Raw genomic sequence first — 142,687 nt, 5'->3', positions numbered from 1 at the left:
TATAAATACAATATCTTCATCTACCTCACAGGGTGTCTATTGTGGGGGTGGGGAAGGGAAAGGAGATTGTGAGCCTCTCTGAGACTCTTTGGAGTGGAGGGCGGGATATAAATCCAATATCTTCACCTACCTCACAGGGTGTCTGTTGTGGGGGAGGAAGGGAAAGGAGATTGTGAGCCGCTCTGAGACTCTTCGGAGTGGAGGGCGGGATATAAATCCAATATCATCATCATCATCATCATCATCATCATCATCATCATCATCATCATCATCATCATCATCATCATCCTCTGTGCTAGGACCAAAACTAAATAAGATGTTATAAGGTCCCATGGTTGGAATTGGATTACTGTATTTCTTTGCCAATAAGAGGTCAATTGGCCCACCTAAGCCGATATTTGCCCTGTAGGGGGAAATGTGTAAGCCGAGAAGCAGCCTGAATGTTTCCCTCAGTGGGATAAATATCGGCACAGAATGACTTTAGAGAGACTATATAGAGAAGGTAGAGAAAAGTACTTTCCTCCCTTTCTCACAATACAAGAACTTGTGGACACTCAATGAAATTACTGAGCAGTCAGGTTAGTATGGATAAAAGGAAGTCCTTCTTCACTCAAAGGGTGATTGATTAACATGTGGAATTCCCTGCCACAGGAGGTGGTGGTGGCTACAAGCATAGACAGCTTCAAGAGGGGATTGGATCAACATATGGAGGTCCATTGGTGGCTATTAGCCACAGGGTATTGATGGAACTTTCTGTCTGGGGCAGTGATGCTCTGTATTCTGGGTGCTTGGGGGGGCACAGTGGGAGGGCTTCTAGTGTCCTGGCCCCACTGATGGGCCTCCTGATGGCACCTGGGTTTTGGCCAGTGTGTGACACAGAGTGTTGGACTGGAGGGGCCATTGGTCTGATCCAACATGGCTTCTCTTATGTTCTTATTTTCTTAACTTCCTTCTGCTGGCACTGTGGTTCTCATCTGAACTAGGGTTGATGTTGTTTATGATGCTGCTGTATACTCGAAGTCAGTATTGTCTTTTTAAAGAACATAAGAACACAACAGAAGCCATGTTGGATCAGGCCAATGACCCATCCAGTCCAACACTCTGGCACACAGTGACCAAAAATCCAGGTGCCACCAGGAGGTCCACCAGTGTGGCCAGGACACTAGAAGTCCTCCCACTGGTGCCTCCCCTCAACAGGAGGTAAGTTCTGCAACTCCTCAGGTCTTTTGTATCAGCTTCTCCCTGCTCCCTTTTAGCTAGAAAAGCTGGGGGTTGAACCTGGGACCTTCTTCATGCAAGATGAGATGTTCTACCCACTGAGCCATTGGAGATTCCAGATTTTGGCCCTTTGAGTTGAATGAGAAACCTGCTCTGACCCAGGAGGGTATCTGAAAATGTTCACACAGAAAAATACTGTCATTAACGGGATGTTTATGTCGATAGCAGATTCTGTACTTTGGAACCACTAACTCAGCACCTACTTGTAGTATGATGAATCGTTTAAAAACGACAGTACATTGCACAAAAATCAATGCTGACGCATATAGCTTAATAGAAAACGCAAGCATGTGATAAAAGGGACAGAGATGCAGGGAAACAGCAATGGAAATGAAAAGGAGATTGTGCCACAACTGTGCCCCTGTGTGCGTAATTTATGGAGATTGTACCACAACTGTGCCCCGGGGTGGGGGGTGGGGGCTGTGGCTGAGTGGTATCTGCTTGAATCAGGTAATAGGTGATGTGAAATCCCTCCTGTCACAAGACACCAGAGAGCTGCTATTAGTCATTTGCATGTGGTCCATTGATTAGTATGGAGCCATTCCTGAATCAAAGGCTGTTAACTCACTCAGAGTGGATGAATGGGCCAATGAGTTCAGTGTAGGTAAGCAGTGCCTTTTTTGAGCAGGATGAGCAGGGGTGTGTGGCCTAATATGAAAATGAGTTCCTGCTGGGCTTTTCCTACCAAAAAGTCCTGTGTGGAACAATGGTGACATCAGGGGGTGTGGCCTAATATGCAAATGAGTCATCACTGAGCTTTTTCTACAAAAAAGGTAAGTGTAGGGTGATACATGCTGGAGGGCGGGGGGTGGAAATATCCTAACTTGCAATATATGATGATGGGGTCAGAATTGGCCTTGAGTAAGAAGGAAAAAGATGTTGTAGTTCACAGCTCAAAAATGTCAACAATGTATGGCAGCCGTGAAAAAGGCAAAGTCCATGCTGGGGATGATTAGGAAAGGGATAGGTGGGTAACCGTGTTGGTCTGAAGAAACCAGGGCTCTTTTTTGTAGCAGGAACTCCTTTGCATGTTAGGCCACACACCCCTATGGAGCCAGTCCTCCAAGAACTTACAGGAAGCCCTGCGCGAAGAACCCTGAAAGCTCTTGGAGGATTGGCTACGTCAGGGGTGTGTGGCCTATGATGCAAAGGAGCTCCTGCTACAAAAAAAGCCCTGGAAGCAACAAAACAAAGTCTGAGTCCACCTTGAAGACCAACAAAGTTTATTGGAAATTATGAAGAACTAAGGGAACGCTGTCCACTTTATACATTATATATTAGCAGACTTAGCACCAAAATTGTTTGTTTTATATACTATGGTTTTAATATTGTCTAATGTTTTATTCTGATATTGTTTTAGAATAGACTATTGTATTTTATGATGTTTTTTGCTGTGAGTTGCCCTGAGCCTGAGGAAGGAAGGAAGGAAGGAAGGAAGGAAGGAAGGAAGGAAGGAAGGAAGGAAGGAAGGAAGGAAGGAAGGAAGGGAGGGAGGGAGGGAGGGAGGAAAGAAAGAAAGAAAGAAAGAAAGAAAGAAAGAAAGAAAGAAAGAAAGAAAGAAAGAAAGATAGATGATGATAGATAGATAGATAGATAGATAGATAGATAGATAGATAGATAGATAGATAGATAGATAGATGATGATAGATAGATGATGATGATAGATAGATAGATAGATAGATAGATAGATGATAGATAGATAGATAGATAGATAGATAGATAGATAGATAGATAGATAGATAGATAGATAGATAGATAGATAGATAGATAGATAGATTCTGGCTATAAGTTTTCACTTTGTTCTAGGAAAGGGATCGGAAATGAAATGGCCAATCTTGTAATGTCAAAAGGCATTCATTTGAAATATGGGTGTCATTAGGAAGATAATATACTATTTTTTAAGGGACTCAGTTCATCAAAACAGCCAAACCTGAGACAATTCCTCAAGGGGGGGGGGGGGGGGGAGACTAGAAACCCAAGAAGTGCTGAGATAAGTACAGCATTTTAATGAATATTTTCTACATAGTTGCACTAGATAAAAGCTCACAGGGGTACCAAATGAGCAACATACCTTGAAGTCTTGGCTCTTCCTTCCTTGTCAATTGGACAAAAGATTTCGGGTCCTGTCAGGTTATCTAGAATAACAAGACCATTGTAAGGCTATGTGAAAATTTATATCACAGCAAAGAGCGTCTGAGGGGGAAATTCTGGTGGTTCTCCCCCCTCTGCCTTATGAGATTATATGAAGCCCTGGAAAGAGTGATTAGGGAGTAAAAGTTGTACAAAATAGTTACAGTGGTATTATTTCGTTAGGCCTTTTTGGGGGGTTGGTGTAAGAATGTGCCAGCGACCGAGTTACACAATATTTCTTCATCAGTGCGATCAAGATTTCGTCCAAGTGGCTTCCATTGTCTTCTGCCAACAAGATGTGGTTTAATGAAAACAAGCCTCTAATAATTTGTAACTCGAATGTTCTGGGTCGAACATAAGAACCACCTGTCTGACAAAAAGAGAGGCATTTGTTTGATCGGCGTGCCAAATTGTGTAAGGAAGAAACAAGATATCCCCCCTTTCCCCCTTCCTGTTTTAATATACAGTGAAGCTGGTCTTCAGGTTGGACAAACCGTCATTATTAGGTGAAAGCGAAGGTTAGATGACCTTGGCTGTAGAGTGCTGTGGAAATTTCCTTTCTCAGGCAGGGCAAGTTCAAGACACTTTGTGATCTCTAAGATGGTACACCCCCATCCCTTTATGGGCTACACAGTTGGCGTTTTTTTTAAATGAGTATTTAAGTGTGTGTGCGTGTGTCACACAGCGGGGAACCAGGAAAGGCCTTCTACCGGCTGCCACCACTCTGGTAAGTCTGGGAGGGCCCAGAGCACTCACCCAACCCCTGAATCTTCCTTATTTGCAAGTACCTTTTAACCATGGCCGAAGTAATGTGAGGACCCAGGCAGTACAATAACAACAAGAAATTTTTTGTGAGTGCTCTAGAACCAGGGGTGGAATTCTAGCAGGAGCTCCTTTACATATTAGGCCGCACCCCCCTGATGTAGCCAATCTTCCAAGAGCTTACAAGTAGGGTTGCCAAGTCCAATTCAAGAAATATCTGGGGACTTTGGGGGTGGAGCCAGGAGACTTTGGGGGTGGAGCCAGGAGACATTGGTGGCAGAGCCAGGAGCAAGGGTGTGATAAGCAAAATTGAACTCCAACGGAGTTCTGGCCATCACATTTAAAGGGACAGCACACCTTTCAAAATGCCTTCCTTCCATAGAAAATAATGAAAGATAGGGGCACCTTCTTTTGGGGCTCGTAGAATTGGACCCCCTGGTCCAATCCTTTTGAAACTTGGGGGGTATTTTGTGGAGAGGCACTAGATGCTATACTGAAAATTTGGCACCTCTACCTCAAAAAACAGCCCCCCCAGAGCCCCTGATATCCGCAGATCAATTCCCCATCATTCCCTATGGGAATTGTTCATGGAGGTGCATAATGGCTGTGGGGGTGGGGCTTCCCCCGCTGGCCAGCTGGCTGGGGGAGGGGGGAAGCCTATAAAAACGGGGGATCCCCCGCTGGGACCTGGGGATTGGGAAGCCTACTTACAAGGCTCTTTTTTGTAAGCTCCAGGAGAATTGGCTACATCAGGGGTGTGTGGCCTAATAAGCAAAGGAGCTCCTGCTAGAATTCCACCCTTCTAGAACAACAATTGGGTAGTAAAAACATTTAGTGCAACAGTAAAGGTTGGTACAAAGCAAACAAGAAATGCCCTGACGCAATTAGATACACATTCCCTTTCCTAAGTCAAACCAATTCACTCAGCCTCCCTGGATGGTAGAAATAACTGGGAATTAAGCCCACATCTACAGCTAGGGTTCCCAACCTCCAGGAGAGGTCTGGCATTACTGCTCATCTCCAGACAACAGAGATCACTTCCAAAGACCATGCTTGTGTTGTTTTTGATGGACTGAAGATCATGATAAAGAAGGACTGCATTCAAGCCCCTCTTTGAAAACGCATATGGAAACGGCCTTGTGAAGACTGGCTGACTCCATCAGAGGGGGTGAGAAGGGGCTCAATCAACTATCCAGGACTGAATATTTCAAACACACTTTTTTTCCGTTAAGAAGCTGACAGTATTTTAATCTTAAAAAGATTGCTACTGGCACTTTAAATACTTCAGAATTTGTCGAGGCTTATCTAATGGATATGAAACATTGGAGCTGTGTGAATGAATATGAATAGGATAGGAACTTTGTGGACTTTTTATATATTTTGGAATGAAATATTGACACATTAATATTGGTTATAAATATTTATTGAAATTGTGCACCATAATGGTCATTAGTTGTTCATTCACCATGTTTCTTCCATTCTATCCTACTTAACATGAATCTCTTTTTTGGTTGCAGCTTCCAGGTGAGACCCGGGAATCCCCAGAATTACAATTTATCTGCTGACTTCCCTTGGAGGAAATGGCTGCTTCAAAGGGTGAACTTTGTGGCATTGTACCCCACTGAGGTTCCTGTCCACCATCCCCAAATTTCCAGGTGTTTCCCAACCTGGATCTGACAACCCCAGACCCTATCCCCCACCGGTGGTTGGCGGGGGGCGGGGAGGGGAACCTGACAATCCCAATCCAGTGAAATCTTGCCTAATGAGATTAAGCTTTCTTAAGCCTGTGCAAACTGCAGAGGAAATAGATCAAACTCAGGTAGAAGTTAATGGATTTAGGAGCTTCCTGCTCCCGAAGCTAAATAGATTGATTAGATAGAGAATTGGAGCAAACTCCCTGTACTACTTGTTGAGCAAGAAGCTGTCTCTAGAATGGGGACGGAAGAATTCAGAAACCTCCATTTACTGGAAGAAGAAAAAAAGGAGAAAATTCCACTCCTTTCCCCACTCATATCCCTTCGCTCTTCTCCAGATTGCAGGGGGGCCCTTTGGTGTTTAACCTTCTCTATGTTCTCTGGGGGAAGCTATTCTTAAACTCCCTTAATCGCCCTCCCCATCTTGCCCTCCCTTCGGTCTTGACTCATGACTGGGCTTCCAGGAATACCAGGTGGCAAGATTCCAAGTATTTATTATCTTTACTGCCCCTTGAAATTCAAGGCAAATATTTTTAACCATTTATCTTTTTGGACCTTGTTTCGGCTCGCTGAAATGCGTCTCGATTCGTCTTGCTCGAGGTTCCTTTCAAACGCTCCAGGCTAGCTTCATGCCATCTTGTTGAGTGTTACAAAATGTTCCTTGCAGCTGCAATCCTTACATTCTTCTGTAGGCCCCCCAAGAACTTTCCCCCTGAGACTGTGCAGCCCCCTTCGTGGCTGTTGGTGATAAAACTCAAATGAAGGCTGAACTACAAAGCCCTATCTTAGGGTTGCCGGGTCCCCCTAGCCTCCCTGGCAGATGGGGAAGCTAGGGTTGCCAACCTGCAGGTGGGACCTGGAAACCTCCTGCTATTACAGTTTATCTACAGACAACAGGGATCAGTTCCCTGGAGGAAAAGTCTGATTTGGAGGGTGGTCTCTATGGCATTGTACCCTGCTGAAGGTCCCCCCCAAGCTCCACCACCCAGATCTCCAGATCCAAGTTGGGAAACTCCTATAAATTTGGGGATGGAGCCTGGAGAGGACAGGTGCCTCAGAATCCACCCTCCAAAGCAGCCATTTTCTCCAGGAGAACTGACCTCTGTCATCTGGAGATCAACTGCAATAGCAGGAGATCTCCAAATGCTGTCTTAGAATCATGGAATCATAGAATTTTAGAGTTGGAAGGGATCTCCAGGGTCATCTAGTCCAACCCCCTGCACAATGCAGGAAACTCGCAAACACCTCCCCCTAAATTCACAGGATCTTCATTGCTGTCAGATGGCCATATAGCATCTGTTGAAAAACCTCCAAGGAAGGAGAGCCCACCACCTCCCAAGGGAGCCTATTCCACTGAGGAACAGCTTTAACAGTCAGGAAGTTCTTCCTAATATTAAGCAGGAAACTCTTTTGATTTTTGCCTTAGGGTTGCCAGACCCGCTGGTGCCACACCCCGGTGCAAGGCCCCATTGTCCCACCACCGATCAGCTGGCAGGCGGGAGAGAACTTATCCCCCAAAAGAGGAAGATCCATCCAATGTGCAGTGATGTCTCTACATCACTGCCCATGTGGCCTGGAAGTGGCATCATCACTGGAAGTGGAGAGCCAGTTTGGTGTAGTGGTTAAGTGTGTGGACTCTTATCTGGGAGAACCGGGTTTGATTCCCCACTCCTCCACTTGCAGCTGCTGGAATGGCCTTGGGTCGGCCATAGCTCTTGCAGGAGTTGTCCTTGAAAGGGTGGTTGGAAGAGCCAGTTTGGTGTAGTGGTTAAGTGTGCCGACTCTTATCTGGGAGAACCGGGTTTGATTCCCCACTTCTCCACTTGCACCTACTGGAATGGCCTTGGGTCAGCCATAGCTCTGGCAGAGGTTGGCCTTGAAAGGGAAGCTGCTGTGAGAGCCCTCTCCAGCCCCACCCACCTCACAGGGTGTCTGTTGTGGGAGAGGAAGGTAAAGGAGATTGTGAATCGCTCTGAAACTCTTTGGAGTGGAGGGCGGGATATAAATCCAATATCTTCTTCATCTTCTTCATCACTTCCAGGCTGTCCGGCCAACACTGGTATTTTGGCTTCCATGGGTTTGGTATACAATCCTAATAAAAGCATCATAATTAGTCTATGAATACTGTCATTATGTTGAAATTAAAGGCAAGGAATAGCTTTCTAAAAACTGGCAGAACATTGAAATACTTTACCCTGCGCTTGCTTCATAAGAGCAAAGTTCTGATTCACTTTCATTCTTTCAAAACCTGAATTATCCCAAAACTATGATTACTGCATTATTTTTGCCAAGGTCCATGGAACAGGCTGCAGATAAAAGACTTTAACTATTTAGTACATTGAGCGGCAGCTTTGTATTTTGAAGGAAGTTCAAATCTTGGAATTATGAGTGTATTGTTGTATGATGTCCACTGGTTAGAGCGCTGGGCAAATAACTGGCCAACTTTAGTTCGCATCTCAAGATTTGTATCATAAATTCCATTGGAAAAACACAGACCCTCCTCTATAACCCGAATACTTTTGTTTCAGAGGGTAATTGAGTCGGTTAGATTCGAGTCTTGTGGCACCTTATAGGCCAACCAGATTTTCAAGGAATAAGCTTCCTCCCACCTATCCTCCTGTTTAAAGGTTTATATTAAAAGAAGGAATAACAAATAGACAAATAGCAGAACAAAGAAAGAAAGAAAACTATATAAAATAAGGGAGGCTTCTGATTTTCTCTACTACAAATATAAGCATATTACAAAGTTTTCTTTTACTCTATGGTGACAAAGAAAGGTTCTTTTCTCTGTTGCCTAAATTCCTTATTCGTCAAAATCCCAAATCATCAAGTCAGTATTGCCTGTTTCATGCAAAAGGTCTATAAGGCAGGGCTTTTTTTTAGCAGGAACGCACAGGAACGCAGTTCTGGCTGGCTTGGCCAGGGCTCGGGCTCAAAAAAAAGGTCTCCAGCAGAGGGAAGGCACTGGGCATCCATGCACTCCCAGACTGTGCATTCCGTCCTCTCTGCCACCTTCAGCGGCCTTGCGAAGAGAGAGGTGTGCAGCTGTCCATAAGCGCCCTCTCCTGGGAGAAGCTGGGCCTGCCACTGCCTGCTCCGCCGCATGTGGCTCTCTCTCCGGCCGCGTTGTGGGGTTGGGGGACAAGGTCTCTCATTGGGCTGTGTGAGAGCACACATCTATGAAACGCAGTTGAAGGCACTGTAGTGTTCTGTGTCAATTTGTGGAAAGTAACCTACTGAACAGGTGACATCACTTCCGGCGATGTCAAGGGGTGTGGCCTAATATGCAAAGGAGTTCCTGCTGGATTTTTTCTACAAAAAGCCCCTGCTATAAAGGGTTTCTAATTAGCAATAAACATATTTTTTCCTCTAATCAACGAAGTAAGTTTAGCCAGCTCTACAAGTTCCAGCAAATTCACTAGTCATTCCTCTATTGTAGACAATGTTGGACTCTTACACTTTTGTGTGCAGGGATTTTTTGATAGGAAAAGACAAGCAAGAACTCAATGACATCACCATTGTTTCACAAAGGGCTTTTTCTTTTTGCAGAAAAAAACCAGCAGGAACTCATTTGCGTATTAGGCCACACCCCCAATGCCAAGCCAGCCAGAAATGCGTTCGGGCTCAAAAAAAGTCCTGCATATTGTTTATATAATAATCTCTCTGCCATTGTCATATATAAGAAACAATGCCCCCCGTGGTCCCCGCCGAAGCGGGAGAGGGCTGCTGGGCAGGGGGTGCACTGTGTGCTGTTACAATGATGTCACTTCTGGGTGACGTCATCACACGCAAAGCATGCATGATTAGACACCATGGGGTGGGGTGGGCGGCAGTGCAGGGTTCTGCCTTGGGCAGTAGAAACCCTAGCACCGGGGCTGAATGTATGCTCCACGCCTCCAGCTGACTTGGCCTGGAGAAGTGATTGAAAGAGAGAAATGCCTTCTCCAAGCCAGTCAGTGGGGCAGTGGGGGTTTCAAGAGCCACACAATATGTGTGAAAGCGCCACATGTGGCTCCCCAGCCGCAGTCTGGCCACCCCTCAGCTAGTCTTGCCCAACCTTGGATGCAAAGAACTTTGGCTATCCTCCAAAGGCTGAATTCCTCAGCTGGATTGCAACACACCTGTCAGTCATTGAAAGCTGATTCACATTTTGTTCTAAGTGCTAAGGGAAGCTTTGGCAGATCTTCCAGCCCAGAAGGGTTAGTTAGTAAGTAATCCCTTGGGATAGCTCAAGAAACATGCAGTGTTGCACCGGAACAATTTGAGGACACTTGTAACATCATTAGTACTTCTTGTTTTCAGGAGAAACTGAACAGCCAGCTTTCTTCTTTGAGAGTTCCAAGCAGAGGAACAACTCGCACACAGTCCTGAACTTTTATTCTCACAGTTTTCAAAGCTTTTTCCAACAATGTGTGCATAAATAATCTCACATTTCAGCATTCAAGGAGGCCTGACTTCTATATTCTCAGTGGTCAATAAGAGGCATTTCCGCACATGCCAAGTAATGCAGCTTCAGTTCTCTTCAGCAACCATTTGCAAGTGGATTTTGCCATTGCACACAATAAAATCCAGTAGCGAGGTGAATTGAAAGTGCATTATTGTGTGTGTGTGTGTGTGTGTGTGTGGCGCAAGCGTAGGGTCTCCTCAGTGTTTTGGAATTTTGAGAAAAGATTGAGGATGGGACGACAAAATGGCTCCCAAAGGAACAAGGTCAATGACTTAATGGCTGCCGTGAGGTCACTCACAAGATTTTGAGATTGGTAGCAGTTTAGGAACCAATGAGATGTTCAGGGTGTAAACTTTGACTCTTGAAAGCTCATGTTGGTCTCTAAGGTGCTAGTGCAAGCTAGTTGCTCTACTCAGACCAACATGGCTACCCTCTGAAAAAATACTGAGAGTTCCACAAAACGTTGGGGCATTCCAAGGCAAACAAACTCTTACAACAGATGCAGTGGCATAACGGGCACCTCTTCCAGACACAAAGGCCATGCCTTCTGGGCTCTGTGGAGCATCTTTTGCACCAACTGGGACTGGCTCTTTGCTCTGGGGTGGCTTTAGTTTTCAAAGAAAGGGCAGGGCTCGCTCCTCGCACTTCTGTAACAAGAGGCTGCCAAGCCCAGAGACACAAAGAAGTCTGTGTCTATGACCAAACTGAGGATCCACTACAGTAATTTGTCTGCTAATTTGCCTCCAGAAGCTCCCTGTTTTTTTGTGTTCTGTCCAAGAACCCTTGAATTTTATCAAATTTGAAAGTGATGTTGCTAGACAACGTGTCAAATGGGAGTAAGTGGACTTTCAGAGGCACAGGACAGAGAAGGGATTTTGTTGGCATGTCACCAGTTCTGTTTACCAACCTGAGCTATCAAGGCTGGTCTTGTATTTGGCATTGTGGTTCCCCTGTTCATTATCCATGATGAGGTCCCTCTGGCTAGCATAGCTCAGGACTACATAGTCTCCATGACAAATCAGGGGCTGTCCCAGAACATTGTAGCCCCCACAGATGAATACCTCCAGCTACAATCCTGGCCATTTCTAATGTTAACAAGTATATTGTGTCATAAACTTTCTTGAGCCATCAAAGAGAACTGAGCTGCTCCCTTCATTTTTGGAAGAAGATGGGCTAGAATTCTCCACACGGTGGTTAAATGGAATGAAGAATTAGGAAAGACAGACATCTCAGTAACGTCTTTTTCAACAAAACCTCAGTGGGGCCATGGCTCAAGGAAACTTGGGGCATGTTAGCATTCCCGGCTATGATTTGCTGGATTCTCCGAGTTACTCACTTCTTCTTTCTTTTTCTTCCTCCTCCTTTCCTCCTCCTCCTCACAGTGAAAATGTCAGCAATTAGGATACCAAGTCACCTGCGGTCCTAATCAACAATCAATTTTTTTAAAAAACATATTGATTCAGCATCTTGTTAAAAATCAATTCAGTTCAAAGTTACAATGTTTCCCCTGAGTCATGATCTATGATTTTATAAAGAATGCAGATACCTTATCTATTGCATGAATAGTACATGTTTGAAGCCATAAATTATCACTTTTTTTTCCTGGCCAGACAAAGCCAAGAAAAAAGCAGCAAGGAAAACAGCAGCGTTTAACTTTATGGGTAGAGTTTTGATTGGGTCTGAATCGGAAACAACGTCAAGAAAAAGCAAATGAACTAAGCAGAAGTGGCTACCAACTCCGGGTTAGAAAATTTCTGGCGATTTGAGGTGAAGCCAAGCCTGTCAAATAACATCCGTCAGCACTGAAAGATTAGCTCCAGGATGTCACATTTCAAAACAGACGATCTCAAAATTCACCTCAAGTGACTTAATTGGATAGGGTTGCCAGGTTGGGAAACTCCTGGAGATTTTGGAATGGCGCCTGGAGGGAACAGGGACCTCGGTAGGGTACAGCACCACAGAGCCCACCCTCGAAAGCATCCATTTTCTCCAGAACTGATCTCTATAATCCAAAAATGACCTGCAATTCCAAGGGATCCTCAAGTGCTCCCTGGAGGCTGGCATCCCTAGCACAGATTACAAATGCTTTATTACGGTTGGATTTTGCACAAAATGTGCTCAGACGCGACAGGGCTGTTTTAAATTTGCAGACTTTCACTGATGTTAAACACACGCCAATCAGTATTGACCACTGCTGCTCCTCTTGACAAAGTAGCCTGTCCCTCGATTTGATTTTCCGAGGCCTAAATGACATTGTTTGAAGAGCCGACTGACGACGTCAACAGGAGATTGGCTAAGCATATGGATCATCCATTGGTGGCTATTAGCCACAAGGTATAGAACAGGGGTGGCCCAACTGCGGCTCGGGAGCCACATGTGGCTCTTTCACACATAATTCTGTGGCTCTTGAAGCCTCCACTGCCTTGGAGAGCCAGTTTGGTGTAGTGGTTAAGTGTGCGGACTGCGGACTCTTATCTGGGAGAACCGGGTTTGATTCCCCACTCCTCCACTTGCAGCTGCTGGAATGGCCTTGGGTCAGCCATAGCTCTGGCAGAGGTTGTCCTCGAAAGGGCAGCTGCTGTGAGAGCCCTCTCCAGCCCCACCCACCTCACAGGGGGAGGAAGTTAAAGGAGATTGTGAGCCGCTCTGAGACTCTTCGGAGTGGAGGGCGGGATATAAATCCAATATCTTCTTCTTCTTCTTGCTTGGAGAAAGCATTTCTCTCTTTAAATCATTCTCCAAGCCAAGCCAACCGATAGTTTGGAGAATGTATTTCAAGTTGTTTTCTTTCCACCTCTCCTCCATTTGTCTTCCGTCCTTTGCGGCTCTGAAATGTCTGACGTTCCTGTCTTCCAGCTCTCAAACATCTGACGTTTATTCTATGTGGCTCTAATGTTAAGCAAGTTTGGCCACCCCTGGTATAGAAAAACACTCTGTCTGAGGCAGTGAGGCGCTCTAGTCTCGGTTCTTGGGGGTGTCAAGGAGGGCTTCTAGAGTTCTGGCCCTGCGGTGGACCTCCTGATGGCACCTGAGTTTTTTGACCACTGTGTGACACAGAGTGTTGCACTGGATGGGCCACTGGCCTGCTCCAACATGGCTTCTCTTATATTCTTATAGATGAAACGCTCTGTCTGGGGCAGTGATGCTCTGTATTCTTGGTGCTTGGGGGGGGGGCACAGTGGAAGGGCTTCTGGTGTCCTGGCCCCATTGGTGGATCTCCTGATGGTACTTGGGTTTTTTAGCCACTGTGTGACACAGAAGGTTGGACTGGGCGGGCCATTGGTCGGAACCAAACCCAGCTTCTGGAATGTTCTTATGCGCCCGTTTGACGGTTTGGGCAGAGAAAAGGCCACGCCGCCGTCGCTTAGCAACCGTTAGCTCGGAGCCGCCTCCGACTGACAGCATCTCTTTCCCAAGGTTCCGCTTCAGGCAGGTTCTGATTGGCCTTTCTGGAGCCGAGGTGCGCTTACTGGAGCGCACGCTCAATTCCCGCCCCCCCCCCCAGACCAGGCTCTCTGAACGGAGGCGACTGTACAGCGCATGCGCACGATTTAAAAGCGATGGAGGCAGACAAGGCGCCGCTGACGGAGAAAGATATCCGAGAAAGGGTTAACTTGCGCCGCGAGGACATCGGTGATTGACGGGGCGGCAGCTCAAAGACGGTTAAACGGGTCGTAAGGGGGGGGCGTGGCCTGAGGTTTTAAATCCCGGGGCTTGATTGCGAGGGGGCGCGAACCAATCCGAGCGTTGATTGACTGGCCACGCCTCCTGGGAGGTCTATTGCCGCCCTTTCACTAGGCCCCGCCCATGTTACTTTTTTGGTGGGAGCTGAGTTCAAGAAAAGCGCTTTGAAAAGGGTATTAACGTAAAACTTCCCCCTCCAGAGTTCTCTTTGTCTTTGAGCCTGGGGGAGGAGAACTGGTATAATGTTCAGCGAGTTCTGGGAACACTGATTTTCCTTCCTGCATTTATTTCTCTAGTGGGGGCCCAAATCAACTTAAGTTGTTCTCCTTTTTATCCTCACAACAACCTTATGATGGGGTGTGAACTGGCAGAGACTGACCAAGAGAGAGATCTTGGGGTCGTGGTAGATAACTCACTGAAAATGTCAAGACAGTGTGCATTTGCAATAAAAAAGGCCAATGCCATGCTGGGAATTATTAGGAAGGGAATTGAAAACAAATCAGCCAGTATCATAATGCCCCTGAATAAATCGATGGTGCGGTCTCATTTGGAATACTGTGTGCAATTCTGGTCACCGCACCTCAAAAAGGATATTATAGCAGTGGAAAAAGTCCAGAAAAGGGCAACTAGAATGATTAAAGGGTTGGAACACTTTCCCTATGAAGAAAGGTTAAAACGCTTGGGGCTCTTTAGCTTGGAGAAACGTCGACTGCGGGGTGACATGATAGAGGTTTGCAAGATAATACATGGGATGGAGAAAGTAGAGAAAGAAGTACTTTACTCCCTTTGTCACAATTCAAGAACTCGTGGGCATTCGATGAAATTGCTGAGCAGTCAGGTTAAAATGGATAAAAGGAAGTACTTCTTCACCCAAAGGGTGATTAAGATGTGGAATTCACTGCCACAGGAGGTGGTGGCGGCTACAAGCATAGCCAGCTTCAAGAGGGGTTTGGATAAAAATATGGAGCAGAGGTCCATCAGTGGCTATTAGCCCATATATGTGTGTGTGTATTTTGGCCACTGTATGATACAGAATGTTGGACTGGATGGGCCATTGGCCTGATCCAACATGGCTTCCCTTATGTTCTTATGTTATCTTTCCGTTTGAGGAGAGGCAGATGGGCAAACTAAGAACGTGCTTAGAACTTTGAAGTGTGAAGAGGTGTAGGATCTATAAGAAATCTCTTTGTAAGGAGTATAGCTTGAATAAAGCTTCTTGTAAAAACAGGGTCCTAGATATTCCTGAAATGCTCGTCAGCTGTGTGGCTGCACGCCTGAAGTTTTCACCTTGTCCGGAGTAGAATCCTCCAGTGGATGGAGCAGGATCTGTTTTGTGTGAATAGAGGAAAAAGCATGAATGAACTTGTCTGTTAACTACCACTGAGGATTTTGTGTTATATGTCTGACCAGGCCTCAGATTCTGCAGGAGCTCACAGGAGCACAGCTCCTGAACTTTTCTGAGGGTTCTCCCTCTTCCTCCCCACCTACTTTGTCCATTGAATAGTAGGTGCAGCTGCATAACAATCCCAGGATTAGGAGAGGGGGCAGCCAGCCAGCCAGCCACCAGGGGCTTTGCCACAGCCCCAGCAGCTCTCATTAACCCCAGGAGAAGGCCATGCCACCCTTTCTCCACTTCTTATGTGATTTTGGGTGGTGGGTGGCTTGCTGGCCTTTTGTCTGTGGGGAGGGGCTCTCCTTTCTTGCGTCGGGTTGCTTTTGGCTGGTGGGGGAGCCACATATGCCAATGAGTTATGCTAATGAGCTCCACCACCTATTTTTCTACAAAACGACACCTGTGTTTGACATTTTCCCTGTTCCACCTTATGGTCATTCCATGGATTGTTAATTATTCCACTGTTTGCACTAGAATTAATATTAGTAAGTTTGAGCTCTGAGTATTCTGAGTGTGTCTGAAGTGTTGAGTTACGGGACGATTATCGAGGGTGCAGTGCCTTCCTTATCTCCCCACCACCTGGAGGTTGTCACCCTGTTGCCTGCCTGCACAGAAAAGCCCTCTTGAATTCTTGCATGATTTGCGGAAAGCCTGGAGAGCGGAAGCCTTCCCGACCTCCTCGAGCAGGCCATTCCATAAGGTGGGGGCTACCGCGGAGAAGGCACAGGTTGTACGGGCAGTTGGTTTTGGCCATTTCCAGTCTGGCACTCCCAGAAGGCCCTACTCAGATGAGCGTGAGGGGGAGAGGCGTCTCACAGCTAGGAGGCTCCAAGGTCCAACCTGACCTCCCTCCACTTTCTAAAAACACTTGGTGGGTGCCAGGCAAGGAGGTATCAGCCGGTGCCATGGCACCCACAAGGACCAAGTTGGAGACCATTGGTAGAAGGTGTTTTTGTGTGTTCAAGTCACCATGAGGGGAAACCAGGCCTTGTATTTGGCAGGAGCTCACTGGAGTGGAGCTCCAGAACCTCTAAATTTTACTGCACTCTTTTTTTCTTAACTCCCCTCCCCCCAAAAGGAGAGCCAGTTTGGTGTAGTGGTTAAGTGCACGGACTCTTATCTGGGAGAACCGGGTTTGATTCCCCACTCCTCCACTTGCACCTGCTGGAATGGCCTTGGGTCAGCCATAGCTCTGGCAGAGGTTGTCCTTGAAAGGGCAGCTGCTGTGAGAGCCCCCTCCAGCCCCACCCACCTCACAGGGTGTCTGTTGTGGGGGAGGAAGATAAAGGAGATTGTGAGCCGCTCTGAGACTCTTCGGAGTGGAGGGCGGGATATAAATCCAATATCTTCTTCTTCAAAAAAAAAAAAAACCTTGCTTCTGGGCTCCATTCTTCAACCCCCCCTGTGAGAATTTTGTTGAACTCTACGATTTGACAAACTTTCTAATATTTCCCCCCACAAAAAATGGAAAAATAACCGTATAAACCTATAAAGCAGACGGATGGAAATCTTCCTCATGCCACTGTGACCACAGAGGAGAAAGTAATTGAAAATGTTTGATGGCATGGCAGTAAGGTTTGATTATGACAATTATAATTCAAGAAGGTTTTTAAGGGAGACGCTGAGCTGATATAATTTAGTCCACCTTCCGGTGATGTCAGGGCTGTGTGGCATATGCAAATGAGTTATGCAAATGAGTTTTGCTAATGAGCTTTTGCACCTCTTTTTCTACAAAATGACTCCTGAGGAAAACTGTTTTTCTCTGTTGGATTTGTGATAGGCCCATTACTCTATAGCTGTGTCTGAGAGACTTCTCCTTCTTACATGTTGAAAACAAAACCTCATATGGCTGAGACTCATGCGTGGGGAGAGTCTTACTGGGCACTCGCTCATGAAGGGCTTTGTATGTGGCAACCAATACCTTCAGTTGAATCAGTAACCGGTGGGCAGCCCTCATCTGCTGATGAGGTTGACTTCCTTGGGCTGGATGTCTTTGAGATGAATTTGATGCATCCTGTTCTTTAAAATGTTTTTATTCTAGCCTCTGTCCGGGTATTGTCTCTTCCTGGAACCTACCATGAAAAGATAATTCATTTAGGAAGCTCCCTGAAAAATTTCATTCGTCTGAAATCTCTGGACCTCTCGCGGAATGCGTTGATCTCCTTGGAGGTGAGTTTTCTTTTAAAAATAAATTCAATTGCAGAGCTCTTGAATTAGGTGGTTTTAAAAGGAACACTGTTTTTCAGACACTGTCCACTCGCTTTGCTCATTAGGACTGACTGCTCTTTGTGTTCTGAAAGCCAGTGGCTTGCAACAGTAATCCGATGGACGCAACTTTATCAGCGTGTAGATGACAATTGCACACGGATGTATTTTTGGATATATGGAAACCTTTTATAGAGGTTTATCTGTTGACCCCCCTCCCTGGCAGTCTTTAAGCAGCAGTTGGACGAACCCTTGTCTGGGATGCTCTAGGCTGATCCTGCACTGAGCAGGGGGTTGGACTAGATCAAACTATGGCTCAGGAGCCACACGTGGCTCTTTCACACATATTGTGTGGCTCTCGAAGCCCCCACTGCCCCATTGGCTGGCTGGGAGAAGGCATTTCTCTCTTTAAATTACTTCTCTGAGGCAAGCCAGCTGTTGTTTTCTTTCCACCTCTTCCCCCTCCCCTCCCCTCCCCTCCCCTCCCCTCCCTCCCTCCCTCCCTTCCTTCCTTCCTTCCTTCCTTCCTTCCTTCCTTCCTTCCTTCCTTCCTTCCTTCCTTCCTTCCTTCCTTCCTTCCTTCCTTCTTTCCTTCCTTCCTTCCTTCTTTCCTTCCTTCCTTCCTTCCTTCCTTCCTTCCTTCCCTCCCTCCCTCCCTCCCTCCCTCCTTCCTTCCTTCCTTCCTTCCTTCCTTCCTTCCTTCCTTCCTTCCTTCCTTCCTTCCTTCCTTCCTTCCTTCCTTCCTTCCTTCCTTCCTTCCTTCCTTCCTTCCTTCCTTCCTTCCTTCCTTCCCTTCTTCCTTCCCTGACATGCATGTCTTGTGGCTCTCAAATATCTGATGTTTATTCTATGTGGCTCTTACGTTAATCAAATTTGGCCACCCCTGGACGAGATGGTCAGTGTGACCTCTTCCAACTCTGTGTGATTCTATGACTTGCCACCATCATTGTTGTTGCTGTTGTATTTTCATATTTTTATTTATTTTCTTGTTCGGGAGCCACAGTTAATTTTTTTTAAAGCATCATCATCATTTGTAAAAGGTGAGGAAGGGGCAACCTGGCAGCTGTTTGAGAACTGGATTTGGCTGCTGGGCTGCCAGTTGCCCAACTGTGCATAGTGAAATTGCAGGGACTCCCCCCCCCAATAAGAAGCACTACTTGCCCTCAACATTGGGCAGGGCCTAGATGGACTTCAGGTACAGCCGCACAGAGCAGTGTTCGCAGCAGTGCATTTTTGAGATCGCCATCCATATTCTCAGAGTCACTAAATCTGAATCGAGAGAGAATTGGTTGAGGAAACTGGATGGAAAAGCCAGTGAAAATCTCTCGTGGAGGGCCTGCAACAGGGCAGAGAGGCCAAGGCTTCATTAGAACATCAGAAGAGCCCAGCTGGATCAGTCCAATGAGGGTCCATCTAGCCCAGCATCCTGCCTCACACAGTGGCCAGTCAGTTCCTCTGGGCAGCCAACAACAGGGCACAGAGGCCAAGGTCTTCATAAGAATATAAAGAGCCCTGCTGGATCAGACCAATGGTCCATCTAGTCCAGCATCCTGTCTCACACAGTGGCCAACAACAGGGCATAGAGGCTTTCCCTGATGTTGCCTCCTGGCTGTGGGATTCAGAGGCTTAGTGCCTCTGAATACAAGGGTTCCCCTCAGTCACCACAACTAGTAGCCATTGATAGACACCCTCCATTAATCTAATCCCCTTTTAAAGCTATTTCTTCCTATGGCTATCACAACATCCTCTGGCAGTGAGGTTCACATTTTAATCACTCTCTGCGTAAAGTAGTATTTTCTTTTCTCCTTCCTGAATCTGTTGCCTACCGAGCTTCATTGGAGGCCTGTGTACACAAGAAGCAGCCTTATACTGATGGATCCTTGATCCATCAAGGCCGGTACCCAGACTGGCAGCAGCTCTCCAGGGTGTCTTCCACATCACCTGCTACCCGATCCTTTCCTCTGGAGATGCTGGGCATTGAACCGTGGGGCCTTTGGCATGCCAAAGCGGATGCTCTTGCCATTAAGCCAGTATGAAGCAGTGAGTGCAGAAGCACTCCAAGGCAGGTGGACACTACTGGTGCCACGTCACACCTTGGCCACTGTACCATGAACCATGCAGGCCACCATACTTGGAGCCTTGTTAGACCTGTTCAGAGCTCCCCTGCAGTTCCCATTCTCCGTAGTAATGATTGAGGAAGGTGTCCAGATTAAGGAGGAGCTTTTGGTGGAGTTTTAACAAATGAGAGTAAATGCAAAACTCCCTTTCTATTCATCGACAGGGCCTTCAACATCTCACAGGATTAGAAAAGCTCAATCTCTACTTCAATCACATTTCCACGCTCTCGGAAGTGTTTCGCCTCCAGACCTTAACAGCGCTGCAGGAAGTGGACCTCCGGCTGAATCCCGTCATTAAAAATGAATCGGACTACCGTCTTTTTGTCGTGCACATGCTCCCCAATCTCAGGCAACTGGGTAAGCAAGCCGCCGGTGCTGTTTTCCAGATAAATAAAGGGCAAGTTTTCCAGATAAGAGAACACAAACCTTGACCTCAGGACTTCAGCATGGTAGTCTCAAAACATAACGCACCCTGCCGATATACATTCGCAGAGCATTGCGATCTGAGGAAACACCCCATTTAGTGACTGAAGGAGATAGGCGAGATAGGCAAGTTACATGATCATAACTTTACGCTGTTGCATATTATTTTCGGGTTGGATAGGAGGGGAACAAGGAAAAGATCTTCATCTGTCAGTGCTTTCTGCTGACAGGTTGCTAGATCCAACTAATTGCTTCTACCCATTTTGGCTCTTGACAGCAGACTTCTCCACCTGTCACCACCTCTGGCTTGTCCTCAGAGGAGCCACTCCTGGTTTCCCAGCCTTATGCCATGTCCTTAACTCTTTTAGTGCCTTAAATTTGTCCTGCCCTGCTCACAATAGCCCAGATCTTGGAAGCTAAGCGGGGTCAGCCCTGGTCATGCTCGGAGGGGAGACCACCAAGGCAGGCCGGGAGCATTGTCCAGAGGCTGGCAACAATAAAACTCTTCTGAACATCTGTTGCATGGAAAACCTATGGGGCCACCCAGTGTTCCCTCTAAGCTGAGTGAGCGTGAGCTAGCTCACAGTTCTTTAGCCTCTGGCTCATGCATTTTTGTCTTAGCTCAGGAAGGAAGACCCCAGAGCAAACTAATGGATGCAGTGGCTCACCACTTTAATGCCAGCAGCTCACAACTTTCATACGAGTAGCTCATGAAGTGGAATTTTTGCTCACAAGACTCTGCAGCTTAGAGAGAACGTCGGCCAGCATCAGTCAGTTGCAACTTATCGGCCCTTTCTGCCACCAAGTTTACCCACAACCTTTGTCGGTCTGGAAACTGCCAGTCATGAAACAGAGGACTGAGGTAGCTCACACAGAGGGAATTCAGTTCCAGTTCAGTTCAGTCTTGATGCCTGGTAAACCTTAGCAGAGAGCGTAGTTCATTTTCCTTTGTAAGGACTGGGGGTGGCGAATGGCAAAAAGTCTAGACTCTGAGGTTGGCCTTTTTTGTACCGTGCACGCAAACGTTCATAAAACCAGGGCGTCAAAGCAAGAGGTGTCTTGATCGTGGCCTTTTTTATCCAAGTTCTTGGAAGAGGAAAGGTTAATGGACATTAACTGTCAGCGATTGGCCGGCCAGGAGGGGAGGGAGAGGTGACTTCCGTGTGCCAAGCCTGATTGGGAGTGATTAAAGGGACCAGTCTTGACCATAAAATAATTCTTTTGAACATTTTCACGGCTTACACATGAAAGGGACCTTTATTCCATTTGATGGCTCCATTTCAACGATTTTTACAAATGCAATTTCATGAGAGGCATTGATCCGGGCACACACCTAATGGCTTTGATAAGAAAACTGCTGGCTTCATTGTTTTCTACTTTTTCTATTAAATATCCTGCAGAGAGAAATTAATCTGGAGTTGCAGTTGCCACAGGCCTCTCAGTTCGTGGTAACCTCATTATGGGTTACTCAGGGTAACTTAGCTAGATTTGAGTCCAGTAGCATCTTAGCGGCCAACAAGATTTTTTTGGGGGGGAGGGGCGCTTTTGAGAGTCACTTTCAGAGCTAGTTTGGTGTGGTGGTTAAGTGTGCGGACTCTTATCTGGGAGAACCTGGTTTGATTCCCCACTCCTCCACTTGCACCTGCTGGAATGGCCTTGGGTCAGCCATAGCTCTCGTAGGAGTTGAAAGGGCAGCTGCTGTGAGAGCCCTCTCAGCTCCACCCACCTCACAGGGTGTCTGTCGTGGGGGAGGAGGGTAAAGGAGATTGTGAGCCGCTCTGAGATTCAGAGTATATGGTGGATATGAATCCAATATCTTCTTCTTTTTCTTTGTCTGATCTGACAAAGGTAGCTTTAACTCTTGACGCTTTATACCCTCGCACCAAAAAGAATAATCTTGGTCTCTAAGGTACTTCTAGACTCAAATCTGGCTGTTTTGTTGCAGACCAAGACGTGCCCACCATGTCCACTTCTCAAGGGCTTGGGAAGATCCTGGGGAGGTCCTGAGGTCAAGCACAACAGCTCTTTCCTCAGGAGGAGGTAACTGGGGAAAGAGCGAGCCTAAATTTAAAAAGGTAGAGGTAGTCCCCTGTGCAAGCACCACTCATTTCTGACTCTGGGGTGACATCGCATCACGACATTTTCACAGCAGACTTTTTACGGGGCGGTTTGCCATTGCCTTCCCCAGTCATCTACACTTTCCCCCCAGCAAGCTGGGCACTCATTTTGCCAGCCTCAGACGGCTGGAAGGCTGAGTCAACCTCGAGCCGGCTACCAGAACCCAGCTTCTGCCGGGATCGAACTCAGGTCATGAACAGAGTTTAGGACTGCAGTACTGCAGCTTTGCCGCTCCGTGCCACGGGGCTCTAAATTACCCGAAGGTCAATTTGGAATGCTGTCATGTCACAGTTGACTTACGGCACCTCTGCAGTGCTTTCAAGGCAAAGAGACGGACAGAGGTGGTTTGCTATTGCCTGCCTGTGGGTGGCAGCCCTGAGCTTCCTTGGTGCTCTCCCATCCCAAGGATGGACCAAGGCTGACCCGCTTAGCTTCCCGGACTTGTGCCATCTAGATCAAGCCCTGCCAGATACAGGGATACAAAAAAAGGCTTCTGTTGTCTTGGAATTTGGGGTCTTTTTTTTTTTTTTTCTCAACCACATCTGTATTTCTTTAAAACTTAATTCCCTGTCTTTATTGTTTCTAAGTACGGCAACTTTAAAACAAAATCGCCTTCAGATTTGGAAATATTCTAGCTTCGGTAGCTAAAACGTTTGCCCTACTGGTCCTCCTTTCTCGTGGCATTTTCTTCTAGATGATTGGCCTGTGAGAGACCACGAGCGGAAAGCCTCCCTTTTGCATTTCACTCCAGAGCAAGCGTACGAGTTCCGGAACCCCCCCGATGTCCCAGAAGAGCCCCAAACGGGGAGGTAATGGTTGTGTTTTTGGTGAAAGCAGTGAGCTGGGATCCCAGCCACTGCGCAGGAAAGGGAGGGATACGTGCACAGAGACTCTTCAACGGAAAGTTGCTCTCTCAGCCCCATTTTGTCTTTCAGTATAAATTTCCCACGAGGTGTGCCATATTAATCTGTAACAAAATACCCTAGAGCAGGGGTGTCGAACTCATTTGTTATGAGGGCCAGATCTGACATAAATGAGACCTTGTCGGGCCAGGCCGTGTGTGCCGTAAAACGTCATGCCAGGTAGCAAAGATATAAACTTTATAAGGACACAGAGAAACACAAAGATATTTTAAAAGTTTAAAATAAAACATGCTTAAAATATTAGCACTCCTTGGTCTTAAAAGCGCTTTCTTTGTATCTCTCCCATGTGATCCAGGGAACTGGGCAAAGGAAGCTCTGGCTCTTTCCTTCCTTCCCCAGAGGACCAGGAGAGGGAGGAACCTCAGCCAATAGAAGAAAGAGAGGCTTGGCTCAGTAGCTCTGCTGTGTGATTGAGAGAGCCTGGCAAAGCAAGCTATTCCCCCCCCTTCTTGCCGAAGGGAGGAGCCTCAGCCAATGGAGAAAATAGAGGCTTTGCTCTGCAGCTCCTGTGCAATTGAGCAAGCCTGGCAAAGCAAGCTGCGATGCAGAAGGAAGCAAGAGAGAGGGAGAAGGAAACAGATGACAGCCAATTGCTGGGGGGCCTGATAGGGGCCCAACAGGGGCCTAATACGGCCCATGGGTCACGTTTGACACCCCTGCCCTAAAGGTATCAAACAAAAATACAGTGAAAGAAAAATCAATAAGTGTCCAAGCAGAGAGAATTCTTTGAACAGACTCAGCTTCCGAAAGCACAGCAGCAAAGAAAGGTCTAAAGCTGGAATCTTCCCAATCTTTTCCAGCCTGTGGGTAGTTGGCATTCTGGCACAGGGAGGTGGGTGCAGGCACAGAACAGCTGCTGCTGGAGCCCAGACACTCCCACAAAATAGAAGAAACCCAAGTGCAGGGGGCAGGAGGAGTGATTTTTCAAAATACCACGGGAAAGAGGAGGAGTGAGAGAATAAAACCACTGCGGCGGCAGCTGTCACCAAAACCATGCTATTTTTACCTGCACAGCCAATGAGATCTTCAGCAGCCAATCAGAAGCCCTCGTGGTCCAAAGCCCCACCTGACCCCACCTGCTTTCTAAAAACTCTTGGTGAGCACATGGGAAGGTGTTGGCAGAGGCCAGGATGCCCACAGATCCTACGTTGGGGACCCCTGGTGTAAACTCACATTAATAGATGGAGCCGTGCAGCTTTTCTGCCAAAGAGTGATTTCAGAGTTTCAGGCCAGCAAGAGCAGAGGCCCTTGCCTCCCTGTGAACATGGCTTCTGTACTTTCATCAGGACCACGTTAGCTGGTCTTAAACCCCTCCTCAAAAGATGTATTAGCTCCTGCCTGTGCTGACGTGGTTGGCTAGACACCGATGGTGTCAGGCATGGATTTTTCCAGCACCTGGGATGGAACCAAGTAATAAAGGACTCGTTATTCATTTTTTTTGAAGTAGAGCTGTTCCTCATCCTGGGTTCATCCTGCTTTTGGGCTGGTGGACAAAGCCTGAAGAACTTAGCTGTCATATTCGGTCTGCTCGAGATCCAGTGAGAACGTTCTGAGAGGATCAGTGGTCTCATGAGTTTGTTTATTCACCTAATTCCAAAGTGGCTTACCTTCAGTTTGAGAGCCAGTTTGGTGTAGTGGTGAAGTGCACGGACTCTTATATGGGAGAACCGGGTTTGATTCCCCACTCCTCCAATTGCAGCTGCTGGAATGGCCTTAGGCCAGCCATAGTTCTTGCAGGAGTTGTCCTTGAAAGGGCAGCTGCTGTGAGAGCCCTCTCAGCCTCACCTCACAGGGTGTCTGTTGTGGGCAGGGGGGAAGGTAAAGGAGACTGTGACCGCTCTGAGACACTGAGATTCAGAGTATAGGGTGGGATATAAATCCAATATAATCTTCTCCTCCTCCTCCTCCTCCATTTGATCCTCACAACCTTTTGAAGTCTGTGGGTGTGCAACTGATCCAAGGTCACGCAGGAAGCTTCCATGGCAGAATGAGGATTCGAACCTGGGTCTCCCAGATCCTAGTCTGACACTTCCACCACAACCCCATGCTGGCTCCTTCTTTGCACTGCCTGTTTCATGTGTTGCCTTGGCCCGCATGGCCCAGCCTAGCTCAGTCTCATGAGATTTTGGAAGCTGAGCCAGGTCAGCTTGGACTGGAGACCACTGAGGAGGTCCAGGGTTGCTGTGCAGAGGCAGGCAAGGGCCAGCCACCTCTGCTCATCTCTGCTCTGACCTGGATGGCCCAGGCTGGCCTGACCTTGTCAGGTCTCGGAACCTAAGCCTGGTCAGGTCTCGGAACCTAAGCCTGGTCAGCCCTGGTTAGGACTTGGATGGGAGACCACTGAGGAACTCCAGGGTTGCTATGCGGAGGCAGGCAAGGGCCAACCACCTCTGACCGTCTCTTGCCTGGAAAGCCCTAGAGGGTCTGCATAAGTTTGGCTTTGACTCGATGGCACGTTCCACTGCCATTGAACATGTTGCCTGCTAGGAGAATAGGTCTCTTGTCCCTCATAAAAAAAAAAAGAGCCCCGTGGTGCAGAGTGTTAAAGCTGCAGCACTGCAGTCCCAAGCTCTGCTCACGACCTGAGTTCGATCCCCAGCGGAAGCAGGGTTTTCAGGTAGCTGGCTCCAGGTTGACTCAGCCTTCCATCCTTCCGAGGTCGGTCAAATGAGTCCCCAGCTTGCTGGGGGGAAAGTGTAGAGGACTGGGGAAGGCAATGGCAAACCACCCCGTAAAAAGTCTGCCATGAAAACATTGTGAAAGCAGTGTCACCCCAGAGTCGGAAACGACTGGTGCTTGCACAGGGGACCTTTCCTTTAAGAGCCCCGTGGCACAGAGTGGTAAAGCTGCAGTCCTGCAGTCGGAGCCCTCTGCTCACGACCTGAGTTCGATCCCAGCGGAAGCTGGTTCAGGTAGCCAGCTCGAGGTTGACTCAGCCTTCCATCCTTCTGAGGTCAGTAAAATGAGTACCCAGCTTGCTGGGGGGAAAGTGTAGATGACTGGGGAAGGCAATGGCAAAGCACCCCGTAAAAAGTCTGCTGTGAAAACGTGAAAAGCAACGCCCCAGAGTGGGAAACGACTGGTGTTTGCACAGGGGACCTTTCCTTTCCCCTCATCAAAAGCGCGCTAATTAGAATCAAATGATGGCTCCTCTCTATCGCTTAATTTGCCTTCTTAAATGACGAGTGTGCTTAGTGCCAACCAGAGACTGCATTAAAGCTCCAGGAGGTCTTGTTTTCCGCAGCCCGCCTGTCCACAGCAGAGCCGAGTACATTTATTCCCTGTCGAAGAAGTGCTCGGTGATGGATGAAGATGACGAGGCTGTCCTCAACCTCATTGCCAAGTGCGGCTGGACCTTAAGTAAGCCTCTGGGAGTGACCGGCTCGACTCAAAGGGACCCCGAGGTTCAATTTCACGTTTCAAACAGTAGGTGGCTTTTGCATCTCCTGTTCTGGGGTTGCAGGGAGGTTGCTGCTGTGATCTACCCTAGTATTATCTCAAAGTGGACAACTACCAGTTTGGTGTAGTGGTAAAGTGTGCGGACTCTTATCTGGCAGAACTGGGTTTGATTCCCCACTCCTCCACTTGCACCTGCTGGAATGGCCTTGGGTCAGCCAGAGCTCTCGCAGATTTGTCCTTGAAAGGGCAGCTTCTGTGAGAGCTCTCTCAGACCCACCTACATCACAGGGTGTCTGTTGTGGGGAGGGGAGGTAAAGGAGATTGTGACCACTCTGAGACGCTGAGATTCAGAGTATTGGGTGGGATGTAAATCCAATATTTTCTTCTTCTACCCACTGTATTTAGTCCTTAAATGTTGATATTTAATTATTATTGATCGTATGGCAGAATTACACATGGAAAGCATAGAATAATATAACATAAAGTCACCAGTATAATAGGTATGCAAAATCGGGCCGTCCCAGTCTAAATACGAATATCTAGATTTTCAGTCCACTCATTTGCAGCTCAGGAGTGTTCAGAGAGCTCCAGCACATCTCCCTGGAAAGCACGATGCTCACATTCCTGTGACAGGTGGGAAATAGTTTGACAGCCTGCACTACAATTGCATTGGGGTCCCGGTCCTGTCAACAACAGGTCTGCACAACTGCCAAAGCCTGTTCATATTCTGCCAGCTGTCTTTCAGACTTTTATGTGGCGAGTCAAATCCTGCAGGCCTCTCGTTGCTGTTTATTTATTAAATTAAATGTCTAGCCTTGCCCTCCCGGGTAAGACAGGGCCCAGGGCGGTGTACAACAGCGAAGCATATTCATAATTTAAATTTACATATTAAGAACAGTAAAAAAAAATACAACAAATTCACCTGATTCGATGGCACTTGGAAGCTTCAGACTGTGCCACCACCTTGCAGTGGCGGGGAGGCAAGAGTGCCAGACAGATGGAAACCTTCCTCATCTCTGCCTTGCCTGCCCCCATGGAACTGCGTTACGTTCTGCGGGGCAGAGGGCAAGGCAGTTTGGAGGCAAGGCCAACAACGCCCTGGATCTGGTCGAGGACAGCTGGATGTCTCGGAGGCTGGGGATCACCAGCAGGTTCCTGTCTGCAGAGCCCAGTTGTCTACTTCTACCAGGAGAGGTGGTCCTGAAAATACACAGGTCCCACATCATTTAGGGCCCTAATGGATAACACCAAAATCTTGAACTTGATCCAGTCCTCCACCCAGAGCCGGGGCAGCTCATGCAACACAGATTGAATATGTGCTGTTGAATTTGTGGGGTTCCGGTAAGGACCCGCGCCACCTCATTCCGGACCAGTTGGAGTTTCTGGGTCAGTCTCAAAGGTAGCTTTATGTAGAGTGAGTTTCAGTAGTCTATTCTGGAGGTGACCGTTTATCAGGTTATGGATATTGGGTGAACCTGATTGCATCCATGTTCATAACCAGCACGAGCCTGAGGTCGCATGGCGCCCTAGGCAGGCTGGGCCTGCTGCCCCCCTCCACAGCGCCCCCTGCAGTGCCACGCTCCCCCCTGCACCGCCTTCTCTCTCCTTTCTCACCCCAGGTTGATTTCAATGTCCAGAAGGGCGATCGAGCGCCATTCCGGGCTGTGTAAAGGCGCCCCCCCCCCGGCCAATCAATTTCCTTTACCTTCCTCCCCCACAACAAACAGCTTGTGAGGCAGGTGGGGCTGAGAGAGCTCTTACAGCAGCTGCCCTTTCAAGGACAACCTCTGCCAGAGCTATGGCTGACCCAAGGCCGTTCCAGCAGGTTCAAGTGGAGGAGAGGGGAATCAAACCCGGTTCTCCCAGATAAGAGTCCGCACGCTTAACCGCTACACCAAACTGGCTCTGGGTGGGTAGAGCTTCCACCCCTTACTTTCTGTCTCAATTGGTACATTCCAGGGTATCCACTTGCTTCTGTAACTCGGTCCTTTTATTTAATTTTCCCATTGTATCTTAAATGACATGTCCTGTGGGTTTGAAATATAGAAACCCCCCCCCACCTTCATTTATTTTACTCTTAACAGGGGAGTAATACAAGTAAGTGTGTGGGTGAATTTCAAAATAAGCTGTCCTACCTTGAGTTTTTTTCTTCTCTAGAATATGAAAACTTGCCTGATTCATCAAAGCCGCCAGGGTCCACGAATCAGAAAAGCAGCATTAGTGTGGGGTTTTCTGACCCCAAAACTCAAGAACAGGCCAAGAGGAATCCAAACACGAAGCTCCACGATAAAACGGAAGCGCACGAGAAAGTCACAAGGCATGCTCATTTCACACCCCATCCAGGTAAAGCAGTCGTTGGATACTGTTGCCCAGGGCCAGGCTGGGCGGACTCTGACAGGTGCTTCAGAAAGCAGCCCTGCACCCATTCCCCAGCCTGTCAAATTCCATAGAGCAGGGGTGTCAAACTCACTTGTTCTGAGGGCCGGATCGGACATAAATGAGACCTTGTTGGGCCGGGCCATGTCGGGTTGGGCTGGGCTGGGCCATGTTGGGCTAGGCCGTGGGTGTATCTATTTAAGATTAGGTAGCAGAGATAGAAACTTCATAAAGGACACAGAAAAACACAAATATATATATATTTAAAAACTTTAAACATTAGCACTCGTTGGTCTTAAAGTTTCTTTCTTTGTATTTCTCCCATGGGATCCCGGGAACTGAGCAGAGGAAGCTTTGGCTCTTTCCTTCCTGGTCTGGGGGAGGGGGAGAGAAGGCTCAGCGAATAGAAGAAAGAGGGGCTTGGCTCAGTAGCTCTGCTGTGCGATTGAGAGAGCCTGGCAAAGCAAGCTATTCCTTCCCCCCTTCCTCCCCAAGGGAGGAGCCTCAGCCAATGGAGAAAATAAAGGTTTTGCTGTGTAGCTCCTATACGGTTGAGAAAGCCTTGCAAAGCAAGCTGTGATGCAGAAGGAAGCAAGAGATCGGGAGAAGGAAGCAGATGACAACCAGGTGCTGGGGGCAGACTTCCGGCAAGATGGCGGAGTGAAGCGGACTCCTTCTCGATCTCGGGGGAAGGTGCTCTGTTTGGTGGGAGATTGAGGGGGTCCACTATTTGTGGACACCCCTTAAGGAGCCGTCTGAGACGCTCCGAAGCCTGGGGGGCTGCTGGATGTGAGGGAGGGACGGAGGTTCCTCCCCCAGGACCGGCTTCTCCTTTGGCCGTTTCCCTACCAACACTGTTTGTGCCCAGCTGTTCAGCCGGAAAGGGGAGCGGAGAGGAAGCGTAAACTCCTTCCAGCTTACCCAAAAGGGTGCTTTTCCTATGTCTGAGTCTTTATTCTTCATTTTTCGTATCGTCCGAGTCTCTTGCTAGCTGCTGAAGAGGAATTTAAGCCCGCCGGTGAGCGGTTTCGTTTCGGAGTAGGGGGAGCGCGGTGGCGCTGGCAAGCGTGCGGCGGCGAACGGCGGAGTGCGGGTGCCCGGGCGAGAGTGAGACATGCAGGCGTTTTTCTCAGTTTTTATCGGATCGGATGAGCGGCGTGGTGAGCGAGTCGTTTTAAAATGCTTTTATTGTTGAGGGGAAGAAGTAAACAGGGGTGAGACGAGCCGGGACGAGCCTGTTGGGGTTTTTCCTTTTTTTTTTTTGCTGGCTTTGGTGGGGGTGATTGTGGGAGAGACGGAGAGCGAGCTGTAATGGCCGACTCGAGCCGAAGAGGGACTGAAGCGGAATGTGCTGGAATCGGCTGGGATTCGGATGGTATTTTTTTTTGAGATCTCCCCCACTCTTACTTTGACTTTGTCCTTTTTTGGTCCCCCCCTGTGCTTGGTTTCCCTTTTTTGAGTAATTGTTATCTAAGATTGGTCCCTCTCTAGAGCATGGTTCTCTTTTTTTTTTTTCTTTTTTTTGTTTGTGGCAAGGATTAGCTTTGTGGCAAGGATCAGCTTCGTTCTTGGTGCCTACGTGCTTCAGGATTAATTGCAGGCTGTTTAAAAGGGTAGAGCTGTAGTTTTTAGCAGCTACGGCTGTGGCTACGCTCTATTGAAGATCTTGGGTGCTTCTTGGATTATAACATACTCTTTTTTTAGATACTTTGCAAACTTTTCCTGCTTTCCCTGATCTGAATTGTATTACAGTTTTTATTGAGCTACCTTATATTGAGTTACGGTTTGAACTGTGCCTATGTGCTTCAGAGTCAATTGCAGGCTTTTTGAAAGGGTAGAGCTGTAGCTTTTAGCAGCTACAGCTGTGGCTACGCTCTATTGAAGATCTTGGGTGCCTATTGGATTATATTCTATTTTTATATTCTATTTTTTTTTTCCAAGATACTTTGGGAACTCTTCTTCCTTCTTCGGAACTGAACTGAACTGAGCTCCTGTTTGTAGTGATCCACCTTTTTTTAGTGCTTTGAAGTGTCGACTTACTAAGACTGCTCTTATTGAGCTATTTTACCTCAGAGCTTTGAAGCACCAACTGGTTAAGACTGAGAACAGACATAAATAGAGCAGTGAAGATAGAAGAAAGAAGGGAAGAGAGAAGGGAGAAGAAGGAAGAGCTGTTCAAGATAAGACTGTGATTTTGGGGAGCAAGCTTGGGGAGCTTTGTGCCTGATGTTCTGACCTAAAGGGATGGTTTAAATGTTGTAAGAGTAGTTGAACAACTTAACTGAACTTAATATTTTTTATATTGTTTGATTGTTGGATTGACTTAACTTTTTCCCCTGGTTGGGTATTTCTTCTTGCTTTAAGATTTTTATTGGTCTCTCTCACTGTCTTTGCCAAGGTATCTGAAACTTTTTAAGTTGCTGACTGAATTTAAGAATTTAAGAATTATTGGTGAATTGACTGTTATTGAATTTTGACTAGATCTAGCATTGTTAGTATCAATTTTGTAGAGGATTTACTATTATTCTGAGTAGTTTCTGGGAGGACCAATCACTATGACAGAAACAAAAATCAAAAAATTTTTGCAAGGTACCCCCCCGGCCGGGGGAGCAAGAGCAGGCCCAGCAGGTTCAGCAGGTTCAGCACCGGTTCAGCAAGATGCCTTGGAAAAACTACAAAATACTGTTACTGCGGGCTTCAAGCAGAATCAAGAAGCACTAGAGGGATTGAAAACTGATTTGATGTATCAGGTTAAGAAAACTAATGAACAATTGGCAGAATTTCAAAAGCAGCTACTGGCCAATACTCAGCAAGTTCATGGATTAACAGCCAAGGTTGACAGAATGGAGGAACGTGATAGACAGACTGGCATGTTAGTCAGGGAACATCAAGCAGAAATTCTAGAGCTAGAAGACCGTGTGATGAGACTAGAAATGGAGAAGGCGGCAACGATCTTGCGTTTCCAAAACTTCCCTGAAGAGAAGGAGGAGGACTTAATCTACAAAATTATGGATACCTTAAGGGTTGACGATGAAGAATTATTGGAGGATGGCCCAAAGGACATCCTTTGGGCTAAAAGAGTATCTTCAACTTATACAAGGAAACACAAACTTCCTAGGGAGGTGCAAGTCAAGTTTGCACGCCCAGAAATTACGGAGAGGATTCTTCGGAAAGCTAGAGAATCTGAAATTAGCTGGAAAGAAACCAAGATCAAAATTTTGAAAGAAATACCTTGGAGTGTGAGGCAGCGAAGATTTAAATTTAAGAAATTGTCCACCTGGCTAATTCAACAAGAAATTCAATTTAGATGGCTGATTCCACAAGGTTTGTTCTTCACATTTCAAGCTAAAAGATTTAATATTACTACAGAGGCCAAGATGGAAGAATTTTGGAAGGAACATGTGAAATCTAATGGATCCGACTCAGGAGAAGAGCAGGAGCAAGAAAATCCCAATAAATCTCCTGAGGGAGCGATTCCCAAAAAGAAGCATGAAAAGATTAAGACTAGACTTCAGAGCAGGAAGGACCTAGCCAATACATCTGATAGTAAGGATCTTTCAAAATGAATTCAAATCCGGGTACCAAAATACTTTCTCTGAACATAAACGGCTTAAATGAACCTGGCAAAAGGAGGAAGACATTTCAACAATTGAGAAAATCAGATGCTCAAATTATTTGTCTGCAAGAAACTCATATCAGACACGACAACCGGTAGTATTTAGAAAACAAGAAATTAGGAATCCTATATTCCTCATGTGATCCATCCAAAAAGAAGAAAGGAGTTGCGATTTATGTTTCTCAACATATTAAGTCAAATTGTTTATATTCGGATGATCAGGGAAGAATTATTATAGTAGAAATTGAATTGAATGGTCTTAAAACAATATTAGGGAATATCTACGCCCCCAATGACAACCAAGAAAAATTCTACCAAACATTGTATCTCAAATTGAGTGAATTCAACTCTGACAGGTACTGTATTGTGGGAGACTATAACGCAGTATTTGATATAAAAATGGATAAAAAATATGAAGACCCTCAGAAGAGAAAGAAAAACCGTAATACAATGCCCAATTCTTTTTTGCAAATGGCTGAAGAACTTAATTTGGTGGACGCGTGGAGAATAAAAAACCCGACTACTACAGATTTTACTTTCTACTCCCACGCGCACAAAACCTGGTCCAGAATTGATATGTTTTGGATATCTTTGAGTATGATTCTTTCGGTGAGTCAAGCTGATATTCTTCCACAATCTTATGCAGACCACAACCCAATTTTGTTGATTTTGGAACAGCAATCAAGAAATCCTCGATGGACTTTAAATTTGCAAATCTTAAGAGAAACACAATTTGTTGAATCAGCTAAAGAAGAAATTCAAGAATTTTTTAAGACTAATGTCGAAAGAGATACTAAGGTTCCAGTTATTTGGGATGCATTTAAGGCTTTCTTTAGAGGTATTGCTATCAGATATACAGCGAGGAGGAAGAGAGAACGTAAGAAAGTCTATAATGATCTTATAATGAAACTGCAACATTTTGAGAAGCAACAGAAAGCAGGGAATCCAAAGGAGGCGAAGGCCAAAATCAGCTTTATTCAACATAAGATTAATATTTTATTAGCAGAAGAAATTGAGAAAAAATTAAAATGGACACGACAAAACCACTTCGAAAATGCAAACAAAGTGAGTAGATGGCTGGCATATAAATTAAGGAAAGAAAAGGAGAAAAAGATTATCAAAATGTTGAAAAGTGAAACTAACGAGGAGTTATTTCAAAACTCTCAAATGGAAATCGTTATTCGAAACTTTTATAGGAATCTCTATAAAAAACAAAAAATTGAACAATTAAATCAAGAAGACTACATAAAGAGCGTGGAAGTTCAAAAATTAACTAAAGAACAACAAGTAAGCTTGGACAGTCCTATCTCAATACAAGAAATTGTTGATGTAATTAAAACTCAAAAAAGTAACAAGACCCCAGGTCCGGATGGGCTACCGATTGAATTTTTCAGAACATTTGAAGACCTATTATTGCTACCCTTTAAGAGAGTTATCGAGGAGGCCTATAATACAGGGGTGATCCCGGATTCTTGGAAAGAAGCTTTAATTACGCTTATTCATAAAGAAGGTACTGATCCAGCAGAAGTTAAAAATTACAGGCCAATTTCACTTTTGAATAGTGACTATAAGATCTTTGCAGCGATACTTGCAAATAGATTGAAGAAAGTAATTTCGAGCTTGGTTCATGAAGATCAAACTGGTTTTGTCCCAGGAAGACTAATGAATCAGAATGTGAGACTCTTGTTGAATGCAATTGAATATTACAAGGAGCATCCGGATAAAGAATTTGCGGCAATTTTCGTTGATGCAGAAAAGGCCTTTGACAATGTTAATTGGAATTTTATTAAAGCTATATTGACGGCAACTGGTTGCGGTGAAAAGTATATTAGAATGGTGGAAGCGGTGTATTCAAAGCAAACAGCAAAAGTGAGTTTTAATGGAGTAATGACTGATCCAATAGAAATTGAACAAGGTAGAAGACAGGGTTGTCCTCTCTCTCCATTACTCTTTATTTTGACGTTGGAACCGTTGATTAAAAAGATTAGAGAGGATATCCGAATTCAAGGTGTTAGAATACATAGCACAGAGTTGAAGACTTTGGCATTTGCTGATGATCTGGTATTCATTTTGGAACAACCTGTCTCTTCGATACTTTTTTTGAAACAACAAATAAGAGAATTTGGTGAAGTCTCTGGTTTTAAGCTGAATGTTGCAAAGACCAAAATCTTATCCAAGAATATGCCGGAGGACCAGATCCAATTATTAGAGGAATTGTCAGGATTCAAACATGAGAAAAAAATTAAGTATTTGGGAATTCATCTCACAAATGATTTAAAGACTCTATACAGGGACAACTACGAAAAAATATTGAAACTAATTCGCCATGACTTAACTACCTGGAAAGATCTCGACAACCAGGTGCTGGGGGGCCTGATAGGAGCCCTCTGGGGGCCTGATTCGGCCCCCCAACTGCATGTTTGACACCACTGCCATAGAGTTTAGTGGTGTGTTGCTATTCTTGCCTGTGCATCACTGCCATCTGCAGCCAGAATTGTGGCAAGTGGCTGGGGAAGTGCAGTGCATCATGATTTGAGGCCATGGAGAAGGTCCCCTGCATGCTCTGATGCCCACACGGACCTGTAGCCAGAAAATTTTAGGTGGGGGGGCCCAGGGAATTTCAGCTGGTGGCCCCCACTCTCTCCACAGCTGCTGCTCTGGTGGCCCCCAATCTCCCCGCTGCTCTGGTGAGCCAGCCCCCCTCTGTGGCGCCTCCCCCTCCCACCCACCCAGTGAAGCACTGGCTCCCGGGACTTTTTCAAGGTTGCCTCCCCCTCCCCGCCAATCAGCTGATTGGCGGGAAAAGCAGCCTCGAGGCTGAGCCGCTGAAAAAGCACCCGCCGTCTCTGCCCCACTTCCTCCCTGGGTTGCTGCTTTTACTGCTGATCAGCTGATTGGGAGGGGGCGTGGAGGCAGCCTTGAAAGAGTCCCGGGAACTGGCGCTTCGGTGGGTGGGTGGGAGGGAGGGGGAGGCGCCGTGGAGGGAGAGCAGGGGCTGCCAGAGTTGCGGGGAGATCGGGGGCTGCCAAAGCGGTGGCTGCAGAGAGTGCGGGGGCCGCCAGAGCAGGGCTGCCAGGAGGGGCCATACAGGTGGAAACGGGGGTTTTTTTGGTGGAGCAGCCGGGCCCCCTGGGCCCCTCCATGGCTACAGGCCTGTACCCACAGCATCACAGCACCCACCAATATCTTTTCTGGAGCCTACCAAGTGTTTTTAGAAAGCGGGTGGGGCAGGGTGAGGCTTTTGCTCTGCAGAATTTCTGATTGGCTATTGATGATTTGAGCAGCTGCCGCCACAGTGCAGGGATCTTCATTGAGCGACTGAAGGGAAGCAGCGGGAGCCATTTTTGTGGCTGGCTCCACCTTAGGGCCATAGAGTCATCTAGTCCATCCCCCTGCACAATGCAGGAAGCTCAGAAATGCCTTTCCTCTGGGTTTATATTTCCTCATAAGTTGTGCCTAAGTTTACAGAATCAGCGTTGCTGTCAGATGGCCATATAGGCTCTGTTTAAAAACCTCCAAAAGAGAACCTACCACCTCCCAAGGAAGCCTGTTCCAGTAAGGATCCACTCTAACTGTCAGGTTCTTCCTAATGTTGAGCTGGAAACTCTTCTGATTTAATTTCCACCCGTTAGTTCTGGTGTGACCTTCTGGGCTGCAGAAAACAACTCTGCACCATCTTCTGCATGACAGCCCTTCAATTACTTGAAGATGGTGATGATATTACCTCTCAGTCGTCTCCTCTCCAGGCTAAACAGGCCCAGCTCCTTCAGCCTTTCCTCACAGGGCTTGGTCTCCAGACAACTCACCACCTTCAGTGGCCTCCTCTGGACACATTCCAGCTGGTCTATAGCCTTAAACTGTGGTGCCCAAAACTGGACACATCACTCTAGGTGAAGTCTAACCAGAGCAGAGTAAAGCGATGCCATCACTTCACCGGATCTGGACACAATACCTCTGTTGAAACAGCCCACAATTGCAGTGGCCCTTTTAGCGACCACATCATGCTGCCAACTCATGTTCAGCGTATGGCCCACTAAGATCCTTTTCACACAGACTGCTGCCAAGGCAAGACTCCCTCATCCTGTAATTATGCATTGGATTTGCCCTACCTGAATGCAGACTAGATGGCCTTCCGAGGCAGCCAATTTATGGCCTTGTCTGCCATGCTGTCAAAATTCTGAAAGTTTGCAAAGGCTTGAAAGGGTTTGGGGACCGCTGTCCTAGCGGTTATGTCGAGACGTTGGAGAGCAGCAGGTCTCAGTGCAGCTTCTGGTGATGGCAGTGGCACCTGGAGTCTGGGATCCAGTCTGGCCCTCAGTCTTGTGTGAGATTTCTTAGCAATTTGACGTCTTTTAACACACCGCGGGCATAATGATGTGAAATAGACTGGCTGTCTGCTGTCTCTTCATATTGCTGGGAAGGGGGGGGGGGAGGTTTTGCTTTTCCCAATAAATTCCAAAGCTAGAGAAGTTTCTCCTCTTTGGCAGAGGTTTTTGGCTAATACTTAAGCCCCTGCTGAGCAGAAGCTGATGTGTTCTGTAAATTTAGGGTGCTGCATGCCCCAAATTTTTGGGATGGGTCCAGTTGCTGAGCAAGCGGTCTACTGAATTCCTGCCTGAGGTTTTCCAATCAGTTGTGCTAACAGCGCCACCCTGTGGATTCTCCTGATATGCCATTTGATATTAAATGCTTCATTGAGCTGGAGTTGTACCCAGCTTCTATCCAAAGAAAGCCGTTTTTTGGGGGGTGGTTTTTTTTTAACTTAAGACAAAATAAGGATAGTAAATGAGTGACACGGTTTCACATCAATATCGCAGCAAGATTGCTTTCAATCCCCTCCTGGAGTTGTCTATGGAAGTGGTCTGAAACCATTTTGAGGCTATATGAACATATATGAACATATGAAGCTGCCTTCTACTGAATCAGACCCTCAGTCCATCAAAGTCCGTACTGTCTACTCAGACTGGCAGTGGCTCTCCAGGGTCTCAAGCTGAGGTTTATCACGCCTATTTGCCTGGACCCTTTTTTAGTGCCAGGGATTGAACCTGGGACCTTCTGCTTCCCAAGCAGATGCTCTGCCACTGAGCCACCCTCCCTCCCTATGAGCTCCTTGGGAGTTTTGACACTGGGGGCGGGGGGCAAACACAAAATGGCTACTGTGGGAGAAGAAGCTACACCCAAAAGAAGCCCGAGTGCAGGGGACAAGACGATAGCATTTTAAAAATACACTGGGAAATGCAAGTGTGAGGAAGAATAACATGGATGCTTCGGTGGCAGCTGCTGCTGAAACACTGTTGTTTTAATCTGCACAGTCCATCAGATCTCCAGTGGCTGTCAAGCATTGATATTTCGCAATAATCAATCTTTTGTTTTTAATCAAAAGTTGCTTTATTGTACAAACTCCATAGCTTGCTCCAAGGATGGACTTCTTGGAAGTTATGGCATACATAATATTGAATGGTATCTTATAGGCAAACATCGAAAGGCTGTGTTACAGATAACTTCCAAAGAATAACATAAAGATGCAAATGGCATTGCGGGTTCAAAGGCTACTCACTATTATCTCTTTTCTGACTAAGGAATGTTAGCTAGCAAAAACATCTCCCTTTCTCACACTTTCTATGAGAATTGATAAGACCTGGCTGTGTGAATCTGGGGGAGAGGCATTCTACACCATTAATGCAAGGTTACTCTAAGCATCCTGGGGCCAGATGGATTTATTATGCATCCATTGGAAGGGAAAGGGGGGGGGGTAGAAGGAGAAAGGGGAAAAGGCAAAGGTGAGCCTCTGCTTTACCTCTGGCCTGTCTACTGAGTACCTATAAAATAGTAATTAGAAATAACATGCTTGACAGCAGCCAATCAGAAACCTTGCTGGGCAGGAGTCCCCCCGCCCACCCTCCAGTTTCTAAAAGGACTTGGCAGGCACTGTGTCATCCACAGGCACCATGTTGGGGTCCCCTGGGGCTTTATGATATGCCTTTCATTTTCTTTCTGCACCGTTTCCTGGTGTCTGCGATCCTAGTTTTATTGCATTGCTGCTGAATGTTTTATGCTGGACCAACAAAAGAGAAAGCCGCCTGTACAACCGAAAATGAAAAAGCACCAAACTCATGGCTAACTGCTGCAAAAATAGAATAAATTTTTAAACCGTACACGGAAAACTTAACTAGAATACACAATTTATATGCACACGCAGTTGCAAATTCCCTATGCTGACCCGAACCAAAAGCAGTCGTTTCATAAATGCTGCTCCACTTGCAAGAAGCGAGTTTTCCCATGATTTAAAGAGCTATTTCTTGTTCGCTTGTGTGGAGCCTCTGGCGGCTACATGCAAAATTCTTTGGCAGATAATCTTGCATGGTGACTGTGACGGAACCGGCCCGATTCTGCCTTCAGACCCGGTCCCGTCAGCTCCCTATTGAGTCGCCAACTCCTGGAGGAAGCTATTTCTCCTCCTGCCCCTTGGGCGCGCTGCCACCACCTGCTCAGTCCCGGGGTTCAGATTGAGAGGAACAGGACTCCCAATCCCCCTCTCCAGCTATGAGGCCAGGCCTCAAGGTCCTCTGCCACCCTAGTACTTGGGTTTCACAGAGACCTCAGCGCTTCTTTGGGGCACCCCTGGAGGATTGGCACCTTATCCAACTGCATGCCTTGCCCCTTGCCCGGGGCCCCCGTTATAAAACAGCGTGGTCTAAAGCGGTTTGGGGATCTATGTGGTACAGAGATTGACTGCCAGTATTTAAAACAGAAAAAACATTTATTTAAAAAGAGAAAAAGATAGGAAAAGAAAAACAAAACAAAAACAGTTGCGTTTAAAAGGTTAGCACAGCACAGCACACGCACAGCAAACAGCCTGACAAACAAAATGTGTTATAAACGCGTCCTGCTGGCCCTGATCTAAACTTGCCCTGTCTTGTGAATTACTTACTTAGTCTGCCTGCCTGGGGGCCTCCCAGGCAGGAGCCTCCATTGCTCACCACATGCTCGCTCGAGCGCTGGCTTCCAACTCCCCTTCTCTTCCTGCTAACACACATGCCAAGAACAAAAGCACTTCCTGCCTCTCTAGGAGATTTTCCCCCTAGCGTTGTTGGTTTGGCTCTGGAAGGGAGGGGGGGAGTGAGGGGAAGGCTACAAAGCCTGCTGAGGGATTTACTGACCCCTGCCAAATGAAGCACCACCACTGACTAAAATGGCGTTTCTCCACAGTGACTGTCCCAAAGTTGGAAAGCAGCACAACGGTGAACCGGTAAACAGTCCGTTTCCCAGAATGCTTCGTCAGGAGCCAACGAAATAAATGGGACTGCACTAGTGATACAATCACAAATATTCTTCGAGTCGAACATATAATGCTGGCGTCTCGAAGGCTCCACACAAGTGAACTAAAAGAAATAGAGCCACCGCTCTTTAAATCACAGAAAAACCTGCTTCTTGCAAGTGGAGCGGCATTATCAAATTACTGGTTTTGGTTCCGGTCAGCACTGGGTATTTGCAACTGTGTGTGCATATAAATTGTGTATTCTGGTTAAGTTTTCCATGTACAGTTTATAAATTTATTCTATTTTTGCAGCAATTAGCCATGAGTTTGGTGCTTTTTTCATTTCCGGATGTGTTATGCTGTCTGGCTGGACTTTTTAAAAAAATATCTGGTCAACTGCCTGGAGTCCTGGGCTACAAACGAAGCAAAGAAATCCATAATATCTCCATTCTCCTGGCTATCTAGGGTCTTTTCCTTTGACCAAGCTAGGGAGCTGCAGAAAACCTTCTTGAGTGCTCTTGTAATACGAGGCTCGGTGCATGTGAAGTCTGCAGATACATCAGATTAATTTTGCATTGAACAGGAAGTTCTCCTCGGCCTCACTGGCCAACTGCTTGTTGCATGCTGTGGACCGAGTTCCTAAACTGAAGAGCAAAGGTTAATTTTTTTTCCCTTTTAAGGACTTCAGGCCTTCTTTCACCTTTCTGTTAAATTCCCCTCTCCCTCAAGTTTCATCCTGCCTTTGCACTTTTGTCTCTGGTTTAAGGCAGCTTCATGTGTTTGCTTTTGAACCAGCACTCCCCTTGACCCAGCAGTCCACATCTGGATTGAGAGGGGACCTAGCTTGTGTGTAATCATGGCTTTCTTTTCCTCACGGGCTCTTGGTCTTCCCAAGGTTGTGCAGTTGGAACAGGAGGGGAAAAAGGATCAATGGCTGGCTTCAGCTTTCACTTCCTTGTCAAGAAGCTGCATTTGTCTCCCTAACGTCAGCAGAGATGGGGACTGCGGAGGTGTAAAAGCTTGAGAAAGACAACAAACTCCCTCCGTGTGAAAAATAATTCTCTGTATAAGCCACAAAATACAATTTCTTTGTCTCAAATAACAGTTCAGTGGTACAGAAAGAAGACCATCCAACGCAAGGCACAACTACCATCCAAAAACCATATAACATTCAAAGTGCACAGTCTGAATGTTATATGAACTACAGTTTGAATGGACTACAGTTTGAATGTGATGATGATGATGATGATGATGATGATGATGATGATATTGGATTTATATCCTGCCCTCCACTCTGAAAGAGTCTCAGAGCAGCTCACAATCTCCTTTACCTTCCTCCCTGCAACAGACACCCTGTGAGGTGGGTGGGGCTGGAGAGGGCTCTCACAGCAGCTGCCCTTTCAAGGACAACCTCTGTCAGAGCTATGGCTGACCCAAGGCCATTCCAGCAGGTTCAAGTGAAGGAGTGGGGAATTAAACCCGGTTCTCCCAGATAAGAGTCCGCACACTTAACCACTACACCAAACTGGCTCTCCAACACCAAACTGGCTCTCAAGAAAGAAAGAAAGAAGATATTGGATTTATATCCTGCCCTCCACTCCGAAGAGTCTCAGAGCGGCTCACAATCTCCTTGATCTTCCTCCCCCACAACAGACACCCTGTGAGGTGGGTGGGGCTGCGAGGGCTCTCCCAGAAGCTGCCCTTTCAAGGACAACCTCTGCCAGAGCTATGGCTGACCCAAGGCCATTCCAGCAGCTGCGAGTGGAGGAGTGGGTAATCAAGCCTGGTTCTCCCAGATAAGAGAGCTATGGCTGACCCAAGGCCATTCCAGCAGGTGCAATGGAGGAGTGGGGAATCAAACCCGGTTCTCTCAGATAAGAGAGCTCTGGCTGACCCAAGGCCATTCCAGCAGCTGCAAGTGGAGGAGTGGGGAATCAAACCTGGTTCTCCCAGATAAGAGTCCAAACACTGAACCACTACACTGAATGGGTTTTGGACGGTAGTTGTGCCATGCATTGGATGGTCTTCTTTCGGTAACATTGAATTGTTATGCGAGACAAAGAAATTGTATTTTGTGGATTATACAGAGAATTATTTTTCACACGGAGGGAGTTTGTTGTCTTTCTCTATCTCCCCAACAGCAGTTGACTACGGGAGATTTTGCCAGCCTCCCGAAGTCTGGTCTAGATGCAAAACAGTCATGTCTTCTTGGGGGCTTCTCTGATCTTGGAGGTGGGAAGCTTCTGTTCAGGAGCTCTTGTGACGAACTCCTGGTTTCCCCACCGAGAAGGAAATCCACGCTGCCCCAGGAGTGACCCATTTCCTCTTCCGTAATCCTCCCAGGAGCAAACGAACCCCTTGCCGCTTCGAAGAAAAAGAGACCTCCTCCTCAGAAGGGACGGAAACCTGAAGAGCAGAAGCAAACTAACCAAGTAGGTGTAGCGTTGAAGCAAAATACTACAGAGGACCGGGGGAAGGGGCCTGTTTGATATGAGGTTGGATCTCACAGCGGACCAGTAGTAACCAATTAGTTAGACTCACAATTCCTAATTTGCACCAGGGCATTAGTGTACCGTCCATCAACAAAACTAGTTTCCTTTATGAAGTTTCTGTCAGTCTTCCCATCACTGCGCTCAGGGTAGCATCTGTGGGGACTTATTTGGTAATGCACTTCTCCACAATCACTATAAACTTTTCTAAATGGTCAGAGTCCCTCTGAGCCTGTAGCGTCGTCTCTCCCCATCAGAGCTGAACCTTAGCCAGACCTTGTGGATGTAGAGTCAGGGAGAGCCAGTGTGGTGTCGTGGTTAAGTGTGCGGACTCTTATCTGGGAGAACCAGGTTTGATTCCCCACTCCTCCACTTGCAGCTGCTAGCATGGCATTGGGTCAGCCATAGCTCTCTTATCTGGGAGAACCGGGTTTGATTCCCCACTCCTCCACTTGCAGCTGCTGGAATGGCCTTGGGTCAGCCATAGCTCTCTTATCTGGGAGAACCGGGTTTGATTCCCCACTCCTCCACTTGCAGCTGCTGGAATGGCCTTGGGTCAGCCATAGCTCTCTTATCTGGGAGAACCGGGTTTGACTCCCCACTCCTCCACTTGCAGCTGCTAGCATGGCGTTGGGTCAGCCATAGCTCTCTTATCTGGGAGAACCGGGTTTGATTCCCCACTCCTCCACTTGCAGCTGCTAGCATGGCGTTGGGTCAGCCATAGCTCTCTTATCTGGGAGAACCGGGTTTGATTCCCCACTCCTCCACTTGCAGCTGCTAGCATGGCGTTGGGTCAGCCATAGCTCTCTTATCTGGGAGAACCGGGTTTGACTCCCCACTCCTCCACTTGCAGCTGCTAGCATGGCGTTGGGTCAGCCATAGCTCTCTTATCTGGGAGAACCGGGTTTGATTCCCCACTCCTCCACTTGCAGCTGCTAGCATGGCGTTGGGTCAGCCATAGCTCTGGCAGGGATTGTCCTTTTAAGCTGCTGCAAGAGCTCTCTCAGCCCCACCCACCTCACAGGGTGTCTGTTGTTGGGGGAGAGGATATGGGAGATTGTAAGCCGCTCTGAGTCTCTGATTCAGAGAGAAGGGTGGGGTATAAATCTGCAATCTTCTTCTTCTTCCCTCTCGGCCTTCTTGCTCTCTTCTCAACTTGAGACACAAAGAAGCCTCATACTGAGCCGTAGCCGATGTGAAATTGCTGTTGGAGACGCTCTGCGTCCCCTTTTTGAAAATTCTATAAAGACTCTATATAATTGAATTAATATTGGTCCCAGGTCTGAGGAAGACTGGAAAGAAACAAGTACTTAATCGATTGGCTTGTCACCACACTACTTGGGGACTTGAATGTACATGTTTTGGACATTTGGACTGATTTCTATATACTTCTTAGTAAACTGGTCACTGGCTTGCATTTTTTGCTGTGATCTCCCCGAAGGCAGCAGCAGTTTTCCTGCCTCTCCCTCCCTTGGCCTTGTATTTTGTCTCTTTGATTGGTTGGGGCTGAGGCACACATAGCTGACTCAGAGGGCAACTTCTCCTTGGATCTGCAGCTGTGCCAACTCCAGGTCTGGAGATTCCTGGGGATGTGGGGCACAGAGCCTGAAGGAGCCACAGTTTTTGGGGGGAGGGGAGGGGGAAGATTCACTAGGGACGCAAAAACGTTCAATCTGTGCTCCAGGCCACTAATGAAATTAAGCCTTCCAGCTCTGACAGCCGGGTCCCCTGGCCCTCCGAAACAAATAATCCTACCTGTGACTCCACCACATTTGAAATCCTGGCTACGGCCCTGGTGCCACATTGGGAACAGTGCTTGGAAGAGCCACAGGTGGTCCCTGAGCCACTGAGTAAAAAGGTCAAGGTAGTCCCCCATGCAAGCACCAGTCGTTTCTGACTCTGGGGTGACATTGCTTTCACATTTTCACGGCAGACTTTTTATGGGGTGGTTTGCCATTGCCTTCCCCAGTCATCTCCACTCCCCCCCCCCCCAGCAAGCTGGGTCTTCGTTTTACCGACCTCGGAAGGATGGAAGGCCGAGTCAACCTGAGCCGGCTACCTGAAACCAGCTTCCGCTGGGATCGAACTCAGATCGTGAGCGGAGAGCTTGGACTGCAGCACTGCAGCTTTCCCACTCTGCGCCACAGGGCTCTTCAAGTGCTATAATGTGGAGTCGGGCTCAATCCCTCACTGGAGAGACATTAAATTTCCTGCAGGGTCTTTATCTGGACCTTCCTCCTCCTCTTCAGCTCTTTGTTCCTTTGAAAGATCAGCTCTGTTCCTGCACCGGTGCCCCTTGGACACTCCTCCCGCCCCGCTTTCAGATATTTGAACCTTCACATGAACACATCAGATCCAGGCCGTGTACAATCATCACTGCTTAACTTCTGTTCAGTTGATGATTCTGGCTTTTCTTTGACCCCACCGGGACATTTCGCAGCCCTCTGAGGGAAATAGTCACGCCCAGGGGTCGTTTTGTAGAAAAATAGGTGGTGGAGCTCATTAGCATAACTCATTAGCATATGCTGCAGCCCCCCAGCCAAAAGTAATCCGATGCAAGGAAGGAGACTCCCAGGTGAGCGAGGCCTGCTTGCCCTGGCTAGAGATCCAGCCAGCCCAAGCAGGCCTCACTTACCTGGGGTTCTCCTGGCCCCACCCCCATCAAAAGGCCAGCAAGCCACTCGCCGCTCAGAATCACATAAGAAGTGGAGATGTGGTGGCACAGGCGCCTCCAGGGGTTCATGAGGGCTGCTGGGGGAGTGGCAAAGCCCCTGGTGGCTGGCTGGCTGCCCACTCTCCTAATCCAGGAATGGGTATGCAGCTGCACCTACTGTTCAAGGGACAAGGTGGGTGGGGAGGAAGAGGAGGAACCTTCCGAAAGGTTCAGGAGTTGTGCTCCTGTGAGCTCCTGCTGAATCCGAGGCCTGGTCACGTCTCCTGCAGGAGATTTAGGATCTCTTTGGATTCCACTCAGTCTTTGAAGAGGGTTTGGACAATGGATGGATAGCACCCAGAGTTATACTCAAAATAACTTCTTAGTGGGTTATTTGTCTGGTTTTTAGCACCTAAAAGTGGTCGCCTGCTTACTGCCTGGAAGAAAAACTTGATGTGTTTCCTTGTTAAAGGACATTCCTTCAGCGGTGTCTCACCTACAGCTGAGTAAGGAAGCATCGATAGAGCATCTTCTGGACCTGGTCGACAGATACTGGAATGGCTGCCGATCGCTTCATTGTAATAAGGAATTTCTGTGTAAGTGAGGATTTTTTGGGGGGGGGGGGGTTCAAATGGGGAGAGACTGATTATTTTATTGTATATTGTTGATGGTTTTTAAATTTTATGTTTTGATGTTGTGTTCTTACCAGTTGTTAGTTGCCCTGAGCCCTAAATAAAATAAATTATATTTACAGCCTGATTCCATGGGGCAATACAGAGGACTGGACTGAACAACCCCCGATTTCAGTACTGGGCTTTGAAAATGGTGGGTTTAAGTTGGAACTCCAGACGTCAACCCACTGTGGTAGTTTGCCTGTAGTGCTCTGATGTGATGTGAGGGCAACGGGACAGGAGATAAAGGGTTTTTATGGTCACAGGTTTCTCATCAGTCTGAGGTTTCCTCCATCCTTGCTGTGAGGCGGCTCTAGCTGCAGATCAGTTTTCCTCCCTGAGATAAGGCTGCAGATAGTTTAGATAGATTCCTGGAGGATAACTCCAGGATCTCCAGTGGGAGCTCATTCCACCAGGTAGGGGCCTTGACCAAAAAGGCCCTGGCCCTTGTTGAAGCCATCCAAGGGGAACCTCCACATTGAGAGGCACTGATCCTCGAATCCCAGAACCAGGAGACCACACCAGGCAAAGGTCTCAGCCTCTCTGTCCTGTTGATGGCCTTCCAGAGGAACTGGTTGGCCACTGTGTGAGACAGGATGCTGGACCAGATGGACCACTGGTCAGACACAACAGGATTCTTCTCATGTTCTAATGAAGTCCTTGGCCTCTATGCCCTGTTGCTAGACCTCTAGAAGCACTGGTTGGCCTCTGTGTGAGTCAGGATGCTGGACCAGATGGACCACTGGTCTGATCCAGCAGGGTTCTTCTGATGTCCTCACGTTAATTTGGGATTTTTTGGGGCGGGGGGGGGGAAGAGACTCTTGATTCTGCGGTCCTGCTGAAAACAGACTTAGAAGCCTCTCCTTTTGATTCCACAGCTAAGGCAGGCTCGGTTTTATCCGCCATCCAGAAGGGCGAAGCAGCAGCAGCAGCAGCTGGATGTCCGTCTTCCCCTTCTGTGCACGAAGTGCTGCCCGACCTCCTCTTTGAGAAGGCGTTTTTGCAGGAGCGCCTCTTCGAGCGAGGCGAGCAGCACAAAGCCCAGATCGAAAGCCTGAAGGCAGAGCTGAGCAGTGCGAAGAAAGATCTGGTGAGCCAAGCTCCATCTTTTCTTTCAGGGACGTCGGCAGGCAGTTAACATATAATGCATGCTGATCCGTGACAGGAGAGTGGCCTTCCACCACCAGGGGTGAAATCTGGACTTGGGCATCTGTGGGGGGTTCAGCTGGGCTGCAGCACTGAAAGGGTGCCTGAGAGGGGCTGGGGAACTGGGGCCTTCTGGGCACTGTTGCTTCAGAGTGGGGGCTCGCAGGATCAGGCCACGAAAGGGCTGTCCATACAAGTTGAAGAGTGTCCCTTCGTCAACTAATCTTGGAGACTGTCTGGAAACTGCAGTTGGTGCAGAATGCTGCAGCCAGAGGGTTGCTTGGCATGGGCTGCAGAGGCTGTCATTCCAGCCTTGTTCCATCTACAATGGCTGCCAGTTTCCTTCTAAGCCCAATTCAGGATGGGTTTAGAAGGGAACTATTGACCTTTGAAGCCCTCTGCAGCCTGGGAGCAACATACCTTAAGGACTGTCTTCTCCCATGCGAACCGACCCCCTCAACTCTGGTCATCCGCAGAGGCCTTGCTTTGGTTACCCCCCTGCCGTCTGAGGCTAGCCAGGAGGTGACCCGCGATAGGGCCTTTTCTGTTGTGGCACCAAAACTTTGGAACTGCCCGCACAGGGAGATGTATCTGTCTTTCTCTGTAAGTGTCTACCCCCTGTGGATGAAGGCTTTTTTGGTTGTTGTTTCATTTGGCATACCCCCAGTGATGTCAGACCCAGAGTCAAGGAAAAGACAGTTGAAGTTCAAGATCTTTATTCCAGCTTCATGGGCATACACACGCGTTGTCGGAACTGACCTCTCTGTCAGTTCCCCCAACATAAACCTCGGTGGGGTAGGGCGGGATATAAATCGAATAAAATAAAATAAATAAATAAACCTTTGCCCTGACCGTTATAATTCAAGCCAAAGCTAAGTCCCAAAGTTCAGAGTGCTTTTTATCATATTGGGTTTTGTAGGCTTCTTGCGCCCTCTACAGTTGCTTACTAATAATCTCCCAACCGCCTCTTACTAATAATCTCCCACCATTCGGTAAAGTCTGCGGGGGCTAATGGGGGGGGGGGCAAGCTCAGGGAACAGTTTGCTTTCATATCCATACACCACTTGGAAGGGGCTCACTTTATTGGCTCTATGCACGCTGTTGTTGTAAGCATACTCTGCAAAGGGTAGCAGAGTCTCTCAATTGTCCTGTTGGAAGGACGTATAGCAACGTAAGAACTGTTCAAGCACTGCGTTGGTGCGTTCTGTCCGTCTGTGGGTGGTAGGCGGCGCTGAGCCCTTGCTCCATTCCCGCTAGTTCACAGAGGTGCGACCAAAATATGGCAACCAATTGTGGGCCGTTGTCAGAGACCACCTTAGCGGGGAAGGCGTGTAGCCAGAAGATGTGCTGGATAAACAACTGAGCCAGCTGCTTGGCCGTGGGGAGTTGCTTACATGCCACTAAGTGAGCCTGCTTAGAAAAAGTGTCCACTACCTCCCAGATCACTGTCTTCCCTATCGAGGGAGGTAAGTCAGTTATGAAGTCCATGGATATGCATTCCCAGGGGTGCGAGGCAGGGGGGAGAGGTTGCAAGTGCCCTGGCAACAACCCCCCCCCCCCTTTTTTGCCATGATACAGGTGGGGCACCCTGTTGTATATTCTCCCACATCCTTATGTAATCCTGGCCACCAGAATTGTCGCTGAATCAAATGCCTTTACAAACCCAAAATGCGCCCCCCAGTATGGAGTCGTGTGCCCTCTGGATCACTCGCTTACGTAAAGAGGGGGGTACGTAGAGTTTCTCCCCTCGGCGCCAAAATCCATCCTCTGCTTTTGTTAATTGTAAATCCTCCTCTGGGGACTGTCGAGGAAAGCTTGTTTCAGTTCGGTTAGGAACCCGTCAAGGGGCTCCCTTTCCTTCCGGCTCTGCGCACGCGTGGTTACCAAGGCGCTTAGTTGGGAGGGCGTGAACAGTGAGTCGATAACTTCCTCCCTCTTGCTATTGTGTTGAGGGAGGTGGGACAACGCGTCCGCCAAAAAGTTCAGTTTTCCAGGGATGTGCCTCAGCTTGAAATTGAACCGCCAGAATAACCCTGCCCACCTTGCTTGCTTATTGTTGAGGTGGTGAGTGCCAATGCGGGCGGCCAAGTTTTTATGATCTGTCCAGAGTTCAAATGGTTCCCACACCCCTTCTAGGTAGTGTCTCCACTTTTCTAGGGCCAGTTTGATGGCGGAGGCTTCCTTGTCTCACACTGACCAGTTACGTTCAGCCGGGCTGAACTTTTGAGACAAGTATGTGCAGGGGTGCAACTGGCCATCTGGCCCCTCCTGGAGTAACACAGCTGTGTGGGCGTCGCTCACGTCACATTGGACCACAAACCTTTTGTTTTCTTCGGGGTTTATTAGGCAGGGCTCAGAGGTGAAACAGGCCTTAAGTCCATCAAACGCCTTTTGGCACTCCTCTGTCCACAGGAAGCTAGAGCTACCCTTAGTGGCTTGCGGCACCTTCGCCTTGGTTTTCAACAGTTCTATGAGGTATAGGGTGATCTCGGCAAAGTTATTGATGAACCCCCTATAAAAATTTGCAAACCTGAGGAAACTCTGTTTACGGGTTCGAGGGGGCTCCCACTCCACCACGGCTTGTACTTCGGTAGAATCCATTCCCAGGCCCCCCGTGGAAATGTGGTATCCCAAAAAGTCGAGCTCTATCTTGTGGAACTCACGTTTGGACAGTTTGGCAAACAACTTGTGCTCGTACAGTGTTTGCAGCACCTCACTTACCAACTGGATGTGTGAGGGCAGGTCTTGTGAGTATATCAAAACGTCATCCAGGTAACAGACCACGCCCTTATATAGGTATTTATGCAATACTTCTTTGATTGTTCATGAATCCCCGGGCCAAAGGAGGCCCGGTTGAAGTCAACTAGGGCAGGGCCTTCTCAATCACAGCCCCTTGCTGGTGGAACCAGCTACTGGAAGAGGTCAGGGCCCCGCGGGACAGTTCCGCAGGGCATGTAAGACAGTCCTCTTCCGGTTGGCTTATAACTGACCGGCATTGAAATATTCTGAAGGAAGACAATAAGATCGCAACTGACATTGACTGATACATTGATATACTGGTTATTTTTAATTATGTAAATTATTATTGTATTTTAATTTTTTAAACCTTATTGTTAGAATTGTTATGTTGTGAGCCGCCCTGAGCCCGCCTCGGTGGGGTAGGGCGGGATATAAATCAAATAAAATGAAATTAAATGAATACCCCTAGCGCCCCCTTAAAGCCAAATGGCATGACCAAGTACTCGTATTGGCCCAGGAGTGTGTTGAAGGCTGTTTTCCACTCATCCCCCTCCTTGATGCACACCCGGAAGTAATCATCTGTGAGGTCAAGTTTAGTGAAGATTTTCCCTTGGGACACCTCCCCTAAGCGATCCCGTATGAGGGCGAGGGGGGATGCATTACTCATGGAAATCACGTTCAAGCCGCAGAAGTCAGTGCAAAGCTGTAAACTGCCGTCTTTTTTCTTTCTAAATAGCACCAGAGTGGCGTGTGGGGACTTGGCGGGTCGGATGAACCCCCTACGCAGGTTGAGTTCCAGGAATCTCTGTAACTCCTCCCTCTCCCTCCCCCCTGCTCATTGAATATAGTTTGGCTTGGGGAAGTGGCTCCCCGTCCACCAGTTCAATGGCACAGTCAGTGGATCTGTGGGGGGGGGAAGCTCATCCGCCTCCTCGGTGTCGAACACCTTTTGCAAGTCTTGATACTCGGGGGGCAAACTGGGCACCAACTCTGGTGACGCAAAGCTTCTTGAGCTGGGGAGAGGGGTGCGGGTCCCTTTTTTTATTCCACCGGTGACTCTTGCACATCGGATCCAAGAAGTAAATGGCACTCCCGCACCACTGGACCAGCAGGTCGTGGTTGGCCAGCCACTCCAGGCTGAGGACGGCTTGGAACTTGACGGCCGGGGCGATAAAGAACGTGCGAGGTTCCCAGTATTCCTCCGCCCCCACGGCGCACACTTCGGTCCCCGCCCTACATGGCTCCCCCTTCATGGGGCTCCCGTCCATTTGCTCAAACACATAGGATTCTTGAAGGGGCACCGTGTTTAATCCTAGCGCTTCCACCAAGCTCGGGGATGATAAGTCTTTGGGGCATCCTGAGTCCAGGAGGGCCCTGATGCAAGAAAATTGTTTCGTAACGGGGTTTACTAGTGTTATGGGTACATAATAAAAGTCCTGGATAATCTCACCCGTAGTGGCATGGCCGTGGCTCCGACCTGCCGTTGCGTGCTCCTCACAGCAGGTCTGGTAGCTGGAGCTCGCCGTCCTCCTCGGGGATCGGCTCATGGAACTGCAGCACCGCTGACTTGGCCTTGGCTGCTGGGGCTCTGGCGCCACCAGTTTTCTTCTTAGCCTCTGGCTTCAGGGGTGTGGAGGTCTGCGGCTCCTTCGGCTTGCTGGGGCATTCGCTGGCGATGTGATTCCCCCCCCCCCCCGCACTTGAAGCACAACTTCGCTTTGGCTCTCCGGTTGCACTCCTCACGCGAAAGCTGTTCAGGGGTGCGCTTGGGTAGATTGGGTGAGGGTGTCTTCTCCTGAGCTTCTTTTGGGGGCCCCCTTGTTCTTATGGAGGGCAATCATCTTGTTGCGATCCTCTCTTTCGCAAGCTAGCTGGGTCCACCCGACCAGATCTCGCGGCTCCCCCAGTTTCAGGGCCTCTCCATGTATGTGAGAGTTGAGGCCTCTCTCGAATTGCTCGATCCTGGCCCCGTCGTCCCATCGCCAAACTTTGGAATTCAGTGCCCTGAACTCGCTGAGGTATGTTCAGTCTTTGCTCGTCTTTGATGCTTTGCTGTATGCCTGCTCCCTCTCTGTTTCCCTCCCCCCCCCCCATCTCATTAGACTGTCTTGAAGCAGCATTTGCATGACGTATTGGAAGAAAACGAAGTCCTGAAAGCAGTTTGCGCTGAAGCAAAAGAAAGACCCCCGAGTGCTGATGGTGCAAATGCAGAGAAGTTACAGATCGCCAGTGAGTTTGGAGCACGTTTGGCCACCCTGTGGGTGTGGGGATAGGAGACTGGAGCCACTTTATTAAACTCCTTTTGGAAGAGAGAGCTGGGATGATGCGGTAGTTAGAGCAGCCCAGGCTAGCCCAGTCTCATCAGGTCTCAGAAGCCAAGCAGCGCTGGGTCTGGCTAGTATTTGGATGGGAGACCACCAAGGAATACCAGGGGCGGGATGCAGAGGCAGGAAACAACAAACCACCTCTGAAACGTCTCTTACTTTAAAACCAAGTCCAGCTCGCCACCTAGTGGTGCATTGCGCTAAAAGAGCTTGAACGTGGGTGACCTTGGACCTCTCCCTCAGTCTAACCTACCTCGTAGGGTTGTGGTGAGGATAAAAAGGAGGGGAGAAGGATGTGAGCCTCCTTGGGTTGCCAATGAGGAGAAAAGGGGGGGTATACGTGTGAATAAATTAATTAAAACTTGAAAGCTAATAGTGCACAGACTGGAACTCTTTTCTCCCTCTAGCTCCTTCTCATCTACCCAAAGGCCCTCTTGAGGGTCTGGAGGATCGTTCAGAGCACTGCCAAGGGGGGATATGGGGCCACTCCCTGCTGGGCCATGAGCCCTTGCAGAGCCCTCCACTTTTGCTACTGTGCAGATAGAGAGAACAGGTGCCCCATTCCCTGCCTCTTTTTTGCTCACCTCAAGAACGGAACAGCGAAGCAAGGTCACGCTCAGTGGTGGGAAGGACCTTTCAGCCTGGGCAGCTGCCACCTATTTCTCGACAAAATGACCCCTCTAGATGGGCATAACATAGTGGGTTCAACGCAAGGAAGAGGCGGGGTAGTAGCAAACATAGCTCTTTTATCAGTACAGCATAATATAGGGCTGCACTCCAAGACTAACTCCTGGGCCAACGATATATACATTCCCAGTTCCCGCGCTAGCTTCCTATTGGACCATTCAAACCAACAGAGGGCCCGTGATTGGAGCAGGGCAGCAGGGGTTTGGATCCTCCTGCCCAGGCCTCAGAGCGCAGCTCCTGCACCTTCCTGAGAGTTCCACCTCCTTGTCCATTGAGTCGTAGGTGCAGCTGCATAACAATCCCTGGATGAGCTCACCGCCTCTTTTTCTACTGCTGCTACTGCCCCTTGTTCCCGAGTCCCCACGCTCAGTCGTGCAGGCGCCAACGAGCCAGCCATAGGATACTATATACACGTTTCAGATCACATATATAACGATGGGAGACCACCAGGGAAGTCCAGCGTTGCTCCGCGGAGGCAGGCAATGGCCAACCACCACTGAACGTCTCTTTCCCTGGGAACCTTCTGGGGTTGCCATCAATTGGCTGAGGACGGCCTTTTCCACCACCCAGTCAGGACAGCCGCAGTGTGGAGCTTGATCCTGGTCTGTGAAGCACATGCCTCAAAGGAGGCCGACCGTGTTTGCTCCTCCCTCTCTGTTCCCTCCAACCAGCTTGAACTGGCCTGCAGGAGGGGGCAGGCAAAGGGGTGCGTGGGTGAGGTGGGGGGAGGATCTGCGTGCCTCTCTTGTCCCGGACGTGGGCTGCTTCGTAGCATCAAGCTAGCTCCGGTCTGTGTCTCTCAGAGCTTCAGGAGCAAATCCAGGCGTCAGCCAAGGAGAACGCCGGTTTGAAGCAGCGCCTCCGGGACTTCGACAACTTGCAGGAGTTTATCCAGATGCTCAAGGAAAGCCACAAGTAGGTGTCGTGTTGAGCTTGGGGGGGAGACGGGCATCCAGTGAAGGCCAGGAGCTCTAGGATGCGAAGGAGGGGGCCACTTGAACATATGAACATATGAACATATGAAGCTGCCTTATACTGAATCAGACCCTTGGTCCATCAAAGTCAGTATTGTCTTCTCAGACTGGCAGCGGCTCTCCAGGGTCTCAAGCTGAGGTTTTTCACACCTATTTTCCTGGACCCTTTTTGGAGATGCCAGGGAATGAACCTGGGACCTTCTGCTTCCCAAGCAGATGCTCTACCACTGAGCCACCGTCCCTGAAGGTGTTCTTGGGTTGGTTGTAATATTGTGAGCTTCTTTGGTGAGCCAGTTTGGTGTAGTGAAGTGCCCAGACTCTTATCTGGGAGAACCAGGTTCGATTCCCCACTCCTTCACTTGCACCTGCTGGAATGGCCTTGGGTTAGCCGTAGCTTTTGCAGAGTTGTCCTTGAAAGGGCAGCTTCTGGAAGAGCTCTCTCAGCCCCACCCACCTCACAGGGTGTCCGTTGTGGGGGGAGGGGAAGGTAAAGGAGATTGTAACCACTCTGAGAGGGTGGAATATAAATCCAATATCATCAGTCTTCTTCTATTTCTTCTCCTTCCTCTTCTTCTATTTTTTCTTCTTCTTCTCCTCGTCCTCGGAACAGCCTGTCAGCTCCAGTTGATGAGGACTGCAAAATCAGATTTGACGGGGGGTTTGCAGTATACTCACTCCCTGCTCCCTTCCTCTGCTGCCCACAGGAGTGATCCCCTTTCCACAGAACTTGCAGTGAGCACTCCAGCAAACTTTGCTCCAGCAAACCTGTCTCTCCCCTCTCCCCCCAAATCATTAGAAGCTGCTGACACTGGGGAAGGAGGGATCTGAGGAAGTGCCATCCAGTTGTGTCTGTGTTCCCCCACAATACGGTGACCTTGGCAAAGGTCCTCCTGTAGTCTCCTGAAATTTCAGGACATCAGTCACATGCTTCTGCAAGGGAGGATGGTGCAGAATTGTTTTCTGTGGCCCCAGAAGGGAGGACCAGAACCAATGGGTTGAAATTAAATCAAAAGAGTTTCCAGCTCAACATTAGGAGGAACTTCCTGACCGTTAGAGCGGTTATCAGTGGAACAGGCTTCCTCGGGAGGTGGTGGGCTCTCCTTCCTTGGAGGTTTTTAAACAGAGGCTGGATGGCCATCTGACAGCAAGGAAGATCCTGTGAATTTAGGGGGAGGTGTTTGTGAGTTTCCTGCATTGTGCAGGGGGTTGGACTAGATGACCGTGGAAGTCCCTTCCAACTCTGTGATTCTATTTTAAACCTGTGACTGTTTTGGACAGGATGTTGATTTCTACCAAGGAGCACCTTGAGCGGGAACTGGAGGAGACCCGTCTGCGCCACAAGGCCGAAGTGGAGGAGCTCCACTGGAGCTACAATCAGCTCAAGAAGACCACGGAGCAGCTGTCTTCCGTCAAGGCAGGCAACAGCAAGAGCTGAAAAACACAACTGCCCTGGGGGTGACTTACAGAAGGGCCGAGTTACCTTTGGGGTCATCTTCCTATCTGTCTGACATTTGTCATCCTTCACCCCACCCCCTCCGATTCCCAAGGATACTAGTTTGGTTTTTCGTATATATTCCTAATCCAGTTTATAAAATGTCAACGTATTTCTAGATCCGATTGTATTTCTGTGAGTTTCTTTTGCAGGACGCAATCCTTCAGCAGTGGTGGAAATCGCCGCCCAGTCACAGCTGGCTTACATTGACCCTACAGTATTTTCAAGGCAAGGGTTGGTTTGCAGAGGTGGATTGCAGTGTGGTGTGGCGGTTAAGTGTGGTGCAGTGGTGAAGTGCGCGGACTCTTATCTGGAGAATCGGGTTTGATTCCCCAATCCTCCACTTGCAGCTGCTGGAGTGGCCTTGGGTCAGCCATAGCTCTATTATCTGGGAGAACTGGGTTTGATTCCCCACTCCTCCATTGCACCTGCTGGAATGGCCTTGGGTCAGCCATAGCTCTGGCAGAGGTTGTCCTTGAAAGGGCAGCTTCTGGGAGAGCTCTCTCAGCCCCACCCACCTCACAGGGTGTCCGTTGTGGGGGGAGAAGATATAGGTGATTGTGAGCTGCTCTGAGATTCGGAGTGGAGGGCGGGATAATAATAATAATAATAATAACTTTATTTTTATATCCCGCCCTCCCCCGCCGAAGCGGGCTCAGGGCGGCTAACAGACATGGAAATCCCATGATTCATATAAAACAATGTAAACAATTTTAATATATCAATTATATAATAAATTAATTTAAAATAGATAAAATATAAATGAGTGCTAAAATACTGTGATCATAATATCTATAAGATGGCTAGATGTGCATACGTCAGATTAATCGGGTTCCATCTCAAAGGCAAGCTGGAAAAGAAATGTTTTGCAAGCCCTGCGGAATTGGTTCAGGTCCCGCAGGGCTCGCACCATCTCTGGAAGGTGGTTCCACCAACGAGGGGCCATCACCGAGAAGGCCTGCTCCCTAGTAGCCTTCAACCTAGCATCTCTTGGCCCAGGGATTGTTAGTAAGTTCTGAGAGCTAGATCTCAGTGCTCTCTGGGGCACATATGGGGAGAGGCGGTCCCTTAGGTAGGCAGGTCCTCGGCCATATAGGGCTTTAAAGGTAATAACCAGCACTTTATAGCGAACACGGTACACAACCGGCAGCCAATGCAGATCCCGCAGCCCAGGCCGCGTAGGTTCCCACCGTGGTAGTCCCTCCAGCAGCCTGGCCGCCGCGTTCTGGACTACCTGAAGCCTCCGTGTTCGGTATAAGGGCAGCCCCATGTAGAGGGCATTGCAGTAGTCTAGTCTCGAAGTGACCGTTGCGTGGATCACAGTTGCTAGGTCGCTGCGCTCCAAGAAGGGAGCCAGCTGCCTCGCCCTCTTGAGATGGAAGATATAAATCCAATATCTTCTTCAGTGCCTGCCTCTGTGCAGCAACTCTGGACTGTCTTGGTGGTCTCCCATCCAAGTACTAAGCAGGCCTGGCCCCGCTCAGCTTCTGAGATCTGACAAGATTGGGCCATCCAGGTCAGGGCACATCCATAGTAGGAGGCCAATCCCAGACACGCACTTTTCCAAATAAGGTGAGGAGAGGTCCTCTTAAGCTACGAAGTCCAGTCCTTTGCCATGGATGCTGTTTCTGCAGCCATGCTTTTTGGGATGATTCTAGTCAGCTTTTTCAGTCAATCTCCCCTCTGCTACAGACCCCCTCCCCCCGCACCGTGGGTTTTGCCAATGTGGATTCCCCCAATCCTCAGCACAGCGTTTTTGGGTTGCCCGAGATAAGGTCTTACTTCGTTTTTGCCAGCAGAAAAGCTGGCTGGATCCAGCCCTCTGCCTCAGTACTCACCTCCCAAAGCTGGCATGCATATCAGCCTTCCGTTTTTTGAAAAAATACTGGGTCAAAGTTTCTGTGTTAAAAAAAAACCCTGTATGCACTGGATATTCACTGCTGCCCCCAAAACAAATAACTGTAGAATAAGGGGATTTCAATTTGGAGTCTTAGTTCCAAAAACTTAAAGGTACTTAAGATTTTGGAAGAGGGGCAGTGAATGTTTACTGGCACCCTCCCTCCCTATGCATATTTCCCCTCTCATGCTCTTCTGGATCATGTGCTGACCCACAGGGACCAAATGGGGGAAGAAGAAGATATTGGATTTATATCATGCCCTATACTCTGAGTCTCAGAGCGGTCACAGTCTCCTTTACCTTCCCCACCCCTCCCCACGACAGACACCCTGTGAGGTGGGTGGGGCTGGAGAGGGCTCTCGCAGCAGCTGCCCTTTCAAGGACAACCTCTGCCAGAGCTATGGCTGACCCATGGCCATTCCAGCAGGTGCAAGTGGAGGAGTGGGGAATCAAACCCAGTTCTCCCAGATAAGAGTCTGCACACTTAACCACTACACCAAACTGGCTCTCAGTTTGGGAGGGGAGTGTGAAGGCGGTATAGGGAGGTGGGTGGCTCACTGGCCTTTTCCCAAACCAGGTGTATTCTGAAGTGTTCACACCTAATGACCGGATCCAGCCTTTAATGTGACTGTTTTTCTTTCCACCTGCTGGAGGGGGTACCAATAGACTACTATGACGACATTGAGTTTCTATAGAACTTCCATGCCCCTCACTAACTAGCTTTACAACAGCCCTGCAAAGTCAGTCAGCATTAGTAGCTCCTTGGGTGGAAGAAGGTCTGAGGATGAGAGAAGGAGAAGATGATATTGGATTTATATCCCGCCCTTCACTCCGAAGAGTCTCAGAGCGGCTTACTATCTCCTATATCTTCTTCCCCCACAACAGACACCCTGTGAGGTGGGTAGGACTAAGAGGGCTCTCCCAGCAGCTGCCCTTTCAAGGACAACCTCTGCCAGAGCTATGGCTGACCCAAGGCCATGCCAGCAGGTGCAAGTGGAGGAGTGGGGAATCAAACCCGGTTCTCCCAGATAAGAGAGCAATGGCTGACCCAAGGCCATTCCAGCAGCTGCAAATGGAGGAGTGGGGAATCAAACCCGGTTCTCCCAGATAAGAGAGCTCTGGCTGACCCAAGGCCATTCCAGCAGGTGCAAGTGGAGGAGTGGGGAATCAAACCCGGTTCTCCCAGATAAGAGAGCTATGGCTCACCCAAGGCCATTCCAGCAGGTGCAAGTGGAGGAGTGGGGAATCAAACCCGGTTCTCCCAGATAAGAGAGCAATGGCTGACCCAAGGCCATTCCAGCAGGTGCAAGTGGAGGAGTGGGGAATCAAACCCGGTTCTCCCAGATAAGAGAGCAATGGCTGACCCAAGGCCATTCCAGCAGCTGCAAATGGAGGAGTGGGGAATCAAACTCGGTTCTCCCAGATAAGAGTCCACACACTTCACCACTACACAAAACTGGCTCTCCAGCCTCTTGTTCAGATGGGTTATAAAGAAAGAGAGGGCTATACAGAAAAGTGATATTGTAACAAAAGGAAAAAGAACTATAAAAGTAACACCTGTTGATACAAGTCTTGGCGCTATACTTTGAAACAAACAATGTATTATCTGTATTATTGACAAAAAACACTCCACACCAGATGCCAGATTTTAACAACATTGGCCAAATTACAATAGAAGGCTGATGTTGCAGCGACAGCAGCAGCAATGGATTGCCTGGGTAACTCTCCATTTCATTCGCCTTTTTCAGGCTGCAGGACACTCTGTAAAGCCTTGAGTTCAATGATGGAATACCCAGTATTTCCTTCAAATTTACATTTAGACTCTCTCCAGCGTTTACAATTGTTGTATAGACAGTTGCAGTTGGAGCCTCAGAGATCAAAAGTCTTCCGCAGAGCTCAGCATAGAGACGTTTTGAATCTGACAAAGGGCAACCCGTAATGGAAGTCTCAGAGCTCTGAGCCGCCTGTCCCTCGGCTACAACCAGGTAGAGGGGCTGAGACGGTGGGCTGAGGACCCCCCCCTCCCACCTAGCTGATAACCACAGCTCTGAGACTGCCACATCCTAATGGAAGACTGTTGACTGGGGAAAGGTGTCCAAAAATCACTGGTCTGATAGACCAGTGGTCCCCAACATTTTTGGCACCAGCAGGGCCGGCTCGCCCACTAGGCAAACTAGGCGGTTCCCTAGGGCGCCGGGAGGGTGGGGGCACCAATTGGGCTCCCCACCCCCTCCCTGGGGCTCCTAGTTTGCCCGCCTCCTCCGCCTGCCACTGCTGCTGCTGCTACCCGCCTCCTTCCTTTTGCAGCCTCCCCCACCACCCCTCCTTTCCCTTCCCTGCTCCACCGCCGCAATCATAGCATGCAGCGAGGCGGCAGCTGCACCCCTTTCCTTCGCTCCCGATGCGGGTGAACCTTATCTTTAGAACGACCGGGCTGATTTAGAACGACCGGGCTGAAATGAAGGCTTTGCTCCCCTTCCCTTCCGGTTCCGGGGGGAGGGGTGTGATGGAGCTCAGCACTGCATTGCAGCGCTGCAGGGGGGTGCAGGGTGCCTGCCTGAACAGCCAGAAACCCTTGGGCTGGCACTGGCCCTTGCGGGGTGGGGTGGGGTACCACGAACCCACAGGCTGGCGCTGGGCACCAGGAACTGGTTTTGTGGAAGGCAATTTTCCCACAGACCGGGGGGAGGGGGGCGATGGTTTCAGTTTGATATGATTTCTGCACTTTATTTTGGTGTGGTGGTTAAGTGTGTGGACTCTTATCTGGGAGAACAAGTTTGATTCTCCACTCCTCCACTTGCAGCTGCTGGAATGGCCTTGGGTCAGCTATAGCTCTTGTAGAAGTTGTCCTTGAAAGGGTAGCTGCTGTAAGAGGTCTCTCAGCCCCACCTACCTCACAGGGTGTCTGTTGTGGGGGAGGAAGATAAAGGAGATTGTGAGCCACTCTGAGATTCGAAGTGGAGGGCAGAATATAAATCCATTGTAATATATAATGAAATAATTATACAACTCACGGCCCAGTTGATAACAGGCCACAGACCGGTACTGGTCCACGGACCGGGGGTTGGGGACCCCTTTGATAGACCACTAGTCTGATCCAGCTCTTCTTATGTTCTATTCAGCCCTGCATGAAAAATTGCCAAGACCATTAGAAAGAAACAGTCAAGCAGAGAGTTAGTATGAATCCTTTTTACGTGTTAGTATAAAGTTAGGAAGATCACACAAAAAACAAGACAACTATTAACACATTTATTGATCACTTTACCACTTTAAGATACAATTCTGTACAGTCAGCTGCACTAAATCTACATTAGAGAAAGCTTGTAAGCAAGGAACGACAAAAGCCCTTTCAAGCCAAACTCTTAAAGCATGACTTGGACACTAGAAACGTTTCTAAAGGATCCAAAACACTGACTCAACAGCAGCGGCTTCCCACAAATTAAGGTCATGTTTTAAGACAACTTGCAGAAGATTTCAGCATCCAGAACACGTCATTTTAAGAGTCACAATGATAAAGTGATAACACATTAAATAAGTTTCAAGCATTAATAAACAGTGTAAAAATATATTGCATATATATATACATACATACACACACATATATAAATGTTTCGTTTCCTGAAAAAAGTCTAGTACAAACTAGTAGTTTCAATATCCCCTTTCAAGTTTTTTTTAATTTGTAAAGATTTAATACTAGTTGTTTAAATTCATTTAAAAAAATAAAAACCATGGGATCAGAACAGGTCAACGTGCCCACAGAACAAGTAAGTCAAGTCTTCATTGGGCCTTCCTTTCACTGTTACATTCGCCAGGATAGTATTGAAGCAGCCAAACCATCTGGTTCCCTTTTTTATTACAAGATTTTCTTTCCTTTCTTTCTTTCTTTCTTTCTTTCTTTCTTTCTTTCTTTCTTTCTTTCTTTCTTTCTTTCTTTCTTTCTTTCTTTCTTCTCTCTCTCTCTCTCTCTCTCTCTCTCTCCCCTCCCTCCCTCCCTCCCTCCCTTCCTTCCTTCCTTCCCTCCCTCCCAGTGAAATCTATGTTTCCTCTTCAATAAAAACCTAGACCGATTTTCTCACTAGCCTTATGCCGCTCTCACTCTCCTCTTATCCGCAGGGCTTCCATCCGATTTCACACTATCTGCCCCGGAGCTGCAACTCGCTCCGCCTCTTTCGTATGGCAAACAAGATCCTCTAAAACCCAGTTTCTGTTTGCCACATGAAAAAGGCAAAGCGAGTTGCAGCCCCGGGGCAGACAGTGTGAAATCCGACGGAAGCCCTGCGGAGAAGAGCATGAGAGTGGCATCAGGCTAGTGGGGAATCGGTCCTCGTTTAAAATTCTCAGTGACTAACCTGCAGATGCAACTTAAATTTCTAGGGTTAAAATGTGTGTAGGCTTTCTGCAACGTTAAAATCTGAGGGAGGGGCTGTCTCATGGGTCCCAATTGGTAAAAGTTAAATACAATTAAGTCCCACTGAAAGGGAAGGAATTAACTTTAGGTTGCATTTATTTTGGTGGAATGGGCAGCGGGCCCAACCGGCAGATGTTGACTCAAAACTAAGGTCTGCTGAGCTCCACGTCAGGTGACAATCCTCTGGGTGGGGGCTGGAGATCTCCTGGAATTAAAACTGATCAGATGACAGCGATCAGTTCCCCTGGAGAAAATGGCAGATTTTTTTTGGGGGGGGGGGCTCTATGGTATTATACCATGTTGAAGTCCTTCCTGAAGGCTCCGCCCCCAAATCTCCAGGAATTTCCCAACCCAGAAGCTGGCAATCCTAGTCTTACTCCTAGACAAGAATGCCCACGGCTGAAGCTTCAACTGGTAGAGGCTCCTTGTGCTCAGAGTGGCTGAACGCTCCTGGTTATGAGATTTCTGTTTCTTAATACTGGGGAATGGTCAAAGCACACTGCAGCTTTCCGGTTTGTTTTTTTTAGAAAACTACAAAACCGAAAGACATCAAGAGAACAAGGGCAAAAGATGGACTCCCGAGTCAGCTCTGTCTCCTGCTGTCCCGCATTCCAGGGGAGAGGAGATAGGAGCAAGTCCCTTCTTTCCACCAGGAGTCACTGAATGATGCCATTGTGTTCCCAGGTAGACAGAGGCAAACCTCGAAGCAGACAGCTCTTGCATGTGCAGGACCGGCTCTGCCACTAGGCAAACTAGGCAATTGCCTATGGCACCGGCCTTCTGGAGGTGCCGAATTAGGCACCCTCCCATGTGACTCGGTGATGTTATCGGTGACTCGGGGGGGGGGGGGGGCGGCGCCAGAAGTTAAGCCTCGCCTAGGGTGCCAGACAGTCTAGAGCTGGCCCCGTGCATGTGCTACGCTTGCATGTGCAAGACCGGAAAACGATGAGGGCCAAATCTAATGTGTTTGCTCAGAAACAACTCAAGGCAGAAAAGAGGCCGAATCATAATATGGAAAGGTCATGAGAAATATTCATCAAAAATAGTCTTCAGTATAAATATATAGTGTTCCTGTTGTGCTTAACATTAGTAGAAATACTGAACTTCCAGCAAGGAGAGGTTGATTTTCTCCTCCAAGTGGCTTTCAAAACGACCAACTTGACTTTCAGGGAGCCTGATTCAAACTGAGCCACCCGCCACAGACCCCATGCACAGAAGTCTCTGCGGAGTGTTCAGTGGCGCAGCATCAATTCCTGCGAGGTGCCGGTCCCACCCACAGCCTCACATTCACCGAAACCGATTCTCCATTGGCTTTGTCGCAGTCTCGCGCTCCTCTTCTCTGCGGGCCTTCCGTCCGATTTCGCGCAAGCTGCCCCGGGGCTCCCAACTCGCTCTGCCTCTTTTCCGTGGCAATAACGTCAGCAACCAATGGTTAGAGCGACCAAATTACTATGCGATATTGGTGTGCATATACAATAAACTAATTGACAAAAGAATTCATACATTTTCTTTCAAAAGGGAGTCCTGATGTGCAGGCTGTGGACTTTGGAATGTCCAGCTTCGACTAACACTCTTCCAGCATAGGGTGCTCCGTAAATTCTTAAATCTGTAATACAATATAAACATACAAACTCCATCTATTTCAATACACTATCATAAAGGTGTTGTGTACTCACATAAAGGTGTTGTGTGATCACAACACCTTTATGATATTGTACTGAAATGGATGGAGTTTCTATGTTTATATTGCAGGGGTGGCTAACGGTAGCGCTCCAGATATTTTTTACCTACAGCTTCCATAAGCCCCAGCCAGCATGGCTGGGGCTGATGGGAGTTGTAGGCAAAAACATCTGGAGCGCTACCGTTGGCCACCCCTGTTGTATTGTATTACAGATTTAAGAATTTACGGAGCACCCTATGCTGGAAGAGTTTCAGTCGAAGCTGGACATTCCAAAGTCGACAGTCTGCACATTGGGACTCCCTTTTGGAAGCAAATTTATGAATTTTGTCAATTTGTTTCTTGTATACGCAGACTAATATTACATAGTAATTTGCTTACATTATTGTTCCTTAAGTGACTTCTCTCCCTGTCGCTATATCTTTTCCGTGGCAAGCAAGATCCTCTGAAAACTGGTTTCTGCTTGCTGTGGGAAAGAGGTGGAGAGAGTTGCAGCCCCGGGGCAGCTTGTGCGAAATCGGATGGGAGTGCTGCGGAGAAGAGGAGCACGAGACTGGGACAAGGCTAGTGGGGAATTGGTCCAAGTGCGGCTTGGAACCTATCTGGCACGTCTCTGCCTTGCAGTGGTTTGATGGCGACTGAAGGACAGCTGTCTTTCAGCATCATCGATTTTTCTCCTTGAAAAGGAACCCAAGGATTTTCTAGAATATCAGCTGGAAGTCACTGCAGTAAAATGTATAATGTCTGCGTAGTAGAAAATATTCCCCCTGTGCTGCTGTGGCTAGGATAACTCAGAATTCAGATACAAAAGAAGATGGTGGAAGGCTGTGGCTCAGCAGTAGAGCATCTACTTGGCACGCGGAAAGTTCCCACTTCAATCCCCAACATTTCCTGCTAAAAGGATCAGGCGGTAGGTGATGCTAAAGACCTCAACCTACGCTTTGGAGAGCCACTGCCAGACTGAGTAGACAATACTGACCTTGGTGGACCAGTGCATCTGATTCAGGAGAAGACAGCTTTGTGTGTTTACGTTATGTGATACAGGCTTACGAACCTGATAGCATTTTCACAACCCCCATCTTTAAAAATGGATACTTGGCACATATATTTTAACATAGAGTACGGTAGAGCCTCCAATTATTCACTAAACCCAAATTAAACATGCTTTAGACATTCTGAGAGCCACTGAAATGCAATCAGATCTGGGCTTTTTGATCGCATTCTTACAAAAAAACCCCACCCACTACTAAGAGAACATAAGAGAAGCCATATTGGATCAGGCCAATGGCCCATCCAGTCTAACACTCTGTGTCACATAAGAACATAAGAGAAGCCATGTTGGATTAGGCCAATAGCCCATCCAGTCCAACACTGTGTCACACAGTGGCCAAAAAACACCAAGTGCCATCAGGAGAGCCACCAGTGGGGCTAGAAGCCCTCCCACTGTGCCCCCTCAAGCACCAAGAATACAGAGCATCGCTGCCCCAGACAGAGAGTTCCAACAATATGTTGTGGCTAATAGCCACTGATGGACCTCTGCTCCACATGCTTATCCAATCCCCTCTTGAAGCTGGTTATACTATCTTTTCCCCAGAATATTAATTCCCTTTAGACTGGAAATGTAATTGGTATTTTAAGAGTCAAATTCTTAAATCCTGCAGTAAGAATGTTCAAGTCCAAACCACTTCATAGTCATAGGAATGGCTGGTTGTAGCAATTTCTAATGTTACCTTTCCGCCCTACTCAAGCACATGGGCAGCACTAAGATCGGCTGGAGGAAGAAGTCAAGAAGGAAACTTTGAGGCTTCCGGTGGGGATGTAATGGCAGGCTGACGTCTTCACAGAGAAGTGAAGACACAAAGCAGCTAATTACCGGCAAGGAGGGGATTCCTGCTGGCAAAACCTTCCTAAACTAAAATGAGATCAAAGAGATCAACCATGTGTAACCTATAGGTTACTCCTCGGGAGTTTTTCTGCTGGCTTTTGAATCTTGAGCAACCTGGGGGTTAACAGTTAGTGGCCATACAAAAAGGATTTTTTCCAGTATTATTCAGATTTATATAAGAGTCATATTTCATTGAAAAAAAACCCCCAGATATTAAAAACAAAATTTACCCAAGATCACAGCACTACCACAAGAAGTTATGAATGGATCTATTACAATACGAGAAATGGTAGAAGCCATTAAAAAAAAATTAAATTGGGCGGTATTTGGCCCAAGGACTAGATGGCCTTTCTGGTAGTTATTATAAGACTTTTGAAGATGAACTTTTATAACCTTTACAAAACACAAGAAGGAAGGATGCAGGAGACATGGAAAGAGGCTAGCATAGCATTGATTCCTAAAGAAGGACAGGATGTTTCAAAGTAGTTATAGACCAATTTCCTTGTTGAATAATCACTATAAGCTGTTTGCAACAATACTATTTGAGTCCTGTTTTGTTCAACATCTTTATAAATGATTTGGATGAAGGAATAGAGGGAATGTTTATTAAATTTGCAGATGATACTAAATTGGGAGGGCTAGCAAATACAATAAAAAGACTCAGGATACAGGATGATCTTGACAGGCTGGAAAATTGGGCTAAAACAAATAAAATGAATTTTAACGGGGATAAGTTCTGCATTTAGGTAGGAAAAATCAAATGTATAGTTATAGGATGGGGGAGACTCGGCAGTAGAATGTGCTAAAAGGATCGAGGGGTTTTGGTAGACTATACACTGTACATGAATAAGCAGTGTGATGTAGTAGATAAAAAGGCAAATGCATTTTTGGGCTGTATCAACAAGTATACTGTCCAGATCCCACAAAGTGATGGTATCGCTTTGCTCTTGTGCTCAGTTTTGAGCAACACAATTTAAGAAGGGTATAGACAAGCTGGAGCATGTCCAGAGGAGGGCAATGAAGATTGTGAGCAGTTTGGAGACCAAGTCCAATGAGGAAGGGTTGAAGGAGTCTCGTATGCGTAGCCTGGAGACGAGACGACTGAGAAGTAATATGATCACCATCTTCAAGTACTTGAAGAGCTGTCATATAGAGAATGGTGTGGAGTTGTTTTCTGTTGCTCCAGAAGGTTGGATCAGAATCAACGGGTTGAAATTAAGAGTATTTAGTTAAACATTAGGAAGAACTTCCTGACAGAGCAATTCCAAGTGGAACAGGCTTCCTCAGGAGGGGGTGGGCTCTCATTTGGAGGTTTTTAAATGGAGGCTAAATGGCCACCTGACAGCAATGCTGATTCTGTGAACTTTGGGGTCAGGAAGCAGTTTTCTCTAGGCCAGTTTGGCCAGGGATACTGGAGGGGGTTTTTTGGGAGGGGGATGGGGGGGGTGCCATCTTCTGGGCATGGAGCAAAGGTAACTGGGGGTGGCATAGCATTTGTGAACTTCCTGCATTGTGCAGGGGGTTGGATTAGATGACCCTGGAGGTGCCTTCCAACTCTATGAGTATGATTCTAACAACATTCAGTTGCTGAAATAGAGTCTGAGGTAGATTTTAATCTAGGACAGTTGCTACGCTAATGCCCAGCTTTGCTACCCTAGAAACAGACAGGTTCCTTTTCTGCCCCTCTGGACTGCGGTGCCTTCTCTGTAGGGTTGCTGTTTTGAGGGACAGTTTTTTTTTTCTTTGGAGCCCAGTTCATTTTCTTTTAAGGCTCTATGTCTTCTGATAAGGAATCCATCATGCTAACAGTTTGGGCAACAATCTCAGGCTTACTTTGTTTTATAAACCACTTGGATTGTCGTGTTACTGTCTTGTAAAACTGCTCCAAGTAAATAAGAGTGGTTAGTTTTTGATATGTGTCAGCCTGTGTAAAACTCTGTCTGGTTTACAGGCAAATTGAGAGCATGTCTCATCCATTTTCTTTCATTTAGCTGAATTATTTCCTGCTAAAGTCTGGTGATAAACCCAATTTTTATCTAACCCCTGTCTTCTTGGAAGAATTTTTTTTTTTTTGCTTCATCTGTTCTCATCTGGGAGCATACCTCCTCAGGTTCTCCAGAAATTTGAGATCTGAGGTACTTCATGCAGTCTCCTTCAGCAATTCTAAAATCCTCACAGGTTCTCTCAAAATTATTTTTAAAAGGTTCTACTTCACTGTCTTTATGAAAAGTAGGGAACTTGTTCATGTCTATTCTGGGACTGCCATGGTGCACTTCTGACATCTCTAGCTCAGCACATAACTTTATATGTTCTAATTATAATTTCTGTGGCTGAGCCTCACTTTCCCTTTGGGCCTGTATTTTCATGTCTGTCAGCTTTAGCTCTTGCTGCATTCTAGCCAGCTCTGACTCTTTATCATGTTGCATTTTAGCCTGTTCTGACTGTAATCTAGACTGCTCTAGGTCATATTGTCTTCGTTGAATCTTTTCTTTAAGTCTCAAAATTTCCAGTTCTCTATATTTTCTGTTAGTTGTTTATGACTGGAAGCTGAGGTCGAAACTACTTTCCCCTCAGATTCCATCCTGCCTTTAGCCTGTCCCCAGCCATGCTGTTTACCTCAGAATTTCCCTCCTTTTCACCAAGTTTTTTGGTGGAGCTCCAGTATCAAGCTCCCCAGTAAAAATAAAGTGATTAATAGCCTTATTTTATTATCACCTTAATTTTCTGTCAGGATTTTCTCCTGACTTTGTGATGTTTATTTTACCCACTTCAGGCCTTGTTCTGTCAGTCAGGACTGAATCACATTAACGTCTCCACTTTTATTGTGGTGGCTAAGGGGTGGGGGCATCTGAGGCAATCGCATTCTGAAGAATAATCAGTGCCCAATTCTGGCCTCTCCTGTAGATTCCCCAACCTCCCAGAATTCAATAAAAAGGGGAACACATGTTTTAAAATAAAGACAATGTGTATTATGTGCTCCCATTATTTGACTAGACTAAGGCTGTAGTTCTATGTGAGGTAAACAGAGTCCGCGGGTTCGTAGATTTTTGACTTGACAAAACACAGATGGGAGATGAACAACAAAGGTTTATTTAATGACACAAAGTATTTAATAAGGTAAATATGATTTGTGGATAACTTAGATATATAAAGTGAAGCTGGCTCTCAATTACAGTAAATCGTCCCTGAGGGGATTCCCCTCTCTCTGGACAGGGGCACCTCAGCAGGTTCAAGGATGCTCTTTTCTCACACAGAGCACCTCACCACAGAACCTACATGCACGAGGAGTTAGGAATGATGAGCCTTTAACAGGATGCTTATTTGTATCACTAAAATAAGTTTTCTTCCCTAAGCTGACCCCCAGACCCTAACTAAAAAGGCAAATTTAAGCCTGGCTAAACTGATGCTCTTTTCCAGAGCCATCAAATCCCTGTCCAAAAGTAATGTTTTTTTTCTGCACTCTTCTTAGACTCCTCACATCCAGAGGAGTTCCATGGAATCTGATTGACTGACAACCACTTGAATTTGCATGAGAAGTGGGTCAAAGCCCTGAAGACAAGGCAGGACTTAAGCAAGCCTTGGAGGCAAGGCAGGATTGCTACAAATGGAAATATTCTTTGTCCCTATGATGACCCCATCCACTTCCCTCCCATAGAGGACAGATTTTCTCTCCATTTTTCTTTCCCTTTCTGCCTGCGCAGCCCTCTTGGTCTGTTTTCTTTTTCCCTGCAGAACTCTGGCTGCCCCACCCTATCGCAGGATGACATTTCACTGCTGGCTCAGCTCAGAGACCTGAGGGAAGGGTCAGGATTGCCCTTAAACTGCTGAAAATGGCACTTAAGACAGGTGAGTTGAAATTTCTGAGGTAAAATCAATACATGTTCAAACTTTAGTTCCTGTATGTCAGGCTAATGAGAGTTTCTTAAGCTATTCAGAGTTACTTAAAATCTTTATCTTGAGAGGCTTTGGTTCCAGTGTTTTCCCAAACACTCCTGCACACTTTCTTTGAGTATTCGCTGACCTTTTTTTGGTTTCCACAAGGCTAATGCCCTCTTTCCAGTACCCAAAGCCCCTTCTCCTGAAATACCACCAGGACTCGTCTTGAGTTTTTAACTGACTGTTAAGGTTACTATAGTTTCTAGCCACAACAGACCAGGGATCTCTCTACTCTTCAGAGTTAATTATCCCTGTTTGATGGATACAGAAATTCTCTCTCTCTCTAGATCTGTCCCCTTTCCTTGGCTTGAATGGGAGTCTTATCCTACTTCCCAAGCTTCCTTGCCAAACTTTCTCCTAACTCTCTGTCTTGTATTCAACTGCTCTCAGCTAAGGCTGAATTCTTTGGTCAAGGCAGGAATCTCACACACTTCTCCTCAGCATCAAGGTCTCTCCAGACTTTTTCTGCTCAGCTGATCTAATCAATCAGATTGTTTGGAGTAGCCTGTCACTCAAGGCCCTCTGTTTCTGTAAACCCTTCACATCCCTTCAGCTGTCTGTACCGCACTTCTAAGCTTTTAAAAAGTTCAATCTGTCACAGCCCCCTTCTAAGTACTGCATGAGCAGAGCACGGTTTGCATATTCAACCCTTAGAAGGATGGGGTCTGCATGACTAAATTAAAGACACCAGCTTGGGAGGGAAAGATGTGGGGTGAACACTGAAATATCATCTGCCATAATGATTATAGCACTAGTCTTCCATGCGCTGTAGAGATATTGCAAATGTTTTTGTCTTTCTGGTACAGAGTCCCTAACCTTTTTGAGCCTGTGGTCAACTTTGGAATTTGGACACAACATAGCGCGCACAGCCACAAAACAGCTGCTGCAGAAAGCTGAGCCAGCCACAAAATGGCAGCCGCAGCTTCCTTCAGTCACACAGCGAAGATTCTTGTGCTGTGGTGGAAGCTGCTGCCAAAGCAACATTTTTATAAACTGGCACAGCCAATCAGAAGCCATGTTGGGCAAAAGCCCCATTTCTAAAAATCCCTGATGGGTGCCAAAATAGGTGTTGGCTGGTACCAAGGCACCCATGGGCACCACGTTGGGGACCCTTGTTCTAGTGCGATGTAAAACACGCACTTTGGCTGTTGCAAGTATACAAGCCCTGCACATACAATAGGTTTTGAGAATATTTGGCATTCAAAACACAGGGGGGGGGGACCAATAGTGGGATGTACAATCCAGTGCACAGTTAACCAACTTCAGATTATATGCACCCAACCAGCAACAATCCAGATCTCCATTCTGTTGTTTAGACTCTATTGCTCTGTTGTTACCCAGCCTGTGCTTTGAAATGGGCAAGTGATGCCCAGTTGAGCAACTTGCAAATATTGCTGTTTACGTAACGGGCATTGATTTGGATGTAAATTACAGAATGCCAGTTTTGGTGTCCCAAACATGCCAATGGGCCCAAGGTGGGAAGGTGCAGCTCTCTCCGTAAGTAGCAGGACTGCTTTAACCCATTCCTTCAAACACAACATGACTTGGATATTTAGTAAGACACCCCCATGCCCCGAACTCAGAAATAATGCTGACATTTGTGTTCTTTGACCAAACCCAAGGGTCCAGATGGCTTAGAATGTCTACTTTTTTTTTTGGCAAATGCTTGCATGATTCCTGGGACAAAACGGTTGACAGTTGGCTATATGCAACAGCTGGCTGCCTGATGTTGAACAAAGTTGGAAGCCAGTCTTGGATCCAATGAGACACAAGTGGGAAGGAGCAGGTCTTCAACTTCTGCCAAGTCCCTTTCCCTAGCTGCTGGTCTCCTAATACATCACATGCCTGGTGAGCGCTCCCTAACCCTCCCCCCCAGGGGCCGTGCTGTGAAAGGCTTGCTGTGGGAGCAGAACTCAACTCGCACCTCCTTGCATGCAAGCCGCATGCCTCGCGAGTGAACAGCTCATTCTTCCCCACACAAAATGTCACACCCCGCCTCAGGAAAACAGACACATGCATCTTGAAATGCTTGTCTCATGTTCTTACCCAACCACAGCTTCCATTCCGCCTCCCAAACTGTCATACGTGGTAGAAAAAAAACAGTGGGTCAGAGGCACTGGACTTGGAGACCCACAGAGAGCTGGAGATCCATGCAAGGTTGCTTCCTACATTACCACACTTGTAGTCAGCGGAAGAAAGCACAGTCAAGTTAGAGCTGATTTACGGCAAAGCCATAGGGTTTCCAAGGCAAGAGATGGACAGAAGAAGAAGACTGCAGATTTATATCCCGCCCTTCTCTCTGAATCAGAGACTCAGAGCAGCTTACAATCTCCTATCTCTTCTCCCCCCACAACAGACACCCTGTGAGGTGGGTGGGGCTGGAGAGGGCTCTCCCAGCAGCTGCTCTTTCAAGGACAACCTCTGCCAGAGCTCTGGCTGACCCAAGGCCATTCCAGCAGGTGCAAGTGGAGGAGAGGGGAATCAAACCCGGTTCTCCCAGAGAAGAGTCCGCACACTTCACCACTACACCACACTGGCTCTCAGAGGAGGTTCACCAACACCTGCCTTCACAGATCAACCCTGGACTTCCTTGCTGGTCTCCCAACCAAGGACTAACCAGGCCCAACCCTGCTTAGCTTCCAAGATCTGGCGAGATCCGGCTAGCCTGAGCAGGTCAAGGCCTGGTTGCTACTGCTACCCTTTCCTGGCACGGTAAACCCGGAGAAGTCAGAGCTACGGCAAGCCACGTGGATGCGGCTATGCTTTATCAGGCAGTATTTTTGGATTAGCACCCGTATAAGGGAAATACTAGTAGCACACACTCACGCACTGACAAGATTACTTTTCAGTTAATCACTACTAACTGGTTAGTCACGTTTCACAATGCTTAGAAGAAGTGCGAGCCACGTTTACAGAACGGAGGAGCTTCATGCCAAACTCATGCAAGGGCTGAAGCACATGCACGACCACACGCCGACTGCCAACGCATTCTAATTCCCTCTGGATCACAAAGGTCGAGGCAGTTGCTCTTCAGATCCACAAGGGCAGAACGCACTCGTAACACAAGTACAAAGACGACGATGCACAGAAATGCCCTTTGGAGTTGCGCCCACTTCACCATGAGGTGTCGATCACTTTGAAACAAGACACAAGGGAGATAGGAAAGAGACTCTGGATGTTTTAACGATACCCTGACAAAAGGAAATGAAATCTTCGTATTCTCTTAGACGATACAAAACGCCACTCTCCGCAAAAAGCAGAAACTGAGAAAAGAAATCAGAGCTGAACATCAAAGTCGTTTCTGAAATGATCTCATGTGGAGGAAAACCTGTTTAAAATGCGATTTGTACAGCAGGGAACCCTAATCCACATGCAGAGCGCCTGCCTTGCATGTGGAAGGGCCCAGTTTAAGTTCTTAGCCTCCACTTGCAAAAAGGATCCTGTTCTGCAGGACGGGGAAAGTCCTCTCTCGGAAAGCTCCGGTCAGCCACTGCCAGCCAGAGTAGGCAATACCGGGGCTGTTGGACTAACAGTCTGGCTCGTATAAGGCCGCTTCAGTCACATACTTGTGGAAGCCTCAGACCGATTCCCCACTAGCCTTATGCTGCTTTCACGCTCCTCTTCTCTGCAGGGCTTCCGTCTGATTTCACACTATCTGTCCCGGGGCTGCAACTCGCTTCGCCTTTTTCGCGCGGCAAACAGAAACCGGTTTTTAGAGGATCTTGATTGCTGCGCAAAAGAGGCGGAGGGAGTTGCAGCCCCGGGGGCAGATAGTTTGAAATCCGACAGAAGCTCCGTGGAGAAGAGGAGCGTGAGAGCGGCGTAAGGCTAGTGGGGAATGGGTCTCAGTTAGCCAAGGAAGGGTTCTCAGCCAAATCCAGCCTGCCAAACCTCTTCCTCTAAAAAATGTCCTCCCTGGCTTTCCTTCCGACCACAGCTGAGCTGCTAGATGCATTCTTGCAGGCTGCAAGCAGCCCACGGGCTCCAAGGTACATATCTTGTTCTAGACGTAGTATCTCAAAAACAAATTGTAGGGAAACTGTACAAATTGGAAATATTTTTGGAAGGACAGTAAGGTCTTCAGTCCTATACACTCGTGCCCTACCAGAGTTCACCAGTAAGGAAGCAGAACAGCTGGCCGCGGCTCCAGAATCTACATGGCAATGAATTCAAAGATACTCAGAGGCACAGTCAAAAACTCACTGGGGTTCCACACTCCGGGACTGTCCCTACTAATTTCTCAGTGGTGGAATGCCTTGTGTTCAGACAAAGGCTATGTCTTCCAGGTCACAAAAAAGAGCAGAGACATTCCCTGTGAGCATGGCACTCCACGCGGGTGTGCTATAAGCACTGTAAATACAACATGCTTGACTGTAAAAAAAAGAAAGAAAAAGTGAAATACTGTGGACGGGAGTGCATTACATTTCACGTACAGTAAAAAACATGGTGTGCTTAAAGTGATTTTATTAAATCAGCGAGGAAAGCTGTAAACATATTACTGTTGTAAAATAGCTTTTTTTTAAAAAAAAATCTACAGATAATTGATCTCTACTGTATTCACATTTGCAGAACCGCTTCACATTTTCCCCCTTAGTGCAAGTTTAAAGGGGGAGGGGCGCTGATGGTAACAGAGAAGATAGAAGTAGCCATATTGTGTATTGACAAGGATGTTTTGTGCCCGGACACTCATTTAAAGAGAAGCATCAGGGGAAGGCAGTAGAGAAAGGCAAAATATCCCAAGGTCAAATAAGACAGTGACTTGGATGAATGGACTGGAGGAAGACAATTCTACCATATTCCTGACCTAAACTGCAGTGTGCCCATGCCTTCGCTTTTTTGAGGGGGGCAGCCACCACCACCAGTGGGGCACTAACTTAGGCTGTGGCATTCTAGAGACAGGATTGGTCATCAGGGGTCTGAAGCGCATGTTTTTTCTCACTGCCGACTGCATCTGCCTACAAAAAGATCTGGCAAATAATGGAAGGTTTACCTTTTCAGGTGCTGACTGCTGTGGCATCGATTCAGTTGCGACGGGCATTGTTTCCGGTGAGCTCTATGGGTATTGCTGTATTTTTGTTGGTGATTTTTCAATAATTTATTTTTAAAAGAAAAAGATCTAGCCAAGTTACTCTCTTCCTAGCTGCCGCCTTCTCTCTTTAGAGGCAGCCTCTCTATCTTTTACAGACGTTGAAAGAAATAAAAATACGAATGAATGCATTGATTACAAGGACGTTGCCAGTAGTTCTTGCTCGCTCTAGACCACTGGGTGTTGGGGCCTGGACTTCCATTGGCTGGTGAGAGCCCTGCCGTTGACTTGCTTTCTGTCAAAGTTTCTGTCGAGACTAAAGGTTGGCTCTGCTGGGTGTTCATGGAAGGTCAGAACCCTCCCAACCTTCTCCTCCCTTGAGCCACTGGCTGAAAATTCCAAGGACCAGGGAAGCCTTCTGAGCAGAAGGTACCACAGGGACAAAGGGGGAAATCAAGTAAAATCACACACACTCACACACACGCCCTTCTGTTGACGCAAGCAGTTCACGAAAGGAGGAGCAAGATCCCATTTATTTTGCTTGTGCAACTCCTAGTCCTCAGGAAAGCTATGGGCCAAAGAGAAGATCGCTCGAGGAAGGGGAGGAAAGAGATCACTCCACCAACACCGTCTACACAGTGTTCCCTCTAAGCTGAGTTAGCGTGAGCTAGCTCACAGATATTTAGCCTCCAGCTCACACAGTTTTGTCTTAGCTCAGGAAGGATGACCTCAGAGCAAGTTAATTTATGCAGGAGCTCACAGCTCACCAAGTAGAATTTTTGCCCACAAGACTCCACAGCTCAGAGGGAGTATCGCTTCCAGCAGTGCCAACCCTATGACACGAGCAAAACACAGCGGTGGCGCTGCCTTGCTTGGGTCCTTTAAGCTCCTCCCTCCGGTGCACAAACATTTGAGCAAACAGCAATTAAGTCCTCAGACAAAAATGGACACTGACAGGCACAGGAAGCCAATATAGTCAGCTCAAGGGCTGAAGCCCACTTCGACAGGGCAATTCTGAAGTTTCTGTTCAGTGTTTAAACAATGATCCCTCCCCACCCTGTAAATCTACCCACACTTTAGGGGCACCCAATGGGAACAATTCCACTCCATGGTGCCTATTACTCCATCAAAGCACAAAGCCTTGCTGTCGCCCAGGGGTGGAATTCTAGCAGGAGCTCCTTTGCATATTAGGCCACACTCCCTGATGTAGCCAGTCCTCCAAGAGCTTCCAAAAAAGAGCCTTGATTGGCTACATCAAGGGGTATGGCCTAATATGCAAAGGAGCTCCTGCTAGAATTCCACCCTTGCTGTGGCCCATACTCAATACAATTGGCACACAGCTGGCAAATATCAACTGGAGTTAAATGCAACAAGCTGTTCCAATAAAGCAGGTGAGTGGGCCTTGGCAGGATAAACACTGCAACGTCAGGAGTCCTGGAATTGCTCAAGAACCCTCTCCGGTAACCACCAAAGCTGCTACCTTGCAAGAATGTTCCCCAGGGTTGTTCAGATTTCCCTTTGCTGTGTCCTGACATTTCAAACACAACGTTCCAAAGCCCATAAAGGCGGTACTTAACTTCAGGCAGATTATTCTTCTTGGATCCCCCTTCTGAAGTGCAGACTGAAGGACTTGGGGCCACCCCCTGGACTAGAAGCCTCCATGAACCACTGGGAAAAGAGCAGCTTTAGAGGGAAAGGCGGGCCAGCTCAGTCTCGGGATGAAGGCTGGTGAAAAGGCAATGTGAACGAAACAGTCAGAGCATTGGAAGCAGTGTTCCCTCTAAGCCGAGTTAGCGTGAGCTAGCTCACAGATTTTTAGCCTCCAGCTCACACATTTTTGTCTTCGCTCAGAAAAACTGACCCCAGAGCACAATAATTTGTGCAGTAGCTCACAACTATAATGCCAGTAGCTCACAAGTTTGATACCAGTAGCTCAAAAAGCAGAATTTTTGCTCACAAGACTCTGCAGCTTAGAGGGTACATTGACTGGGAACACTCTGTCTGCTTATAGGCAATGAAATGAGCCAAAAGGTAATAAAGGCTAATAAACAGAATGCCCAAACTTGGTTCTAAAAGGAAGGAAACTGAGTGTGCTCAACTGCTGGCAGACATCTAAAATCTCAGCCATTATTTTTCTGGATATACCATCAATAAAAGGTAACGCTAGTCCCCCGTGCAAGCACCGAGTCGTTAACCGACCCATGGGGTGACATCACATCACGAATTTTTTTTGGCAGACATTTTACGGGGTGGTTTGCCACTGCCTTCCCCAGTCATCTACACTTTACTCCCAGTAAGCTGGGGACTCATTTTACCGACCTCAGAAGGATACCATCGATATAATGGTGTATAATGTATTCTATAAGAACCAGAGATGTAACGATCACCCCACAAGTTAAAGAGTTCTCGCTATATGGTATGCCGATATGTTGCCTCCTTTTTGGCAATGTATAATTTCAGATACACAGACATACCCCAAGGCAACAATTCAGCACTGCAGTGCAATTCTAGGCAGTTACTCTGACGTAAATCCAGCAGCGAGTGGCAGCATGGAAATCAACAACTCTCTGTTTTAACTTAATCTGTGTTTTGCATGCCGTAAATTAACTTTGGAATCATACCTGATATCTGGTGCAGTGAATTAGAGAATCATTTACTTTCTTTCCTTTGGGGGGGGGGGGGGCGGGAACTGAAATGTCTGTGGACTGACACTGCGAAATCAAAATGTTGTTTCTAAAGGGGTGACCCAAATCAAGCAGAGAATTTCAATGGTCGATATTTTGGGCCAGTAATTTGGGTGGAAGCGACTGAATTTCTGGATATTCGTAGTCTTCTGAAAGTGCCACTTGCTACAGAAATCCTGACTAAACAGGAATCCAATTGGTGGGCTTTACTGTAAAAAGTTATTTACGATAATGCATCCCCCATTGCCTTTAGACTTCCAGTTTTGAGGCAGTGCAGGCTTAGACATTGCAAGCCGCTGGCATGATTTCAACAGGCCTTCTGGCAGTGGTCTCCACAGCTCCTGTGAGTATCCCATGCCCTCTTATTGCTTCCACAGCACACAAAGCATTCACTCGGGAAGGGGAGGATTTGAGGGGTCAGCAGGGGTGGAATTCTAGCAGGAGCTCCTTTGCATATTAGGCCACACAACACCCCTGATGTAGCCAATCCCTCCAAGAGCTTACAAGGCTCTTTTGTGTAAGCACTTGGAGGACTGAAGAAAACGACAACATTGGATTTATAGCCCACCCTCCACTCTGAATATCAGTCTCAGAGTGGCTCACAATCTCCTTAATCTTCCCCCACAACAGACACCCTGTGAGGTGCGTGGGGCTGAGAGAGCTCTCCCAGAAGCTGCCCTTTCAAGGACAGCTCTGTGAGCTATGCTATGCTGACCCAAGGCCATTCCAGCAGGTGCAAGTGGAGGAGCGGGGGAATCAAACCCGGTTCTCCCAGATAAGAGTTCTGCGCACTTAACCACTACACACCAAACTGGCTCTTTACCAAACTGGCTACATCAGGGGTTGTGTGGCCTAATATGCAAAGGAGCTCCTGCTAGAATTCCACCTCTGGAGGTCAGTAACAAGGGCTGGAATTCCTCCCCTCTCTCTGAGAACAAGCATAACCTGAGACCTTAGAGTTCTAGTATGAAAGAAGTTAAAGAATATATATATATATATACTACACACACTTGGCAGCTGGGTGCTCTTGTTCTCAAACGGGATGGACACACTTTTTTCTAGAATAGCACCTTTAAAAAAAACCAACAAGCTGTTTCATAGAAGGCTGAATTTCCATCTCCGATGGTAGAATTCCCCCCCCCCCCCCCCCCCATAATACACATCGCTGAACAATAAATAATCAAATGGAGTGGTTTGGGTGCTTCCCGGAAAAGCTGCTGGCAGGTGTAGCTTGGACTAAAAGCCTCCGTTCCTTTTTTGCCATTTATGGGAGAGAGGTTTGACACGGTGGCCAAAAGAGCAGGACAGAGAAATGAGGCATAGAGGAATGTTTGCGATCTGCTACCGGCATGAGCGAGGCATGGTATGAAAGCCTTGGGTCCGGTTTCTCGCCGAGCGACATCAGCGCCGTTCCTCGCCGTGCCCTTTCCTTTACTCACACAAGCACAAGGAATGTAACGAAGTGGTGCGTCGCTGCAAGAGTCTCAGTAGATGTTGATGATCAGTTGGGTCCCCTGCAAATGCAAGCTGTCCGACAGTCCCTTCCGACTCAACGCGCAGGGGCTCATCTAGGTGACCATCCCGGGTGCAGCCGCTCTCTCTCTCCCCGACTCCAATGCTTACTTGCTTCCCTGGACCTTCTGGCTGTACGTGCCCGCGTGCTTGTACCCCGAGACGTAGCCGGAGGTGTCGACCAGATCTTCCCGACCAGCCTTGCCCTTCCCTTTCCCAGTGGGGTCAAACCGCTCTTTGTGAGAACCGGTGAAGCGGGTTGTGTCGGTAAGTCGGGAGACAGTCGGAGATGAAACGGCTTTCTGTTGCAAAAGAAGAAGTGGGGGGGGGGAAGAAGTTTACCCTTCACAGGCAGCATCTCTCAGCAGGGCTGTAGCCAGGGTGTTTTGTTTAGTGGGACATCTAGCCAGATTTTCCGTTTGGAGGACCAGGCCAGCGTAGTGCATCAAGAACCCGATTTTGGGCCCTGGGAGGCTCAAGTTTGAAGGCCCACGTCTGCCATGGAGGCTGGCTTCATTCCTCTGGGCCTGCCCCAAATTCTCAGCCTGGAGCACCTTCAGGGGCTCTCAGAAATGGAAGGCGGTCCCCCACCGTGCCGGTCACTGGCTGTTCTCAACCAGCAGGCCGAGCAGCAGCAGGGCAGTGCCTGCCTGCAGCCCCAATGGTGCCCAGCCCACTTCCCTCCTCCATGGCCTGACCAGCCATGACTGGAGGCAGGCGGGGAGGGAGGGAAGCCTGTGGTGCAGGAGCAGCAGCTGAATGGACCAAGTGGACCACGCCGCCCCCATTCTCCCTTTCTCTTGGCTGCAGTGACAAACTGGAAGTCGGGGGTGGTAAATAGCGGCCCTGTGCTGAAGTGGGGGGGGCGAGGACCCTGGGGGCCCGAGTGCAGAGGTGGCTCTGCCACTAGCCGAATGAGGCATTGGCCCCACCCCTTGGCCTGGCGCTAGAGGTAAATGCCCCCCTGCCCGCCACCCTCCTCCATGGTGCCTACACTGCACTGCTGCCGACACCCTCCCAACGCCCCGCAGCAAAGCCAGGGGAGGGTGCCTGCTGAGTGCCCTCCCGTCTTTGCCCGAAGCCCGGAACTTCCAGCAGAGTGACGCTGGCCAGCTGGTGCGCGGCCTCTCCGCGGGTCTGCAGAGGCTTGTCAGATCTCAGGCACTAAAGAGAGATGGCCCTGGGTAGGCTTGGATGGGAGACCACCAAGGAAGTCTAGGGTTGCTATGCAGAAGCAGGCAATGGTGAACCACCTCGGAACGTCTCCTTGCCTTGAAAAACCCCTTTGCAAGGTCACCGTCGGTCGGCTGCGAAGAAAAAAGGACTACAGCATAGGACTTTATATATTTTCTCCAGTTACTTCTGTTGTGCCTCAAGAGACTCTGCAACCATAGGCTCTGCTGTCGTTCATTTCATAACACTGAATTTTATCTGAATTGACATTACCTAGCAGTTTTAGTGATTACAAAGTTCACCTGCCCTCTGTTCTCTGACTTACAGGTACCCCATGGAACTCAATAATGTGGAAACAGAGAAAGTTGCCATATAGCTGGGTTCTATTTTTCTTTCCCACTTTCCCAAGCTATCTTTTGACAGTGGGTGTACTTATGCCTTCCAAGCGAGGCCTATTCTTGTGCCCTGTCCCTGGATGGTCCTTTGTTCCGAACAGCAGAATTTCCGGGACAGCCTAGGGCCTTTAACATTTGCAGCATTCACATCTAGCAGTCTGAAATCTAGGTACCCGTAAGTCCAGCATCCTAAAGGTAAGATCTCTCTAAAATGGTGGTAGGATTTCAGAACACAATGAATGGTTTTGTTCTCCGGTGTACGTACAGCCGGGGTCCCCAAGTGGGTGGGTCAGGTGAGGTGGGGCTTTTGCCCCTTAACGTCTCCTAATTGGCAACTGGAGATGAAATTGGCCAAGAAGACGTTTAAAATTATTTCTGTGATGGTGGCAGGTACCCCAACATCAGGATCTCCACTATGTGGGTGTGGTTAGCGGTGGCAGCCATTTTGTGGCTAGCTCTTTCAGCATTTTGTGGCCGGGCCCACCATACTGTCTCGGAATTCCAAAGGGGCCCACAGGCTCAGATAGGTTGGGGACCCCAATATATAAGTGCCAGTTCAATCTGGACCACTGTGTGATATGTGTTATGGGTTTTGTCAGCGTCCAGGAGAAGCGAAACATCTCTATGAAGAGGAAAGAAGCTTCCTTGGATGCAAATGGGGTTTCCCTCGAAATGGTTCCCGGCTAAATCACTAGATGTTCCCAAGTCTGCTTGAAGGACATGAAGGAACATCACCACATCCTTCTTCACAGTCAGTGACTCGCAAGCCTTTCTGACCATCTCTGAGTACTAATCACCCTGGAGGCAGGAACCAAACTTCCAAAAGAAAAAAGGGAATTGGCAGTGATCAATCTGTGGCTCTTTGGATGTTCTCAAAAAGACTTTGGAAGATAATGATCCACGTGGTGTCAGAGTTTCCATTCCTTTGTTTCCTACGAAGACAGAGGTCCTTTGCTTGGGTCGCCGCGGCCCGGGGGGGGGGGATCCCCCTGCCAGCTTTTGACGGTGCGCCGCTGACGGCAGCGGACAGAGTCAGGAGCTTGGGGGTGCTGTTGGAGCCTTCCTTAAAGATGGAGGCTCAGATAGCAGCCGCTGCCAAGTCCGCATTTTTTCATCTTAGGCGGGCAAGGCAGCTGGCCCCCTTCCTGGAGCGTGACGACCTAGCAACAGTGATCCATGCTACGGTCACCTCGAGGCTGGACTACTGCAATGCCCTCTACATGGGGCTGCCCCTGTCCCGGACTCGGAAATTGCAGCTGTGCAGAATGCCGCGGCCCGGCTGTTATTAGGGTCTCCCAAAGTGGGGACACATTCGGCCGGGTCTTCGGGACTCTGCACTGGCTTCCAGTGATGTACCGAGTCCAGGTACAAGGTGCTGGTTATTACCTTTAAAGCCCTATATGGCCTGGGACCTGCCTACCTGAAGGACCGTCTCTCCCCACATGTTCCCAGAGAGCACTGAGGTCAGGAACACAAAATCTCCTCTCTATCCCCGGGCCAAAAGAAGCCCCGCTTGAAAAGTCACCAGAGAAAGGGCTTTCTCCGTTATGGCCCCCACATGGTGGAATCAGCTGCCGGAAGAGGTGAGGGCCCTGCGGGACCTGGATCAGTTCCGCAGGGCCTGTAAGACGACCCTCTTCCGGCTAGCTTACACCTAGCTGGGATGAAAACTTGATGTAACTGGCTGCCATCTGTTTATATGAATGAAATGTTACTGGTTTTTAAGGTTTAATTGTTTTTATGAAATTGAAATGTTACTGGTTTTTAAGGTTTTAAATGTTTAAGTATCTAATTGTTTTATACTTAAAATTGTTTTAAGAATTTTATGCTTGATCAATTGTTGGAAGCCGCCCTGAGCCACTTGTAGGAAGGGCGGGATATAAATACCGAATGAATAAATAAATAAATAAATAAATAAATAAATAAATAAATAAATAAATAAATAAATAAATAAATAAATAAATAAATAAATAAATAAATAAATAAATAAATAAAACATTCCTTAGGGTGTCAGGGCTTTTTATGAGCAGGAATGCACAGGAACTCAGTTCTGGCTGGCTTGGTGTCCATGGGGGTTGGCCTAATATGCAAATGAGTTCCTGATGGGCTTTTTCTACGACCCATCCCCCACCAAAAATGTCACTTTGTTGGGCCAAGCCATCTCTCTATGTCATAGAATGTAATATGAGGCACTGGAGATATAAACGTTATAAAGGTGATTTCAGATACCAAAAGGCAACAGCAGGTGAATGACAATAGCAGATGTAATATGCATGAGGAGCAGTAGGAGTGGAGATACAGCATTGGCAATGAGACAGGAAAAACTAGGTCTCAGTTTGGTCCTGGAGGATGCAAAGAATAAAGGGGCATAAGTCTGACATTAGAAAACAAAACAGTCAAAAACCAGTGGAGGCACATTTAACCTTCCAGGACATTCAGTTGCTGACTTAAGAGTAGCCGTTCTCTACAAACAAGGAATTTCAAAGGGAGATTAGGAATAGAGAGAAACTGTAGAATTTCAATTGATAATGAGCTCAATGATCCTCCAGGACTAAACTGAGATCTAGGTTTTCTGTCTCATTACCAACACCTACTATTGTCATTGGGCATCTGCAATCACTCTACTCTCCGAGATATAAAGACCACGGGACTCACATTCTAGCTTTATCCGAAGAACAAGCAGTGACTCACAAAAGCTCACGCCCCTGCCACAAATTTTGTTAGGCGTTATTGGACTCTTGCTCCTTTCCACTAATAAAGATTGCAAGCTGTGATGCTAGGTTTCTTTTTCCCCCTTCTTCATCTGTTTAAACTGGAGAGTGAAATAATGTGTTGAGTTCAGACTGGGCAAAACCAGTGCTAGTGCTAGAAAGGCAGGCAGGCAGGGAGACGTGTTGAACTGGAACATATGGAACAATAAATATATTTTTAAGTACTTCGCCATCTTCTTCCAGTCACTACACGATGGAATCCCGTCCAAGTGTTTCTAATTCCTAAAGAAAATTAAACTCCAAAATAGGCATTGAAAAATCTAATCTTAATAAAAAAACCCTTTCAGAAATAAGCCTGTGGAGAAACGCCATCTTGGTTAATGTTGGTGCTTGGTTGGAGGGGAACACGAAACTACTAGGCAGGCTGTGTTGCCTAGCCTTCCCCTTCACTCCCCCCTCCCTTCTGGAGTTAAAACCATCAAACTCTAGGGGGAAAGCCTCCTAGAGGGGCAGGAAGTTCTTTAGCCTTCCCCTCATTCCCTCCTCCCTTCTGGAGTTAAACCAGCAACTCTAGGGGGAAAGCCTCCTAGAGGGGCAGGAAGTTCTTTTGTTTTTTTTATTTGACTTAGGCGGGTAAAGGGCAGTTCTCAGCTGGCGCTCAGGAAGGAGAGGTTGCCACCCTGTGGGCTCCTGCCTGTGGGACCCCAGGCAGTCATTCACAAGGTAGGGCAAGTTTACACCAGGGACGAGAGGATGCGTTTAAACCCACCTTTTATTTGTCCTGCTTGTTGCTGTTCAGGTGCTGTGCTAAACTTTTACATGTAACTGTTTTTGTTTTTATTTTTATTTCTCTTCTTATTTTTACTGTTTTTACTGTTTTGAATGCTGGCAGTCAAACTCTGTACCACATAGATCCCGACCGCTTAGACCACGCTGCTTTATGAAGGGGGCCCCGGGGAAGGGGGAAGGCATGCGGTTGGAGAGGTGCCAATCCTCCAGGGGTTCCCCGAAGAAGTGCTGTGGTCTCTGTGATACCCAAGTACAGGGTGGCAGAGGACCTTGAGGCCTGGCCTCAGAGCTGGAGAGGGGGATTGGGAGTCCCTGTTCCTCTCAATCTGAACCCCTAGACTGAGCAGGTGGTGGCAGCGAACCCAAGTGGCTGACGGAGAAATAGCTCCCTCCAGGAGTTGGCGACTCAATAGGGAGTTGACGGGACCGGGTCTGAAGGCAGAATTGGGCCGGTTCCGTCACAAAGCCAAAATAATTTTCTTTTAATTTTCCCTTTCCCTTTATCACAATGTACTCCTTCCTTTTAACACACCTACACATCTCTGTGTGTGTGTGTGTATGTGTGTGTGAGTGAGAGGGAGGGAGGGTTTACCATGAACCAGGTGACCATACCGTGACTCCAGATATGACCGGTGCTTTCCCTTCAACGAGCTTGTGCATTTCCTGCACCGCTTCTTCGTTGCTCTTCTCTTTAAACCGTTTCTTGGAGAGTTCCTGAAGTGCTTCCTTAAACTGATCGAAAGTAATTGTCCTGGATTTGCCCCTGGAGCAGAAACACAACACCAATGAGAGAGGTCAGGATAAGAGTCTGTGTACAAGAATAAAGAACAGCCCACCAATAATTCCACTCAGCTCAGTAATTCCAGTTAACTGGCGAGGCTTTCTCCCAAAGAATCCAGAGAATCGCTTGGTGAAGATCCTTAGAACTCTGTTAAGGATCCCCCCCTCCTCATTTTCCAAGACAGTCACCAGGGTTTCCTGAGGAAAGAGCCTGCGTACTCAAAGGATACTACATACTCAAAGGTTCCGCACACCAGGGTCATTTTGTAGAAAAAGAGGTGCTGGAGCTCATTAGCACAACTCGTTTGCATCTGCCACACACTCCTAACATCACCGGGAGGTGTACTAAATTATAGCATCTCCCTTGAAGTGTTTATTGAATTGTAATTGTCATAATAAAACTTTACTCCCAGTCCTATTGCATTTTTCAAATTACTTTCTCCTACGTCAGGGGTGGTTAACGGTAGCTCTCCAGATGTTTTCTTGCCTCCGACTCCCATCAGCCCCAGCCAGCATGGCCAATGGCTGGGGCTGATGGGAGTTGTCCTATGTGGCCACAGTGGCATGATGAATATTTCCATCTGTCTGCTTTATAGGTTTTGGCTATTTTCTCATTTTTTTTTTGTGAAGAAAAATATTAGAAAGTTTGTCAAATCTTAGAGTTCAGCAAAATTCTCATAGAGGATTTGAACAATGGAGCCCAGAAGCGAGTATCTTTGGGGGGGGGGGGGGAGAGAGAGCACAATAAAATTTAGAGGTTCCCGAGCTCCGCTCCTGTGAGCTCCTGCCCAAAATGAGGCCTGGTGCACACACAACATCAAGGGAAGGCCTCAGCCTCTATGCCATGTTGTTAGTCCACCAGAGGAACTGGACAACCACTGTGTGAGATGGGATGCTGGACGACATGGGTCTCTGGACTGATCCAGCAGGGCTCTTCTTATGATACCCCACCCCCATGCAGAAAAAAATATTTGAGAAGTAGAAGAACCACCCCTGCTGATGAGGTCTACATTTGCACAAGAAGAAGAAGATGATATCGGATTTATATCCCGCCCTCCACTCCGAAGAGTCTCAGAGCGGCTCACAATCTCCTTTCCCTTCCTCCCCCACAACAGACACCCTGTGAGGTGGGTGGGGCTGGAGAGGGCTCTCCCAGCAGCTGCCCTTTCAAGGACAACCTCTGCCAGAGCTATGGCTGACCCAAGGCCATGCTAGCAGGTGCAAGTGGAGGAGTGGGGAATCAAACCCGGTTCTCCCAGATAAGAGTCCGCACACTTAACCACTACACCGAACTGGCTCTCCAGAACCCTCGAATATGACTAAATTAACAGAAAGAACTAAAAGCTTTCACAAGGAGAAGGTTAGCCCAATCTCATTAGAACTTGGAAGGGAAGCAGTGTCGTTCCTGGTGAGGACTTGGATGGGAGACCTCCAGGGAAGCCCAGGGCTGTGACATGGAGACAGGCAATGGCAAACCACCTCTGAACGTCTCTTGCCTTGAAAACCCTCTGGGGTCACCACAAGTGGGCGAAAGCTGGGTTTAGGTAGCCGGCTCCAGGTTGACTCAGCCTTCCATCCTTCTGAGGTTGGTAAAATGAGTCCCCAGCTTATTGGGGGGGGGGAGTGTAGATGACTGGGGAAGGCAATGGCAAACCACCCTGTAAAAAGGCTGCCGTGAAAACGTGATGCGGTATCACCCAGTCAGAAACGACTGGTGCTTGCACAGGGGACTACCTTGACCTTTTTACCACCAAAAGCCCCAGTTACAGAAGAGGGAAGGGGGAAGACCTGGCCCCTGCAGCCAAACTCACCCCCTGTTGTTCAAAAATGAAAAAAAGAGAGAGAACTCTCCCAGAGACTGGGGATCACTTCCCTCCCCTGCTGGACCCCTCAGCCCTTCCCAGGAGGGTGGGAGCAAGCCCCCCCCCCATCACCAAATCTTCAGACCCCCCACTGACATTGTCTTAAACAGGCGGGTGAATTACTATGAACCTGGATTGTAATTCTGTGTGAAACTAATTCATGAGCAACAAGGCACACACAGAGGAAAAGCTATACAAAGAACAGGGCGCCGTTCCAGCTACAATCAGTCATGACTGCAACAAAAATAAGAACAAGGAGAGTCAAGCCACCCATAACGAAGCGGTGCTATTGCTTTCCCCCCAGTGAACTTAGTCAGAATTAACTTTTGCAGGATCACAGCTATGGTGTATTGGAGAAAAACAGCCAGCAAGGGGAAATGTTAGCATCCAGACTTCAATACAATACAAAAATTCTCCTTTACAAAAGTTTCAAAGTTTTCTGGCACTCTATAGTTGCCTGCATAGAATTCTAGGCTGATTTGGAGAGTCTGAGGCATTGTATTTCAAGGGATTTCTGTTCCATCTTAATTACGACAAGGAATCTCAATTCTGATCAAACTAAAATGAGAACGTTTGAGTCCAGTGGCACCCTTAAGACCAAAGCTTTGTTAAAAGCATGAACTTCTGGGTGCATGCACGTGAAAGCTTCTTCCCAGGATTAAACTTCATTGGTCCATTTCATGAGCCAGTTTGGTGTCGTGGTTAAGTTAACATATGAACATATGAAGCTGCCTTATACTGAATCAGACCCTTGGTCCATCAAAGTCAGTATTGTCTTCTCAGACTGGCAGCGGCTCTCCAGGGTCTCAAGCTGAGGTTTTTCACACCTATTTGCCTGGACCCTTCTTTGGAGATGCCAGGGATTGAACCTGGGACCTTCTGCTTCCCAAGCAGATGTTCTACCACTGAGCCACCGTCCCTCCCCAGATAAGTGTGTGGACTCTTATCTGGGAGAACCGGATTTGATTACCCACTCCTCCACTTGCATGTGCTGGAATGGCCTTGGGTCAGCCATAGCTCTGGCAGAGGTTGTCCTTGAAAGGGCAGCTGCTGTGAGAGCCCTCTCAGCCCCACCCACCTCACAGGGTGTCTGTTGTGGGGAAAGAAGATAAAGGAGATTGTAAGCTGCTCTGAGACTCTGATTCAGAGAGCAATTCTTCTTCTTAAAAGTTGCCACTGAACTCCAACTTTGTTCTGTTGCTTCAGACCAACACTGCTCCCCATTTAGGGCTCCCAAGCTCCCATTAGGGGAAGGAGATCCCCCGGCTTGGTGGCCCCCAACCCACCAGCAGGGAGGAGGCTGCTAGGGAGGATTCCCGCTCCCCCAAAGAGCTCGTTGCCGCACAATGCAATTGCATCACTCAGAAGTGACATATCGCATCAGGCACGTTGCATGGGAAGCTCTCCTTTTCACTGCTCACCTTAGCCCACTTCTCCTCTATCTCTGCCTTTGACACCCGCAATGAAAACCCTCTAACCTGGAACACACCCAGTTCAGGTAACTGGACCCGATTAGCTGCCTCCCTGCTTTAGCTGCTCAAAGGCCTGGCTCTGTTATTGACTATGAGGTCATGGTGTCACACAATGCAGCACCAGCCAATCAGAGAAGAGCATGACGGCACAGTGCAGCCCCAGCCAATCAGAAAACAGCATGACGACAAGAAGCTACGGCTGCTGATTTCAGAGAGCCAGGCATCCAATGGTCAGGTCCTATTGCCCCTGGTTCTGTTTTCTCAGCAGAGAGCCTGATCCAAACAGCAGCCACCTCACTGAGACTTGGGATGCTTCCAGCAGAGCTTCTTGGACAGAGGAAGGACTCCGATTCCTGCTAAATGCCAGAAGGAAGCGTGAAGACAGAGAGAGATGGCAGTGTAAAAGTGGCTAAACCTGGGCTGATGAAACCGCACTTACCAGCAAGTAACACGTGAAGCTGCCTTATACTGACTCTTGGTCCATCAGGGTCAGTATTGTCTACTCAGCCTGGCAGTGGCTCTCCAGGGTTTCAGTTTCCATCACTTCCTACCAGATGCTTTTATCTGGAGATGCTGAGGATTGAACCTGGGACCTTCTGCATGCCAAGCAGATGCTCTGCTTTTTCTCTGCTCAGCTGAGCCCACTTTTGCCTCTTAGATGCTCGCCACTTAGACACCACCCCTTCCCCAGGAAGGGAATGTATGCTCACTCATGGACCACACATACCACTTCCTTTTCTGCTCTGCTGGTCATGATTTTTATTTGCCTTCTGTAGGACAAGGACAGAAGACTCTATCACAACAGGTTGATCATCCACTCAGAGCCCCCTGATTCTTCCTGGCTTCAGAACTGGCACACTTGCAGTACAGAGAAACAAAATCCTCGTTCTGCAATCAGTCTTGCCCCCGACACCATCAAGATGCGTATCACCAGCTTAATAAGCAAATTAATCTGCAAAAAATACATTAAATATCTTATAGTCTCATCTCTATCCTACTGATGTTTTAAAAAACTGATAAAATTGGCCTGAGGGAGACATCATTGGCACTAGCCAATCCATGCTATTCACAGCTGGCTTTTGCTGTAAATAGCATGGATTGGCTAGTGCCAATGACGGGAGTTTGACAGGCTGTTCAGTCACGTTCAGGGCACCTCCACCACTTCAACACACACCCGAGAGCTTGAATCAGGAGCAGAAAGCCTGCTGCCCTGAACTTGAGTGAACAGCCTGTCAAACTCCCAATACAAATGGCACTTCTGTTATTACCCTCAGCAGGTGCTGCGAACGGGACACGTTCCGAGCACATTCCCACATGTTTGTAACCTGTTTAGGACCGTCAGACGCTTATTTCCTCCCCATCCTGCAGCCCTGAAGCCCACTCCACGCTCACTCGTGAAGGAAGCAGAACCCGAAGGTGAGGCGAGGGCCATCGATGTGGCATGCCTCACATCCCCCCAGTTCTTTCGTTTCAGGAACTGCAGCACAGCTGTGTTTGCTGGAGGCCCAGGCTCATCTGCCAATAAACGGCAGAGCACTGAAATGCCGACAGAAGCCAGATAAGGCGGCTGCTGCCTGACTAATTAACCAATTTCAAACAGAAACCCTGATACTGTGGGCAATTTTCGATCTTCTCTAAATACTCTCCTTGACCTTAAATGTGCTTCCAGTTTATTTTCTTTCACCTCTGCTAAACACTAGGATTTCCCCAGAGGTTTAGCGGGTTGCATTCACAGGGGATAGGGCTAGTTAAACCCTTCCCCCTATACCAGGGGTGGCCAAACTAGCTTAACGTAAGAGCCACATAGAGTAAATGTCAGATGCTTGAGAGCTGCAGGAGGGAGGGAGGGAGGGAGGGAAGGAAGGAAGGAAGGAAGGAAGGAAGGAAGGAAGGAAGGAAGGAAGGAAGGAAGGAAGGAAGGAAGGAAGGAAGGAAGGAAGGAAGGAGGGAAGGAAGGAAGGAAGGAGGGAAGGAAGGAGGGAAGGAAGGAAGGAAGGAAGGAAGGAAGGAAGGAAGGAGGGAAGGAAGGAGGGAAGGAAGGAGGGAGGGAGGGAAGGAAGGAAGGAAGGAAGGAAGGAAGGAAGGAAGGAAGGAAGGAAGGAAGGAAGGAAGGAAGGAAGGAAGGAAGGAAGGAAGGAAGGAAGGAAGGAAGGAAGGAAAATAGATGGGGAGGGAGGTGGAAAGAAAGCAACTTTAACGTTAAAGCCAGTTTGGTGTAGTGATTAAGCGTGTGGACTCTTATCTGGGAGAACTGGGTTTGGTTCCCCACTCCTCCACCTGCAGCTGCTAGAATGGCCTGGGGTCAGCCATAGCTTTTGCACAGCTGTCCTTGAAAGGGCAGCTTCTGGGAGAGCTCTCTCAGTCCCACCCACCTCACAGGGTGTCTGTTGTGGGGGAGGAAGATAAAGGAGACTGTGAGCCGCTCTGAGACTCTGATGCAGGGTGGAGGGCGGAATATAAATCCAATGTCGTCGTCTTCTTTAAACGCACTCTCCAAGGTGCCAGCTGGCTTGGCTTGGAGACGTGACTGAAAGAGAGAAATGCCTTCTCCAAACCAGCCGAAGGGTGCTGGAGACTCTGAGAGTCACACAATATGTGTGAAAGAGCCACATTGTGGCCACCCCTGCCCTATACATTTTCCCTGCCAAAAAGCAGCACCCTGTGCTGAGTGCATCCAGACCTTTAAACTGCAGCGCCAACTGCTGCCTTCTGTAAAACAAATAAACTGGGGGGGGGGGGGGGGATTAGCAATGGAAGTGGTGGCAACGTGCAGTTCCCTCCCTAGTTTGGAGAACCCAGGCTGTCAACAGGAAAACTGCAACCCCACGCCGGATTTGGTGCATAAAACCTGGATGGAGAGTTCTCTCCCTCTATAAACACTGCTTCAAGCTGGCAGAAGTGGGTGAGGAGAGCATTCCAGGAAGGCTACGACACAGCAGGAAAGACAGAGCTCTGCTCAGGAAGCAGAAACCTTCACATGCGCGTATCAGCTCAAGAGGCGGCACCCACAGTAAAACTAAGAGGGGGCCTGATGTTACCTTTGACCTGCATCTTACATTGGTAATACCCTGCAGAGATCCAAGAGATCTGGCCTCTGGGAACTGCATCAATATATCTAGTAATCAACACGGCTGTGGATACTTAAATCTGCAGATGAGGGCCATGTAGACAGAATAAGAGATTTCGCAGCAAATTTTGGTTTGCAGGAAAAAAAAAATCCAGAAAATTAAAAAACGGAGGGGGTGAAATCCCATGCCTCCCAAGGATGAGCATTGTTTGCCGAAGCACACACAAAGCACCTCTGCTGGCCCACAGAGAACCGGAAGCAGGAGAAGGAGGCTGAGTGGCCGCCTCCCCCGTTAAGTGCCTTGCCATGAATTGCTCTGTTGCGATGCTTCCTTGCTCTTTCGCCCTGCGTGCTCAGCTATCTCTTCATAATAAGAAGACTCTGCCAGCCTGGCGGTTGCCTAAGAGACCAAGGTCAACCAACTGGGCTAGATGCACCTGGCTATGCTGGGTTAGGGCGGGCCAAGGGGGCTTCCTGCGTTAGCTTCCCACTTTCCTTTGAATTGTAACAGCCTACCCACCTGCTGAGGGGAAAGTGCAGATGACTGGGAAAGGCGATGGCAAACCACCCCGTCAAAAGTCTGCCATGAAAACGTTGTGAAAGCAACGTCACCCCAGTCAGAAATGACTGATGCTTGCACAGGGAACCACCTTTACCTTTTGGGAAGAGCCCCATGGCGCAGAGTGGTAAAGCTGCAGTACTGCAGTTGGAACCTTCTGCTCACGACCTGAGTTCAATCCCAGTGGAAGCTGGGTTCAGGTAGCCGGCTCGAGGTTGACTCAGCCTTCCATCCTTCTGAGGTGGGTAAAATGAGTCCCCAGTTTGCTGGGGGGATAGTGTAGATGACTGGGGAAGGCAATGGCAAACCACCCCGTCAAAAGTCTGCCGTGAAAACGCTGTGAAAGCAACGTCACCCCAGAGTCAGAAACGACTGGTGCTTGCACAGGGGACTACCTTTGCCTTTTGGCAAGAGCCCCGTGGTGCAGAATAGTAAAGCTGCAGTACTGCAGTTGGAGCCCTCTGCTCACGACCTGAGTTCAATCCCAGTGGAAGCTGGGTTCAGGTAGCCGGCTCGAGGTTGACTCAGTCTTCCATCCTTCTGAGGTCGGTAGAATGGGTACCCAGCTTGCTGGGGGGAAAGTGTAGATGACTGGGGAAGGCAATGGCAAACCACCCCGTCAAAAGTCTGCCGTGAAAACGCTGTGAAAGCAACGTCACCCCAGAGTCCGAAACAACTGGTGCTTGCACAGGGGACTACTTTGACTTTTTGCCCCAAATGTATATAAGGGGTCCAAAGACTGGTCCCACCGGTCTTTGCAAAGCCTGCCATGCCTGCAACAGGATCAATCAACTACCATTTAATAAGTGGATTGTTTGTGTTCCTGGGGAGACTGGGGACTTGACATCCCCTGCTTCCCAAAGCTAGAGGGGCAGACAGTGGACAGAGTGGTCGGGGAGGCACACAGCCAGGAGGCCAGAATGGCAGGGGCAGGAGTGCACAGGAGCAGAGCTCCAACTAGGCCGGCCAGAGCTCTGGCTGGCATGTTGGGGAAGGCGCAGGAACGCATCTTTCAATGCCTCCCCAATGGTTTCAGCACTGAGAAGGCATGGGGGGAGCTCCCATTGGTTTTTTTCTACCAAAAAAAAGCCCTGGGCGGGCGGGGGGGGCAGGGTAGGCAAAGTGGCAAAGAAGCAGGCACAATGATGGCAAGGTAAGAGGGAAAGAAGACCGCAGATTTGTACCCCGCCCTTCTCTCTGAATCAGAGTCTCAGAGCCCCTCACAATCTCCTTTATCTTCTTCCCCCACAACAGACACCCTGTGAGGTGGGTGGGGCTGAGAGGGCTCTCACAGCAGCTGCCATTTCAAGGACGGGAGTCTCAGAGCTTCCTCCCCCACAACAGACACCCCGTGAGGTGGGTGGGGCTGAGAGGGCTCTCACAGCAGCTGCCCTCTCAAGGACAATCCCTGCGATATCTATGGCTGACCCAAGGCCATTCCAGCAGCTGCAAGTGCAGGAGTGGGGAATCAAACCCGGTTCTCCCAGATAAGAGTCTGCACATTTAACCACTACACCAAACTGAGAAGTCAGAGTGCCACAGAAAGATCAGGAAAAGGGGGTGCAAGACTTCCCCTCCCATGTGAGATTCTCTCAGGTCTTTTTGTTTGGGGGGGGGGAGAAATGGGAGACTAGACCACATGTGCAGGGGCAAGTGAGGGAGGAAGGGAGGGGGGAAGGATGGGACACAGGTCTCCCCCTACTTCTTTTCATCTAACGTTTGGAATGTTCATTTCTTCACTTCAGGTGTACCTACATGTTCAGACAAAGTTGCACGAAAGCCCTTCAGGGGGGTTTGTCATTTCAGAACATACATGAGGGACTGTACATTTGAAAGCTCAAAGACTGGAAAATCAGCATGTCAGAGAGAAGGGGGTCTGGCTTAGCGTTTTCTCTGAAATGCTAGATTTCTACTTGCAGGATTGTCTTTCTTTACAAGGGAGAGCATCCAGATGTATGACTTCTCCCCTGCTTTGTGAAACCTCCATAGTCTCTACAATTCGGAAAACACTGGCGCCAACATAAAAGCCGAGTACTTTGAATTCCTGTTTTAGATTCCTTCCTCTGTAAGATTGATGCAAATTTGGAAGGGGGGGGGGGGGAGAGAAGAAATCCAAGAGCAGCCAGCAGAAAGAGAATCAAAGGGGAAGAAGGAAAATCCATGATAACAGAAACTCAGTGATAACATCGGAGAGTGGAAATGTGTTATCAGAATGCACTGACCAGCATATGAAATCAACGGGGAAATGACTGCAAATAGGGCATGGCAAAAAAGCAAAACAAAGCAGCACATAACCTTTCCATTCAAGGAATATCATTCGAGGAGGCCGTTTTTGTCTTGGTGAGGAAAGGTGGCCCTTAATCAGCCAAGTGTTGAATGGGATCAACAATAAAGTTGTGCCTGACTTGTAAGGAGAATCCAGAAGATGGCTGATCAAACCATTTCTTCCCCTTTTTCCTACCGCCAAGCCAAAAAGAGGCACCACAAAAAGGACACTCCAAGCTTTATCTAGGGGTGGCAGAAAGTACTGTTAAGTCACAGTTGATTTATGGCACTCCTGTAAGATTTTCAAGGCCAGGGACGGACTGCTCTTGCCTACCTCTGTGCAGCGACCCTGGACTTCCTTGGTGGTCGCCCATCCAAGTCCTAAGAGAGCCAGCTTGGTGTAGTGGTTGTGCGCAGACTCTTATCTGGGAGAACCGGATTTGATTCCCCACTCCTCCACTTGCAACTGCTGGGATGGCCTTGGGGCAGCCATAGCTATCGCAAGGGTTGTCCTTGAAAGGGCAGCTTCTGGGAGAGCTCTCTCAGCCTCACCTACCTCACAGGGTGTCTGTTGTGGGGGAGGAAGGGAAAGGAGATTGTGAGCCACTTCGAGACTCTGAGATTCAGAGTGGAGGGTGGGGTATAAATCCAATATCTTCTTCTTCCCAGGGCTGACCCTCCTTAGCTTCCAAGATCTGACAACATTGGGGTCGCCTGGGCCATCCCAGTCAGAGAGCTCCAAGCTTCATGTTCATGTACCCTCTGTTTCTTTGGCATCTAAAAGCCGGTGCTATGAATTCTGATCACATCACCATATACATTCTAACAGAGACTAAGAAACTAGCATAAGAAGGAATCTTGAAATGCATGCACCAATTTCCCTCTCTGAATTCGCTTCCCAAGGGGCTTGTTATTAAACACATATTAAATGGATTTTTGCTATTGATTAATTCCTCCTCTTACTCTGCCAAGAACCTGAAAAGAGGTGCACTGAGGGGCTGGGCAGTAGAATCAGGAGAGGTACGGTAGGGCTCTCTTTAGCCTCGAGTGGCCAACCTTGAGGTGGAGCCTGGAGATCTCTCAGAATCCGAACTGAGCTCCAGATGACTGAGATCCGTTCCTCTGGGCCTCCTTTGCCAGTTCCTCTGGCAGCTTTGGAAGGCGGACTCTTTGGCAGTAGACCCTTCTGAAGTCCCTCCCCTCTCCAAACCTTCCCAGCCTCAAATCTCCAGGAATTCCCCAGCCTGGAAGTGGCAACCCTATAGCCTCACACATTTTACCAACTGATAACACATCCAGACAAACATCTTAAAAAAGGAAAACTTATAACAATCCAGCACATAAAATTGCACTATTTATCACATTATAAAGTATGATAACGTAGATGGGGGCAAGCTCATGTTTCTAATTAGACATCCTTATAATGGAATTAAAAGCCCCATGGCGCAGAATGGTAAAGCTGCAGTACTGCAGTCCGAGCTCTCTGCTTACGACCTGAGTTTGATCCCAGCAGAAGCTGGTTCAGGTAGCCGGCTCCAGGTTGACTCAGCCTTCCATCCTTCCGAGGTCGGTAAAGTGAGGACCCAGCTTGCTGGGGGGGAAGTGTGGATGGCTGGGGAAGGCAATGGCAAACCACCCCTGTTATGTATGTGGACTCAAGAGAAGACTTTGGATATTCCCGCCGGGCTCATTGGAGCCAGGCAGACTGAGCTTGGGGACTTGGGAACAAAGGGCTGCAGGATCCAAATCCCTGCAGCCCTAGACCAATCACAAGCCTCCACCAGTTTGAATGACCCAATGATGTGCTAGCGTGGGAATCCAGAGATGTATATAAGTTGGGCCAGTAGGCCCCATCCTCGGTCTTGTATTGTAACCTTTTACTATGTGATTCCTATTAAAGAGCTTGTTATCACTCACTCCGAGACTCTGCCAAGCGTAGAACCCAATATATTATAACCCCGTTAAAAGTCTGCCGCGAAAACGTTGTGAAAGCAACGTCACCCCAGAGTCGGAAACGACTGGTGCTTGCACAGGGGACTAGCTTTACCTTCCTTTTTTCCCTTATACCTTATTTATACCTTTCTCTGATCCTCCTGAAAAGGAAGTTATGGTGAAACTGAGGCTTTGTCATCAACCCACGCTATTCATTCAAGCATCTAAGCTATTCTTGTAGATTTCTATTCATACCCAAGAGCTGTTCTCTTCATATTTAAACAGTAGTAAGAATAGCATTGCATAATGTTGAGATGTAACGGTTCAATATTCAGGCAATGTAATATCCTGGATGGGGGGGGGGAATCCCAACAGAAGTTATGTCAGCCTGTTTTGACAGCTTTTGAAAATCCTTCCTTGAGAAGGCTTCCTTAAAAGCTAAAACCTGTCAAGAACATTACTGAAGCAGCAAGAATATTTTAAAGTCAAAGCAAACAGTATTCATTTGTAATCCAGACGGGGCATTTCACATCTGTCGCGGTTGGCAATCCAGATGCTTTCAACGGATAAAATATAATCTACCTACAGCCGCTGGACTTCGCAGAGGGGGGGAAAAAACTCCCTCCTAACTTCCCAGGGCGGTTCAGGCTCATGGCCCGGAACGGAAGGAACTTCTGTTCATTCATCAAAACTGCCTCTCGCGAACTGAGCCACAAGAACGCCAAGGGTGGGCGCGGATGCCGTCTGTAAACACCCACTGCTAGGGAGCAGTGCCAGGGACGCCAGACTCGCTCACGTCAAGAGAACGCTGGGGCTTCTGGGAATGTTTTTGCACAGGCCGGGAAGGCACTTCACGGCTACCTGTGCAATTACTGACTCTGCTTTGTCAGGAACGTTTGCACCAACGTAGCACCACCAGCTTTGAATGTAGTTAATGCATTCCCTAGCCAGGGCCAGGTTAACAATTAGGCCAAGTGGGCACTGGCCTACGGGCCCCCATGCCTTCAGGGGCCCTGGATCACCACCCCTCCTGGTTCCCCCCCCCCGCCGCTTGCAGCCCTCTCAGCCTGCATGCACAACCAGCAACCGAGCCGCTCTTTGCCCGACTCGCCTGGTATGGCTGCTGCTGGTGTCGTCATCGCCAAGTTTGCCTCTCTCTGCCTCTCCCCCGCAGTTTTGTCAAAGGGGCTTTTGAGAAGGTGCCTGCTGGCTGCAGTGGGGGCTGCAGGCCGTGGAGGGGGCACTCTGACTCTGAAATCATTTGCCAGGGGGCCCCCAAGATTTCGACTGCTGAGGGGCCTCCACAGGGCTTAATCCGGCACTGTCCCCAGCTCCAGAACTGTAGCAGCTAGCTTGCAGGGTTCCTTTCTTCCCCGATAGGGCCTTAGAAGGGCTTCAGGCTGGCCGGGGGCGGGGGGTGTCCTCCAACGTAGCTCCCTCTCTTTCAGGCCTGCTTCCATCCTCTCCTTTCTTGCAGTCTGGGGAGTGGCTGAGTGAATATGCAGGAGGCACATTCCTGGCTTCTCCTTCCCCCTCCCGTCCGGGCATTAGGCCCAGTAAGACTGTCAGGAGCCAATGGGGCTTTCTCCCCTGGGTCTAGCTACAACCTGCCCCACCCCGTCGGCCTTCTCTAAAAGAGCTGGCTTTAGGTCTGCCAAGCTCCTCGGCAGGGTGGCGGTTCTCCTGCTTTGGAGGTCCCCAACCCGTCAGCCCGCATTGGGCCTACCCCCTCCCGACATCGTTGGCACGCTGGCACAACATAGAGTTTCCCTCCCAAACTGCTAGAGCGTTCAGGAAAACCATAGAGTTCTCCCAGAAGTTCCTAGAGCGGCCAGGCGTGTGACGTCGCCAGCGCGATGACATCACTTGTAAGAGGCCACGGGGGACCTGTCAACCCTAGCTGGCTTCCAGCCTGTCCCCTTTTCAGGGCCGGCCCGGCCACTAGGCAAACTAGGGGATTGCCTAGAACGCCGGCCTTCTGAGGGATCGAATTGGGCTCCCCTCATGTGACTCAGTGACATTATCGGTGCAGGGGGGGGGCACCAGAAGTTAGCCTTGCCTAGGGGGCCAGACAGTCTAGGGCAGGGGTGGGGAACGTCCAGCCCGAGGGCCGTTTATGGCCCTCAAGATCACTTGGTCTGGCCCTCGGGGATTGCTGGGCCGAGCCAAGCCACATGGCGGCCTCTACAAAAAAAGCCCTGGACCTAGGCATTTGCCTAGGGCGGCAGGCCGGGTGTGTGCCAAATTAGGCTCTCCCCACATGACTTCAAACAGAAAAACAATTATTTGTATTAATTTTGCTAGCCTAAATCATCCTCCCTTGGCGGAGCACTGTTTTTTAAGTTGATAATTTTGTATGACCCGCAAATGATATTATAAATATCCAAATGGCCCTTGGCAGAAAAAAAGGTTCCCCACCCCTGGTCTAGGGCTTGCCCCTTTCCCATCCCATCAGGTGTTCTCTACTGGATCTGGGCCTCCCCTTTATCAGGCTGGGTCCCACACTGCCTCCTTCACAGTTTCCATGTCCCCAGAACCCTTGGGGCCCGACTGAGGCCTTGGCACATTGCTGGGCTGCCCGCTCGGCTGGGCAGCCTCTGTTCAAGTGGGTAAGTGTGGGTTGCTGACTCCAGACATGCATCTGAGCAACAGAGCATCTATCTATCTCAGCATCTGACTTCTGTTTCCCTTTCACCCCTCCAACTTCTTCTGGGATAGGAGCTCCAACAGGACAGGTTGTGTCGTTGTAACAGCACGGGGTGTGAGGTGAAGAATACAAAATCACCCAGGCACCACTCTTAGCTGAAGCCAGACTTGGTTTCCCTCAAACTTCAGATAGTCAAGATGTTGTTTCCACTGAAATAAGAAACACTCTCACACCCCACAAGGGGGTTACATTACCTGTGGGTCTCTGGGCTCCACCCTAGGGTTGTCATCAGGGCTTTTTTTGAGCAGGAACGCACTTTCGGCTGGCTTGGTGTCAGGGGGTGTGGCCTAATATGCAAATGAGTTCCTGCCGGGCTTTTTCTACAAAGCCCTGGTTGTCATTGCCCCGGCAGTGCTGGGGAAAACCCCAATTTTGGGGGCTTCAGCCTACCAGCAGCCCACTGGCTGGTGGGGAAAACCCCATCCCCAAGCAGGGATACTGCTGTGAGACATCCCCAACACAATGACATCACCTGGAAGTGACATCATCATGCCAGGGATGTCGCGAGGGGACCCTCTAGTACTTTGACGAACTCTATGGTTTTGAGGCTAAAAGACCACAGAGTATACCCAAATAACACTGTGTCCCCAGGGCAATGATGTCACTTCCAGGTGCCAGGAGACCTCCCTGGAATGCTCACCCAAGTCCCGACCTGGAAACCCTACTCCACCCCCAATCTCCAGGAGTTTCCCATCCTGAACCTGGTATCTCTTCCCCGCGTTCCCCATTGGTGGCCACTGGCCAGAGTGCCCTGGTAACCCTAACAGCAGGAGAGGCAGGGCTTTTCTTGAGCAGGAACGCACAGGAGAGCAGTTCCGTCTGGCTTAGTCTCAGGCCTACAATGCAAAATGAGTTTCTGTAGGGCTTTTCCCACAAAACCCCCTGTGCAAAACAATGGTGACATCAGGTGGTGTGGCCTAATATGCAAATGAGTTCCTGCTGGCTTTTTTTAAACAAACAAAAAAAGCCCAGAGGAGAGGATTCCTTCAGCGCCTTGCCTGTTACTGACTTGACCTGGGCAATGTTTGTAAAAAAAAAGAAAACAGCACCTGGCTTATGAAACAACTGAAGGCCTATGGATTGCAGTTATTGTCCCAGCTCATCGCAAGCCACACTGGGGGTCTGCTGGACAGAAACGTAAGCAAGCAGAAGACAAATGACCCAATGACCCCACTTGCAATCTGAGGTTGTCAACCCTCACTGCCTTCCCCAGCTGTCTGTCAGCTGTGAGACAGGGGGAGGGACGGTGGCTCAGTGGGGGAGCATCTGCTTGGGAAGCAGCAGGTCCCAGGTTCAATCCCCAGGATCTCCAATTAAAAAGGGTCCAGGCAAATAGGTGTGAAAAACCTCAGCTTGAGACTCTGGAGAGCAGGGGAGGGACAGTGGCTCAGTGGGGGAGCATCTGCTTGGGAAGCAGAAGGTCCCAGGTTCAATCCCTGGCATCTCCAAAAAAGGGTCCAGGCAAATAGGTGTGAAAAACCTCAGCTTGAGACTCTGGAGAGCAGGGGAGGGACAGTGGCTCAGTGGGGGAGCATCTGCTTGGGAAGCAGAAGGTCCCAGGTTCAATCCCTGGCATCTCCAAAAAAGGGTCCAGGCAAATAGGTGTGAAAAACCTCAGCTTGAGACTCTGGAGAGCAGGGGAGGGACAGTGGCTCAGTGGGGGAGCATCTGCTTGGGAAGCAGAAGGTCCCAGATTCAATCCCCGGCATCTCCAAAAAAGGGTCCAGGCAAATAGGTGTGAAAAACCTCAGCTTGAGACTCTGGAGAGCCGCTGCCAGTCTGAGTAGACAATACTGACTTCGATGGACCAAGGGTCTGATTCAGTATAAGGCAGCTTCAGATGTTCATATGTGATCAGAGGAAAGGTCCCGCCTGAAGGGAGACTAGGTAGAGCCGCCATATGGTGGCCAGGAAGGGAAATCAACTGGGCAAGACAACTCCCAGCTTTGGAGAAGACCAAGTGCTATGGAAACATCTGCCAAACCGACACGCCTCATCCTGAACAGTCCGGAGGCAAGGCCAGAAGCGGGCTGAGCTTAGAGTCCCCCCCGGCCAGCTGTTTCTTTTTGACTTAATTTTTTATATAACAAAACAATAAAAAAAGACATAATGCAATAACAACATCACTACATACCACTACGATTCTGGGTTATTTTACAGAGCAGCGTTACGCTCTTAATAAATAAAAATAAAACCCAAATATTTAACTGGCACTAAACATTCCTTAGAGGTTTTTTCATTACTATATTCAAACAAAGCAAACCATTGTTCAACAAACGTACTTGGTGTCTTAGGGGCTGTCTTGTCGTACTATGCCCAGATGGAACTCATTTGCATATTAGGCCACACCCCCTGGACAGCTTCCACACCACCTTGTTTCACATAGGGCGTTTTTGTAGGAGAAGCCCAGCAGGAACTCATTTGCATATTACATACTGTGTTCCTGTGCATTCCTGCTCAAAAAAGCCCTGGATTCTGGTGTGTTTGCTGGCCAGCTGCTTCAAGTTGAATCCAGTCAGTCAGGACAATCCTTCTCTACTCTCTAGTCTTTGTCAGCAATGAACTTCCTCACAGCTAAGAGAACTAGAGGTCAAGCATTCCACCCCCCCATGTACAAATCCCCCATCCTTTTTTTTAAGTTACCAAGCTACATGTGTTGATCTTAATGTCACCAGAGTTAGCTGTAATCAGCATCTGTAACCAGGGTTTTTTTCTGTAGAAAAACCCCAGCATGATCTCATTTGCATATTAGCTCACACCTCCTGATGACACCATTGTTTCACACAGGGTTTTTTTGTAGAAAAAGCCCAGCTGGAACTCCTTTGCATATCAGGCCACACCTCCCGATGACATCATTGTTTCATGCAGGGCTTTTTTTGTAGGAAAAGCCCAGCAGGAACTCATTTGCATGTTAGGCCACACCTACTGACATCACCCTTGTTTCGCGTAGGGTGTTTTTGTAGAAAAAACCCAGCAGAAACTCAATTACATATTAGGCCACACCTCCTGATGACACCATTGTTTCACACAGGGCTTTTTGTAGAAAAAGCCCAGCAGGAACTCATTTGCATATTAGGCCACACCTCCCGATGACACCATTGTTTCGCACAGGGCTTTTTTGTGGAGAAGGCCCAGCAGGGACTCATTTGCATATTAGGCCACACCTCCTGATGACACCATTGTTTCACGTAGGGCTTTTTTTGCAGAAAAAGCCCAGAAGGAACTTATATGCATATTAAGCCAGACCTGATACCAAGGCACCTGAAACTGCGTTCCTGCTCAAAAGCCATGGCTAAGAAATCACACACCCCTGCTTGAGCTTAACTGGGAGGAACAGTAAGATTGGTGTGCATGCAACACTAACCTGTGGGTAGTTCCAGGAAGGACAGGGAATTTGCACGTGAGGAAAGGGGGCTGTGCGTGCCTATGGATGAAAGAAGATGGGGAGGGAAAGGTCTTAAGAGCCACGCTGGATCAGACCAAAGGCCCATCAAGTCCAGCATTCAGTTCACGAAGTGGCCAACCAGTTGCCGTGGACGACCAAGAAAAAGCAGGACACTTTGGCCTCTATGCCTTGAAGTTGCCCTTTAGCACTGGGATTGACAGGTTTACCCATCATGACTAGCAGCCTCTAATGGGTCCAGCCTCCAGTCAATCCCCTTTTAAAGCCATCAATTATAATGGCCATCACTATATCCACTGTCTAAGAACTGACAGCCACAATATATTTTTAGATGGGTGGTGGTGGAACGTGTCATCAAGTCCCAGCTGATTTAAGGCAACCCTGTAGAGCAGGGGTGTCGAACTCATTTGTTATGAGGGCTGGATCTTCACCTTGTCGGGCTGGGCCATGTGTATCATAAAATATAATGCCTGGTAGGGGAGATATAAACTTTATAAAGGACACAGACAAACACAAACTCAGCCTAATCCACCTCACTAGCTTGTTGAGCCTCAGCCAACAGAAGGAAGAGAGGCTTGGCTCAGTAGCTCTGCTGTGCAATTGAGAGAGCCTGGCAAAGCAAGGTCTCCTTCCCCCACATCCTCCCCAAGGGAGCAGCTTTGCTCTGTAGCTCCTGTGCAAGCCTGTGATGCAGAAAGAAGCAAGCGAGGGAGAAGGAAGCAGGCAACAGTGAGTTGCTTGCGGGCCTGATAGGAGACCTCTGGGGGCCCGATTTGGCCCCCGGGCCGCATGCTTGACACCCCTGGGAGTTTTCAAGGCAAGAGACCTTCAGAGGTGGTCGGCCATTGTTTGCCTCTGTGTAGTCAACCTGGACTTCCTTGATGGTCTTCCATTCCAGTATTAACCAAGTCCATCCTGCTTAGCATCTGAGGTCGTATGGGCCAGGTAGGTCAGAGCTTTCAAATGTATACTTTAATGTATTGCGGTTAGAATCATAGAGTTGGAAGGGACCTCCAACGTCATCTAGTGGCAAAGCAAGGTCTCCTTCCCCCACATCCTCCCCAAGGGAGCAGCTTTGCTCTGTAGCTCCTGTGCAAGCCTGTGATGCAGAAAGAAGCAAGCGAGGGAGAAGGAAGCAGGCAACAGTGAGTTGCTTGCGGGCCTGATAGGAGACCTCTGGGGGCCCGATTTGGCCCCCGGGCCGCATGCTTGACACCCCTGGGAGTTTTCAAGGCAAGAGACCTTCAGAGGTGGTCGGCCATTGTTTGCCTCTGTGTAGTCAACCTGGACTTCCTTGATGGTCTTCCATTCCAGTATTAACCAAGTCCATCCTGCTTAGCATCTGAGGTCGTATGGGCCAGGTAGGTCAGAGCTTTCAAATGTATACTTTAATGTATTGCGGTTAGAATCATAGAGTTGGAAGGGACCTCCAACGTCATCTAGTCCAAACCCCTGCACAATGCAGGAAACCCACAAATACCTCCCCCTAAATTCACAGGATCTTCATCGCTGTCAGATGGCCATCTAGCCTCTGTTTAAAAACCTCCTGGGGACCCTTGCTCTATACTCCCTACTTTCCCCTCCTCCGAGAAGTTAATCACACAGTTGCAGTAGAAAAGTAAAGGATCCTTGTAAGGACTGTCCGTCCCATTCTCTGAACGAGTGGGAAAATTCAGAAGAAAAAAAGCAAAGGGGATATTGTTGACACGGCCACATGCTCCACACAAGCAAGTGCTAGAAGAAATCTGTCTGGAACGTTTTGCCTGGTCCTGAGAATGGTTAATTTAGAATAACCCAGCAAAGTGCTCCGACCGGCGAGGAATGCCTCGTCACCCCAAGCAACCGGGAGCTGTGGGATAAACAGACCACAGAAACATCTCAGAAAGTAAACAAAAAAATGGAGAAAATTCTCAGAACCAAAATGCATTAACAGCAGCTGTTTCCAGTATTTCCTGCCAGTTTGTCGGACTTGTGCGTTCCTTTCACTCACACACACAGCGAAAGAGAGGAATGAAAGATGAACAAGCAAAAGGCTGGAGACGGGCATCAAGTTGCTGATCCTGGCTCAGTGGCACTCAGACTTCTGTGGGCAAATTGCAGTGCCAACCCGGTTCTAAGTAAAACAACCCCAGTGCCCACATCTCCGTCCACCGGACTTGGCACCTTTTGTCTTCCAACAAGGACTAACCCAACAGCATACAACAAATGCGCTTCCTATAAACTAGAAGTAGCAAACAGAATAGAGCCTATACAGCTGGCACTAGTGGCAAATCAATAATCTTTCATTATACAGTTGAAGTCTATCTGAGTGTTACTTGGCAAACCTTACAATAGGGAGGGGACGTGGTCCAGTGGTAGAGCCAGCGCTGGCCCTAGACTGTCTGGCACCCTAGGCAAGGCTAACTTCTGGTGCCTCCACCCCCCCACTGATAACATAGGGCAGGAGTCCCCAACCACCAGTCCATGGACCAGTACCGATCCGTGGCCTGCTAGCAATCGGGCTGTGGTGCAAGGCAGAGCAGCCCTGGACTAAAGAGGCCTTGGTAGTGCATCTTGCAGGGGAGGCAGCCTCAGAGCAAGGCCACACCACCTCTTTCGTCCACCCAGGTCCTGAGTCGGCAGAAGAGGCAGCACTGCTGTGACCTTGGCCTACCCCTCATTTATAGACCTCTACCAATCAGCAGATCAGCGGGGGTCTTTAAATGGGAGAGGGAGGCAGAAACAGCCCCAGTCTGTCCCCATTTAAAAAACCCCATGGGGGGGCAGGGATGTTGTGTGGGTGGGGGGGGGCAGTCTGGAGTGGCAAAACCCCCAGCACTGTCCACCACCACCACCGGTCCGTGGAAAAAATTGTCTTCCATGAAACCGATCCCTGGAACCAAAAAGGTTGGGCACCCCCATAAGGCCAGCGCCCTAGCCCAGGCAATCACCTAGTTTGCCTAGGGGCAGGGCTGGCCTTGGGTAGTGCATCTGCTTGGCGTGCAGAAGGTCCCAGGTTCAATTCCTGCCATCTTTCATTAAAAGCACTGGGCAGTAGATGATGTGGGAGACCTCTGCTTGAGGCCCTGGAGAGCCACTGCCAGGCTGAGCAGACAAGACTGGCCCTGAGGGAGCAAGGGTCTGATTTAGTGTATGGCTGGGGACCCTTGCTTTAACCATGAGCTTCTGCCATTCACCACTCTGTCAGTTGTCATACTCTCAAAGGTCCAAATTATTTTTAAAAGTTCAGCCTGAATATATTCATTCATTCATTCATTCATTCATTCATTCATTCATTCCACTTGTATCCCGCCCTCCCCAAACAGGCTCAGGGCGGCTAACAACAGTCACAATTCGATGAACATTATTAAAACATTAAAATAGTAAAACAGTTTAAATGCAGTTCAGATGGCGTTCTGTCTGTTTTGAATTAATTTGTGATGATTCTGTGGGGTAGATAGTATACCCCCCCCCCCCGTAGATGTTAAAAGTGCCTCCGTTTAGTTCTTAAAAGCCTGCCTGAAAAGTCTTACAGGCCCTGTGGAATTGTGATAAATCCCGCAGGGCCTTCGTCTCCTCAGGGAGGGCCTTCCAGAGGGCAGGGGCAGCCATGGAGAAGGCTCCGGCCCTTGTGGTGGTCAGTCTCCTTTAGCCCCGGGGATCTTTAACAGATTTAACGAGTTTGATCGTAGTGCTCTTTTGTCTGAGATTTAAAAAAAAAGAAGTAAGAAGCAGCACGTTTTGTTCCTGCAAAGAAAAATGTTTAGAACAACTGAGCTTCCAAAGGACGGACTCGGTTCCAGCTCGACTTTTCACTTTGTTTGGTGTGAAGAAAATGAGAAATCATTTGTCGAAGAGAAGGAACATACAAGGAGCGCAGGGGGCGGTGGGAAGGCCCTGGGAAAAAACCCAAGTCTGACATGCAAATACAGCACACCCGTGCCTCTTATGCCCCACCGGCAGCCGCTTCATCAGACGTCTGCCAAAACACACCCGAGTTCTGTCGCAGCCTTCAGATCTGTAGACTAAACTAGCAGAGCTGTTTTACAAGCAACCCGCCCCCCCCCCCCGAAATGGAAGCGCATCCCCAAGAAATATGTTATATCTGGGGAAAGCGTCTGTTTGAAAATGTGAAGTTTTTCAGGGTTCGCTGTTTGCAGCAACTGAATTTTGTGGCAACCAAAATTAAGAACTTTTGGCAGAAAGGGTCTTCAAGGGGCAGCTGACTCACAGCCGCCCCTCGTGGAATTTTTCAAGGCAAGAGGGGAGTTTGTGGTTCCCTGCCTTTGTGTAGCAGCTGCATGGCCGGCATGTGGGAGCAGCCGCCGAGGGCGCCACTTAGCCTACAGGGGTGCCACTGGGTGCCCCCTCCCCCGCAACGTGCCTCTGAGCCCCAGTGGCGTGTGTGCTTCTCGGAGCCTGGCTACTTTCATGTTCCCTGAGTCTGTGCAGGGGTATTCTCTCTCAAAATGAAGCACATGAATGCCACAGCTCCAATCCTACAGAATCCCAGCCGTGACAACAGGCTGCATGACCTGAGCCACATTCCATACAAGACACGTCCACCCAGGGGCTATTTTGTAGCAAAAGAGGCGCCAGAGCTCATTTGGCTGAGTATTAGCCAACCTGAGTCTGTTTGCAGAGAGGGCAGGGCAGAAAACTAAAGCCATAAATAAATAAAAAAATTGCGCAACTCATTAGCATACTCATTTGCATATGCCACACGGCCCTGATATCACCGGAAGGTGCACTAAATTACATCAGCTCAGCATCTACAGTATTTGCTGGCGTATAAGACTACTTTTTTGCCCTGAAAAACATGCCTCCAAGTGGGGGGGTCGTCTTATACGCCAGGTGCACTTCAGTTGGGATAGACATAGCTGCCCATAGTGGCCTCCTGATGCCCGCCCACCTCATTCTACATACCGTCCAGTATCGCGCGGTATCCAGCGTGGCCGCGGCGGGTCATCAGTGTGGCTGCGGCGAGCATCAGCAACGAGACAGGGGTGCCAGCCTTTTCGGCGTGACCGGCCCGTTCTGCTCCGCGGGAAGCAGCGGCGCTCCGGCCCGCCCCTTGTCTACGCAGAGCTCGCACATGCGCACTAGTGCCGGTCACAGGGAGATGCAGGGGCGGGCCGGAGGCGCTGCGGTTGCGCTGCGGCCGTACAATGGTGTGCGGAAGAGGGGGTAGTCTTATACGGCGAGTATATAACAAACTCTATATTTTGAGTGGAAATGTTGGGGGGTCGTCTTATACGCCCAGTCGTCTTATTAGGGTGGCCAGACCGTCCCGGTCTCCCGGGACTTTCCCGGATCTGGCCCCCAATTCCCGGCTCCCGGGCTGGGTATACCGGGACCATTAAGAGGTCCCGGTTTAGCCAGCCAGAGAGCCGGGGGCCGCGCGCCCGGGCGGGGAAGGCGGCGAGTAAGGGAGGGAGCGACCCTGCGCGTGCGCAGATCACCCTGCGCACGCGCAGGGACGCTCCCTCCCTCACTCGCCGCCTTCCCGCCCGCGCACGGGGCCCGGCGGTGGCGGCGGAGGCCCGGGAAAGCGTCGGAAAGGCCCGCGGGGGTCGCTGGAGGCCCTCCAGCGACCCCCGCGGGCCTTTCCGACGCTCCCCAGGGCTCCAAGCTCCCACCCCCCGTCCTCCTCCGCCCGGGAGGGCGTCGGAAAGGCCCGCGGGGGTCGCTGGAGGCCCTCCAGCGACCCCCGCGGGCCTTTCCGACGCTCCCCGGGGCTCCAAGCTCCCACCCCCCGTTCTCCTCCGCCCGGGAGGGCGTCGGAAAGGCCCGCGGGGGTCGCTGGAGGCCCTCCAGCGACCCCCGCGGGCCTTTCCGACTCTCCCCGGGGCTCCAAGCTCCCACCCCCCGTCCTCCTCCGCCCGGGAGGGCGTCGGAAAGGCCCGCGGGGGTCGCTGGAGGCCCTCCAGCGACCCCCGCGGGCCTTTCCGACGCTCCCCGGGGCTCCAAGCTCCCACCCCCCGTCCTCCTCCGCCCGGGAGGGCGTCGGAAAGGCCCGCGGGGGTCGCTGGAGGCCCTCCAGCGACCCCCGCGGGCCTTTCCGACGCTCCCCGGGGCTCCAAGCTCCCACCCCCCGTCCTCCTCTGCCCGGGAGGGCGTCGGAAAGGCCCGCGGGGGTCGCTGGAGGCCCTCCAGCGACCCCCGCGGGCCTTTCCGACGGTCCCCGGGGCTCCAAGCTCCCACCCCCCCGTCCTCCTCTGCCCGGGAGGGCGTCGGAAAGGCCCGCGGGGGTCGCTGGAGGCCCTCCAGCGACCCCCGCGGGCCTTTCCGACGCTCCCCGGGGCTCCAAGCTCCCACCCCCCGTCCTCCTCTGCCCGGGAGGGCGTCGGAAAGGCCCGCGGGGGTCGCTGGAGGCCCTCCAGCGACCCCCGCGGGCCTTTCCGACGCTCCCCGGGGCTCCAAGCTCCCACCCCCTGTCCTCCTCCGCCCGGGAGGGCGTCGGAAAGGCCCGCGGGGGTCGCTGGAGGCCCTCCAGCGACCCCCGCGGGCCTTTCCGACGCTTCCCCGGCCTCTACCACCCCCCCGTGCTGGCGGAGGCCCGGGAGGGCATCGGAAAGGCCTCTCCGCCGCCGCCGCCGGACTCGCCGCCGCTGCCGCTGGACTCGCCGCCGCCGCAGGTAAGGGGGCCGAAAGCGGGGGGGGCTGGCGGTTGGGGGTGGCCTTCCTTTCTTCCCTCCCTCCCTCCCTCCTTCCTTCTTTCCTTCCTTCCTTCCTTCCTTCCTTCCTTCCTTCCTTCCTTCCTTCCTTCCTTCCTTCCTTCCTTCCTTCCTTCCCTCCCTCCCTCCCTCCCTCCCTCCTTCCTTCCTTCCTTCCTTCCTTCCTTCTGTTCTTATGTGACGCAGAGTGTTGGACTGGATGGGCCACTGGCCTGATCCAACAGGGCTTCTCTTATGTTATGTTCTTAAGTGTGACACAGAGTGTTGGACTGGATGGGCCACTGGCCTGATCCAACAGGGCTTCTCTTATGTTATGTTCTTAAGTGTGACACAGAGTGTTGGACTGGATGGGCCACTGGCCTGATCCAACAGGGCTTCTCTTATGTTCTTATGTGACGCAGAGTGTTGGACTGGATGGGCCACTGGCCTGATCCAACAGGGCTTCTCTTATGTTATGTTCTTAAGTGTGACACAGAGTGTTGGACTGGATGGGCCACTGGCCTGATCCAACAGGGCTTCTCTTATGTTCTTATGTGACGCAGAGTGTTGGACTGGATGGGCCACTGGCCTGATCCAACAGGGCTTCTCTTATGTTATGTTCTTAAGTGTGACACAGAGTGTTGGACTGGATGGGCCACTGGCCTGATCCAACAGGGCTTCTCTTATGTTCTTATGTGATGCAGAGTGTTGGACTGGATGGGCCACTGGCCTGATCCAACAGGGCTTCTCTTATGTTATGTTCTTAAGTGTGACACAGAGTGTTGGACTGGATGGGCCACTGGCCTGATCCAACAGGGCTTCTCTTATGTTCTTATGTGACGCAGAGTGTTGGACTGGATGGGCCACTGGCCTGATCCAACAGGGCTTCTCTTATGTTCTTAAGTGTGACACAGAGTGTTGGACTGGATGGGCCACTGGCCTGATCCAACAGGGCTTCTCTTATGTTCTTATGTGACGCAGAGTGTTGGACTGGATGGGCCACTGGCCTGATCCAACAGGGCTTCTCTTATGTGACAATACTGACTTTGGTGGACCCAAGCACTGATTCAGTGTAAGGGAGCTTTGTGTTTGTGTCTTCTAGTGCAATTTTGTTCTCAGATCCTGTATTTACTTCATCAGTATATGGGATAAGGCACTTTCTCAACTGTGCTGCATAAATCAGCCTATTTATTTTGTCCTGTTGGCTCTGTTGGCTCTATCTGCGCCACCTTCATCACTTTCGGGGTGTGGATCCCCCAGTGGAGTGGTCTCCCGACTCCCTCCGCCGGCTGTTTCTGATAGCCCTGCGCCCCCTCTTTCATTTGATATGTGTCCCGTGCGGGTGCCACCCTCCCGCCGGGAGATGCCGCAAAATGAGCCCCCTTGAGGCTTATGGCGGCAGGGCTCGGGGGAAGCGAGCTAGACTGCTGTTCTTTTGAGGGGTTATAGAGTGTTTCGAGCCCGTCCCTGTGGCATCGGTCCCATCATTGTGGGGCCCAGGGGGCCAGCGCAGCGGCACGCTGAAGCAGCCTGTCGGTCACTTCCAGGTTCCTGTCCTGCAGCTCGACCTGTGTTATTAGTGACAGGCTGCTTCGGCGTGCCGCTGCGCCGGCCCCCTGGGTCCCACAACGATGGGACCAATGCCACAGGGACGGGCTCGAAACACTCTATAACCCCTCAAAAGAACAGCAGTCTAGCTCGCTTCCCCCGAGCCCTGCCGCCATAAGCCTCAAGGGGGCTCATTTTGCGGCATCTCCCGGCGGGAGGGTGGCACCCGCACGGGACACATATCAAATGAAAGAGGGGGCGCAGGGCTATCAGAAACAGTCAGCGGAGGGAGTCGGGAGACCACCCCACTGGGGGATCCACACCCCGAAAGTGATGAAGGTGGCGCAGATAGAGCCAACAAAGCCAACAGGACAAAATAAATAGGCTGCATTATGCAGCACAGTTGAGAAAGTGCCTTATCCCATATACTGATGAAGTATATACAGGATTTGAGAAGAAAATTGTTTCCGGCGGTGATATTTGGGGGATTTTTGGGGACGTCACAGGAAGTGCTGTGAAGTCACTTCCTGTTTCCGGCAGTGGCATTTGGGGAAAATGATGTCATTTGGGGGAAATGATGTCACAGGAAGTGATGTCACTTCCCGTTTCCGGCAGGTGACGCGGAGAAAATGATGTCACAGGAAGTGATGCCACTTCCTGTTTTCCGGTGGTGGCATGACGTCACCGGAAGTGACGTCACTTCCTGTTTCCGCCGGCGCGCGCGCACCCCTGCCCCCCCCCCCCCCGTTGTCCCTGGCTGGCCTTCAGACATTATGGTCACCCTACGTCTTATATGCCGGCAAAGTACCTTAAAATGCTTCTTGAATTATAATAAAACCTTACTCCCATCAAACTTTTTAAATTACTTTATCCTATGTGGCCACAGTGGCATGATAAACATTTCCATCTGTCTTTGTACTCATTGGCTATTTTCCCCATTTTTGGTGGGGAAAGATATTAGAGAGTTTGTGTCAAACCTTAAAAGTTCAGCAGAATTCTCACAGGGAGTTTGACCAATCCCGGAATTCTCACAGGGGGTTTGAACAAGCCCAGAAGCCAGTATGAAAGAATACAAGGAAATTAAAGGTTCTAGAGCTCCACTCCTGTGAGCTCCTGCCCAAAATGAGGACTGAGTTCACCCCATAATTATGGGGACAAAACTCATGATCCATCAAGATCAATGCGGCCAGCCAGGTCCAGAACAGCTCCCGACTGGGTTAAACCCTGGGGTTGCCTTCTACTGAATCAAGACCATCGGCCCATCGAGAACAGCATTAAAGTGTTTTAAATGGAGATGCCAGAGAATGAACCCGAGACCTTTCAGGAGCCGATCAGATGCTCAACCACTGAGCCACATCCTTGAAGTTCTTGATTAATCTCTTGGATGCTCAACCACTGAGCCACAGCCCTGAAATTCTTGATAAATTTCCTGGATTTACCGTTGGATTAGGAGTGCCTACACAACAGGGGGCCAGACAAACTCTTTTGGTAGCCCCCCCTCCCACTTTCACAACCACACAGACTGCCCTCTTCCCACAACCCTTCCCATGTGACACTTTGTCTGCTCAAATTTCCAGACCACACACCCTCATGCAATGACGCAGGACCTCAGGAGAGGTGTCCTTTAGCGTTCCCATCACTGAAAGGGCATTCATGCGCTGCATCGCTGGCCGTTGCCCTGTGGCCCCTTGTGTTTATGGGGAAGTGTACACAAAAGTTAGCATTTCTTTAAACAAGCCGCTTTCCCACCACTGTTAAGCACAGAGCGAGTCAGCCATTGAACAAGATTACCAAGAGCACAATGCATTACTGTCCAATCGCTTATTAGTGCAGGGCTTGCATTTACTATTATTATTTCCTGCTTCAAGGAGACATAACTTTACAATTCCTCGTATCTCGACTATTGAAGAATGAGAAAGGCCATTGTTGACTGCAAAAACAATTCCCTTATTGGTTTCTAAAATTTGGTAAATCTATAATCCCTGCAGCTGCAGAGCAGAGCAAGACAATAAGAACATCTGGATGGTACCACAACTCGCTGCGATACGTAGCCCATCGCTCCTGTGCTAGGCAAGTTAGTAATGCCCATAAATGGTACCATCTGGCATTCATTCTGGTTGAGAAAAGAAGAAATTGCTCTGTGGGGCTGGATGGGGGAGGGGAATCTCAGCCTTGTAGCGCAGACACATTTGCATAATCCCAGCTGTGGGGCTTCCATGAAATGTACTGTGCTTCGTGCAAGTGAACAAATGTCTCATCGAATAAACCTCAGGAAAGACTGGATTTGCACATTCACAGCAAAAGTCAGCTATGCTGATTAGCTAGAAATCAGGACACAAAACCACCTTCCCACCAACGTTCCAAGCTCATTTAGTGTGAGTTAGCTCACAGGTTTTTGGCCTCTGGCTCGCATACTTTTGTCTTAGCTCAGGAAAAACTGCCTCAGAGCAAACAGATTTCTGTAGTAGCTCACGCCTTAAATGCCAGGAGCTAACAGATTACAATTTTTGCTTAGAGGGAGTATTGCTTCTCACCCTCCCCTCCAAAATCCAGAGCATTTTCACCAACTTTTAAAAAAAAAACCCAGAGTGTGCCTTAATGCGTGTGAGTATGACCGCTCAAGGTATTCGCTCAAAAGAGCTTTGAGGAGAGGGCAAACATACACTTTTGAAATTAAAGAAAAAATATTTTTTAAAACATGGACAACCCATATACAATATGGATGGGGTTTTAGAGATGCGAGACAAATCACAGGTAAGTGACGTCAGTCTATCAAATGTGCTTCAAGAGGAAGTGAGAAGCCGGGCTCCCCCCATAGTGACATGAGCCTCCATCCCCTGTAACTCCAGGTTTGCACAAACTTTGGTCTTACCCAGGGTTGTCAATTATGCAGTTCGGGGGCCAAATCAAGCCCCCAGAGGGCTCCTATCAGGCCCTCAAGCAACTGGCTGTCACCTACTTTTTTCTCCCTATATCTTGCTTCCTTCTGCATAACAGCTTGCTTTGCAAGGCCTGCTCAGCTGCACAGGAGCTATGGAGCAAAACCTCTATTTTCTCCATTGGCTGAGGCTCCTCACTTGGGGAGGAATAGCTTGCTTTGCCAGGGTCTCTCAATTGCACAGCAGAGCTACTGAGCCAATCCTCTCTTCCTTCTATTGGCTGAGGCTCCCCCTAGTCCTCTGGAGAAGGAAGGAGCCAGAGCTTCCTTTGCCCAGTTCCCTGGATCCCATGGGAGAAATACAAAGAAAGCATCTTTAAGAACAACAAGCGCTAACATTTTAAGCATATTTTACATTTTTTAAAAAACATATTTGTGTTTGTGTTCTTTATAAAATTTATATCTCTGCTACCTCATCTTAAATAGGTACCCACATGGCCTGGCCCAGCATGGCCTCATTTATGTCAGATCCAGCCCTCATAACAAAGGAGTTCAACAACCCTGATCTTACTCTATCAAGAAATCTTGGCCTGCCTAGAAAACCTGCCGCTTTGAACACAGATAAGCAAAGAAACCTCTTGCAAGACCACCTTGGAGCCCAAGATCAAGAGGTGAAGTTCTGGACAAAAGCCTAAGTTTTCCTAGAGTCTCTGAACGACCTGTGAATAAGGACCGTTTCACAAACTACATTTTTAGGTGGAGAAGGTGAAAAAACACTCATTGGACTGGTGTGCTTGTCACTGTCAGTAGCTATGATCCCCAGTGTACACTCCACAAACCAGGGGTTTTCCTCTGTGTCATTTATTTATTTATTTTATTGGATTTCTATCCCGCCCTCCCCGCTGAAGCAGGCTCAGGGCGGCTCACAAGGATAAAAATTTACAATTCTACGCTTTGACAGTTAAAACGTTGAGCAAATTAAACAAGACACGTTTAAAACCACTTAAAACAATTTTGGTGCTAGTATTCAGCCCTCTTGGGTATCCTCATGTACTACTATTGTTCAGTTGAAGGCAAGTCAAGACGAAGTTGTCTTACAGGCCTTGCGGAGCTGGGCAGGGTCCCGCAAGGCCCTCACTTCTTCTGGGAAGGAAATAGCAGAGAGTTCCCAAAGAATCACTAGCTCATTTGCAAGCCATTTGTGGTAAAAATTATGGTGTGATTTGGGGAGGGGGGGGGCGGGAGAGATGAAATTGCTTCCAGTTCTTAAAAATTTGCCTTAGTCTCCATAGGCAAGTGACTGTACAGAAAACAGCTTTCTAACATGCACTAATCTGAGGAAGAGAAACGTAAGTCAAAGCCTTCATTCGCCAGTTCCTCAGGTTGGAAATACCCATGGACACTGAGGGATCTCCTACCTGCTTTCTTCCTTCTTCTTAAAAGCCTTGGTGAAGCCAGGAGCAGATTCGGAAGGGCGAACGTCCCTGGAGCAAGTCAAACTGAGCAGCTCCTCCTGTGCCACGAGCCAGCCCTACAGGGCCACTGAGCTCCACGCGGCCAACAATGGGCATTATTAGCTCACCCACTGCATCATCCCCCAAACTGGAAGCAATGCAGGAGCACACAAGTCGGTCAGCTGCCACCAGGAATCTGGGCCACGCAGCTCCTGTGGCTTGGGTAGAGTTACTGGGGGTTGGCTCTGCTTTCTCCTGGCCACCAGTGGCCCAACAGGAAATTCCGCTGTAAGTTAAATGACCAGTTCACCCCCCCCCCCCTTCAATCAATCCCTTCATTATTAAGGAGATCGGCAACAGTTTAAAAATCATATATGGCAACTGTACAAGGGTAGGAGTTCCTCTATCCCAAGAATGGTCAACCTTGCTCAACGTAAGAGCCATATAGAATAAACGTCACATGTTTGAGAGCTGCAAGACAAGGAAGGAAGGAAGGAAGGAAGGAAGGAAGGAAGGAAGGAAGGAAGGAAGGAAGGAAGGAAGGAAGGAAGGAAGGAAGGAAGGAAGGAAGGAAAATAGATGGGGGACGGAGAGATGGAAAGAAAGTAACTTTAATTTTAAAAGCAGTCTCCAAGCATTGGCTTGTCTTTTGGAGAAGTGATTTAAAGAGACAAATGTCTTCTCCAAACTGGCCGACGGGGTGGTGGGGACTTCGAGAGCCACAAAAAAATGTGTGAAAGAGCCACATTTGGCTCCCTAGCCACAGTTTGACCGCTCCTGATCCATCCATTTGAACAAGGAAGACAAACAACGTCAACTAGATCACTTACACGTTCATCTCAAGCCAGGGCCGGAGAGAACCAAATAAAGGAGGACAAGCAGTCATGCAATCGTCATTCAGACAGCCAGAAGCTATCGGAGAAGCCTCAGCCATATTCTTCACTGAATATGGGAACCATGCAGCAAGATGGTGCCACGGGACAGCAATGTGTTAAGGATGTCAGTCCACAGGTGGGACCTGGAGATGCCCCAGAATTACAGCTCATCCCCAGACTATAGTCCCCCTGGAGAAAATGGATGCTTTGGAGGGTGAACTCTATGACTCGTACCCTGTTCTCCTCAGGCTCCACCCCCAAATCTCCAGGCATTTCCCAAGCTACTTTCACCTGGTCCTTTCAGCTTTGAAAGGACGTTGCGCCATGCAAAAGATTCTCTTCCACTGAACGGTGATGGAACAGCCTTATAATGAATCAGACCCTCGGTCCACCAGTCAGTCTTGTCTACTCAGACTGGCAGCTTCTCTCCAGGGTCTCAGGCAGAGGTCTTTCGAATCAACTACTGCCCAAGTCTTTAACTAGACATATCAGGGATTGAATTGGGGACCTTCTGTATGCCAAGCAGATGATCTACAACCAAGCCACAGCCTCCCATCCCCAGAGAAAGCATTACATTAAATTTTATCCCTGATGCACTAATTTACATTAAGAAATTCCTCCCCACCCCAACCCCCAAGAGAGTGTTTGAAAAGAAATCACATAAACACACATTGCCTGACATGGAAAAGTGCACTGTTCTCAATTTATCACTTCATTCGGTGTAATAAGAAAATAAGAGAAGCCATGTTGGATCAGGCCAATGGTCCATCCAGTCCAACACTCTGTGTCACATAAGAACATAAGAGAAGCCATGTTGGATCAGGCCAGTGGCCCATCCAGTCCAACACTCTGTGTCACATAAGAGAAGCCATGTTGGATCAGGCCAATGGCCCATCCAGTCCAACACTCTGTGTCACATAAGAACATAAGAGAAGCCATGTTGGATCAGGCCAATGGTCCATCCAGTCCAACACTCTGTGTCACATAAGAACATAAGAGAAGCCATGTTGGATCAGGCCAATGGCCCATCCAGTCCCAACACTCTGTGTCACATAAGAGAAGCCATGTTGGATCAGGCCAATGGTGCATCCAGTCCAACACTCTGTGTCACTTAAGAACATAAGAGAAGCCATGTTGGATCAGGCCAATGGTGCATCCAGTCCAACACTCTGTGTCACACAGTGGCCAAAAAACCCAGGTGCCATCAGGAAGTCCACCAGTGGGGCCAGGACACCAGAAGCCCTCCACTGTGCCCCCCCCCTCAACCACCAAGAATACAGAGCATCACTGCCCCAGGCAGAGAGTTCCAATGATAAGCTGTGGCCAATAGCCACTGATGGACCTCTGCTCTATATCCAATCCCCTCTTGAAGCTGGCTATGCTTGTAGCTGCCATAGGGCTGCCAAGCCCCCAGTCCGGGCGGGGGAACCCACATTGTGCCAGCGGGGAGAACCTTCACGAATGTCGGCAGCACGATGACATCACCCGGAAGTGACATCATCGCATTGGTGACCACTCTAGACCGGGGGTGGCCAACGGTAGCTCTCCAGATGTTTTTTGCCTACAACTCCCATCAGCCCCAGCCATTGGCCATGCCGGCTGGGGCTCATGGGAGTTGTAGGCAAAAAACATCTGGAAAGCTACCACTGGCCACTCCTGCTCTAGGCGTTTCCGGGGAAACTCTATGGTAAACTCTACAGAGGAAACTCCCCAACCGGGGCCTTCGAGGGACTTGGCAACCCTAAGCTGCCACCACCTGCTGTAATTAGTAATAATTATTAATATCCTTGATACAGAAAGCTTGCATATGGGAGAAATGAATGCTACCTGGAAGGAGCCGAGAGGGGGGAGAACGGTCCCCCACACAAACATGCCCCTCTTCTTCCTGTCATTTATTGATCTTTTCTTACAGTTCCACCTGCCAGGGCAGAAGAGTGAGAGCAGCTCAAGCGGGTTGATGGTGGTTGCTAGGAGACCAGGGGTGGGCAGAAGCAGCTTCTAGAACACCAGGGAGAAGGGCAGGGGGGGGGGCGGGCTGTGATGTTGTTCCACCTCGACTTGAAGAAAAAGGATACTTCACTGACCTGATATGAGTAGACTGCGCAGGAGGTCGGAATTAAAAGCACACTGGAGGGAAATATAAGAAAGGATGATTTTATATATCTCACTATCCTTTTCTGTGCTATTCGAGGTAAAGAATTACCCCAACACCATACTGCTATTTACAAAATACTACAGGGGGGGAGGCATAAAACACTATAGCAGAGGTAGCCAAACTGTAGCTCCAGAGCCACATGTGGCTCTTTCACAGATGTTGTGTGGCTCTCAAAGCTTCCACAGGCCTGCTGGCCGGCTTGGAGGAGGCATCTCTGTCTTTAAATCACTTCTCCAGGGCAAGCCTGCTGGGGGCTTGCAAAATGCATTTGAAGTTGCTTTCTTTCTACTTCTCCCTCCCTCCCCCATTTGCCTTCTTCCTTGTCTTGCAGCTCTCAAACATCTGATATGCAAGTCTTGTGGCTCTCAGACATCTGATGTTTATTCTACATTGCTCTAATGTTATGGAAGTTTGGCCACCCCTGCACTATAGGGTCATTGACTCCGTTAATGTTGAGGAATACAGGTCCATGTACTTGCTCAAGGAACACATGTAAATGGCTTACAGAGACCATCCTTTCCCTTCAGGAAAACAGACAGCCTGAAATAACATAGAAATCCTCTTTATGAGAGCAAACCTATCATGAATTATATTACATTTCCAGAACGCACAAAACAGAGACTTCCAATACGAACAAAAATCTCACCATAGCATGTGAGGACACCGGTGTTCCCTCTAAGCTGAGTTAGCATAAGCTAGCTCACAGTTTTTAGCCTTTGGCTCACACATTTTTGCCTTAGCTCAGAAAGGATGGCCCCAGAGCAAACGAATGTAATGCAATGGCTCACAACTTTAATGCCAGTAGAACAAAGTAGAATTTTTGCTCACAAGACTATGCAGCTTGGAGGGAGTATTGGAGGACACAGAATGCATACACACTAGGCTTGCCAGCCCCAGTTTTGCATGCTCTTCCCGACCACTAGCCAGCTGGCCAGAGGGGGAAAGCCTGCCCCAACAGCCAACATGTACATTTAAACCTCAGAAGACTTAGAAGACGTTTGCAACTGTTGGTGTTTTGGAATGTGTGTGTGTGCCTTTAAATTTCAGCAGCAGGAAAGAAGGGGGCAGAGTGAGCAGGCAGAGCCAGGAGTGTGTGAAGCTGTGAGAAAGGCAGAGAGAGCAGAGTCCCTCTGTTTGTTGTGCATTCGCTTCAGAAGTTGTTTCTATGGTAAAATGGATAGGAAAGAGTTAGCTAGAACCTGATTGTGAGATGGAAGAAAACTCCACCCCCTAGGGCTGTTCTCCTTTCCTGTTCCTGTCTGATGTAGCTGGTTGAAATATGGCAGACTGTTACATTCAGCAACTTCTGTGAGATCACAAAAGTGTGGGCTTGCAAACTGTGTTTATTTTGGCTGTTCTGTGTTTATTTTGGCTGTTTGGGTGTCTGTGTCCCTTTTTTAAAAAGCCATATTTGGAAATGTTTCCAAAGCCTGACATGGGGACTTGTGGGGGTATGACAAATTTCACTTTCATTTAGTGAAAGTGCAGCTGCCAGGGTAGGCAAAAAAAGGGGGGATGAGGAAATGAAGATTGTATTCAGGGGAACTGCACTGCTCTATTTTCAGTTATTTATTTAGGGCAAGGATGTCAAACATACAGCCCGTGGGCCAAAACTCGCCCACTGAGGTCTCTAATCCAGCCCATGGGCAGAGTGCGCCTCCCCTCAATTCCCCCTGCAGGTAGAGTGCACCTCCCCAATCCCCCTCCTCCCTCGGTAAAATTTACTGCCGATTTCTGTTGGAATTGGCAGCGCTATTGGCAGTTTTCACCATACTTGCCATGATTCAATGTCCTAGAGCAACCCTTGCCAGCCCCTCCCTGTTGCTGCCTCGCATGGACCGAGAGTCCTCCTGCCTCCGAGACTGTGGATCTGGGGTGAAGAATGTGCTCCAGCCCCACCAGCTCCTCTGCCGCCTTGCGCTGCTCCTCCTCACAAGCCAATGAGGCTGGAAGCAAGCTCTGCTGCCGGTGCACCAAACTTTAGCTGGCCGGGGGTGGTGGTGGTGGTGGAAGCTTCGTGCTCACGGAGGTTATAAGCAGGCATCATTAGTCTTTCAGCGGCAGGTTTCCAAGACCCCGGCAGGGTTCCTGGCTCTCTTGGTGCTTTTGAAATGAAAGCCATGTGCAGGGCCATCACAGCCACGGAGCTCGCTTTGGTTTGGACAGCCAGTTTGGTGTAGTGGTTAAGTGTGCGGACTCTTATCTGGGAGAACTGGCTTTGATTCCCCACTCCTCCACTTGCAGCTGCTAGCATGGCCTTGGGTCAGCCATAGCTCTGGCAGAGGTTGTCCTTGAAAGGGCAGCTGCTGTGAGAGCCCTCTCCAGCCCCACCCACCTCATAGGGTGTCTGTTGTGGGGGAGGAAGGTAAAGGAGATTGTGAGCCGCTCTGAGACTCTTCGGAGTGGAGGGCAGGATATAAATCCAATATCATCTTCTCAAAAAAAAAAGCAGCAAGCAGTAAACTGCAAGCAAAGAAAGCAAGAGTGTGGTGGATGAGAAAGTAAGGAGGCTTGGGCTGAGCCTATAATCATAGCTCTTTGCACCTCTGACTCTCCCAGACAGAACGCCATCATCTCTTCCTACCCCACCCCCCCAGCCTCGTCTTTCCGATTGAGTGGATAAAGCTGTGGTCAGTTTCACTTGGCCAAATTCATGTTCGAAGAGCCAGTGATGGGCGGGGAGAGCAAATGTTTCTAAATTTCAAAAGCAAAAAAGGGATGGGACAGGGTGGAAGGAAGAGATGTTGCAAATAGTTCTCATTTTCAAAATTAAGAAAAAAGGATGGGGTGGAGGGGGTGATTTCAGTAAAACATCCAAAATGTTTAAAATACAATGAATGTTTGAGGAGTTCCCTGTTTCAACTTATGGACAGCTCCAGGCTACTTCAGGCATCAACAGCCTTGCAGCTTGGGTGGGTGGGGGGGAGTATTTTGAGCTGTCAAATCCCGTCTTTATTTTTTTATTCCTGTTTTCAGGTTTTGTTGCTCTTTGGGGGAATGCCCATGCTTCCTCTCCGCTTATTATAACATACAAGCATGCAATGTATTATTTAAAAGTGTCAGGGTGGTCCCCTGTGCAAGCACCAGTCGTGTCCGACTCTGGGGTGACGTTGCTTTCACAAGGTTTTCACTGCAGACTTTGTAGGGGGTGGTTTGCCATTGCCTTCCCCAGTCATCTATTTATGTATTATTTACAAGTAAGTATATCAGCATGACGGTCTGCCCGCTCAGTGCTATCAACAGCAGCTCCACATCCCGGCACTGTGATCAGCTACTTCCTCTCCAGCCTTCCCCACTGCTAAGTACCACGTGCATTTTGTTTACAAGGAGCAAGAGGCTGAGCGCCACCACCGGTGCTTCATAAGCGCTCCAAGAGCTTCAGTGTGGTCTGCAGTTCTCCAGGAGCTCTGCTTTGCTTCTGGGCTATCCTTTGAAACTGGGAACAAAACACAACTCCCCTGTTTTCTTTACAAAAGTTAGAAGAGGCCCAACTGTCTAATGCTGCAGCCTCACAGGTCGGGGTGAGTGAGGGTTTTTTTGTTTGTTCGTTCGTTTGTTTTTGCCATTATAGTCTAGTCTAGTCAAGCTGTGTTTTGGGCACTCTGCCAGGTAGCCTGGAAGTTACAGTCAGTATGAACTGCTAGCAAAAACAAAACAACCCAACCCATACTACCCTCTTTGAATACAGTAATGCTGCTGTTATTGTAGTAAAGCTGCATTATATGTTGGAGTATTATGGGTGCTCTGCCTGGTAAAAGTTTGGAAAGTTAGGGTCAGAACTGCTAGCAAAAGAAACCCCCTCTTGGAATAGGCAATTATGTTGTTATTTTGTTGTTGTTGTTCAGTCGCACAGTCGAGTCTGACTCTTTGCGACCCCATGGACAAAGTCACGCCAGGCCCTCCTGTCTTCCACCATCCTCTGAAGTCTGCTCAAATTTGTGTTTGTTACTTTATTTATTATTATTTATTACATTTGATTTATATCCTGCCCTCTCCGCAAGCGGACTCAGGGCGGCTCACAGTATCTACACAATTAAACAAATAAAATATATAAAACCATAATTTACATTTTCAGTTTAAAAACGTATTTCAATTCGAGATTATTAAAACCATTATATAGTGCTGAATACATTATAGCGGCATTAGAATTCCAAGCCGTGAACACCGGCATTCTGTGTGATGTCCGGTGGCAGCCATCTTCGTCAAGCCTCGAAGGCCTGCTTGAGCAACTCGGTCTTACAGGCCCTGCGGAATGCAGACAGATCCCGCAGGGCCCGTATGGCTTCTGGAAGAGCATTCCAAAGCTCTGGTGCTGCCACCGAGAAAGCCCTAGATCTTGTCACGCATAGCCTGGCTTCTTTTGGTCCGGGGACCGAGAGTAGGTTTTTTGCCCCTGAACGCAGTGCTCTCTGGGGGATATGCGGAGAAAGGCGGTCCCGTAGATATGCAGATACATCAGTAACACTGTCCAGCCATCTCATCTTTTGCCGTCCCCTTCTTTTGCCTTCTGTCTTTCCTGGCATCAGGGTCTTCTCCAGGGAGTGCTCCCTTCTCATTGGGTGGCCAAAGTATTTGAGCTTCAGCTTCAGCATCTGACCTTCCAGGGAACAGTCTGGGTTGATTTCCCTTAGACTGACTGATTTGATCTTCTTGCAGTCCAAGGGACTCAAGAGTCCTCTCCAGCACCACATCACAAAAGCATCTATTCTTCTGCGCTCGGCTTTCCTTATGGTCCAGCTCTCACAGCCATACATGACTACTGGGAATACCATCGTTTTGACTATACGGATTTTTGTTGGCAGGGTGATTGATGTCTCTACTTTTTTTTATACTGCCCAGGTTCGCCATAGCTGTCCTCCCAAGGAACAAACATCTTTTAATTTCATGGCTACAGTCACCATCTGGAGTGATCCTGGACCCCAGAAATGTGAAGTCTGTCACTACTTCCATGTCTTTGTGGATGTTCTCTCACCTCATTGGTGGATCTGTATAATAGGGGATGTAAAAGGAAGATATAAATGATCTTAAGGGACCCTTCACATCCGGGCCACTTGCTATTTGAGATCTTACCGTCAGGTAGGCGATATAGAGTGTTGAAGGCTAAGACAAATAGATTCAAGGGCAGCTTCTATCCAAGTGCCGTGGTTAGGCTAAATGCAGGGTTATGAATGGTTATTTGTTTTTAGATGCATTTAAATGGTCTATGTATATGTCCTTTTTTGCGGGGGGTGTTGATGTGTTGGTATGTTTGTGGAAGAGCACCTCATTTCGTTGCTCTCATTTTCTCTTTTGAGAACAATGACAATAAATTTATCTACCTACCTACCTACCTACCTACCTACCTACCTACCTACCTACCTATCTATCTATCTATCTATCTATCTATCTATCTATCTATCTATCTATCTATCTATCTATCTATCTATCTATCTATCTATCTATCTATCTATCTATCTATCTATCTATCTTCTTCTATTTGCCAAGGTGTGATGGGGCCAGATGCCATGATCTTAGTTTTTTTGATGTTGAGTTTCAAGCCTACTTTTGTGCTCTCCTCTTTCACCCTCAAAAAGAGGTTTAAGGTCATCCTCACTTTCTGCCATTAGAGTAGTGTCATCCGCATATCTGAGGTTGTTGATGTGTTTCCCGACAATCTTAATTGTGCTTCATCCAGGTTTGTGCTTCATCCAGGCCAGCATTCCGCATTATTTTATTTATTTATTTGTTTGATTTGATTTATATCCCACCCTACCCCACGGAGGCGGGCTCAGGGTGACTTACAACATAGAAATTCTAACAATAGAATTTAAGAATTAAAATACATAATAATTTACATAATTAAAACAACTAAAATATCAATCGATCAATGTCAGTGTGCTATCTTACAATCTTCCTTCAGAATATTTCAATGCCGGTCAGTTATAAGCCAACCGGAAGAGGACTGTCTTACAGGCCCTACGGAACTGTCCAAAGTCCCGCAGGGCCCTGACCTCTTCCGGTAACTGGTTCCACCAGCAAGGGGCTGTGATCGAGAAGGCCCTGTCCCTAGTTGACTTCAGCTGGGCCTCCTTTGGCCCAGGGATTACAAGCAGATTTCGAGAACCGGATCGCAGCACTCTCTGGGGAGCATATGGGAAGAGACGGTCCCTAAGGTAGGCAGGTCCTAGGCCATATAGGGCTTTAAAGGTAATAACCAGCACCTTGTACCGAACTCGGTATATTATTGGCAGCCAGTGCAGTCCCCGGAGCCCCGGCTGAATGTGCTCCCATCTAGGGAGCCCTAATAACAGCCGAGCGGCGGCGTTCTGCACTAGCTGCAACTTCTGGGTTCGGCACAGGGGCAGCCCCATGTAGAGGGCATTACAGTAATCCAACCTTGAGGTGACTGTTGCATGGATCATTGTTGCCAGATCGTCCTGCTCCAGAAAAGGAGCCAACTGCCTTGCCTGCCTAAGAGTATTATGTACTCTGCATATAAATTAAATAAGCAGGGTGACAATATACATCCTTGTCAAACTCCTTTTCCTATTCTAAACCAATCAGTTGTTCCATATCCCGTTCTGGCAGTTGCTTCTTGACCCTTATACAGGTTTCTCAGGAGACATGTGAGGTGGTCTGGTATTCCCATCTCTTTAGGGACTTGCCACAGTTTGTTGTGATCCACACAGTCAATGACTTTAGCATAGCCAATGCTATGCTATCATAAGTCATATACTATGACTTTAGCATAGTCAATGAAGCAGAAATAGATGTTTTTCTGATACTCCCGTGCTTTCTCTATAATCCATCGAATGTTGGCAATTTGATCTCTAGTTCCTCTACCTCTCTGAAACCCAGCTTGAACTTCTGGTAGTTCCCGCTCGACATACTGCTGAAGCCTAGCTTGTAGGATCTTTAACATGACCTTGCTGGCATGTGAAATGAGTGCAATGGTGCGATAGTTTGAACATTCCTTGGCATTACTCTTCTTTGGGATTGGAATATAAACTGATCTTTTCCAATCCTGTGGCCACTGTTGTGTTTTCCAAATCTGTTGACATAATGTGTGTGTCACTTTAACAGCATCATCTTTTAGGACTTTGAATAGTTCAACTGGGATACGGTCATCTCCGCTTGCTTTGTTGTTAGTAATGCTTTCTAAAGCCCATTTGACTTCACACTCAGGGATATCTGGCTCAGGGTCATCTATTTCACTGTCATGTTGTCCGGGACATTGAGATCCTTCTTGTATAATTCTTCTGTGTATTCTTGCCACCTCTTCCTGATCTCTTCTGCTTCTGTTAGGTCCCCACCATTTTTGTCCTTTATCATGGCCATCTTTGCGCGAAATGTTCCCTTGATTTCTCCAATTTTCTTAAAGAGATCTCTTGTCTTTCCCATTCTATTATTTTCCTCTATTGCTAGTAAAGTTTGCATTATATTTTGGAGGGTTATGGGTGTTTTGCCTAGAATTGTGAACCTCTAGGTGGTAGCTGTAGATTTTCTGACAATCAGGCTTCAGAGATCAGTTCCTTGTACTGAAAGATATGTTTTCTGAAGTTGGCATTAGCAAAATTTTACCAGTTTGTTTCTAGGTCCTAATTAGCCCCATGTTAAGTCTTTTGCTTCTAAAATTCTGTTTTGGGAGAACTATGTCTGTGAGCAGCTTTTTTCTGTAATGGACATCAATACATCAAAATCAGGTTTGCAGTTTACAGATGCACACATCTGAACAGCATACTCAAGACTGCTACAGTACAGACATTCTCTCAAGATGCTGATGCAATAATTCAGCGCAAGAGGCATCACTCATAAAAGACTGTTAAATAAACAAAGTATTGCAAGATGTTTGCTAATTATTGGTAGGTTTTAAGCCCGTTTATGTTTTAAATTTAAAAATGTCTTTGTGTTTGTTTGTGCCCTTTCTGAAGTGTATATTTCTGGTACCTGGGATTACATGATATGACCCAGCCCCACAAAGTCCCATTTATGTTCGATCCGGTCCTCATAACAATTGAGTTCAACACCCCCGATTTAGGGAACTGGAAAGTCTCCTGGCGGCACCCCCAAAGTCCCCAGATATTTCCTGAGTCAGACCTGGCAACCCTAATCCACATCCTCATGGCACTACAACTATAATTTCCAACTGGAATTTCCAATGTGGACAAGATGTCAGGGTGCCCATCTCCAGGTGGGGCCTGGGAATCCCCTAGAATTACAGCCCATCTCCAGACCACAGAGATCCGTCCCCCTGGAGAAAATGGCTGCTTTGGAAGGCATTTATGGCAATGTACTCCACTGAGGCCCCCGTTGTCCGCAGACACCATCCCCAAATCTCCAGGAATTTCCCAACCTGGAGCTGGCAACCCTATTACTACCCCCATTAGTGGCCCAGGGGGATCTGGGAACCCTAACAAGACGCTTCCGTTGTATACGCTTGCTGCACTGCAGGAAAAGAGTATGGATACAGGCATCGTCGGTCAGGCAATAAGGTAATTTCAGATCCTCAGGATGTTTTCCCCCCATCTAATGGAAACAGGGATATAAATTTATCTCAGGTGTCCTGACTCAACTCCATTTCTTTCTATTGTGTTCGGCCTCCTTCGCAGAGGAAACGTTCAACCGCGCTTCCTTTGTTCCCTATCTTAACCTCCTGGTTAGCCATCCAAAAAAAGCGTAAACAGATGCTATAATTTACCCCCCGCAGTGGTTGTTATGGCAACTCTCCTACCGTTGCAGTGTTTTGGGGAGTGTTTTGCAGGAAACACAGTTGTGGTGCTTACAAAGAAGCCGAAACAATGCCTTGGTGAGCCTCCCCTCCCCTCTGTCCCCAGTGAACCCAGTGCCACAAAAAGCCCAAACGGAGACACAAACCAAGAGGGCTCGTCTGGCAACAGCTACTGAGGCCTAGAAGGGCCTTGAAGGCCGCAGAGAGGATCTTAGTCAGGGACTGAGCCAGGCGGCCAGCATCTGTTTTGCTGCAGCCAGTGGTCTACTCTGACTGGCCTGAGGGCAAGGCCTCTCCCTGGGCTCTGGGACAAAAGTTGGGAACTCAAGGCACCATCCAAAGAAGGGCAACAGGCCAAAGCAGGGTTGCCAGCCTCCAGGTGGGGCCTGGAGATCTCCTGCTTTTACAACTGATCTCCAGCTGGTAGGGTTTATTGAAGGTAGAGATCTGCTCCCCTGGAGAAAATGGAGGGCTGCCAATCTCCAGTTGGGGGCAGGGGATCCCCTGGTTTGGAGCCCCTCCCCCAACAACTTAAGAACATAAGAGAAGCCATGTTGGGTCAGGCCAATGGCCCATCCAGTCCAACACTCTGTCACACAATGGCCAAAAAAAACCCAGGTGCCATCAGAAGGTCCACCAGTGGGGCCAGGACACTAGAAGTCTTTTCACTGTTGCCCCCCCCGCCCCCAAACCTCCAGGAATTTCCTGACCCAGAGCTGGCCTCAGGGAGAATCCTAAGGTTTTTTTTTCCTTTTCCTCCGTGAATCAGGCCACTGGGAATCCAGCATGTACTATGTCACATCGTCCTGCTCCTTCCTCTACACCAGGGGTGGGGAACAGTGGCTCTCCAGATGTTTTTTGCCTACAACTCCCATCAGCCCCAGCCATTGGCCATGCTGGCTGGGGCTGATGGGAGTTGTAGGCAAAAAAACATCTGGAGAGCCACTGTTCCCCACCCCTGCTCTACATAAAGCTACGCACAGAGATCCAACACAGTGTAGTGGTTAGTGTCAGATCAGGATCTGGGAGAACCAGGTTGGAATCTCTGCTCAGCCATGGAAGCTTGCTGGGTGACCTTAGGCCTGTCACGCACACTCAACCTAACCTGCCTCATGGGGTTGTTGTGAGGATAAAATGGAGAAGAGGAGAATGATGGAAGTCATCTTGGGTCACCATGGGGGAGAAAGATAAATGAAATAAATAAGCTAGCACCAGCCTGGGGTGTGTGTGCTTATTTAATTATGTTATTAACAGCCCACCTTTCTCACTGAGACTCAAGGCAGTGTGCAGAATATGAAACAACAAAACCAGACGCCACGACAAGGGTTGCGTTACTCCAGAGTCTTGATATAAAAAGCTAGTCTTGTGCATAGCCTATGCATCAAAATTGGCCTTAATGATTACTCAGCAGGCTGAAATCCAAATCAAAGCTCTCTCTACTTGCATGCTGTGTTCCTTCCCTCTAAGCTGAATTAGCTCACCGTTTTTTAGCCTTCAGCTCACACATTTTTGTCTTAGCTCAGGAAAAATGGCCCCAGTGCAAACTAATTTATGCAGTAGCTGACATCTTTAAAGCCAATAGCTCACAAAGGAGAGTCTTTGCTCACAAGATGCCACAGCTTAGATGGAACACCGCTTGCAAGATGTTTAAAGAAGGACCAATTTAAAAGTCAACCAAGATAATCTCAGTCCAACTCTAGGTAGCCACGGGTCACTTCCCAGAGCAGGGCTTTTTTTGTAGCAGGAACTCCTTTGCCTATTAGGCCAAACCCCTCTTATGTAGCCAATCCTCCAAAAGCTTACAGGGCTCTCAGTACAGGTTCTACTGTAAGCTCCAGGAGGACTGGCTACATCAGGGGTGTGTGGCGAAATACGCAAAGGAGTTCCTGCGCAGATCTCTACCTTCAATAAACCCTACCAGCTGGAGATCAGTTGTAAAAAAAGCCCTGCGTGTACAAGGAGTTGAATGTTATGAGGAGAAATGCATAACCCAAGTCGACAGCAAAGGAGGACGCTACAAAGATGTCCTGTTTCCTCCGTAAGAAGCAAACAGCATAACTCTGTCTTCAGCCCAATGGGTCTACTTTCTAACAAAAGGCTCTAATCCACAAAGCTACATGTCTGTGCTACAGTTACAGCTCAACATGGGACACCATCAGCAAATGTGGAAAAATGGGATGATATAAATAGCATAGGAGGAAAACAGCCAACAAGGAGACAGGCGTTCCTTTTTGACAACGAGTATTAGGGATTTTTCCACTCATTCATCAGTCCAAAAACAAGCTTTCCAGATACTACCCATTACGATGAAGTCCTTGCAAAGACTCTAAGAAGTATGATAGATAACATTAACTCAGGACCCCTCGGCAACACTCGCCTCCCTTATCTATAGTAGGGTTGCCAAGTCCAATTCAAGAAATATCTGGGGACTTTGGGGGTGGAGCCAGGAGACATTGGCGGTGGAGCCAGGAGCAAGGGTGTGACAAGCATAATTGAACTCCAAGGGAGTTCTGGCCATCACATTTAAAGGGACAGCACACCTTTTAAAATGCCTTCCTTCCATAGGAAATAATGAAGGATAGGGGCACCTTCTTTTGGGCCTCATAGAATTGGACCCCCTGGTCCAATCGTTTTGAAACTTGGGGGGTACTTTGGGGAGAGGCACTAGATGCTATACTGAAAATTTGGTGTCTCTACCTCAAAACACAGCCCCCCAGAGCCCCCAATACCTCCAAATCAATTCCCCATTATACCCTATGAGAATCGATCTCCACATAGGGAATAATGAAGTGACCAGCAGACATTTCCTCCCCCCCACCCCATTTCAGGCGACTCTGAAGTGAGGGATTGGCCTCTCTACTCAGGAGTTGCTGCCAACTTCTTCAAAGTAACACAGACACCCCATCCCAAGAGGAAGCCTTTCCAATCGGAGACTGAAGCCTCCGGAGGTGGAAAGGCACATGGTCCTCTGGGAGCGGGGCTTCCCCCTGCCGGCCAGCTGACTGGGGGTGGGAAGGAGCCTGGGAAAGCGGAAGAACCCCCGCTGGGACCTGGGGATTGGCAAGCCTAATCTATAGATCGCGCTTCGATATCTCACTAGTCAGCGTCTGAGCCAGACCACTTGTCCCATCATAAGGCACATTTAGACTGATTTCCCACTTGCCTTGTGCCGCTCTGACGCTCTTCTTCTCCACAGGGCTTTTGTCCGATTTCACACTATCTGCCCTGGGGCTGCAACTCGCTTCGCCTTTTTCGCACGGCAAAGAGAAGCTGGTTTTTAGAGGTTTCTGTTTGCCGGGCGAAAAAGGTGGCGCGAGTTGCAGCCTCAGGGCAGAGAGTGCGAAATTGGCTCCGCTGAGAAGAGGAGGTCGAGAGAGCCGTAAGGCAAGTGGGAAATCGGTTTTAATAAGTTATTCCTGTGGATGAGAGGCAGATGGGCAAGATATGCTGAGACACTTACGGAGCTAGAAGGGTGACTTGGCATCTCTGTGACAGACAGAGTACGGGAAAGAACGACTCCAGTGGCACCGTTAAGATAAACACAGTTTTACTGAAGGTATAAGCTTGTGTGGGCATGCACACTTCTTCAAATACAATGAAAGGGAAATTACCAGTCCATACATATAGGTAGAGGGTGAGCTGTAAATCAGCATACAGCATAATGAAGATGTTTGGCAGATTCAAGGACCAATCAGGAATAATAAACTTAGGTTATGAAAGCACCATTTGTTTGGGTTTAATTCTGAGGGGAAATACAGTAAAGGCAATAAAGATGTCAGAATTGGAGATTAATGGGCAGATGTATCAATTGTGGGAAGCTGAGAGCAATTAATTAAGACCCTGTCGTTACGCTCTGTCCGTCTCCTAATCTAACGTAATGAATAGTAGAATGTAATGTAATTTGGAATGGTGGATTGGAACGTATTTGTCTGGTCTGGGGACAGTAATAAAAAGTCTGCCAAGAAAACGCCATGATGTGACGTCACCCCATGGGTCAGTAACGACTCAGTGCTTGCACAGGGGACTACCACAGGAGAGCCAGTTTTGTGTAGTGGTTAAGTACGTAGACTCTTATCTGGAAGAACCGGGTTTGATTCCCCACTCCTCCACTTGCAGCTGCTGGAATGGCCTTGGGTCAGCCATAGCTTTCATAGGAGTTGTCCTTGAAAGGGCAGCTGCTGTGAGAGTTCTCTCAGTCCCACCCACCTCACAGGGTGTCTGCTGTGTGCGGGAGTGGGGGGGGGGGAGATAAAGGCGATTGTGACTGCTCTGAGATTCAGAGTACAGGGTGGGATATAAATCCAATATCTTCTTTACTTTTTAAAAAGCCATCCTGCAATAATTATCCTGGACTCTTCTGGTTTGCATCCTTGCTCCCCTCTCACCATCACGGTTCACACGATTCCAAAGCTCAGACTGCTGACAGAGTGGTTAGCAGTGTAACCAGCAAAGACTTCCAGGAAGGCCTCATTTTGGGCAAAAGCTCACAGGAGTAGAGCTCCGGAACCTCTAACTTTTATTCTGCTCTTTCTTTCTTAACCACCACCCCCACCCCCACCCCCCCAAAAAATACTTGCTTCTGGGCTCCATTGTTCAAACCCCCTGGGAGAATTTTGCTGAACTCTAAGATTTGATAAACTTTCTAATATCCTCACACACACACCCCCGCAAAACCCCCCAGGAAAATAACCAAAACATATAAAGCAGACATACAGAAATCTTCCTCATGCCACTGTAGCCACATAGGAGAAAGCAATGTAAAAAATATGATGGGAATAAGGTTTTATCATGACAATTCTAATTCAAGAAGCATTTTAAGGTGGATGTTGAGTTGATCCAATTTAGTCCACCTTCTGGTGATGTTGGGTGTGAGTGACATATGCAAATGAATTGCGCTCATGAACTCCGGCACCTCTTTTTCTACAAAATGACCCCCCGCCATAACTCTTCCCCCAGAATTTCTTCTTGCTGGCAGCTACACGCTAGGGCAACCCAGGACTGGTATTCCTGGAGCCTGTCTGGAGCTGAAGGTCATTTCCTGTCTACCCAGCAGCACCTTTGCTGAGCAAGAGATTCAAGAACAGACGCCCCCGTTCCACTCCATTACACTCTTGTCCCTTGCACTGAGTCGGAAATGTACCCGAAAAGAACAAGCAGATTGTAGCCTCATTTGTGTTGGCAACCACATGAGACAACCGTAGTAGTGCAATGAACGCAGCAGTGACCAATCAGGAAGCACATGGGCATGCAACTGCAATTCATCTGCGTGATGGGTACCACCAGGGCTTTTTTTGTGGCAGGAACTCCTTTGCATATTAGGCCACACACCCCTGATGTAGCCAATCCTCCCGGAACTTACAGGGCTCTTCTTACAGGGCCTACTGTAAGCTCCAGGAGGATTGGCTACATCATAGGGGTGTGGCAGATGAGTTCCTGCTACAAAAAAAGGCCCTGGGTACCACTACATCCTTGTACGTGTGTGCACATGTTTTGATGCTTGGAATCGTATTTCATGGGACTCAGAAGTCTACACCAAGCAAGAAAAAAAATCTTCAAAACTGGGAATTTTTCAGAAGTAAAATTCTTGAATTGCTGAGCTATACATGGACATATACACAAACTATAAATACATATACATGAACCATACATGGACCCTTTCAGAGCTGCATTTTGCATTTGGCTGCACATTAAAGTGAAAGAGAAGTCCAGCAGTACCTTAAAGAAGAATATTTGTTCCAGTGTGAGATTTTGTGAGTCAGAGCTCACTTCTTCAGATGCAATGAAAAGAAAATAATTTTCTTCGTATTTCATAGAATCATAGCGTTGGAAGGGACCTCCAGGGTCATCTAGTCCAATCCTCTGCACAATGCAGGAAACTCACAAATGCCTCCTCCCACACCCCCAGTGACACACACCTGCTCCACACGTAGGCTTGCCAATCCCCAGGTCCCCTGGTTTTGCAAGCTCCTCCCCACTGCCAGCCAGGTGGCCGTCAGGGGGAAACACCACCCCAACAGCCACATGTGCTTTTAGATCTCAGGCAGATACAGAAGCTTGCAACTGCTTCTGTTTTGGAAGTGTGTGTGTGCCTTTAAATCTCAAAGAGACTGAAGCTGCGTGTGGGGGGGAGCAGGAAGAGCGTGAGTGTGTGTGTGTGGGGGGGTGAGAGTGCCCAGTCCCTCTAGTCCTTTTGCATTCCTTTCAGAAATTGTTTGTGTAGTAAAAGGGATAGTAAAGAGTTCGCTAGAACCTGAGTATGGGCTGCAGACAAACTCCACCCCCGGACCTTTCTCTTTGTAAGTTGGTTGAAAGACAGCAGATTGTTACATTCAGTAACTCCATTGAGTAAAGCTATCTATACCATTGCTCCAAGGAGATCACAAAAGTATGGGCGTGCAAACCGTTTGTTTTATCGGCTTTGTGAGTCCGTGTGTGTGCGAGAGTTCACTTTCACTTTAGTGTTAACTGCAGGCTTGTGCCAAAATGCATACGCAGGAGATACATGATAAAAATTTTCTCTTTTTTGGATAGGGGCAAAAAGATCCAGGGCATTTGAATTGGGACTGCAGAGTGGGAGATCAAACCATTTCTGGCCACTCTGTTTCCCCCACCCTCATCTGCCTCAATATGGGGGGGGCGGGGACAGCTGCTGTGGGACGCCCCTGATTGGACAAACAGCACAGGGAGGAGGAGAAGCCTTTGTGCAGTGGCCCCAGTCAGAATTCTATCCCCCCCTTGGCCTTCCAAAATAAAACAAGCGCCAAGAGATGCTGATCACAGACCTCGTGCATCGTCAGTCCAACAAGGGAGTTCTTCCCCTGGGCCACTTACGTTGGAGCCCGAGGCATCTCTCAGCGGCCCTGGGGAACAAGCCGCTTTCCTTGCTGGCACCGAGAAGACCAACCCCAGATTAACCAGCTGCCTGCCTTTTGCGCTCAGCTGCACGGCTCATTCCAGCCTGATTTATGTACACACGAAGCAGCTCGGGAGGACATGAACAGCTGCGTAACAGACATTCCCCGTTTCAGGTCGACAGATCCAAGTATCCCAGACACAAAACAGTAGAGCATGCAGACCCTGGAAAAGGCCATCCGCTTAGTATTTGGCATCTCCGGAGACACGCCGTTGTTTGTTCGCCTCTCTGTTTGCTGCGCTGCTCAAAACTAGGGCATTGAAAGGAGCCATTCATGCTGCACAAGGGGTAACTAGAAATAGCCTACATTCCCACAGGGTATGCTGGTTGACCTTGAGTAGCTGTATTACGGAAAAAGGAACACAGTTCTCCCTACTCCAGTTTCTCAACACCACTCATAGTTCGTTAAACCTCCACAATGTCCCTGATACTCATCTTTTTTACCCGCATGAAACAGTCCCAAATGCTTTAGCTTTTCCTAGTAAGGGAATCACTTAAAGCCGTTGAATCCATTATGCTTTTCTATAGTTCTCCAATATCTTTTCTGGAGCAGCTAGAACAGGGATGTCAAACATGTGGCCCGGGAGCCGACTCTGGCCCCTGGAGAGCTCCTATCAGGCCTGCAAGCAACTCACTGTCATCTGCTTCCTTCTCCCTCTCTTGCTTCCTTCTGCATCACAACTTGCGTTGCCAGGCTTGCTCAATCACACAGGAGCTATAGAGCAAAGTCTCTATTTTCTCCATTGGCTAAGCATCCTCCCTTGGCGAGGAAGGGGGTGAAGGAGAGCTTGCTTTGCCAGGCTCTCTCAGTTGCACAACAGAGCTGTTGAACCAAGTTTCTCTTTCTCCTATTGGCTGAAGCTCCTACCCCCCCTCATCCCCTGGGGAGGAAGGGAAAGAGCAAGAACTTCATTTGCCCAGGGAATTGCAGGGGAAAATGCAAAGCACCTTTAAAGCCAACAAAGTATTATTCAAGGTATGAGCTTTTTGGCTTGCTACAGAGAAAGAGAGGGAGGGGGGGAGGGAGGGAGAGAGAGAGGGAGGGAGAGAGAGTTTTTGTTGGTTCCTTATGCCCGGGCTCTCTTGAGTTCAAATGGTTTGCCTCCCCTTTTCACTGTATTTGTGCCATCACAATCCAGTCTTTCTCAGTAGGAAAGCAATGTGAACTATTTAGATAAGGAATAACAACAACCCAGTGAGGTGGATTAGGCTGAGTTTGTGTGTTTGTCTGTGTCTTTTAATAAAGTTTATATCTCCCCTACCTGGCATTACGTTTTATGACACACACGGCCCACCCTGACAAGGTCACATTTATGTCAGATCTGGACCTTATAACGAATGAGTTTGACACCCATGAGCTACAACATGCAAAGTATTCCAGATATATGTTTTATAGCAGGGGTGGCCAACGGTAGCTCTCCAGATGTTTTTTGCCTACAACTTTCATCAGCCCCAGCCACCCGTTTTATAGAATGTGTAACCTTTTCTAAAACAACTTTGCAATAGACGCTGTTTTCAATCCTTTCTTTCCAACCTTAGATTTTATGGAACAATTAATTCACAGGCTCTTTCCGAAACGCACTTCCAACAAAGCCACACTGATGCTTTTCACTGAGAGCTCATCCAATTAATTCATTTTAAAGCCACACGATTGACCAATTGACCTCTTGGGGAGTGTCAAGAGAGAGCGCCCTGTTTTGCCACATGAAGATTTCATCTTCTTACCGCAGTAGCATTTCCAAAACCTCTGGCCATCATGCCAAGCAGTTAACTAGTACCACAAACTTCAGTCTCTCATCTCAGAGATATTTCAAACCATTATAAACTGAAGCTGGAACAGCTCTTCTTCAAAAACAGCAAGTGATTTATTCAGCTCTTAAAACACAACACACAACACAAGCCCAACAATATCCCCCCCTTCTATACACTCCAGCCAGTCATCTTTTAACAACCAGGCCTCAGATTCAGCAGGAGCTCACAGGAGCACAGCTCTTGAACCTTTCTAATGAGCCCCCCACCGCCCCACCTACCTTGTCCATTGAGTAGTAGGTGCAGCTGCATAACAATCCCTAGATTAGGAGAGCAGGCAGCCAGCCAGCCAGAGCTTTGCCACGCCCCCAGCACTAACCCCTGGAGAAGCCTGCGCCACCCTTTCTCCACTTCTTATGCGATTTTGGGCAGCGGGTGGCTTGCTGGCCTTTTGACTGGGGGAGGGGGAGCAGCCCAGGAGAGCCCCAGGCGAGCGAGGCCTGCATGGGCTGGCTGGATCTCTAGCCAGCTCAAGCAGGCCTCGCTCTCCCAGGGCTCTCCTTTCTTGCATCAAGTTGGTTTTGGCGGGGTGGTAGTGGCATATGCTAATAAACTCCGCCACCTATTTTTCTACGAAACGACCCCTATATACAATGTTGGTAGATCCAAGCGGGCAGTTGTGTTGGTCTGAAGCAGTAGAACAAAGTGGGAGTCAAGCTTCACCTTTAAGACCCAACAAAGTTTTATTTAGAATGTAAGAATGACGAAGTGTGCTTAGAGCACAGGAAAGCTTACATACTGAATGAAACTTTGTCGGTCTTAAAGGTGCTCCTTGACTCCGACTTTGTTCTATATACTATGTTACAAGTGTCCCAAAAGTCAGCCAATCCAAATGGTCGTTGAAGGCCCAATCAGGACAGTTCCCTCCGAAACAGCCTCTTTCCTGATTGGGCAAAGCTTAGAGCTCTTAGGAGCCTAGCTGAAGGTTCAAGCTTTGGCGAGACAAGAGTTCAATATGCAACACAAGCCAACAGTGGTCATGAACTCCTTGCAAGCATCTGAAGTTGCAAACGGTAATCTGTCCGGTGCACAAGAAAGGGGGAGCAGAGGAGGGCACACACCCGGAGAGTCATCTTTGCCAAAGTTTTTCAACCATCTGTCAAGAGCAATAGCTTTGTGGGTTCCCATAATTCACTGTAGTTAGTTCGCTTCAGATCTGGCCGGCCTTAGGTAGGAGGTTTTCCTGCGAGACTTGTGGGATCCTTGCAGTACGAACAGCTGCATGGCAATTTGAACTGATGTTTGCAAACGGGTGCAACTTCACAGAAGTCAAAGCACAGAGCATCTTTCTCTCTGGAATTCTTTTTTTTTTTGAAGGCATTCTTTTTGGTAAACTTCTGATTGTTTTAATTCTGCTTGTGCAAAGGGACACGTATATTTATAGCTGCTCTTCTCGCCAGCAGTAGTCTTTGATTGCAATCCACCACATTTAAAATATAACACTTGGTAACATCAAGGGGAGGGAAACATACAAACAAACGTTTCTATGGAGACGTCTATCTAAATAAATGCTGCACTGAGATCCAAGGCATGATGTCACTCAGGCCGGCTTGGGCCCCTAGCAACCTGCCAATGTTAACGGCAATATTGGGGGGGGGGGGGTCAGTCAAAGAACGACATAAAATTAGAAACTTTAGGGCTGCATTTTGCAGCAGCTTCCACAATGGAGGCTCCTTGAAAACAGAAAGGCAAAAAGAAAAAAAGGCTTCCATAGCGAATGTTCTATTCTTGTCACTACCAGCAGTGAAGCAATAGGGCTTAGGGCTTATCTGCAATATCGGATTCCCTGGAGCAGTTGTTGACCCCAATAAACAATGAAAACGAAACCTGCCCGCAGCGGCAGGTCAGAAGGCCGGTTTGAGGTCTCTTGCCGACATTCTTGGGAGATCTGGGCCCCTGCTTTCCACGATGCGTAAGCAAAACTCGGCTTTTCAACAGGCAGACGTGAACGCGCTGCCCCGTTTTAATCTGCTGTGTTCAGGAGACGTTAAGATTTAATAGGTTCAGCAGCACAAAGTTTGGAGGCCCCTTTAAGGCCAACAAAGTTTTATTCTGGATATAAGATCCCGTGCCCCCGCCCGGAACTGAACTTAGTTGGTCCTAAGATCATTCAGCTGTAGAGTTTGCTTTCCTTTAATGTGGATTCGCCACTACAAAATAAACAATATGAAACTCTGGGCCTGAAAGGAGAAATCAAACACACACCAGCCGCTGGAATGCAAACAAATCTCCAGAGAGCAGCTGGGAGCCAACTCAGGCGTCCTTTCTCAGCCGGCCAGGATAAGAAATCTTTCAGCCCAGCACAGTTTTAGGGTTGCCAACACCATAAGGTGGCAGCAGCAGAAGAAGAAGATATTGGATTTATATCCCGCCCTCCACTCCGAAGAGCTTCAGAGCGGCTCACAATCTCCTTTCCCTTCCTCCCCCACAACAGACACCCTGTGAGGTGGGTGGGGCTGGAGAGGGCTCTCCCAGCAGCTGCCCTTTCAAGGACAACCTCTGCCAGAGTTATGGCTGACCCAAGGCCATGCTAGCAGGTGCAAGTGGAGGAGTGGGGAATCAAACCCGGTTCTCCCAGATAAGAGTCCGCACACTTAACCACTACACCAGACTGGCTCTCCAGTTTGAGATCTCCCAGAATTACAGCAGCAGGAGATCTCCCAGAATTACAACCGACCTTCATGCAACGGAGGGCACTTCCCCTGAAGGAAATGGTAGCTTTGGACAGTGGACTCCACAGAATCATACACCTCCCCCCCAAAGCTTCCTCCTCTCCCCTGATTCTGCCTTCTGCAAGTAGGGCTGCGAAGCCCCGGGCTGGGTGGAAGTTCTCCCACCCTGGAGGTTCCCAACCCACCAGCCCACATTGGGCCGGTGGGGGGAACCTCCCTCGATGTCGCCAGTGCAATGACATCACCCGCAAGTGATGTCATCGTGCCGGCAACGTCACACACTGGTCGCTCTAGGCATTTCTGGGAGAACTCTATGGTTTTCTGGACACTTTAGCAATTTGGGAGGGAAAACTCTATGGTACAATATGTACCATAGAGTTTTCCCCTTCCAAATTGCTAGAACGTCCAGGAGAAACATAGAGCTTTCCCAGAACCACCTAGAGGGCCGGTGCACAATGTCACTTGCGGGTGACATCATTGTGTCACGCGCATGAAAAAAGTCCCTTGCCAAAGGCCGCTATGGACTTGGCGACCCTATCTGCAAGTGTCATGATCTTTGGACTAGTGCAGCCTAGAGGGCCTGGAGAAGCCTACTTAGGAGTTGCTAGTGGACCTACATCTCCTGGGATCCCTTCTGCCCCTCTGACTGAGTGAAAGAAGTTTTGGAAGGAAAACTGGCTCAGAGGGGTGGGACCTGAAAAGCAGGCATATAAAAGCCAAGCCACAGACAGGGTTGTTCTCTTTGGAAAAGGCTGCAGGTAGAAAGGTTCTCTCTGGAGAGACGGCAGCTGGAGAGTTCCCTCACCCAAAAGGGGTGGTGAGTCTTTGGTATTCGGGGCATCTAGTTAGACGCATCAGGGCTTTTATTTCTTTGTACCAAACTTTATTATTTTCTATATTCACTGTGCACAGAATGTTTTACTAGTTGTTCTTGAGCACTTACTTATAATAATCTTCTTGTTGTTATTATACTGCCTGAATCCTCCTGTCTCTTTGGTCACAGATATAAGGGATGCAGGGGCTGGGTAGGTGCTCTGGGCCCTCAGACAGACCCCTATGGCAGCCAGTAGAAGGCCTTTCTGGTCCCCTGCTGAGTGACAACAGGTTCCAGCCCCAAATGGCCAAGAACTTCTGAGACCCAGGACTTTTTCTGAGCAGGAATGCAGTTCCAGCTGGTTTGCCATCAGGGGGTGTGGCCTAATACACAAATGAGTTCCCGCTTGGTGTTTTCTACAAAGAAGCCCTCCGTGAAGCAACAGTGATGCCAGGGGGTGTGGCCGAATACGCAAATAAGTCCCTGCTGAGTTTTTTTTCCTACGGTTACTAAAGAAAGCCTACATTTTCTAGGATCCCCTCTGTCCCTCTGATTGGGCGGCAAGGTTTTGGAGGGAAACTACCCCAGAAAGGAGTGGGACCTGGGAAGAAAGCATAAAAAGGGCCAAGCACAGACAGGGTGGGTTCTTTCCTGGAGAGGCTGCAGGCAGAGAGGTTCTCTGAGAGGCTGCAGACAGAGAAGGAGAGCTCTCTGGAACAGGCAGTCGGAAAAGATCCCAAGGGAAGTGTGGTGAGTTTTGGTATTAGAGTACTGTATAGCTAAATGCGTCAGAGCTTTTTGTTAATTGCACCAACCTTTACTGTTTTCATATTCACTGTAGCACTAAATCTTTAAAGATAAAGGTAGTCCCCTGTGCAAGCACCTGTCGTTTCCGATTCTGGGGTGACGTTGCATAACGACGTTTTCATGGCAGACTTTTTACGGGGTGGTTTGCCATGGCCTTCCCCAGTCATCTACACTTTACCCCCAGCAAGCGGAGTACTCACTTTACCGACCTTGGAAAGATGGAAGGCTGAGTCAACCTTGAGTCGTCTACCTGAACCCAGCTTCCGCCGAGATCGCACTCAGGTCGTGAGCAGAGTTTGGACTGCAGTACCGCAGCTTACCACTCTGCGCCACGGGGCTCATTACTAAATCTTTATCATCCACCTATTGTTTTAGAGCACTTATAATAAACGTCTTTTCACTGTTATACTTGCCTGGGTTCTCACGTCTTCTTGGTCGCAGTTAAAAAGTATTTCTTAAAAAGAAAGAGAAGGGTGGTTGGGTACTCTGGGCCCTCCATACAGACCCTTTTCAGAGTGATTTGCAGCCAGCAGAGGCCTGGTAATGGAGATCCATCATGTTTCCACAAATTCAGAACAGCACTTTTTCAATGGAAGAGCTTGTCCCACCCCCACCCCACCCCCCCCCCAGACACACACCTTTAAAACGTGGCAAGTGCTAAGTACAGTTGGTAGGCGAGGCTGCATAAGCAGAAACAAGACAGACATTTGAGAATCAGCTAACGGACGTTCTGCAAACCACTTGCTCATTCTGCCGGGCAACGGCCCAGAGGGCCTTTCTGTTCCTATTTACTATCAGTAAATAGATTCCAAGGATCATATTTTTAGTGAAGGGATTTTCCACCCAGCCAAAAGGCAGCTCTGGGCTGGCCCAACCCTGGGTCTATGCTGGAAGAAGACGACTGCAGATTTATACCCCGCTCTTCTCTCTGAATCAGAGTCTCAGAGCGGTTTACAATCTCCTTTTATCTTCTTCCACAACAGACACCCTGTGAGGGGGGTGGAGCTGAGAGAGCTCTCCCAGAAGTTGCCCTTTCAAGGACAACCTTTGTGAGAGCTATCGGTGACCCAAGGCTATTCCAGCAGCTGCAAGTGGAGGAGTGAGGAATCAAACCCTGTGCTCCCAGATAAGAGTCTGCACACTTCACCACTACACCAAACTGGAAGCCCTATCTAACAGGCCTTTCTGTCACAGACGGCATCCAGAACCAAGACCTAGTTCCAGTAAGACTCTCCAGCTGCCTCAGGAGACAGAGCTAATCTCTACCAGTGTTCTCTCTAGGTCGAGTTAGTGTGAGCGAGCTCACAGCTTTGTAGCCTCCAGCTCACACATTTTTGTCTTTGCTCAGGAAAAATGGCCCCAGAGCACACTAACGTATGCAGCAACTCACAGCTTCAATGCCAGCAGCTCACGAAGTAGAATTTCTGCTCACAAGACTCCACAGCTTAGAGGGAGCATTGATCTCAACTGTTCTCTCTTTTTTGAGAGAGTTTCAGAAGGGAACTGCTATTATACAAAGATCAGGCTACAAGACAATTACAGGTAATGATTCACCTCTGGACAACGCTGTTTTTTCCACACACACACAAACATCAAGCGCACAGTGTTATCTCCTGGGGGAGGGGGGGGACTGAAACCCAGCGCATTTGAGGCTAACACAGTATTTTACACAAGAATGTGTCACTTGTCAACAGAGTTAATTCAATAAAGAACGTGGATGAGAGGCATTTTTTTCAAACTGAGCGCAAAGCTGACCTGGAAACTCTTCAACTCCTAATCTACAATTTTGGGGCCCACTTTTCATTAACGTCCACACCAGCGTTCCTTCTGAGCTGAGTTAGTGTGAGCTAGCTCACAGATTTTTAGCCTCCAGCTCGCACATTTTTGCCTTAGCTCAGGAAGGATGGCCCCAGAGCACACTAATTTACGCAGTAGCTCACAACTTTAATGCCAGTAGCTCACAAAGTAGAATTTTTGGTCACAAGACTCTGCAGCTTAAAGGGAAAATTGGAATATCTGCTTTTCCCACCCCCATCTCTGCTTAATAGCCATTACCGGGGGTGGGGGGGTGGGGTTGGAGAGCCTGTTTGTGCTACAATTAATATACATCCCTATTAAACCTGACATAACTGCGTTCAAAAGTACAAAGTTTGAGTCCAGTGGCACTTTTAAGACCAAGGAATTTTAATTCGGGGTCTCAGCTTGTGTGTGCATGCACACTTCTTCAGATACTTCATCAGGTATTGCGTAGTGCGCATGCTCACAAAAGCTAATACCCAGGCCAGAATGGAACTTTGTTGGTCTTAAAAATGCCACTGGATTCAAACTTTGTTTTATCGCTTCAGACAAAGAGGGTTGCCCACCTGAATCTGCATTCAAAAGTGCAACCTACGCTTTTAAAGAACCTGAAGACAATTTCCATCATGGGGGAAAAGTCTCTGGGCCACACCTGACCAACTAGTCAATACTCACAAAAATTCACAACAATTAGGGTTGCCAAGTCCAATTCAAGAAATAACTGGGGACTTTGGGGGTGAAGCCAGAAGTAAGGTTGTGACAAGGATCACTGAACTCCAATGGGAGTTCTGGCCATCACATTTAAAGTGACCGCACACCTTTTTAATGCCTTTCCTCCACTGGAAATAATGAAGGATGGGGCACATTCTTTGGGGGCTCATAGAATTGGACCCCCTAGTCCAATCTTTTTGAAACTTGGGAGGGCATTTTGAGGAGAGGTACTGGATAATACACTGAACGTTTGATGTCTTTACCTCAAAAGACAGCCCCTCCCCAGAGCCTCAGATACCTGCAGATCAATTCTCCATTAAACCCTATGGGAATCGGTTTCCATAGGGAATAATGGAGTGCGCAGCAGGCATTTCCCTCCCCTCCCCTGTTTTCTGATGACCCTGAAGAGGGGAAGGCCTTCAAGCCAGGGGATCCCCTGCCCCCACCTGGGGATTGGCAACCCTAACAGCAATGTAAGTGGGGGGGGAGGAGGGAGGGGGAATGCAGGCAGTGCAATTACTTGATCTTGCTGAAGACAATGTCCACGTCCGTGAGAGTCACGTTCTTGCCGTCGATCACGTGGCAGTCCTTACACAGCTTGGACCAGTTCTTCCCGTGCATCTCCTTCCCCGTGGCTCTCGTGTCTCCGTGGATGGCGAACTTCTTGAAGGCCTCCTCCAGAGCGCTGAGCTCGCGGCCGGCAGCCCCCTCGAGGGAGCTGTTGGAGTCGCAGGACAAGCGCTTGGCCAGTTTCTCTCTGGCGGGGTCTGCCGGAGACTTGGGAGGGGTTCGGCTGGCGGGTTTGGCTGGCCTACTGGTATTGTCAGCCATTATGCTAAAGGAGAGAGACAGAGAAAGAAAAGTAGTTATACTCTCTGGAGGGACAATCAGGCTGTATTTACAAATATTATTGCCTCTCAGCCTTCCACGACACAATATTTTCTTCTGCAAGCTGTCCTCAGAACTGATGTTCTGCGCTTTGCTGAATAACGTCTTCTGGTTGTCCCCGGCCCAAAGGATGCCCGCTTAGCTTCAACTAGGGCTAGGGCCTTTTCCATCCTGGCCCCTACCTGGTGGAACCAGCTCCCATTGGAGATGCAGGCCCTGTGGAGCTTGCTACAATTCCTCAGGGCCTGTAAAGCAGAAATGTTCTGCCAGGCCTTTAGTTGAGGCAGTGGACATCATTAAGCGTCAACATGGCCTCCCTGCCACATGCAGGCCCTATTGCAGGAGTGTCAAACATGTGCTCCAGGGGCCGAATCAGGCCCCCAGAGGACTCCTATCAGGCCCCCAAGCAACTGACTGTCATCTGCTTCCTTCTCCCTCTCTCTTGCTTCCTTCTGCATAACAGCTTGCTTTGCAAGACTTGCTCAGTCGCACAGCAACTACAGAGCAAAGCCTCTGTTTTTCTCCATTGGCTGAGGTGCCTTCCTTCGGGAAGAAGGGGGGTGAGGGAGAGCTTGCTTTGCCAGGCTCTCTCAGTTGCACAGCAGAGCTACTGAACCAAGACTCTCTTCCTTCTATTGGCTGAGGCTCCTCCCCCTCCTGGTCCCCTGGGGAAGGAAGGAAAGAGTCAGAGCTTCCTTTACCCCGTTCCCTGGATCCCATGGAAGAAATACAAAGAAAGCGCCTTTAAGACCAATGAGTGCTAACGTTTTAAGCATGTTTTATTTTAAGGTTTTGTTTAAAAAAACAAATTTTAATTGTTTGTGTCCTTTATAAAGCTTATATACCTGCTACCTAATCTCGAATAGGTACATACATGGGTTGGCC

At 48.5% G+C, this 142,687-nt stretch overlaps 2 protein-coding genes across 2 annotated transcripts; one reads left to right on the top strand and one right to left on the bottom strand.

Moving 5' to 3' along the window:
• Nucleotides 1-13,829: 13,829 nt before the first annotated feature.
• On the top strand, nt 13,830-55,118 carry CEP72 (centrosomal protein 72). The gene is made up of 12 exons (XM_060248309.1): nt 13,830-13,944; nt 17,430-17,557; nt 19,875-20,067; nt 22,946-23,060; nt 26,419-26,600; nt 28,731-28,916; nt 42,167-42,255; nt 45,438-45,561; nt 46,515-46,726; nt 51,624-51,750; nt 53,336-53,447; nt 54,785-55,118. The coding sequence occupies exons 1-12, from the start codon at nt 13,872-13,874 to the stop codon at nt 54,939-54,941; spliced, it is 1,698 nt and encodes a 565-aa protein (XP_060104292.1). The 5' UTR covers nt 13,830-13,871; the 3' UTR covers nt 54,942-55,118.
• A 22,395-nt stretch (nt 55,119-77,513) lies between these two features.
• Nucleotides 77,514-141,745, bottom strand: TPPP (tubulin polymerization promoting protein). Its single transcript, XM_060248308.1, has 3 exons — nt 141,435-141,745; nt 83,705-83,855; nt 77,514-78,326 (listed from the first exon to the last, which is right to left on the bottom strand). Exons 1-3 carry the CDS (start codon nt 141,743-141,745, stop codon nt 78,132-78,134), a joined length of 657 nt encoding a protein of 218 aa, XP_060104291.1. The 3' UTR covers nt 77,514-78,131.
• Nucleotides 141,746-142,687: the final 942 nt, after the last annotated feature.

This window comes from Heteronotia binoei, chromosome 10, assembly GCF_032191835.1.
Source record: "Heteronotia binoei isolate CCM8104 ecotype False Entrance Well chromosome 10, APGP_CSIRO_Hbin_v1, whole genome shotgun sequence".
Classification (NCBI taxonomy): Eukaryota; Metazoa; Chordata; class Lepidosauria; order Squamata; family Gekkonidae; genus Heteronotia; species Heteronotia binoei.
The sequence above is the reverse complement of the archived record's forward strand: the minus strand, read 5'-3'. Positions and strand labels throughout refer to the sequence as shown.

What these genes read in the sequence shown, in the direction of transcription:
- CEP72 (XM_060248309.1), top strand. Translation starts at nt 13,872, where the DNA reads ATGGAGGCAGACAAGGCGCCGCTGACGGAGAAAGATATCCGAGAAAGG. An exon ending in ATGCGTTGATCTCCTTGGAG is followed by an intron (nt 17,558 to 19,874) that starts GTGAGTTTTCTT and finishes ATTCATCGACAG; the next exon opens with GGCCTTCAACATCTCACAGG. An exon ending in TTGTAATAAGGAATTTCTGT is followed by an intron (nt 45,562 to 46,514) that starts GTAAGTGAGGAT and finishes TTGATTCCACAG; the next exon opens with CTAAGGCAGGCTCGGTTTTA.
- TPPP (XM_060248308.1), bottom strand. Translation starts at nt 141,745, where the DNA reads ATGGCTGACAATACCAGTAGGCCAGCCAAACCCGCCAGCCGAACCCCT. An exon ending in ATTGTCTTCAGCAAGATCAA is followed by an intron (nt 83,856 to 141,434) that starts GTAATTGCACTG and finishes TTTCTGCTCCAG; the next exon opens with GGGCAAATCCAGGACAATTA. An exon ending in CGGTCATATCTGGAGTCACG is followed by an intron (nt 78,327 to 83,704) that starts GTATGGTCACCT and finishes CTTTTGCAACAG; the next exon opens with AAAGCCGTTTCATCTCCGAC.